The sequence below is a fragment of the Acipenser ruthenus genome, chromosome 7 (genome assembly GCF_902713425.1).
Source record: "Acipenser ruthenus chromosome 7, fAciRut3.2 maternal haplotype, whole genome shotgun sequence".
Taxonomy (NCBI): Eukaryota; Metazoa; Chordata; class Actinopteri; order Acipenseriformes; family Acipenseridae; genus Acipenser; species Acipenser ruthenus.
In genome coordinates, this window is record NC_081195.1 from 23,306,156 (window position 1) to 23,450,334 (window position 144,179).

Here is a 144,179-nt window from a genome sequence, read left to right on the forward strand (position 1 = left end):
CATTATCAAAATGTATTAGTGCAGAAATGATCTGATCCAAGCCGAAGCGGGTATTCACACTTTATTAGTGTTGAAATCAGCGTATCTGTGCAGAAGTGGACGGTCGTCATTTAATTTAATTCAATTAAAATGAGTACAGTCTAGTGCAAGCCAACGGACAGTACTGTATTGTAGTTACTGGAGCCAGTGACAAGCGAACAGAAAGCAGATTTAAGACTCTCTTAGCCTGGCAGTCTGATTTATGAAGAGCAGTTACCACAATTAAAGACTCAAGAATTAAAGAGCAAGATCAGTGACTTTTTTAAACCAGCTCTCTCTGTCTCTGAACACTGATTACCTACAGTATATATTTTGACTGTTGTTGGGACATTTGTATTTTATTTGTATTACATTTTTCGAGTTTTCAATTAATAGTGCAGGGATTTCCCAAACAGTTAACTCCATTTTAGCTAATCCATGTTTTTTACTAATTTTGGCTAAAATCAATCCCAATCTGCACAGATTAACGGGGGTCTACTGTACTCACAATGTTTTATGCTAAATGTTTCATCACAATTGAATACATGATGTTCCAGATTTCTGCAAAAATGTAGTGTGACATTGTAAAGTACATTGTAAATATGCATAATAACATTGTAAATATGCATAATAACTTGTAAGTACACATGTATTTACTAAGTAACTACTACGTAATTAGAGACACTAAGACACTTAATGTAAAACTTAGAAACGAAGTCAAGTGGACCCGTTTTTTTAGGCTAGTGTCTTCTTCAGTATACTGGTGGTATTCTATATCAGTTAGGGAGGGCTAGTCTTTCCTATGAGAGCTATGAGTCATTAGCAATATCCTTTTAATGGGGGGGTGGGGCGGAGGGGGAGGGGGGGGGGGGGGGTCAGGCATGAAAAACTTTTATCAACAAGAGTGATATTGAAAGGGATATTGTCGCTAACAAAAACTCCAGTAATTTTCCATCCCATGCACACATTTACTATAGACAGCTCAAATGTGTAGCAAGTGTGCATTTTCAATTTAAAACGTGATATCCGGCACTAGGATTAATAAATTATTTGCAAATGCAAATGATATAAAGAATGATGTCAATGCTGCAGCTACCGTTTCTATTCATACTGAAACTGAATACTTGGTGCCAGTATGTGTAATACGTTTACAATCAATTGCAGTTGTGCATGTGCGAATGGGAAGGCATGTGACAAAAGACTGAGTGAGAACATTGCATGCTTTACACTTGGTGTTAAAACACAAAATGTACTGTGGATGAAATAAAGCTTGACTAAAATAGTTGTTGACTAAAATCTAAGACCAGATAACACCACGATTAAATCAAAAAGGTTAGTATAATACCCAAAGCGTTTGTCATGAATAATACTGAATACCAATTAATCAGATGTATTTAAAGGGAAACTTCTATCTTGAGGGATGCATTCTTCTTAATGTTTAGATTAGTATCATTGTGGTTCAGTCACACTCTGGTGTACCAGCTGTACTTAGAGGTCAGACATGATTCTGAGAGTTTTGTAAACTGAGGACAATGACGGTTTAGCATCAGCATATTAAAAAAGTTACTCCATTTATTGAGGAATTTATCCTTTTTAGATGTTATTGCATCAAGTTTTTCCATCCAAAAAAAAAAAAAATTGTTATGCCAATTGTTATTTGTTTTTATTACCGAGGCAACACTGTGACCGATAGTAAACCATCTTGGGTGAATTAATGTTAAAAATTGTGTGTGTTCGTTCTTAACAGATGTATTCGTCCACAGTAAATTTTTTCTACAGAGGAGTGGTTTTGTGGTTAGTTTGTTGACTCCCTCTGAATAACTGTTAATTGGCATGTAGCCCAGTAATTGTATGACTGTTTGGCTCACACAAACCCAATACAGATAATAAGAGCTCAGGGAACAGCTATAAAGACTGTTGTAAGTACCACAGAGATATGGTGTGAACCTTGAAACTTTTAATAATCTCCTGCGTCATTCCCCATTTGTAAAATCACAATTCATTGTTCTGACACTCTTCTGGATCATGGATCGATAGCATGACCTACATTGCTTAGCTCTTGTGGTTTCCTTCACCGCCAGAACCTCTCAATCAAATTACAGCCTTATGTTCAAGCTGTAATTAAGATATTAAGTTGTTTAGGGGACAGTTTTTCATTAAGTATATGGAAAACTACAAAGCGGTATGCAATTCAATATGCTAACATAGCATTATTCAGCAGGGTTCATTCGACTTTATGAAGCAAAATTTGTTAATTCTAGAGGGTGATGCAAAACTTTTGGCCAGAGCTGTAAAGGATAAAGGGTCATTAATCATTTTGACAGTCTTATATAAAAGGTACAATCTGGTATGCCATTATAGAACCTTTTGAGGAACTGTGAGCAGACACAAAATTGTCAGAAACTACAACACAATGGATTTAACACATTTGACACAGTAGCACACTAGTACTGCTATAATACAATTATAATCAGTGGAGGGTGACATTAAAAGGGTTGATATTAAGTTTGTTTTACTGTATTGCAAATGTATTTTACCAAACTGATTTATTTAACCAGGATAGAACCCTTGGGATATCCATCTCATTTGCAAGGGGGTCCTGGCAAGAGAAGACGGTAAGAAATAAAATGATAAAATCATCATTCAAACAGTACAAAAAATACTTAAAACAATCAAAAACAGTAATACAAAATAAAAGCAAATAAAACAATTCCAATTGACATAGTCAATATTTACAGGATTAACAGGGCAGTTTTAAAATAAATATTTATGAGTGATTTTAAAAAAAGGTTTATGTAAGAGGCTCTTTTTATGTTTGGAAGGCAATGAGTTCCAAAATATGAGAGATATACAAAGGAATGCTGGTCTAGCACTTACTTGGTACAGTACTTGTGGAAGGCAGTAGTGATCAGAGTTGATACATTAACCAAAAGAGTCAAGGTGACAAGTGTGCCACTGACTGTATGGAAAGCAATGTATTTACCGTCTGTGTTATTGTGGAAAATTGTTCTTGTTCAGTGGAGTCCAGATCTTTGACTCTAGTCCCACCTAGAGGTTGTTAATAATACAAAGGTAAACAGTCTTCAGGAAACTGTAGAAGTTAGTTGTTCATGTTCAAGACGGTTGTTACCCAGTTAGGCCATAATATCCATTTTGGATATTTTAATAATATCCCCTCTTCTGTAAAATTGGAATACAAAAGAAGAAAAAGATTCTTTATTTCTGTTTTAGTTTCTCGAGCTAATACAGAGCTTAAAGATACAATGTATTAATATTATTATTATTATTATTAGTATTATTAGTAGTAGTAAGTGTAGAAGAATTTAAGAATGGTGTTTGTATCGCGTGAAAAGATCCTATTTTCCATAGTCCAAAGCTTGAGACTCTCTCTTCTTTTAAAATGTCAGATGAAACAATGACAATGAAACCTCACTGCAAGGAAGTGAACTCTTATTTCAGGAATTTACTATATGTGATCAGTGATGCATCCTAGATTCTGACCACACCTACGTGGTTTTACATTCTTTTTCTCCCATTAAAAGAAAAACGTTTTTACATTTTCAGATGACAATCTGGTATCTAATTATGATCAACAGTGGCGGATCTAGATACTGCGAGCTGAGAATGCTTAAACTGAGAATGATCTGGGTTTTAGCAGAATAAACTAGGGCTATCACTGTGTAGTCCACTAGTTGACTAGTTAAATAGCAACATGGCAGTTGACCTCAGAAACTGGTAGTCTACTAAACGCACGTCGTGTGATTGTGAAGTAATTGTGAAGCCTGCGGTTTTAGGACTCCAGTGCAGTTGCAGTGCAATGACGAAAGTGTTCATTACATTTTACAGTTGGTCAGACTCATGTATTTTTCCTGTCCTGATGGAAATCAGAGAGGAAACCCCCTTCAGTGTGACAAATACAAATGTATCAGCCGATACAGGCAGCAAATTCCATAAACAGGGGTATCCCAGTGGCAAGGATCCAGCTCTTGAAGACATTAGACGGGAAATGCCTAAACCAGAAATACATGCACACACACACGCTTACAAAACACCATAATTATAGGCTGTTCAGGCACAGGGTATGCTTTTCTCTCAGCCATTTGATTATAAGAAAGGGTATTTGTGGAAATTCCTTACTTGCAAAGAGATTTGACAAAGCAGTAATCCTGACATTGATTATACAGAAGTATATTCTAAATAAGGCTACAGATGTATGGAGTTGCCAATTACCAATGATGACTAAGAGTTATGTATTTCAATAGCAGACTTCCTAAGTTATTGTTCTGTAATCAAACTGATGTTGTCATACTGGCTATTGCGTTGATCATATTTTCTGTACGTATACGGTGTCAGAGATACTCGTAAGTGGTTTGTCATCACAAAGCCTGGGGATGTTTTTGGTAAATCAGTATCGGGAAGAGGAAATCACAAGAATAACTGTATCTATTAGAAGCTAATACAATGCTAGATAGATAGATATACATAGGATGCTGTGTGGTCCAGTGGTTAAAGAAAAGGGCTTGTAACCAGGAGGTCCCCGGTTCAAATCCCACCTCAGCCACTGACTCATTGTGTGACCCTGAGCAAGTCACTTAACCACCTTGTGCTCCATCTTTCGGGTGAGACGTAGTTGTAAGTGACTCTGCAGCTGATGCATAGTTCACACACCCTTGTCTCTGTAAGTTGCCTTGGATAAAGGCGTCTGCTAAACAAACAAATAATAAATTATACAAATATATATAGTGTGCATATAGTGGCTGGCCAGTCCTACAAAGCCATTAGCCCATTTACACCCAGGAGCTCGAGAATGGATGACAATGACCACTGGAGGACAAAAGCCAGCCCTGCAGGTGTCCGCTTGATTTCACTAGGCGTCTGGCTAGTAGGGACTGCTGTTGAGCAATTTTACTGTTTCCGACCGGGATAAAAAATGAAGGCTGAAAACTGGGACAATCTGTGTTTTCCTGGGACATCTGGTAACCCTACACATTCCCTGTATATAAATATATATACTACACAGAAAAGGAAGCACTGATCTGTCTTAAAGGACAGCGTTTGTCACGAGTTAGACATGGTATTGTGAGCTGTGGTGCAGATCAGTTGTTCTAACTCCTTGTGCATTGTTTTGAGTAGTTCTTATATCACCCACATGCTTGGCAGCTATCCACAGTCTGTATGCCACCCATACTAAATAATATACACATGGACTTTCATTTCTACAGTTCCAGGGAATATCAACTAACTTGCCCTGGGCTTCCCCTCCTTCAGAGCAGCTGCAATGTCTTTCATGTGTGTTAGCTACTTCCCCTGTTAGCTAAGGCCTGCACTGGAGGGCTGTGCAGCCTGAACCTTGCATTGGCACTCACGTGTTTATGAACTCCATCGAACAGCACTGTCATGCCAAGATTAAGGGGGAGGGATTATGAATTCTTGCACTTTCATAACTCTCCCCTATTTATACCTAAGGAAGAGTCACATTGCTGTTGCTGATGCAATCCCAGTTGCAACCCTATTCTCCACCTCCCCAACCAGTTTTATTTCAGGCAGCCCCCTTGATGGGGAGGAAGTGCATGGCTTTGTCACAGTGCCCCTTGCTGACATGGCATTGCCAGACCAGTTCCTCCTTTCAGAGGGCGGTGGCTTCCTTTTCCCCTTGAGAGGCAGAACCAGCGGCCAAATGATCAAAAATCAACTAAGCAAAGCGGTGGTTTTGGCTGGGAACTCACTTTAACCCCAGATCAAATCACGTACACATCAAGCATATTTTAAGCACTTCCAACACCAGATCAAATTGTCAGTCGAATCGCCAGTATCTTATTTGTCTCTCAATTAAACAATAAATCCAATGATTGGCAAAGAAAGGATTTATATGTTACCTCAATCCATTACATCCCTGCTGTTTAGTCCGTATGTCAATGGGTGAGCGGAAAGGGGGAGTAAATAATAGACTGCAAAAAGTGGAGGATACATAAAAGATGTTATGCAAAGGAAAAATATTTGACAGAGACATAAGATATGATGCATAAACGATACAGCTTTTGCGGTGCTCTGACAATATTGTGCCATCTATGAAATCGCCCTGTATAATTAAAGTTAACAAAATAAGCAATAATCTCCAGTTTGCACAATAACAGTTTTATTACACCAGTGAAAGCCATTGTGTGCTTTTATATGAACCTTGTTAAAAAATCTTTAACCACATTGTATGTGCAAACAGGTCAGTTTATGTTAGGATCCCAAGCTGAAATACGACCCCATTGGCTTGGGGTTAAATTACATTTTTAGAAAGCTGGAATCTTGTCGTGTTCAGCTAGGGGTTGTATTGCGAATGATCCCATCGAGGTGCAGAAAATTCACTTTACCCAAAGCCAATCTGAAGAAGATCCGATCATCCCTTAATGTCAAAGTGAGACTAGTTTGAATTACCCATCTGAGTTTTCATCCCTTCTTAAAAAAGTGAGACTGAATTATTCTCCAGGGAAATAAATATAATAAAAAAAAAAAAAAACATTAATGCTGTACTAAACACAGTGCAGACCTTTTTTTCTAAGTGTGAACGTGTCAATTACAGTTATCAAATGTATTTTTGACAGAAATTAATGTTTTTAATAGTCAGTTTTATTAAAAACATAATAGTACTCACTGGAACTGGATCCCTGATATTTGTATCCAGTTTGTCGGTTTCAAAACAGTAACTGGGCGCCCTGTTTCAAAGGAACCAGTTCGCACATCTCTAGAGTTCACCTCTCCAGCCTCCACCTGCTTGTTGGCTTTGTGAGCCAAAGAATGTAGTGTAAAATACGTATAATGTAATAGTGTTTTCTAATCTGCTTTAATAAATAATATTCATGATCCTGACATGAATTATAACCTAGATGATCTTAAATTGGTATCACTGTATTTTAAAACACACCATTGCTTTTTAAGCTTCTCAAACCTCAACACGTTTTGTAAATCAAGTATTTTTTAAAACTTTATTAACACTCTGTCGGCATGAAACAAACAAAAAAAAAATAGGTGTTATTTTTGCAGAAGCGGCTGTTTGTGTTTTTACTGTTAGATTTGTGTCAAACTGACACCAGGCCGGTTTCCAGGAAATGGGTTTTGTGCACTTGATAGATTGTGTCACGTTTAGCTGTGACTCACCTCGCAAGAGGAAACAGATTAACAGCGATGGAAACTGCAGATTCAGCCGTGATCAAGACTGAAGAAAACAAAACACATTTGTGCCATTTGGGTTTTACTCAAACACAAGTTAGGGAGAAATGCTACAACCGCTACGGTTCAGAAATATATCTGTTTTCACTGTAACGTAGATGCTTTTGTAAATATATTTTTGGTAACTCTCTGCTTATTTTTACCACATTGATATACACAGAATATAATGGGAGTTAATGGGGGTGTAAAGCTCCTGAGAATATCACTTTGGTTATTGGAACACCGTTTTAATATCACTCATATTTACTAGTCATAAAACAGATACCACCTTACTTAAAATCACTTTGGAGAAATGAAGTAGATTAAATGGAGCAAGAAAAAAAAAGCATTTTTTAAAAGATGTCCCTTTGTTTTCTGTTCTTGGTGGCTTTAATTAAGGCCATTTGTTTTCAAGCAGTTCACAAGCACACAGTATTAAAAACGTTTAATATCTAAATACAGAAACCCAAAAGCTCCTAGTCTGTGGTTCAGGTGCAATGATACAGGGAAGACAGTCATCATTGGTGGGCAGAACTGAACAGTTACTGTAGTAAAGACACCATCCCTTGGCACAGTCATGCACCAGAATTTAAAGATCGGGGTTGTGTTTCTCGTGGTTGATAAATAAATGGTGAGATGCCACACCTTGTTTCACAGCAAGGCCATGTGAAGCAATGCTCATGACAAGCATAGAGAGGCTGTTTATGAAGTGCAAAACCTTACAGTTTTATGATTGAGTATTTGTTATGGGTGAAGTCCTTTCGTTAATGTTTGGATTATGATAACATTGAAATTGATTGCCCACACACGTATATAGATATTGCAAGTCGCTAGACCATGTGATGTATTGACTCAGTACATAATCAGAAAATCGTGTGTTAAAAACAATGTCCCAAGTCTTTACATTTTACCCCTCAAAAACCCATAGGTTTGTACCTGGTCATACGTGTGTACTGTTGTCTTATGGGTACTCTGGTTTTGACATTGAGCTACGTTTATTTGAAAATGTAAATGTTCAAAATTTCAAAAATCAAGCACTGGTCTGAAAAATAAACACTAGTGGTGTGCAACTGTAGTTTCTGTGGGTCAGTGTGAATGTTGAGAGACTGTGACTTCCAAGAACACACAGAACTGAATCCCGACAAAGTGTTTTCTGGCTAGCTTCAGAGTCCTGCAATGTTAATACCCAAGTGTCCACATCTTTCATGAGGGACACATGCATAGTACTATATGTAAAATCAGCAAACGTGTATTGGATTAGAATGCCCACTAATCTTATTGTCATGGCGGCACTGGCAAGATATATAAGCAAAAAAATAAAATAAAAAAGTAGGTTTCTTTTTGGATTTACACAAGGTTTAAATGTTTAAAAAAATGATTTATTTCAGTACGTTTCAGACAAAAGTGTATCCCCGTGATCAATGATACTAAGATATTCAGTAAGCAAGGAAAATGTAAAATGTGACATTTCGAAGTCTAACATGAAATACTGTACTACCATTACGGCTTCCGGTAGACTTTTGCGATATAATCTTTGATTACATTATGTTAAATAAAAGATAAAAATTATATTGATATACAGACGTGCTCAAATTTGTTGGTACCCTTACAGCTCATTGAAATAATGCTTAATTCCTCCTGAAAAGTGATTAAATTAAAAGCTATTTTATCATGTATACTTGCATGCCATTGGTATGTCATAGAATAAAGCAAAGAAGCTGTGAAAACAGATGAATTATTGCTTATTCTACAAAGATATTCTAAAATGGCCTGGACACATTTGTTGGTACCCCTTAGAAAAGATAATAAATAATTGGATTATAGTGATATTTCAAACTAATTAGTTTCTTTAATTAGTATCACACATGTCTCCAATCTTGTAATCAGTCATTCAGCCTATTTAAATGGAGAAAAGTAGTCACTGTGCTGTTTGGTATCATTGTGTGCACCACACTGAACATGGACCAGAGAAAGCAAAGGAGAGAGTTGTCTGAGGAGATCAGAAAGAAAATAATAGACAAGCATGGTAAAGGTAAAGACTACAAGACCATCTCCAAGCAGCTTGATGTTCCTGTGACAACAGTTGCAAATGTTATTAAGAAGTTTAAGGTCCATGGAACTGTAGCCAAACTCACTGGGCGTGGCTGCAAGAGGAAAATCGACCCCAGAGTGAACAGAAGGATAGTGCGAATGGTAGAAAAAGAACCAAGGATAACTGCCAAAGAGATACAAGCTGAACTCCAAGGTGAAGGTACGTCAGTTTCTGATCGCACCATCCGTCGCTTTTTGAGCGAAAGTGGGCTCCATGGAAGAAGACCCAGGAGGACTCCACTTTTGAAAGAAAAACATAAAAAAGCCAGACTGGAATTTGCTCAAATGCATATTGACAAGCCACAATCCTTCTGGGAGAATGTCCTTTGGACAGATGAGTCAAAACTGGAGCTTTTTGGCAAGTCACATCAGCTCTATGTTCACAGACGAAAAAATGAAGCTTTCAAAGAAAAGAACACCATACCTACAGTGAAACATGGAGGAGGCTTGGTTATTTTTTGGGGCTGCTTTGCTGCGCCTGGCACAGGGTGCCTTGAATCTGTGCAGGGCACAATGAAATCTCAAGACTGTCAAGGCATTCTGGAGCGAAACGTACTGCCCAGTGTCAGAAAGCTCTGTCTCAGTCGCAGGTCATGGGTCCTCCAACAGGATAATGACCCAAAACACACAGCTAAAAGCACCCAAGAATGGATAAGAACAAAACATTGGACTATTCTGAAGTGGCCTTCTATGAGTCCTGATCTGAATCCTATCGAACATCTATGGAAAGAGCTGAAACTTGCAGTCTGGAGAAGGCACCCATCAAACCTGAGACAGCTGGAGCAGTTTGCTCAGGAAGAGTGGGCCAAACTACCTGTTAACAGGTGCAGAAGTCTCATTGAGAGCTACAGAAAATGTTTGATTGCAGTGATTGCCTCTAAAGGTTGTGCAACAAAATATTAGGTTAGCGGTCCCATCATTTTTGTCCATGCCATTTTCATTTGTTTTCTTATTTACAAAATTATGTTGAATAAAAAATCAAAAGCAAAGTCTGATTTCTATTAAATATGGAATAAACAATGGTGGATGCCAATTACTTTTATCAGTTTCAAGTTATTTCAGAGAAAATTGTGCATTCTTCGTTTTTTGTGGAGGGGTACCAACAAATTTGAGCACGTCTGTAGATGTTTTTTTTTAATCCTGAAATTCTAGGTGATGCAAAACTTTTGGCAATAGCTGTACGCTCTGATAAAGCACTTTTTTTTTACCACCTATGTGTTTTACTCAAATAATGTAAAACGCATGGCTTAATTGGCTGAGTGAGTCATGGGTGACTGTAAGTTATAGTCTATAACCCACACTGCTGAAACTTCACAACTGTGATATGAGTGATTCTGGGAAAGAGTTTCATAAGCAGAATGAAACGTGAGTTTGGTTGCAGAGTATTGAGTATTATTGTGTTGAGTCAGTGTAAACGCAAAGACACTGCCATTTCTGAGACACACCAACTTAATCATCACAAAGCTTTACTGACTAGCATGCGAATCTTTGAATAGCAAGATTGTAATGTCCTCCCCAAGTCCAAGTATCCACATCTTTCACAGGTAGCACATGTGTAGATTTGTATAATAATCAGTTATTACTAAAATAAGCTAACAGCTGTGTGGAGAGCCTGCTTGATAGTGTGCTCAAGCGTAAAAAGAAAAAGCTACTGTGTAAAGCCTTTTCATTTTATTTTGTTTTTGGTTGATTTTTTGTTTAACAGGTAAACAGCTTATCTGTCCTTTTTTTTAGTTTAGGTTTCTGTGTTTTAGTTAGTGCTCAAAAAAGAGCTGGGTGTTTATTTGTGTTGTAAATAGGAGGCTGTGTGGTCCAGTGGTTAAAGAAACAGGCTTGTAACCAGAAGGTCTCCGGTTCAAATCCCATCTCAGCCACTGACTCATTGTGTGACCCTGAGCAAGTCACTTAACCTCCTTGTGCTCCGTCTTTCGGGTGAGACATAATTGTAAGTGACTCTGCAGCTGATGCATAGTTCACACACTCTAGTCTCTGTAAGTCGCCTTGGATAAAGGCGTCTGCAAAATAAACAAATAATAATAATAATAAATAAAAGCGCACAACCGCGATAAAACTGCAATTCTTGTGTCTGGGTCAACGTCTTTTAAGGGGCAACAAACCCAAGTGGAAGCAGCTCAGTTACAATATATACATTTACAATTTCAAAAAACTTTTGCAGATAAAAATCACACTTGATTCTAACTTTGGAACCACTGAGCTTCTAAGTTCTAAACCCTCAGATCCCTTAGAATATAACCCAGCACATTCTCTCCCACAATGCAACTTGAACTCATTGCTTTCTGCTTAAGCGCAATGCAACATGCACTGTCGCTTGACAATGCTCCTCATATGTCATTGTGGCAAAGTGGTTAGTAAGGGGAACAGGTGTAGCGGTGATGCAGTGCAGGAGTGACAGGCAGACAACGATAATCCAGTGACAAATGTTTTTATTTATTTTGTTTCCTGGTCTGGCGACCGTAAATAATAAACCCCGGCAATACACAACGATGTGTAGAGCGCGGGGATGAAAACGACAGGTTACAGTCCTGAAATAAAGAAACAAAAACACGTTCACCCGTCTCGGGTGCGTGCAGTCGTGCTGGTGTTCAGTGAATACACTTTTTATTCGGTGACAGTTCGTGAAGTGGTGATCCGGCTTGTGCTGGCCCAAGGCGACAGCTCCGGATGTGCTTTAGCTGTCTGGTGGTTGTAAAAACACAGACAGTTATTTTTTTTACAGTGCTTTCAACAAAACACAAACACACACACACGCAACTCTTTACAGTATCACAGTACTTTACTGTCTCGTCCTTCTCGGTCCTTGGCTTAACCCAAACGAAGGAAAAGAACAGCGTTACCCTGGCCCCTATATGTAATCCCGCATGATATCTAGGTAAACGGTTGCAGCTGCCTTATTACTTGCAGCTGCCCCTCGTTTACCTGTCAAATCAATACGGTCTTACAACAGAGTCTCGCTTCCTTCCAGGCTGACCCACTTCCCGGTCCCGGAAACGAACTGTCAGGCCAGCCCTTCCAGATACTTCTCCTCCCGTTCTTTAGCGCCCTCACAGGTCGGGAGGAAGATTTATCACCAGAACTCATTGTATTTCTGTCACATATCCCACCGCTCAGAGTGGAGCCGAAGGAACACTCGGCTGAACCTACCTTTCCCATTACTCCCCCCTCCCGGGAAAAATAATCCGCATTTTGATGGTCTTTCCCCGCACGGTGTACCATGTGGTACATGAAGGGCTGCAATGCCAGATACCACCGAGTTATCCGGGCATTGCTGTCCTTCATTGTGCTTAACCACTTGAGTGGGGCGTGGTCTGTGACCAGATCAAATGAGTGTCCCAGCAGGTAGTATCGTAAAGAGTGAGTAGCCCATTTAATGGCCAAACACTCTTTTTCGACTACGGAGTAGTTACGTTCCCGAGGTAACATTCTTTTGCTCAGGTACAATATTGGGTGTTCTACTCCAGCTACTTTTTGGGACAAGACTGCACCCAAACCTACATCCGAGGCGTCGGTGTGGAGGATGAATCTCTTGGTGAAATCTGGGGTAATAAGAGTGGGGGCCTGGCAAAGTTTACGCTTAATCGTATCAAACGCCCCCTGACACTCAGCTGACCATTTAATTAAATTTGGCGCACTCTTTTTGGTGAGGTCGACTAACGGGTTAACCACTGTGGCGTACTCGGGGATGAAGCGGCGGTAATAACCGGCTAAGCCCAGTAGTGACCTTACCTGAGTCTTGGTTTTGGGGATCGCTGCATCAACCAAAGCCTGGATTTTGGTGACCACAGGTCTCACCCTTCCATTTCCCATTAAAAATCCCAAATATTGAGTCTCTATTTTGGCAAACGCACATTTTCTCAAGTTAGCTGTCAGCCGGGCTGCTCTTAGAGACTGAAGAACGGCTGCAAGCCTAGCCAAATGCTCTCGCCAGGTGGAGCTGTAAATCACCACGTCATCAATATACGCTGCTGCATATTCATGATGTGGGCGTAAAACCTGGTCCATCAGTCTCTGAAAGGCAGCGGGCGCACCATGTAGCCCAAATGGCATGGTTTTAAAGTGGAACAGCCCTTCTGGTGTTGAAAATGCGGTTTTCTCTCTGGAGCTGCGGGTTAAAGGGATTTGCCAGTATCCCTTCGTCAGGTCCAGAGTGGAAATAAACCTCGCTTTTCCCAGTCTGTCTAAAAGCTCGTCGACCCGAGGCATGGGATACGCATCGAACTTAGCAATAGCGTTTACCTTTCTGAAATCCACGCAGAAGTGGTTGGTGCCGTCCTTCTTAGCCACTATGACACTGGGGCTGCACCACTCGCTCCTGGAAGGTTCAATCACCCCAAGCTCGAGCATATCCCATACCTCTTTGCGCACACCACTTCGTCGACTTTCCGGGATACGGTACGGTCTCTCTCGCACTGTGACCCCTGGTGGAGAGATAATGTCATATTCAACTAAGTTTGTTCTGCCGGGCACGTCAGAAAAAACATCACTGAACTCCTCAATAAGCTTACGCAGCTCTCTTTGCTGATCCGGAACCAACTGTTCCCCCATTGAAATCGCTCTTGTGCTCGGGGTCTCTGGACAGGGGCCTAAATCATCCTCCATATTGCCTGGGGCTATAAATAAGACCTCCCTTGCCTGCCAGGGCTTTAACAAATTAACATGGTAAATTTCACGTTCATTCCGGCGATCAGGCTGTCTAATTTCATAATTTACTTTCCCTATAGGCCGAATCACCTCATACGGCCCCTGCCATTTAACACACAGTTTTGATTCTGATGAGGGAAGTAGCAGCATTACCTTGTCCCCTGGTCAAAAGGTTCGAATCCGTGCATTTTTGTTGTAATGCTGCTGCTGTCGGTGCTGAGCCGATCTGAGGTTGTCTTGGGCCAAACGACCGACCAAATCCAGGCGATCTCTTAGTAGGAGCACATACTTCACTACATTTTTAGACGAGCCTTTGTGCTCCTCCCACCCCTCTCTCAGCAGGTCGAGAATGCCGCGAGGCTGCCGGCCGTACAGGAGCTCAAAGGGGGAGAACCCCGTTGAACTCTGCGGCACTTCTCTCACCGCAAAAAGGAGGTATGGAAGAAGCGATGCCCAATGTTTCTGCTCTTGTGTTACAAATCGCCTCAGCAATCGACTTTAAGGTCTGATTAAAACGTTCAACCAGACCGTCCGATTGTGGATGATAAACGGACGTCCTGATGGGACGTATTTTCAATATTTTGTACACCTGCTGTAACGTATTGGACAGAAAATTGGTCCCGTGATCAGTCAAAATCTCCTTGGGGATCCCTACTCTAGCCATAATCTGCGCTAACTCGGTGGCTATTGCAGCGGCACTAGTGGACCTCAATGGAACTGCCTCTGGGTATCGCGTTGCGTAATCCACCACCACTAATATATGCGTATACCCGGAGTCAGAAGGTAGCAAAGGGCCCACTATATCCATTGCAATGCGCTCGAAAGGAGTGGAAATAATCGGCAGTGGGACCAAAGGGGCGGGGCGCACTCGACCCGGCGCTACTCGCTGGCAGTCTGGGCATGTGGCTACATATCTCGACACATCAGTATGAAGACCTACCCAATAGAATCGAGCCAATATCCGTTCCCTCGTCTTCTCGGCTCCGAGGTGCCCCGCAAAAGGGATATCATGCGCCAGCCTCATGACCTCGGTCCGACAAGACGGGGGAACCAACAATTGTGTTACAGGCTGTCCTGTGCCCGCGGCTAGGTTTACCCTATACAGTAATTGCCCCTTGATACTGAAATGTGGATATACTAGCGCCCCAGCACCGTCAACATCCTTATCTTCATTGGACCGGACCTCCCCCCAAGCGTGCACCAGTGACGGGTCATTATGTTGGCCCCACACTAGGTCCGCGCTTGAGTACCATGGGTCCGGTACATTGAGAGGGGCTGGAATAACCTCTGCTCTAGTTGGTCCAGTAACGCCGCCACGACACACTGCCCAGGAGAGCTGTCCTAATCAAAGTCTGCTCACACCCTGTGTCCACTAATGCGTGGGTTTTCACATTCCCTAACACAACATTAATCAAACAAGGCCCCTCCCGACCATTTTCCCCACGCTTACCAGTTTCAGGTGCCCAATTGCACGCGGCCACGTCACACTCCATGGCAGCGGGGCATGACCTGGCCAGATGTCCCGGCTGGTGGCACCTAAAACAGATAGGAGGGACAGAGGGGGCATAGGTTAGAAATCTGTCCCGCTGCTGGTATGGCAACGGGGCAGGGGCAGCACCTCTACCCCAGCTGGGGGCCAACCTTGGTCTCCATGGGGGGGAGGCAAGGGGGCCCAATGGGGTCGGTGTTCTAGGAGGTCTGGGTCCCTGGAACGCGGGATGTGGTGGTGGTGGTGGTGTTGGAGGAGAGGGAGGGAGAGGTCGGCTGCTCCGAAGGGCAGGGGCCGACAGGATCCCGATCCAGGCAGAAGTCAGGGAGTCCTCGAAATCTTCTGCCAATTTGATGGCCTCCTCCAGGGTGTCGGGGTTGTGGCGCCGTATCCACGCCTGGGTCTCGGCGCCGACCACATGGCAGAACTGCTCTACCACATTGGCTTCCCCCATCTGCTGGGCGGTCTTCTTCCCGGGGGTCAGCCAATGCACCATGTGGTCGCACAACCACTCTGCAACCACCCGGGGCGTGTCTCCGGGGCTCTCCGGTACTCCCTAAACCGTGCCCGGTTGGTCTCCATAGTGATGTTTAGGCGGCGGAGGATAGCCTGCTTGACCAGGTCATAATCGGTGGCGTGATGGTCACTTAGGCTGCCTGAGCCTCCCCAATCAGGCAGGGTCCCAACTGGCTGGCCCAGAACTCCCGTGGCCAAGCCGCCGCGGTAGCCAGCCGCTCGAACGCCACCAAATACGCCTCCGGGTCATCCTCCGCCGACATCTTCATTGCCCGTGCCTTCAGGGGCGACATCAGCGGTGTTGTGGTAGGGGTCGTTGCTGCGGCAACGGCCAGCCCTACCCGTTCAATGAGCGCCGTGTAGCGCTCCTCCCTCCTTCTCTCCTCTGCGTCGCGTCTGCTCTCCAGCGCCTGCAGCAGCTCCGCCAGTGCGTTGCGGTCCATAATCCCACTTCTAACACCACGTGTGGCAAAGTGGTTAGTAAAGGGAACAGGTGTAGCGGTGATGCAGTGCAGGAGTGACAGGCAGACAACGATAATCCAGTGACAAATGTTTTTATTTATTTTGTTTCCTGGTCTGGCGATAATAAACCCCGGCAATACACAACGATGTGTAGAGCGCGGGGATGAAAACGACAGGTTACAGTCCTGAAATAAAGAAACAAAAACACGTTCACCCGTCTCGGGTGCGTGCAGTCGTGCTGGTGTTCAGTGAATACACTTTTTATTCGGTGACAGTTCGTGAAGTGGTGATCCGGCTTGTGCTGGCCCAAGGCGACAGCTCCGGATGTGCTTTAGCTGTCTGGTGGTTGTAAAAACACAGACAGTTATTTTTTTTACAGTGCTTTCAACAAAACACAAACACACACACACGCAACTCTTTACAGTATCACAGTACTTTACTGTCTCGTCCTTCTCGGTCCTTGGCTTAACCCAAACGAAGGAAAAGAACAGCGTTACCCTGGCCCCTATATGTAATCCCGCATGATATCTAGGTAAACGGTTGCAGCTGCCTTATTACTTGCAGCTGCCCCTCGTTTACCTGTCAAATCAATACGGTCTTACAACAGAGTCTCGCTTCCTTCCAGGCTGACCCACTTCCCGGTCCCGGAAACGAACTGTCAGGCCAGCCCTTCCAGATACTTCTCCTCCCGTTCTTTAGCGCCCTCACAGGTCGGGAGGAAGATTTATCACCAGAACTCATTGTATTTCTGTCACATATCCCACCGCTCAGAGTGGAGCCGAAGGAACACTCGGCTGAACCTACCTTTCCCATTACTCCCCCCTCCCGGGAAAAATAATCCGCATTTTGATGGTCTTTCCCCGCACGGTGTACCATGTGGTACATGAAGGGCTGCAATGCCAGATACCACCGAGTTATCCGGGCATTGCTGTCCTTCATTGTGCTTAACCACTTGAGTGGGGCGTGGTCTGTGACCAGATCAAATGAGTGTCCCAGCAGGTAGTATCGTAAAGAGTGAGTAGCCCATTTAATGGCCAAACACTCTTTTTCGACTACGGAGTAGTTACGTTCCCGAGGTAACATTCTTTTGCTCAGGTACAATATTGGGTGTTCTACTCCAGCTACTTTTTGGGACAAGACTGCACCCAAACCTACATCCGAGGCGTCGGTGTGGAGGATGAATCTCTTGGTGAAATCTGGGGTAATAAGAGTGGGGGCCTGGCAAAGTTTACGCTTAATCGTATCAAACGCCCCCTGACACTCAGCTGACCATTTAATTAAATTTGGCGCACTCTTTTTGGTGAGGTCGACTAACGGGTTAACCACTGTGGCGTACTCGGGGATGAAGCGGCGGTAATAACCGGCTAAGCCCAGTAGTGACCTTACCTGAGTCTTGGTTTTGGGGATCGCTGCATCAACCAAAGCCTGGATTTTGGTGACCACAGGTCTCACCCTTCCATTTCCCATTAAAAATCCCAAATATTGAGTCTCTATTTTGGCAAACGCACATTTTCTCAAGTTAGCTGTCAGCCGGGCTGCTCTTAGAGACTGAAGAACGGCTGCAAGCCTAGCCAAATGCTCTCGCCAGGTGGAGCTGTAAATCACCACGTCATCAATATACGCTGCTGCATATTCATGATGTGGGCGTAAAACCTGGTCCATCAGTCTCTGAAAGGCAGCGGGCGCACCATGTAGCCCAAATGGCATGGTTTTAAAGTGGAACAGCCCTTCTGGTGTTGAAAATGCGGTTTTCTCTCTGGAGCTGCGGGTTAAAGGGATTTGCCAGTATCCCTTCGTCAGGTCCAGAGTGGAAATAAACCTCGCTTTTCCCAGTCTGTCTAAAAGCTCGTCGACCCGAGGCATGGGATACGCATCGAACTTAGCAATAGCGTTTACCTTTCTGAAATCCACGCAGAAGTGGTTGGTGCCGTCCTTCTTAGCCACTATGACACTGGGGCTGCACCACTCGCTCCTGGAAGGTTCAATCACCCCAAGCTCGAGCATATCCCATACCTCTTTGCGCACACCACTTCGTCGACTTTCCGGGATACGGTACGGTCTCTCTCGCACTGTGACCCCTGGTGGAGAGATAATGTCATATTCAACTAAGTTTGTTCTGCCGGGCACGTCAGAAAAAACATCACTGAACTCCTCAATAAGCTTACGCAGCTCTCTTTGCTGATCCGGAACCAACTGTTCCCCCATTGAAATCGCTCTTGTGCTCGGGGTCTCTGGACAGGGGCCTAAATCATCCTCCATATTGCCTGGGGCTATAAATAAGACCTCCCTTGCCTGCCAGGGCTTTAACAAATTAACATGGTAAATTTCACGTTCATTCCGGCGATCAGGCTGTCTAATTTCATAATTTACTTTCCCTATAGGCCGAATCACCTCATACGGCCCCTGCCATTTAACACACAGTTTTGATTCTGATGAGGGAAGTAGCAGCATTACCTTGTCCCCTGGTCAAAAGGTTCGAATCCGTGCATTTTTGTTGTAATGCTGCTGCTGTCGGTGCTGAGCCGATCTGAGGTTGTCTTGGGCCAAACGACCGACCAAATCCAGGCGATCTCTTAGTAGGAGCACATACTTCACTACATTTTTAGACGAGCCTTTGTGCTCCTCCCACCCCTCTCTCAGCAGGTCGAGAATGCCGCGAGGCTGCCGGCCGTACAGGAGCTCAAAGGGGGAGAACCCCGTTGAACTCTGCGGCACTTCTCTCACCGCAAAAAGGAGGTATGGAAGAAGCGATGCCCAATGTTTCTGCTCTTGTGTTACAAATCGCCTCAGCAATCGACTTTAAGGTCTGATTAAAACGTTCAACCAGACCGTCCGATTGTGGATGATAAACGGACGTCCTGATGGGACGTATTTTCAATATTTTGTACACCTGCTGTAACGTATTGGACAGAAAATTGGTCCCGTGATCAGTCAAAATCTCCTTGGGGATCCCTACTCTAGCCATAATCTGCGCTAACTCGGTGGCTATTGCAGCGGCACTAGTGGACCTCAATGGAACTGCCTCTGGGTATCGCGTTGCGTAATCCACCACCACTAATATATGCGTATACCCGGAGTCAGAAGGTAGCAAAGGGCCCACTATATCCATTGCAATGCGCTCGAAAGGAGTGGAAATAATCGGCAGTGGGACCAAAGGGGCGGGGCGCACTCGACCCGGCGCTACTCGCTGGCAGTCTGGGCATGTGGCTACATATCTCGACACATCAGTATGAAGACCTACCCAATAGAATCGAGCCAATATCCGTTCCCTCGTCTTCTCGGCTCCGAGGTGCCCCGCAAAAGGGATATCATGCGCCAGCCTCATGACCTCGGTCCGACAAGACGGGGGAACCAACAATTGTGTTACAGGCTGTCCTGTGCCCGCGGCTAGGTTTACCCTATACAGTAATTGCCCCTTGATACTGAAATGTGGATATACTAGCGCCCCAGCACCGTCAACATCCTTATCTTCATTGGACCGGACCTCCCCCCAAGCGTGCACCAGTGACGGGTCATTATGTTGGCCCCACACTAGGTCCGCGCTTGAGTACCATGGGTCCGGTACATTGAGAGGGGCTGGAATAACCTCTGCTCTAGTTGGTCCAGTAACGCCGCCACGACACACTGCCCAGGAGAGCTGTCCTAATCAAAGTCTGCTCACACCCTGTGTCCACTAATGCGTGGGTTTTCACATTCCCTAACACAACATTAATCAAACAAGGCCCCTCCCGACCATTTTCCCCACGCTTACCAGTTTCAGGTGCCCAATTGCACGCGGCCACGTCACACTCCATGGCAGCGGGGCATGACCTGGCCAGATGTCCCGGCTGGTGGCACCTAAAACAGATAGGAGGGACAGAGGGGGCATAGGTTAGAAATCTGTCCCGCTGCTGGTATGGCAACGGGGCAGGGGCAGCACCTCTACCCCAGCTGGGGGCCAACCTTGGTCTCCATGGGGGGGAGGCAAGGGGGCCCAATGGGGTCGGTGTTCTAGGAGGTCTGGGTCCCTGGAACGCGGGATGTGGTGGTGGTGGTGGTGTTGGAGGAGAGGGAGGGAGAGGTCGGCTGCTCCGAAGGGCAGGGGCCGACAGGATCCCGATCCAGGCAGAAGTCAGGGAGTCCTCGAAATCTTCTGCCAATTTGATGGCCTCCTCCAGGGTGTCGGGGTTGTGGCGCCGTATCCACGCCTGGGTCTCGGCGCCGACCACATGGCAGAACTGCTCTACCACATTGGCTTCCCCCATCTGCTGGGCGGTCTTCTTCCCGGGGGTCAGCCAATGCACCATGTGGTCGCACAACCACTCTGCAACCACCCGGGGCGTGTCTCCGGGGCTCTCCGGTACTCCCTAAACCGTGCCCGGTTGGTCTCCATAGTGATGTTTAGGCGGCGGAGGATAGCCTGCTTGACCAGGTCATAATCGGTGGCGTGATGGTCACTTAGGCTGCCTGAGCCTCCCCAATCAGGCAGGGTCCCAACTGGCTGGCCCAGAACTCCCGTGGCCAAGCCGCCGCGGTAGCCAGCCGCTCGAACGCCACCAAATACGCCTCCGGGTCATCCTCCGCCGACATCTTCATTGCCCGTGCCTTCAGGGGCGACATCAGCGGTGTTGTGGTAGGGGTCGTTGCTGCGGCAACGGCCAGCCCTACCCGTTCAATGAGCGCCGTGTAGCGCTCCTCCCTCCTTCTCTCCTCTGCGTCGCGTCTGCTCTCCAGCGCCTGCAGCAGCTCCGCCAGTGCGTTGCGGTCCATAATCCCACTTCTAACACCACGTGTGGCAAAGTGGTTAGTAAAGGGAACAGGTGTAGCGGTGATGCAGTGCAGGAGTGACAGGCAGACAACGATAATCCAGTGACAAATGTTTTTATTTATTTTGTTTCCTGGTCTGGCGATAATAAACCCCGGCAATACACAACGATGTGTAGAGCGCGGGGATGAAAACGACAGGTTACAGTCCTGAAATAAAGAAACAAAAACACGTTCACCCGTCTCGGGTGCGTGCAGTCGTGCTGGTGTTCAGTGAATACACTTTTTATTCGGTGACAGTTCGTGAAGTGGTGATCCGGCTTGTGCTGGCCCAAGGCGACAGCTCCGGATGTGCTTTAGCTGTCTGGTGGTTGTAAAAACACAGACAGTTATTTTTTTTACAGTGCTTTCAACAAAAAACAAACACACACACACGCAACTCTTTACAGTATCACAGTACTTTACTGTCTCGTCCTTCTCGGTCCTTGGCTTAACCCAAACGAAGGAAAAGAACAGCGTTACCCTGGCCCCTATATGTAATCCCGCATGATATCTAGGTAAACGGTTGCAGCTGCCTTATTACTTGCAGCTGCCCCTCGTTTACCTGTCAAATCAATACGGTCTTACAACAGAGTCTCGCTTCCTTCCAGGCTGACCCACTTCCGGTCCCGGAAACGAACTGTCAGGCCAGCCCTTCCAGATACTTCTCCTCCCGTTCTTTAGCGCCCTCACAGGTCGGGAGGAAGATTTATCACCAGAACTCATTGTATTTCTGTCACAGTCATGTATTGTTTTCACTTAATCACTCATGTTTCCTCCAACTGCTGCACGTCATTGATGTGTCAATGCTACAGCTACGTGGCTGGAGTCTAGTTGTGTTGATCAAGGTCAGATGTCAGTTTTAACCAGTAGTGAAATTCTCAACAAACAAGTGCAGGTACTCAAATGCACAGCCGGATGTAAACATTTAAAAAATGAAGACAGTTTGAGTGCCAAATGAATAAATACTTAGAAAATGTATACATATCGGTTCATGATACATTTATGAATACAAAATAAGCCTTAAAAATAACTGATTAATTTACCAATTCACCATATACAAGGAAGTTGAAAATACTGAAAGCATTGTATCCTTTGTATCCATTGTATCACTCAGTCATGTACTGTAATATAACACTTATGTTAAACCTTAAATGACAAGCATTAAGAAATATTACACTATGCGGTAACTGCTGTAGAGAGGAAGTTTTGTTTCAAGATATCCTAAAAAAGGGATGATGTTATAAAAAATGATATAAAAAATAAACAACTGTGCTATGAAAAAATCATACAAAAAGGTCTAAGAAAAAATGTATCTCTGGTATTATGGTTTCTGTACAGTAAACAAAGTGGCAAAAGATACATTTTTTAAAGTAATATCATTACTGTGGTTTACTTGCCTTTTCTTCAGATTTACATGTTTATAAACTTAAATAAACTCTTCAAAATGTTTTAGAAAAGGGGGCGTTGTACAAAGAACAAACACCTCACCGTTTTGGTTTTCGTTTGTCACAGTCCTCATAACAGAAAATACTAGGATCACAACAAAACAAAACGTTGATCACTGTACTTAACATGTACCTTGCAAGTTGAGCCAGTGTTTGAAAAGCGTGAAGCACACCTACATCTGTATCCTGATTCTCACTCGCTTACCAAAATCCGAAGCATCACTTTGATCCTGTTTTTTTTAATGTTAGTCCCTACTGTCCCGCACATCACTTGCCATTTTAGAAACTTTCATGCAAATTCTGGCAATGTGGTAAATCGGTGCAAGGCAAAAGGCGTTATGATAATTATTTCTAATATTTATCAACTACCGGAATACAAGCAGCACGAACTGTGTTGAATGAAAGCACATTTGAGAAACGTTGCGCTAGTGGACTGTGTGAGTGGATGGAATGCATCCGCATTGGATGAAAGCAGATTAAATAAGTCCCGGTACCCAGTACCGGCATCAAAAAAAAGTCCTGGTACTGAGTACCGGTGAATACTAGCAGAATTTCACCCCTGGTTTTAACCCTTAAAAGTAAACCCATCATTTAACGTGGTCTGTTTGCAATTTGTCAATGATTTTACTGTCACTGTATAGTCGACTAGTTGACTAGTTAATAGCAGCATAGCAGTTGACCTCAGAAACTGGTAGTCGATGAAATGCATGTCATGTGATTGTGAAGTAATTGTGAAGCGTTTTAGGTGGACGGAGTGCAGTTGCAAGTCATTAACATATGAATGCTCTTTTTGTTTTTTTTTAATTCTGAGCAGTTTTTAAATATTGCGCACAAACAGCAGTGTTAAGAAAATTAAGCAAAGCGAAGGTTCTGGCAGGGAAATCACTTTCAACACTAGATCAATTCACGTACACATGAAGCACATTGTTGAATATTATTTGTTAAAAATATAACGTTATATGTCCCCACGTGTTGCTACAACTATTTAAATAACTGACCCGTAATTTTTATTTTTATCGTTCACATCCTGACAACTTTTTACACTTACAACTTTAAAGTCTTTTTCAAAGCTCTTTTCAAGATGGCTGCTCTAGTGCACTGATAGCGTAAGGATTGTTGCCCACATTATCAAAAAGGTAACACAGCAATAACGATCCATGATGTGGTAAGGAACAGAAAAGCTAGAGCACCAATTATGTTTTGCTTTTTTAATCGCTCTTCCTGCAGTGATTTAGAGGACAGATCTCAAACCCCGGTGCACTAGAGCGGCCATTTTGAAAAGAGCTTTGAAACAGACTTTAAAGTTGTGAAAAGTTGTCAGGATGTTACGAATGAAAAGGAAAATTACAGGTTCATTATTTAAACAATTGTATCAACACGTGGGGATGTATAACGCTATATTTTTTCGGAACACTGCTGCTTACTCTTTACTGCAAAGTGTAACCAAAAATAGTTTCTAGCTTAAGAGATTAAACTATGGATATTGAAATAAATGTATGTATATAGAAATTGAAATGAATGAGGTACAACTCATAAATGTACTGTTTATTTGCCAAATCATTTCCTGACCGCTGCACAGTGCAGGTAATTCCCCCAGGGCAGGGAAATGAAGTGTCCCGTGTTGTTTTCAATGGAGGAATTTTTGATCTGTAGTTATTGTAATCGTGCACAAAGGCACGTTGTTTAACTGAAGCGACATGAAGGTATTTCAGACATGATTCAGTGACTCATATTGACGAAACCATTGTGAGCAAACTTGAATGATCTTTAGCATGTGAAATAAACTGTTTCTGTAATCCATGGTTTGCAGGATTTATACTGATTAGTAGCGTTTAGCTGCAAAATCTTACCAGGCAAAGTATGCATTTTATACAATCTGTTTTGCATTACAGTTTTGTATACACCTAGAAAACCACATAGTATTTTGTGATGAATTATTTACAATAAGATATTGGGACTATATCTGAGATGACCAAAACAGGCACATACAGGCATTATTAAAACCAGTCACTGTACTCACATTGTAGAAGTGACTCGGTTTAATGATAATGAAGAAGGAAATGGGTAACAACAGTGTTTTACTGGCAGCCAACCATTGTAATGCAAATAAAATTAGAGCTGAACTACTTAGTACGTGACACAGCAAACAAAAACAACCAAAAAAAAAGGTAATGGATTTACTATTTCCAAGGTGATTTAGGAGAAATACTTTTTTGAATTTCTGGTAAGATCAAGGTAAATGTAGGACTTTAGATCATGTGGTTTATGTCAAAGATACCAATCTTTGGGTTGATTACAGGGTGAAAAGTTCCATAATTGACTTGGAAAGCAGAAAATGTTTTTTCATTTGATCTAGCTTCAAGCAAATATATTGTTTTCAAAATCTGTTATTTCTGAATATAGGCAGAACAGTTGAAGGGCTTTTCTGAAACGTCCTGAAAAATGTTTTTTTTAATCATTTAAACCTTTTGTGTACATCTTTTTTTCATATATATATACACACACACACATATTCAAGTTGAATATCTCACTTTTTTTAGACTTTGAAAAAAAACCTTCAAAAACATACAGCTTAATTTACAGCTAAATAATAATGTTTTATAATAGGTAATATATCTTATACACAGTATTTCATTCTAAAGATATCTAATGTAGCAAATATATTTGTAGTATCTTTCGTGTGCTAGTACTATACATTGTGCTTTACATACAGGAAATTAAGCCACAGTGGTAGACATCTACATCTGCCACTGGAAATGTCAGATATTACAAAAAACAAAAACATCAAAAACATCATCCTCAACACACGGGTAACATACTTTCCTATAAAATATCACCTTTGCAGTGACGTCATAGTCATAACAGTAATCTGTGGTGGAAAACAGGGCAGGCAAACCACTGATTTGTTGACAGAAATTAGAATCATATTGTCTAGTGTTCTGTGCAGTGTTGTGGAAAGTGTTTATCTCACGGAATGAGGGAAAGAATATTAAGTCCATGTGCTCCTGCTTAAACAGAATCATTTCAGCTGTACTGTGATGTTCCGTAGTTCTGCCACTGCCATGTCAAATGCAGCTACAAAACATTACCAGGCAAGCCTCATTAGTATGCATTTTCTACTAGTTCAAATGTTCCTGTTTTCCTTAATAGATTTGTCCCTCTGTATGTCATTTATCTGGACAACGACTTATTAAATTGCGAGGAAGCATGGTATTAACATTATTTACCATAAGATATTGGGAGTATCATATTGTGGGGATATATGGGGGAGTTTCTCTGTCTATACAGTAGTCTGCCAGTTAGTTCAGCTTACATTTGCACATGCATCATAAGAATGCAACAAGTTATTCCACATACTGTAAATCAGTCCTTTTGATATGCTTTACTATAATAACACATTTTGCTTAACTAATGACATCTAGGTCTTAAATACCACTTATCCAATTTTCATTAAACTACTCATTGCCATTGCTTATTCTATTCTGTACATACTGTTGATATAGATCATGCTCATCAACTTGGCCCTACTGGTAGTTCTAGGTGTGTATGCAACTGACATACTTGTTACTTGAAGTAACTACAAGTTCTGCATTTTCTGATCTCAAAGGACGAGGAATACACAGAGTTAGTAGTTCAATAGTATAAGCCATGTGATTAGGAAGTCATTTTTTGACAGGGGCATTTGTATGCAAGGGGCATGAGTTTGGGGTTTGTGCTCTCTGGGATTTTTTACTGTAGAGTAAAGCAGAAGCAAAGTCTCTGCCTGCTTTTTGTCAATTCAGCTCCTCCAGCAAGATAACTAACTGACCTCTAGACAGAAAGACTCAAGCATTCAAGTGCACAGTCACAAAGGCACTGTGGTGAAAGAGATGATTCATTTTACCCCGGGAGGTTAAAGTGAAGGATTCCTAGTAAGATTTGCTTTGACCCTATCATCTGTTGCTGTTTCTGCTTACAATCACACGTATTCATGGTATACCGGTATTTTCACTGTCTGGTCAATTTCAGTGTGAGCGTGGAGTTTACAGCAGTTTCAAAACTGCTCTGTCAGAGTTGACTTCCCGCACTTCGCTGTTAGTTGTCATGCCTATTTACTGTCAGACGGAAGACTCTTTGAGTGTAACTTCTCCTTTCTGATGTGGGAGTACACCACAAGAACATACTGTCCACATGTTTCAGAGCTCTATTATCTCAGGAATTTCTTTGAAACAGTACATTTCCCCCGGGGGAGAAATAAGTATCCTTTGCTGGATATTGGTATTTAACAAGGAACTGGGGAAGGTCAAATTCAACCCCCTGTTAATAACATCTGCCCTGTCAGTGTCACTCTTTCCTTATTACCACATTGAAATGTATGGGCCAAAATATAATGGAAGTAAATGGGGACTAGCTGATTACATCACTTAGGTCAGGGGTCTCCAACCCTGGTCCTGGAGAGCTACTGGGGCTGTTGGTTTTCATTTCAACCGAGCTCTCAGTTACTTAATTGAACCAATTATTGGCTTAATTAGTCAAGTTTAACGTGTTCCAGATCTTTAGCCACTGATGATGTAAAGACAGCTATAAAACCTGCTGGATAGGGGCTCTCCAGGACCAGGGTTGGAGACGTCTGATTTAGGTGTTTAACTCTGGTTAACATCGCTCTACTTAACCCATTAAGTACCAAATACATTTTTCTTTGAATAAATCGGAATACAAGCTGTATTTATGTAACATGATACATTCAAAATCAATATTTTTTCACAGAAAAAAATGAAATCCTTAATTTTGGCTACAAACTGCTGCATCCTATTTTAAGGACAGTCATATATATATATATATATATATATATATATATATATATATATATATATATATATATATATATATATATATATATATATAATACAGATTGGTAGACATGAAACCTTCGCAACTGCCTTCTAGAAAAGTTTCAGGAATTTAAAACTGTAGTCATAAAAATACAGACTCTGAGAAAGCACTCTTTAATATCTGTGTGACCCAACAGCCCATCTCGTGGTAGATCGGTGGAATTACTGCAGTTTAATTCTGGAATGGAGAATTAATTTGAGAAATCAGCTTCACGCTCTCTCTCTCCCCCTTCTGGGCTAAAGTGGTACTGCAGGTCAGTCATTCGTTAAGAAGTTTACCAGCTATTCGGGACCCCCGTGTGTGCTGGTTTTCACTGAACCGAGCTATTAACATTTAGATATTTCAAGCTAACTGTAACATTGTATATTGAGATCTGTAACTTTTTAGGAGCTAATAACTATTAAAAAGGTCTAATTAAGCAAATGATTAGTTCAATTAAGGGTTTAGTTAATTAGTTAATAAGCTGGCGTGTTTTAGCCTTAGGGTGCATTCACTGAGGTCATTCTGCGCAGATTCTGTGCAGTACCTGACCAGTTTGACCAATGATCTTCTAAGAATGATCTCTGTGAATGCACTCATTGGCTAAATTAGTGTCTTAGTATCACATGACACATGATGCAATAGTACTCAATGTTCCATTTTCCATAGGTGTCTCCCACTTAAGTGGGACATGATGCAATACATTTTACAAACAAAAAACATAAAAAGTACACTTTTAGGAGTATTACTTGTATGTTGCAATACAAAACAATAGTGCAATTAATGTGAGCATTCTAAAAACTACAAATAACACTTAAACACATGTATTTATTTGTGTGCTAAGAGCAAAAAACAATGCTTTTAAATCAATTGTCCTACTTCTGATAAATATTTGCAACATTATCATGCTTTTTTTTTTTTAAATGTACTCAGAATACAGTGTATACTGTTTTTTTTTCTGATAGTACAGTAAAGATTTAAATTGCTGTTTGCAGGTCAAGCCAAGAAACAGTGGTTTCAATTTTTTAAACCCATAAGGCTGGTTTCATAGACCTCCACTAGCCCTGATCTTGGACTACTTAATGTTAGGTAAGGTGTCTGTGAAACCAGCTCATAGTGTTTTTTTCTTTTCTTTTTTTTTTAGTTTGTCATACCCAGATTTTTATAAAGTGAGATTTTTAATCCATTTGCATACCTTAAATTAACCTCAGTATCTGTTTTTCCCAATATTTTAGCTAACATCCTAAAAGAGCCTTGTGTAGTTTCATCATTGGCTCACAAGGTAACTTGCTTTTTGTAATGTAATCTAATTGCATCTAATTCACAACATGTGCTACGGTTTCCCCCCTGAAGGGAGTTGTGACATCACAGCTCAGCCTGGAACAAAGTGTTCCTTTACAAGCGATACGTGCCTCTGCTTGACACCACAGCCTGCTGTGTTACCTTGAACCTTTACTGTTTAGATTGCTGCAGTATTAGAGGGTGGGTCTAGGTTTGCGAAATATTCTTTCTTTTTCTGGAAAAGTGTGGTTCAGTCCTGTGTTTTGTATTGAGCAATTTGGACAAGTGATTATTAGTAATGTTGAGGGGTTTCAGCAGGAATGCAAAACAGCAGTATAGAGAAGTATAATTTAGAGGCATCTTGTGGTCTGCCACGTTGGGTCAAGTTTCCTTTTGCTTTCCTTGCAATGCTCTGCACTGTATGATGCTGGCAAATATTAATATAAATACACTCAGGTTTACTGTATGTTGCCTATCTTTCATATGCCTATGGCAGGCAACTAAAACTCACACGTACAGCCATGTGAAATTATTTTTATTTTGTATAATTTTTCGTTTTATTTTTCACAAATGTAGTTTTTAGTTTGTTTTATTTTTCACAAATGTTGTTTTATTAAAGATGCACATTAATAAAAACAACTCATAGACGTATATCAAACATATTTTATTAAACACTATCCACTTTTTAATTTTTTTTTTTAACATTTTGATAAATAATTTAATTACCACAATTTCTCATTAGCAGCAGTAACGGTAACGTGCAGTCCCCCACTCTTTAATTAACTGCCTATTTACAGTAAATACTGGCCATGCCCTCTATAAAAATACAGTAAGATAAAATAAAGAATATATATATTTACACTGCCCTACTATTGTGGGGATGTCATAATAATTGCACATGCAGGATTTCTATTTCAATCCCATTGCACTGAAGCAGGGCTCCAGTATACAAGCTTGGGGTTTCTCAGTATTTAAACACTAAGCAAAGCAGATTCAGTCATTCAAATCCATTCAAAACCAAAACAGCATTTGCTCCAGTGCAAAGTTTGCACCACCTGAAATAAAACAAAGAATTAGCACACTAATAAAAAAATATAAGCAAACAAGCCATATTTTCCCCACAAGGAATAAACAGCTAATGCTTAACAACGGTATCTTTGGACTCCCATTCCAACCGATAGCTGCAAAACCTGCACTTATTTTCTCACTGTCAGCTGCATACATCCCCTCATGCTCAAATTCTTTGTAGTGTTTTTTAATTGTTATGCGTGGTTTAGGCATTTTAGAAACAAACATCTCTTCCATTACAATTTTAATTCCCAAAAGTACACCTGCGCAAGTGCTAGACAGAGCTTCCGTTTCCCTTCAGACCGCGTCTATGGTAACGGCTGAGCCATGACAACTACGATTATATTTGCATTTCGTTTTATATGCTGCATTTCGTTTTATTTCATATTTGCGAAAAACACAGGGCTCTACTCACAAACAAAGCAATATTAACCACTCACAATGATTGTACACCTCATTACAAGGTAAGGGAACAGTAAAATGTCATTTGAAGCTACTTAGATACTGGTGAATTGTTCCAATTTGTATGGACAAATGTTAGGATTTCCTGTGTTTAAACACTTATACCACCCATTGACCTCCCATTAAAGACAAGAAGCCTATAAATCATAGGTGACTCAAAGTTTGGCGTTCATGTACTGAACGTAGTCCCAGTTTTACTGCCTCATCCAGACACCATGAAGCTTTTGCAATATCCGTCTTCCCACGCCCAGTGCTTATCATAAGCCTGTTTCATGATGGCAACCCACCACTGTCATATCTAAAATCTGCCCACTGTGAACGGGGTGCCACTGAGTCACATGCAATTTGTAATCTCATTTACTGAATTTCCATGGCTTAACTTCTGTAGTACTGTCCATGTCAAACACTGTCAGTGGACTTGTTAACTATAGCACTTACAGTACCCATGTGATGTCATATGTACAGGTATATACGTTATAAAACGTAACTCAATCTTGAAAGCTAAAACAAAAGAAATATGAAATAAAGCATATACCCCAGTCCTTAATGAACGCCTAAACACATAGGGAATTCATTTTACAAAAGCAGTACCATGCAAAATGGGGAAGGTGTGTAAAGATACGTAGATATAATATTTCAATTATTTAAGTGTTATTATTTCTTGAAAGGTAAAACAATAAGAAACTAGGTCAAGTAGACAAATTCAGTTTTTATTATAGAACACCATAAGGGATATCATTATATGTACTGTGCACTAAAAGAACAATAGTTGTATTGCTCACCTCATGCACTTGTGATGCCGTCATTCAATGAATGTCAACAGGACATCGAGTTAGAGAGCGACACAATTCTGCCCCACTGTGGGTTCATGGGTGTACTGCAGCTCCAATTTTAAGAGTCAGTATTAATAGTTTATACTTTGTTGAATAAGCAAGATCACTCCAAAATCATAACAACAAAAAAAATGTGTTACAAAAGAAAGCATTTTCCATCACTGCTATAAAATGAACAATAACTGGGGGCTTTGTGAATTGAAATGTTACTGCTAACAAACCTGCACAAATACAATACAGAAAGGTCTATCTGGTCATAATGAACTTGCAAAAAACATGTACAATTATCTCTGTGGAAACGCCTACTGGAAATGAAGGAGGCGTTTCCTTCCTTATCAAATTAATAAGCGTTTACTCTTTAAAAGTTTTATTCCAGAGGTGTGTCCTTGGCCTGTTGATCATATATGTTTTAATCAAAATGTTGTGACACGGTTTCTATACATTTCACCGCTAATTAGCAGGACATGTAAAAAGCAAGTAGTTTCAAATATAATTATATTTTGTCATACTTTCCTTGTTATTATATGGTGTTTGTAATCATTCTATGTGGGTATTATCATATTTTCCAAAACCTGCCTTTGAGCTTGCTTTGAAATTCCTAAGTGCCAGGACTATTCTCTCTGCATTTTACACATATAGAGTACAGCTATGGCAAAATGTTTTGCATCACCCAATATAATTAATTAATTTTGCTTCATAAAGTCAAATGAAACCTGCTGAATAATTTTATGCTAACATATTGGATCAGATACTGCTTTGTAGTTTTCCATATAATTTGACATTTCAAAATCCAGCATAAAATACTGTACTAGTATTATGGTAGACACTTGCGATATCATTGTGTAGTTTCTTTGATTACATGATGTTAAATAAAAAGATCTAAAATATGTTTGTACGGTTTTTGTTTTATTATGTCTCAATCCTAAAATTCCAGGTGATGCTCTAGGTGGGGCAAAAAAAGACCATCTCAAAACAAGCTTATAGCCAGGTAAAGGCAGATTTTGAGAGACGAAAAAAAAACCCAGAACCACTCAGAATGATTGCAAACACAATATTAAGAGAACTATATAAAATCAGTCAGTGCCGCCTAATCAGGATCCTGATAATCGGGAATTCTGCTTAAATGGGATACAACTCTGGGACATGGTTGTTCTCAATGCTAGTGATGTTGTTTGATTGGGAAGTCACTGTTCAATTGAGTTACAGTATTTTCAAATGATGATCAGAGATCGCTTTTCAGAGCAAGACAGGTTGCGTAGCGCAGTGTCATTACGCTGTGACTTGTGTAAATTGTGTAAACCATGTTGAACTCTTGAAGAAGGAGGAGTCTCCTGTGGTTTCTCAGGCTGCTGTTGCAAAGAAAGTTGACCTGTCAAGATCGTTTTTTTTTCTTCTTCTTCAATGAAACAACTAAATGCGTTTTTAAACCGTAAGTAAGATTAGATATTTTTACTTCACCCGAGGTGTCCCGATAAAGTGGCACTGACGGTAATACCTCTTACATTTCAAGATATTTATTCTTTACGTTTAAATATATTTGAAACAAACACGATCGCAGTGGACTTTCTGCAGGGTAGAATGGATTCGTAGTGCACATCCTGCAAGGGTCTCGGACAGCTATGGAAAGCGTGTCAGAGGGTTCCGTGGGGCTGTCCCTTGCCTGCGATCTTCTTGGAACACTCCAGCAGAGCGTTGTGGATATCCTTGGCGCAGGTGATCTGGGATTTGATCATGCTCAGGTACTGGGAGTATGAGAGGCTCTCTGTCTGCACTGTATCTGGCTTGGTCGCCGTGGGCACCAGGTTGGGAGAGTGCTTGGCACTGTCGATGCTCTGGGAGAGACACTCGTAAGCCAGCCTCTGAAAAACAAATTGTACAACAAGTATGTTAGTAGGATACATCCCGTCATGCCTGGAAATACTAAGCTATCAATATTATGTACGACATACTGCATGTAAGTATGTACAGCTATGTCAGCTGCATTTTGTAGTTTCTTTGATTACATGATGTTAAACAAAAGATCTAAAATATGTTCATAAGAGTTTTTTTTTCCCAATCCTAAAATACTAGGTGATCCAGAACTTTTCAGTATACCTCTAATGTAGTGCTTTGTGGTACTACAGTGTGGTAAATTTAAAGTAAAATATTGTTTGATCTGGATCTGCTACAGATGGAAATAAATAGGACCGGTTTCAAAGCAATTCTTTGACAGATGGATTTGTGAATGAACTCACCAAACACAGCTCTAGCTGGTCGCACAGGGCATAAAACTCCTCCAAACTCTTGTCAAACCGCTGGACTGAAGCATCGCTGCTCTTGCTGAAAATGGCAGACAGGGGTCAGTATAGCAATGTAAAAATCTACACAGTAGTGTAAAAAACAGGAAATCCCCCAGAAATAATGAACATGTTAACGCTAATATAGCTATATGGCCCAGTGGGCTAATTCACTAGCCACTACATCTAAATGTATAACTGGTCTTTGAAGCTGTGATGGTGGGTAAAGTTGTGCCTGTGATGCCAACTGACAATATGCAATGCTGAGGAAGAAGTAATCGAACTGAAGTCATTACAATATACTACTCTCTGCTGCCAATTTCTGTCTTTGTGCTGTTTGATAAATGTGGGTTTTACATGTGTGCCTTTGGCCAAATACACTTTGAGGACCACAATACAATACAGTTTGCTTTCACATAACGCTGTTCATGCAGAGCGTCCGAGGGCTCTACACAGTAAAAACTATAAAAGAAAAAACACCACTAGCCAATCAATCCAGCTCAAGAATAAGCCAACACAGACAAATATGTTTTGAAATTGTATTTAAAGGACTCGACTGTGCCAGCATTCCTGATGTGACTCGGGACAGAGTTCCAAAGGCAGCAACTAAAGACCCTCACCTCTCCTGATTTTAGACAACTCCTAGGAACTACCAAAAGTTCAGCATACACTGATCTCAAGATCTCAACTAGGAGCATAAGGTGCCAACAGTTCATGTAAATATAAAAGCCCAGAACCTTATAAATTGGAAGCAAAACTTTAAAATCAATTCTGAAAGACCACAGTGGAAAGTGGGGCAGTTTGAGTGGAACAGTATGTTTAGATGTAGTCATTTAATTAGACCCCCTGCATCAAAATGAGAGTAGGTTACAGGTTCGTGTGTCAAAGTATACCTTATAGGGCTAAATGTCTTCTGCATCAAGTTAGGTGCAGACTTATGGCTATATAAAGTGTTAAGAGTTGTATTAAAATGACCGAATGCTGTGCAACATTGGAGTTACTTACATGCCATTGTCAATGGTGGTATTGTGTGCTAGATTCTGAGATGCAATATTCATGACATTCTGGGGAGGGAAAAAGGCTGTTACAAACATAAAGGTTTAATTCAGAGTTTAGGAACATCTTCACATTTACGTTAAATACAGCATAGTACTTATGGTTGAGAATTTGAGCGGACAAAACGGAAATCAAAAGTATTTAGTTTTAAGTTTTAGATCAAATCTCATATTTACAAGGACATATCATTCTTGTCTACGCTGAAGAACACAAAAGGAACAGTTTATTTCTACTGTGCAAGGTTACAGACAGAAACTGCTTGCTGCAGCCTTCTGATGTTTCTTACTGGGAGGGAGTTGAATTTACACTGGTAATAAGAAACCCCAAAAAGGCTGTTGCCAGCAGTAGATTAGGTTAGATTACATTAAACATATTTAATTACTGTGTATTTACATAGTCACTTAGGTAATACATACTTACATATAATTATAATGTTATAATGCACAGTTACAGTGTACATCTTTTTGTACAGTTTATGCAAGTACACAATTGTATTATTATTATTATTATTATTATTATTATTATTATTATTATTATTATTATTATTTATTTCTTAGCAGATGCCCTTATCCAGGGCAACTTACTATTGTTACAAGATATCACATTATTTTTACATACAATTACATTATTTTTTTACAAACTATTTTTACATACAATTACACATTTATACAGTTGGGTTTTTACTGGAGCAATCTAGGTAAAGCACTTTGCTCAAGGTTACAGCAGCAGGTTCCCCCACCTGGGATTGAACCCATAACCCTCCGGTCAAGTCCAGAGCCCTAACCACTACTCCACACTGCTGCCCAGATAAGGGTTAAAGCCTGCAAAAACATTTACACTTTAAGTACATTGTAACTATTTTTAATAATATTGTAATTAGGTGTAAGTACACGTGTATTTTACTTAGTAACTACAATGTAAATACACAGTAATCTGAGACACTTAATGTAAAGTGTTACCCAAAAATAGTTTATAGTTAAGACGAAACGCTTTCAAATGTAAAACTATAGCTATTGAAATAACTGCATGCTGTGCAACTCTATGTTCTAATATTAACAATGCACATAAACATTAAATAGACACTATAGATTGTATACTAGTTTTAGTCGCTCCGTTGTGACTAGTACTTATGTATGGACCTGGCATACAGATACCATTCCCCGCTTCGAGTTGTATACCTGGAGGCTTTCTTTAAGCTGTGGGATCAGCATTTTGAACCTGTGCACAGGGTCGAAATCCTGCTGCAGGCTGAGTTGCTGTTGCAGCGTTGCTGCCTGAAGCCCCTGCTGGACTTGTTGTTGCGCCGCCTGATTCACGGGCGCCGCCATCTTCAGTGCCTGCTCGTATCGCTTTTGATCCTGCCTCTGCTCTATACAGCAAAGGATTGTGGGTTTTGTAGTCCTTCAATTCGTCAAACAAAATCGCACAAAACAGTGCGGTTCATATAAATAAATAAATAAATAAATAAATAAATAAATAAATAAATACATACAGCAACATTTTGGCAGTCATGCATATTCTTAAGGCCATTGTATTGTTCATAAGTAACGTTTTTAGCACTGTAATTAAAATATATCCAATACTGAAGTACTAGAAATCCAAAGAAAGTGGAGGCTGTGTGGTCAGGTGGTTAAAAAAGAAAAGGGCATGTTCAAATCCCGGCTCACTCACTGACTCGGTGTGACCTTGAGCAAGTTAACCTCCTTGTACTCCGTCTTTCGGGTGAGACGTTGTTGTAAGTGGCTCTGCAGCTGATGCATAGTTCACACACCCTAGTCTCTGTAAGTCGCCTTGGATAAAGGCATCTGCTAAATAAACAAATAATAAAGGGTTTTAAGTTCTGTACTGGTATAATAGAATGTTTGAGGTTAGAGGTGTCCCTGTATGTGCCTGGAAAAGGAGATTGCAATACAACGACATACAAAAACATACAAAGAATGCCTTAGTTACTTTAGAAAGCCTGTTTTGAAAAGTATGTTATCTGTTTTGTTTGTTTTTTGTTTGTTTTTTGTTTTGTTTTTGTTTTTTCTTTCTTTTCAGGCAGCCCGATAGCCTCTCCTTTACTAGAGCGAGGGACCCCAGGCTGCGAGAGAAGAGATCCTGGATACTGCGCGCGGTTGAACTTCGCTTTTGTCATTTATTGTGGCGTCTATGTGTGAAAGTTTTGATCTTGGTGCTATTTTAACAGCTTTTTTGACGCTTTGGATATCTGAACAGTTTGTGTTACCGTGCTTTTGCTGTGAGGATGGCGCCTACCATCCAGACGCAGGCTCGGGAGGGTGGCCACAGGTAGGAAACTAGCTACACACACAAGTTAGCACAACAAATACGTAGTAACTCGTGAACTGTATTCCAGTGACACATGCAAATGTCTATTATGAAATACTTTTATGAAATGTAAGACGTTATCCCTATAGACGGCAGTAGTTGTTTTGTTTCCGTTACATTAAGACGTTGCCGTGTTCAAACTATACTGTGTTATAAATACGAGTAAGTTAACGCATGTACCGTATTTCCGTGTTGTAACAAATTGATTATTATGAAAACGTTTAAAACAAGTGAAACGTTATCCCAGTAGATAAAACTGTTTTTGGTTTTTTGTTTGTTTGTTTTGTTTTTCAAAGACGTTACTGTGTCCAAACTTGCACATACTGTATTGCACAAGTAGTCAGGGATGGAAATAATATTCTTATTTCATGGCAGTTTGCCCGTTTCAGGTTTTAGTGCTAATTTGGTTAGCCACAGTGTATAGCCTAGGTAACAAGCTCAGGTGTGTGTGATTAAACTCGTAGCAAAACCAGAAATAGATCAAAGTGCTATGAAATGGGAGTCTTATTTCCATCCTTGATATTTTTGTAAGGTTAGTTTTGGAGACGGGTAAACATGGTCTGGTTTTGCATCCTTCCTCTAAAAAACGTAACCAGTTCTATTACGATCACATACATTCCATGGCACGAGTTAACATTTTGCAAAAGTCCAGTTATTGAATAATTGATATTCTTTCAAATAACACATCAAACACGATTTCCTCATGATTGTACTATGCATTTAACATAGTTTGACATTTTTGTTATAATTTTTTTTTTATTTTTTTCATGCTTTACTCTACATCTGGGAATTACAATGCTTACATGTGCTTTATAATGCTTTCACTGTGCTTTATTACACTTTGCTATGCTTTTACTATGGTAAACTTTTATAAGGGTACTGCTGATTCTGTAATGTCAAATTCAAATTCTTATGTTTTTAGTTAGGTGAATCTTTTTAAACTAAATAGAATAAACCTTTTTAAACTATATAGAATAAGATTAAAAAGAACAAGGATCCTGTGATAACGTTTTGCATTTTGCTTTTTGCATTTTGCATTTGAAATGATCCAAATATTAATATATGTTTCTATGTATTGTTTGTCCCCTAAAGATCCAGCTCACACAGAACTATTCCAGAAAGGTAAGCCTAAATAAGCCAAATACATTTTTTTTTTATTCATTTTTTCATGTAGATGACCAAGATCTTTTTGGATCTGTAAATTCATAGACGTTATGAATAGAGGAATATTTTTCTTTCAGGTGTCCAGTAAGTTCATGAATTGTATGCCCATCTTGCATGTTAATTTCACATTGATTATTGTTAAAATACAGGTTCTAGTATTGTTTTTTGTTTTAATGCAATACAGTTGTAGTTATTTACCTATATTCAAAATGTATTTACAGCTTGAACAGCTGTTCCATATTAAAAGGATGTAATTGTGTCAGGGGGCTATTACTGTTGCAGAAGTTATGTTTTAAAATGTTAACATTATTTGTATTTTATATAGAGTACATTTCTTCCTGATACTTCATTATAACTGTAGTTTTGTTTAATATAATGTGGAAATGTATCAACTTAACTCAATGCTCGGCTGCATGATTTGATGTAATGACTTAAATACAGAAATTACACTAAGTTGATAACAATGTCCTGTTTTTCTTTCAGGTCGGGGGTGGTCTGTCGGGTGAAATATTGCAATAGCCTCCCAGACATCCCCTTTGATCCAAAGTTCATCACCTATCCCTTTGATCAGCACAGGTATGTTTTATAGGACTTCCTTCAGAACTACTCAACCACACATTTTCTTGCAATACTGCTTAAGTTTCAGCTGCCCTGTGTTATTCAGTTCTAGGTGAGCACTGCACTGTTCCAGTAGAGCTACGTTTCCTCTGCCCAATGTTACTATTATCACACTCATGCTTAGATGCATTATGTGGAGCACCATCTTAATACTAGCAGTCATTTCCAGTGCAGCAGTTAGTTAGAAACCTGTGTGTTGAATTGGAAATACTTTGTGATGCAGATGTGTCACAAAGATAAGATGTTGTGGTTTTATTAGAATAAGTTAAGGATTTTGACCCTTGGCACCTATGACTTATTTTCCTGTTCTGAGCCCTGTGTGCTCTTTTAGCCTGCACTGAGAATGACATAATAACCATTCCGTGAGCTCAACAAGAATGCCAAACAAGTTTCCTTCCCTGTGGCCCACGGTGTCTCCAAGTACCTTGTGGCGTTAAAGTGGGCTTGTTTGTTCCCCTCAGGTTTGTGCAGTACAAGGCAACCTCTCTTGAGAAGCAACACAGGCATGAGCTGCTGACGGAGCCTGATCTGGGGGTCACGATCGACCTCATTAACCCCGACACCTACAGGATTGACCCCAACAGTAAGGGGCCTTCTCTGTACCTCATTGTCATGAATTGCAGCAGATTTTTTATTTTTATTTCATTGGGTGTTTAATGGTTCATTTACATGCCGTGCCCAGTAATGTTTGAATATAGTCAGTTACTCTTTTTCTGCTTGTCAAGCCGAAGTGTATAATCTTTGTGTGTGACAAACAGCCTTTTACAGTAAAGTCTAGTTCACCCGTTAGTTCTGTCCTGAGCTTGTAATAAATCGTCAATGTTTCTGTGTTTTCAGTAATTTTGGACCCAGCTGATGAAAAATTACTGGAAGAAGACATCCAGGCTCCTTCAAGTTCCAAGCGGTAAGAATGAAAAAGAAAGAGAAAAAATTGCCTTATTGTTTGCACTTTGCAAAATTCTTACTTTCAGTTGCTATATTGTTTAGTTTAAAACCGAATAACAAAGTGCATGTTGCCAGATTGAGTAATTGCAGACATTTTTTGATAATCCCAATTAATACTGCTTCTGCCCTGGTTTGCTGAGTTGTTGACCACTTCCATTTTCAGATCCCAGCAACACGCCAAGGTTGTGCCGTGGATGAGAAAGACTGAGTATATCTCCACTGAATTCAACAGATACGGGGTGTCCAATGAGAAAGTTGAAGTCAAGTAAGTAGTTTATTTTAATTTCCTTTTGACAAGTTTCCTGCCTGTTAGCGTCCGGGCTACAAAGAGAATTAGCTCAACATAAAATATCTTTAAAATGTCTATAATGTTTGGACTTTATAATGGTGAAAGCACATAATATACCAAGCGCGTAATATACATTTTTTGTGTAAACTAGCTTTCTAATCATACATATATCTAAATAGCTGGGATGTTGCCAGCTACAGTAAGTTTTTTTTATTATTCATACTGGCAGTGTGGAGTAGTGGTTAGGGTTCTGGACTCTAGACTAGAGGGTTGTGGGTTCAATCCCAGGTGGGGGACACTGCTGCTGTAACCTTACTTTACCTAGATTGCTCCAGTAAAAACTCAACTGTATAAATGGGTAATTGTATGTAAAAAAATGATATAATTGTATGTAAAAATATGAGATATCTTGTAACAATTGTAAGTCGCCCTGGATAAGGACGTCTACTAATAAATAAATAGTAATACCCAAATGAAGTTTGATTTGGTAACTCAGCCTCTCTCTCTCCTCCCCTTGTCCAGGATTGGCGTCTCAGTCAAACAGCAGTTCACAGAGGAAGAAATATACAAGGACAGGGACAGCCAGATCGCTGCCATTGAGAAAACCTTTGAGGATGCACAGAAACCGGTAAACCAAACAGCTTCTAAAAAGAGTAAAATCACTTCATGATTAATTGTTATAATTAAATGATTTTAAGTACTTTGTACGGGGGAGGTTTCATCATTATGACTTTATAATTTGGAACAAAGTCTTGAAAATGAAGGTGTCCGAAGATTAGCTTTTATAGTAATGACTGAGGTATATTAGGGTTGTGTTGTAACAGCAGGACAATGAAACTCGTATTGCAGGCAGATTTGTATCATAGTATTGAATTGCCATTTTTACAATTATTATTGGTTTGTTAATTTTATTTATAATGCTTTGCACGAGTTGGCATCAAATATTGATTTTTGCAGGGCATTATTACATTGAACTAGATTTCAAATTGAAGCTATTTTAAAGCTAAATGAATCTTGACTTTTTCGCTCTTCTCCGTTCAATTCTTTCTGCAGGTTACTCAGCACTACAGCAAACCTCGTGTCACTCCAGTGGAGGTTATGCCTGTCTTCCCTGACTTCAAGGTAATCGTTACATTTGTTTACAAGGGTAATGGAAATAGTTTGGTAATCAATTTTGCATGGGCTTGTACACAGTAATTGTGTCATTCTATCCTATATCCCCTTAGGTCATGATTTTTTTTCTTTACGTTTTGAGAAATTTTAAAACAGTTTGTGTGAACTCTATGGAGTTCGAGAAGTTGTCCTGCCAAAACTTTATATATATATATATATATATATAATATATATATATATATATATATATATATATATATATATATATATTTAAATCTGTTATCTGTTTATTTCCTTTTGTGCATTTTCATTTTTTCATTTGCAAGTGAACTGTGACATTAGGGCCTTATCGAACGCTATATTCTGCAATTCTGAATACTGACTTTGGATACTGTTTTAATTCTGGAAACTAATGTTTGTTGTTTTTTTTTTGTTTTTTTTTTAATCTTTTGATAAATTGCATTGCCTTTTATATTTTACGCAGTTCTGTGCATAGGTAACATTTTGATTTAATTTTGCTGTTGGGTCGTTAACGGGGAATTGTACATACTGCTACAATACGTACCGGATTTTAAAGTATGTACTGTAGATAACTACAGTACATCTAAATGGAAGCTTACTTATTTTAAAACAGTCCTTTCAGCTATGTATTTTTGACATTGTATCTTTTTTGTGTTCCCTGAAAACGGACAAGGGTTGGAACGGGACAAAATAAAATAAGATGATATGCGTTGCACTCTTTTAACTATCACTGAAGTCAAAATTTTGTAGGGTTGGATATGCTGACTGTACATGGATCGTAAACGTAACTGGGTACAGTTATGCACACAGTGACTGAAGGGGATATGCTTGAAACTCGCACAAGCCCATAGCCAGCCCTGGGGTTCAGAACATCCCTTGTTTGGGTCAATTGAATTGACCAAGTACCAGGAGTTTGAAATTTGCTGCAAATTGATCACACTTCTCACAGCATGAATAAGTCACAGAATAAGTCTGTAGGTTAACCAATAGGAATTGTTCATACAACAGTTTCAAACCTTGTTCAAACAAGCAAAAAACACTCTTTTAAAAAATACAAATAGCACCTTCAAGTGTATTTAACCATAGACTGCATTTAAGCCTTGTTGCCTGGTAAGCTGGTGCTGGTTTCTGCTGACACTATGTGCTCTTGTCCCCCCTGTAGATGTGGATTAACCCTTGCGCCCAGGTCATCTTTGACTCGGACCCAGCTCCGAAGGACGTTGCAGGACCCACTGGTGTGGACATGATGTCTCAGGCTATGATCAGGTGGGTGGGGGTCCAGTGTGATACCTCTCAATGCCCCTAGTTTAAAGTTGATATTCTTGTAACAGAATCAACCCATCTCATCCCATATTGCGTTCTTAAATGGATCACCAATTTTATTTATTTATTTATTTATTTATTTATTTTTTTAACTTTTTAAAGTTACATTTTCTACAAAACGGATTGACCTAATGACGAATATTTTGGATTTAAATAGCATTTATTCTCATTTTATGAACTGTAAACAAAAACAACATGAAGAATTGAAGAGAGTGCTTTTGCAATTGGGGTATTTTCAATTGATTCTCTCAGACTCCTTCATTAACACTGACTGTTACATCTAACCCCTAAAAAGGTACCTCAAACCCAGTCCTTCTGACTTTCATTCCATCTGAGCTCTCAATTACTTAACTAAACCCTTAATTTAACTAATATTTTCTTAATTTGACCTTTTTCGAATTGTTCTCGGCTCCTACAAAGTTTCAGATTTCAAGTTACTTACAAAATGTTGTAGCTTACTCGACATCTGCCACTTTGAGCTGAGCCCTACATATATCTGTCTTTGTTGTGCACTGACTCCATATTCTACCTTATTATAATCAGACAGCATTTCTATGGTCAGATGATGTCTGTTCTAACCCTGTCTCACCCACCCCTTCCCTTTCCACAGGGGTATGATGGACGAGGAAGGCAACCAGTTTGTGGCCTACTTCCTGCCCCACGAAGAAACCATGGGCAAGCGTAAGAGGGACGTCGAGGAGGAGATCGACTACATGCCCGAGGAAGTGTACGTTCGTGTTCATTTATTTTCAAATTTCAATTTCATTTATTTATATAGCGCCTTTCATAACACGGCATCTCAAAGCGCTTTACACATCGGTTAAAACAGAAAACAGTCTGCAGTACCAAGAAATAGTAACAATGGCAAAATAACAATAATTATAAAACTAACAATATCAGTAAATAACAATAAAAAATAAACATTAAAAATAAATACAGGAAAAATAAAAACAGGAAATTAATTAGATATAACACAATTACAAAAATAAGCAAATAAAAACAATATTTTTAAGTAAGGTTAAAAGGCTAGACTGTAAAAGGAAGTCTAATCTGGACTTAAAAATATTGACTGAAGCAGCATCTCTAATTGAAAAGGGCAATGAGTTCCACAGTCTGGGAGTATTATAACCAAATGTATAGCCTTTATACCAGTAACTTAAATAAGGAATACGCTTAAAATAATGACAAATGAGCAGAAGTGTGTTTTTTAAATATATTTTTGTATAGAAGTACTACAATGAAACTAGGATGTGTTTTATATTCTGTGTATCGTACGTATCAGTCTTTTTATAGTTATGGATCATTCCTGAATTGTAGTTGAATGTTGTGTTTTAAACAACCGAGCTTAGAATTTTAGATGGCTGTATTTTTTAATGAGTAATACTTCTTCAGATGTTGCTTCGTTCAAAAAGCCAGGTTGAACAACGCAGTGTCTCGCTGTATGAATTGTGCTTGTTTCCTCCTAAATGCAGGTATGATTATAAGATCGCCAGGGAGTACAACTGGAATGTCAAGAACAAGGCCAGCAAGGGATATGAAGAGAATTATTTCTTCATCTTCAGGGATGGAGATGGCGTCTACTATAATGAACTGGAAACCAGGTGAGGGGTGCGCGGTTCCAGACTGACGACTTGAAAAAGTTAATTATACCATTTTAGCTATTAAACCTGGAGTGGAAGTCTCGTCTTAGCCTCCTACAGCGCAGTGGTCCCCTATACTATATTATACTAAAGGGTGCTGGTGTACAAAGACCACTTTTTCTACACAGATACTTTCCCTAGTACTGAATAGCTCCAACTGTTTGTAATATGGCTGGAGGTTTGAAAGAAACAAGCCCCCCTGATGCACTTGCAGCCTTCTGGCTTGGGAACACTCCAGTATGTTTGTTTTTCTTGCTTGCATTCTGATTTTTACAACCTGTTTTACAGGGTGCGGCTGAGTAAGAGGAGAGCCAAGGCAGGTGCCCAGTCTACTTCCAATGCTGTGCTGGTGGTGAAACACAGAGACATGAACGAGAAAGAGCTTGAGGCTCAGGTAAAACGCAATCGTTTTGCAGCTTGTGTGCTTTTGCAGTCTCGCCAATTATCCTTCCCACGAAGAATGGGTGTTTACAAAAGATAGCTGAAATATCGGGCTGTGGCTACTAGTTTTGCATCACCTAGAATTTTAGGATTGAGCCTTTTTTTCTTTATAGACATTTTTATACATAAACTATATGAACATAATTTACATGTTTTATTTAACATCATGCCATCAAAGAAACTACAAATTGATATCGCTACCAAAGGCCATAATAGCAGTTCAGTGTTTCATGTTAGATTTTGAAATGTCCGTTTTTTGTGAAGTATATGGAAAGCTACAAAGCGTTATGTAATTTCAGTATGCTAACGTAACATTATTCAGCAGGTTTCATTCGACTTAATGAAGCATAATTAGTTAATTCTAAGGGGTGATGCAAAACAGTTGGCCTTGGCTGTAGTTTGAGAATGTCTCAACGGTCCTCTGGTCTCTGATTTAGATGGACTAATGAAGGCTATGTCTTCAAATCTGCCTGTCCGAGTTGGGCTTTTTGAAGGGCAACTCTCGTGAACAACTTTTACTTTTTGAATAACGTTTGGGTTTCTTCTAATGCTTTTGTTATTCTTTTTTTTGTTTATAGGAAGCCCGCAAAGCACAGCTGGAGAATCACGAGCCTGAGGATGAGGAAGAGGAGATGGATCTAGACAAAGACAACCGGGATCCAGGTAAGCCACACTGCCTTGTCATGCTGTAAAGGCTGTAACAATCTCAAATCTAATGAAAAAGCCAATGGCGATTATCACTCTTGATCGTAAATAATACCCACCCCCCAGATGGATAACTGATCACATTTATCAATGTACATGCACATGAACACCCCATAGCTTCCCCCTCAAAATAACCATTATCGCATACATTAAAACCTGTCATAAGAGAGAAACATGAATGAATGCACAATAAATATCTGCTCCAGCTATCTTCCTTCAAAAGCCCCACATAAAGTACAGTATTTATTTCAGCCAGAAGATACAATATAGGTGTACATTAGTAATTGGTTTGAGTCGTGGATGCACAATGATGCAGAACTCCAGACAAACAAATCCCCCGAAAGAACTTTTGTTCTTAAATCTCAATCAAAGTTGAGATGCCCCGATAGGTGTCCACAGTAGCGTTTAACTGGAGATTTCTGTAAACTTAAAACAGTCGCTGACTGAGTTTAACACAGGTCTCCATCCCAAATCTTGAAAATTATTAAATTGGACTGCAAATACTCTGAACTCAAGAAAACAAACCGAAGATCATTTTCACTTTAAGCTGGCTTTGTTTTCATTTTGGTTGTCCAGCGGTAGCTTAGAAAGACGTTCATTCTACAAACCTGGAATCGGGCACAACTGGAAGAAAAACAAACGGGGGGGGGGGGGGGGGGGGGAATAATTGATCCCTCACCCTTAACAAGACATGGCTTAACACCCATTTAAATAATAGCTAAACAATTTACTGTTTCGTCAGACCCTCCTGTTTCCTATTTACATAAGTGACTTAACAGTATAACGTTGGGGACAATTAATATATTTAATTAGCAAGCTCAGAGGACCAATGCAGAGACGCCAATAACGTGCATATAGGAAAATAAGCAAAGCTTATTGGAGTGTTTTGATACGTGGAATTATTTACCTTGACAATGTAATTTTAAAAGACTTTATTTTCAGACAACGCCCTTGTCTGTTCAGCAAATTGCTGAGAACAGTACGATTGCCTGGCCAAGCATCTGCCATGCAGTTAAGTGCAGCAGGCAGTGCTGCAGTGTGTTCCAAATGCTACGAGGTGCTGATGTGGATACAGCCTGTGAAACCATATAATACAGCATAAAGGTTCTGTACTATTCCAATTACTGAGCCTCTTTTCTTCCCCTCTACCCAGGTGACAAGAAGGAGAAAGGCAGTGAGGCCGAACACTCGGACAGCGACAGCGAGCAGGATGATGACGAGGAGCCAGGGGGAGAGAGGAAAAAGGAGAAGGGCGATGGGAAGCGAGGGCAGAGGCGCCGCTCTCCGAAGGGCAGCGACAGTGAGAGCGGGGACGACCAGCAGGAGCGACTGGCTCGCGACGAAGAGGAGATCTTCGGGAGCGATGATGACGACAGCGACAACGGAGACAGCGACAACGAGGCAGGGGTGCGGAGGAACGAGAGCAGCCACGAGGAAGGGAGTGGGAGCGAGGAGGAGGAGGGAGGCAGGAGGAGCAGGAGTCGCAGCCGCTCCCGCAGCGCCACCCCGGCCCACAGCAGCAGCGATCACTCCGAGGCTGAACAGAACAGCGGGAGTGGGAGTGGGAGTGAGCAAGGCTCAGACTCGAGCAGTGACAGCGACTGAACACAGACTCACACACAAACCTCGTGCGCACTCACGTCACAGTTTCTCTGGTCCTGCAGCAACTATCAGTCTGCTTTCAAACTCGGTGGCTCTTTCAGTATTTGTCAACCGTGTCTTGGTAATTTTAATTGAACCTCCATGAAAGACCTGGTTAGAACATGGTTTCTGCACGTTTTTGCACATCGGGTTATGGTTGCCATCAAGAAATATTAAGCTAAAACAGGATCTTGTGGTTTAAAAGTCACATTTCCTTGCTTGTGTGTTCTAAGAAAAAAAAATTCTACTTGTATCCATGTGGCATTTCTTGTCCTTATAATATTGGTGGTTGTAGGAGACCTTTAATACACAAGTGTGTATAAATGTGGTGTTTACCTATAATATCTGTACCCGGTACTGGGGAAAACTACGTGTGCGGGGGGGATGTTTGTAGGAATGCTGGGAAAGTCCCGCGGCTAAAAGGCTTTGAGTCCAGATACATTGTTGCTAGGACTATTTTCTACTGAAGCTGGATGTTTGTTTCTGCCAATCCCTTTTTTTTTTTTTTTTTTTTTTTTTTGTTTGGTAACATGAAGCTTGTAAAAACAACTTTTTGATTTAGGATGTGTATTTATTTACTATGAAATGATTCAAGTTTTTGTCATTTTAAACATGTAAATAAAGACCCCTTTTTCTTTTTGTTCATACATAAAAAAAAAAAAAAAAATTGATTGTCTTGTTTGTTGTGAGTATTTTATAAAAGTACAAGTTCATATTGGCATTGGAACATGCACAGGTTCTTTTTAGTCAATAATAAAACTTTTTTTAAAAAGTCCAGCAAAACTAATTAAATTCTGCCATTTTGCTTGGATAAACGTATTGATTAACACAGTAAAATCTGTTCACTACATTTGATGAAAAACGTTTTTCACAAAACATTAAATCATCTATACGGGTTCATTTCATTGTGCGTAGAGCTGACTAGCTAACACATTGAAAGCAATGTCTTAACCCATTTAAGTACCAAATACATTTTTCTTTGAAACCTAAGCTGTGGTTATGTATTTTGAGACATTGCTTTCGTTTTTGCTCTTAGCAAAATTAGAGTAAGTTATCATAACAATCTAGTTAAAGAGAAAGTTAATATAGCAGGTAGATGCCTGTTAAAAATGTGCCAAAAAAATGAAAGTAGTCTGTCCTCAGATGAGGGCAATGGCACTGGGTTAAGAAATATACATATTTTTTTTTTGTCATGTTAGCCTTATGTAAGTTATGTTATTATCATACCTTGTATTTAATTTACATATATATATATATATATATATATATATATATATATATATATATATATAATATTTCAATAAGACAGAAATGTTTTAGACACAGAACTACACACATATGTATTGCTGTAAAATATAAGCAGATATTTGAATAGAAAATGAAAGGGGGCCTTTATATATATATATATATATATATATATATATATATATATATATATATATATATACAGTAACAGACTCAAAGAGCATTAAAACACCAACGTTGCAATATCCGGTTCTATTTTTGGTGTGTAAATGTGGTCTTCCGTACACCAGGTGGCGATCCAAATATAGCTTAACCAGGAAATCAACCAACACTTTGAGAACATCAGCTGTGTAAAACAAAAGGGAGGGTGATGTCATTTGTGAATCGAACGTCTATTTCAACAAAGCAGTCGCATCTAAAAAATATGTGTCTCCGTTTGCAGTTTACCAGGTAGGTAAAAAGCACACTTATATTTTATAACCACAGGAAGCGTAGTTGTATTAAAGTGTATTTGCTACCAGTATACTTCATTCCTGAAGCATACTGTACCTGTAATGGAAATTTACAGTACTGTGCGGGGTACGCGATAGTAGTTCGATTCACTAAGATTGTGTTTTTGAAACATTAGTTTATATAAAAAATGACTTGTGTGTTTAAATACAGTTTTCATCAGACTATGTTTGCTATTTGATCATACATTATGTCGTTGAACAGCATTGTTCCAGTGTAAGTATTTCTAGTTTTGAGTGCAGACAATTTAACTGTGTAACTTACAGTTTATGTATATGTCTCGCAATATATCTATCTATCTATCTATCTATCTATCTATCTATATATATATATATATATATATATATATATATATATATATATATATATATATATATATACAGTCATGTTTTCTGGTAACTGTAAAATAATAATAATAATAATAATAATAATAAAGTGACCAATTAAGGTAAATAGTCTGAGATACGTGCCCATTCGGTTGAGTCTTATTACTGTGGAAAGAATTATGGCTGAATGTGTCTGCCTATATAACAAAGTATTTACAGACTAATACAGACTAGGAAATGCCAATGAAAAGTTTGATAAAAATGGGATAAGTGGTATTTAAGACCTGTCATCCATTAGGTAAGCGAATGAGGTGTTCGTAGCAAGTCTATTGAGTGATTTACATTATGTGGAATAACTAATCATAAGTGTAAAAGTGTGACTTCTAGATGTACAGACAGAGACATTTTCATATATCCCCAAAAGCTTATAATCGTGAAAATGTATGCTAAATTATGTAAATACCATGTTTTTTTTTTTGTTATTTTCACAATTTAATACAGAGTTTTCAAGAGCTATGCAAAATAAATATGTACCACCGCCTCCAGAATATCTCTTCATTCAAGTTGGGACAAAGAATTTACTGGTGATACTCCAGATAAGCAATGGCTCAGAAAACATGTAGACCAGATATCAAACAAAACAAAAACCTGTTTTTGTGAATATAAGTGCATATTTAAATGTTGCAGTTATCGTGATCTTTATTCTGGGGTTTACCAACAGGAATTTCTTGTTTAAATGTGCATGTGTTTCAGTTCAATGTTTTACTCCTTAAACTGAATTCAGAGGGTATCAGCTACTTTTCATTATGCAGTTAATTTTACTTGTTGTTATTTTAACTGTTCATTTTAGTATCATTTTTATTACATACTAAAGGGCAGTACCGGTTTTAGCAATATGGAGTAATTAATTTAAATACACCGTTTTTGAATGTTAGTTTTATTTTTCACACAATCAGTAATTGTCTTGCACCAGGGTATGCCTCAGCCAGATTTTATACAGCACCGGGGAATACCCCTGGATTGCATTTACCACATATTTTTACAGGTATGGAAATAAGATCCCTATTGCATAGCAGTTTCACCGATTTCAGGTTTTATTACGAGCTTGATTAGCCACAGTGTGTATAGGCAACAAGCTCAGTTGTGTCTTACTAAACTCATAGTAAAACCAAAAATGGATAAAACTGCTATGCAATAGGAGTCTTATTCCCATCGATGTCTTTAGGGGTGATCCTTAAATAAGCACTGATAGGTATTTGATTTCAGTCCATGGTGATTTCCAATGCTGTGATATCCTGCTGTGTCCTATCCTGGCAGATTTGACTCCTAAGTGTACTGCAGTTCATTTACAAATAGTTTTTGTGTGGAAGCTAACTTCTGTGAAACAATAACGGTTTATATTCCTTACCTAGGCACGGCTACCCCCAGGGACATGAAAAGTACCACGATATGTGAGCAGAGCATGGGCAAGCGTTATAGGAGTCTCTGTATTCTGTCTTCTGAGATAACTCTCAATCTGAATGAGTTATATAAACTGCATAGCAGCTACCCTGAACCCTGAACTTGCAGGACCACGATCTGAAATCCAGACGCATCCACCACACAAAAACACAAGAAGATGTCCCAATCCAGGGACAACGAGGACCGAGGAGGCAAGGAGAAAGACCGCGGTGCCCGTCCCAAAGTAAGACAGGGGCGTTCAGAGGAAAGGAGGGAGTGCAGCGGACGGAGAAGAGGAAAGAAGAAGTGCCGGCTGCCTCAGGCACAGGCAGTGAACCAGACTTTTGAATATCTAGAGAATTTAAACGCAGGGTCGCCTAAGAGCAAAGGGTCACCTGTTCTGGAGAGGAGAAAAAGGCTCGGGCAGGAAGGTGCCACCACCCTTCAGGAGCTAGAATCAGACAGTTTAGTGGTGGTGGAGGAGGGTGGAGGGGGTGTCAAGTTTCCCGGCGGCCGATCCTTGCGCCAGAAGATTCAGGATGCTGTGGGGCAATGCTTCCCCATCAAGAGCCAAAACGCTCAGTCGCCCACTTTGCCCACCTCACGGAGGAAGATCCACCTTAGCGAACTCATGCTTGATAAATGCCCCTTCCCGGCTGGATCTGACTTAGCCCAGAAGTGGAACCTCATCAAGCAGCACACAGCACCCATTTCTCAGCCTGCTTTACTGGACACTCTGGGCAGCAGTGGTGGAAGTGGTACAGTAGGAGTAAGCGGGTGCGACACTAGCTCTGGGAGTGCCATTGGTTGTTCTTTGGTTGTAGTCGAAGACGAGGATGACCGATTGAGGGCGAGGAGGCGAATCAGTATTGAGCAAGGAGTAGATCCGCCACCCAATGCCCAGATCCACACCTTTGAGGTGACCGCCCAGATCAACCCTCTTTACAAGCTGGGACCAAAGCTGGCACACGGGATGAACGAACTGGCAGGGGATGACCGGGCCACTTTACAGCAGCTACGGCTGCAGCAGGAAGAGCATCAGCTTCTCCAAAATCCCTTGGACACCTTGGAAGAAGCAATGCAGGTGGCCTCTTCTAACACTGCTGCTCCTCCTCCTTCTTCATCTTCTTCTTCTACAACTTCTTCTCCTTCTGCATTGGTAGTGGCTCCAGCTGCCCAACCAACTTTACCTCCAGCCGCCCAAGAGGAGCTCTTCAAATTCCAGGAGAGCTACCGGGTCCACACCCAAATTGATTACATTCACTGCCTGGTTCCAGATCTTCTCCAGATCACCAACCTGCCCTGTTACTGGGGTGTGATGGACCGCTACGAGGCTGAAGCCCTTCTAGAAGGCAAACCAGAAGGTTCCTTCCTGCTCCGTGACTCGGCCCAGGAGGATTACCTTTTCTCGGTCAGCTTCCGTCGCTATGGGCGGTCCCTGCATGCCCGGATCGAGCAGTGGAACCACAATTTCAGCTTTGACGTTCACGACCCCAGCGTCTTCCACGCTACCACTGTCACGGGTCTGCTGGAGCACTACAAAGACCCCAACTCCTGCATGTTCTTCGAACCTCTTCTCTCCAACCCGACCCACCGCACCGCTCCTTTTAGTCTTCAGCAAATCTGTCGTGCGGTCATTGACAGCTGTGCCACCTATGATGGCATCGACGTCCTCCCCATCCCTAGCTCGATTAAGGAGTATCTTAAGGAATACCATTACAAGCAGAAGGTGCGTGTTAGGAGGCTGGATACACGGTGGGAGAAGGCATAGTCTTTACTGCTTCTCTTAGCTGTGGCTCACTACAAACTAGAGTTATGGCCAAAAGTTTTGCATCACCTAGAATTTTAGGATGGAGACATAATAAAAAATAAAAAATAAAAACTGCATGAGCATAATTTAAGTATTTTATTTAACATCATGTAATCAAACAAACGACTAATTAATATCACAAAAAGTCTACCGGAAGCCATAATAGTAGTACAATATTTCATGTTTGATTTCAAAATGTCACATTTTTCAATTTTTGTCAGTTTTTAGTTAAGTATCTGGAGAACTACAAAGTGGTATGTAATTCAATATACATGACATTATTCAGCAAGTTTCTGTCGACTTTATGAGGCAAAATTAGTTCAATAAGGCAATGCAAAACTTGGCCAGAGCTGTAGATATAGAAAATAAACAATAAAGGACAAGCTGGAGAATAAGAACATAAACTGAACGAGCCGATTGGTTCGTAAATGACTCTATTGGCTGTCAGCTTCCATCCAAGGCAGCAATATGGACTACTAAAGTGGATTGCACTGGTCTGACGTGACACATTTCTTTCCATTTTTTTTTTATTTGGTGACCCGAAATGAGGGCCGGTATTCTCTATTTTCTTTTTGCGTACTTTTTAAGGATTCCAAATCAGGAATTGAAGCTGGGCAAGATGTCACTGAAGTGGCTGGGAAGGGCAACTACTGGCCTGTTGGTTTTAATTTATCCTCTTTTGGTCATGGATTTTTTATGGGGTGTGGAAAGTTTAATAAACCATTGCATAGCCATTTGAGAACCTGTCCTGGGAAACTGGTGCTCCTGAAAGTGTTTTTTTTTTTTTTCCAAAATGTAAAAGCAAATGATTTTTCAAATAGCGTCAAAGCGGAAACATAAGCACAGAGTATATAGACTGTTACGAGTTTAGTGCTCCAAGCACCTCATTATTGTAGTAGTCTTGATTGCACCAGCTAATGCCACAAAATTGGCAAAAAATAATTTTAAAAAAAGAAAAACAAAAATGACATCAGAACAATTTAGAATTAGGCAATGGAAATACACCTACATACGTTACAAAAAATAAAGTTGTACGTAGTGATTAATAGGGATAGTTGGGTTTGACCTGCTATGCAATGGGGGTTTGAGTTATTTCCATGCTTGCATATATTTCCGCTGCACTCAAAATCGCACTGAACTACTGAGCTGAGAAGAAGCAAGGCGAAGCTTCTCAAAGCTGAATAAATACTGACAATGGCATTATCCACTGCAAAAGAAAAACCTATCTTCAGGACATCAACATGAACCAGGCTAGTGTTGCCCAAATTGGGCCAGTTGGACCTGGTAGCCAACAGTATGTCTGTCTCTTGCACACAGCATCCCTACCCCCTGATGCTTAAGTACTATTGTTGTGTTGCTCTTGTCTTCAATACCATACATTCCCCCAGAATTTTTTTTTTTTTTGAGGTGTGCTAGTTCAGCAGCCCACAACACACAAACAGGTGCTGGATGGGGGGTTGCTAGCAACTTGTGCAACTAGTACTTTTGCAACAGTTTGAAAGAGGTTTTGAAAGAGGAACCTCCCCCCCCCCCCCCCCCCCCTCTTTTTTTTCTTTAGAAACATAGTGTGGTTTATTTAACATTATTGATTAAGGAAAGCTGGTGTGCAGGTATTTAGTGTCCAATGGATCGGCTTATGACATTCAGTGATCATTTCTTTTAACGGTTTAAATGATCATCAGTGGGTTACAATGAAAGACCATGGGCAGAGTTACCACATGACTCCATCTACACTAAGATAGTTTGGAACAGTTCACTTTTCAACTCGCATCCAATGCATTGTGGTAAGTGTAGTCCTGCTGTGAAAGGTACCTGAGACAGGTCAGACATATCCAGAATGCATTGTGGTGCAAATTGAAAAGCCTGAACTGTGCCAAACTGCCCTAGTGTACATGTAAGCATATGGTAACCCAAACCATTGGTATTAAAGGTTAGGTTGGTACACCATTAAAGGGGAAGTCTAATTTGGGCTTTTTAAGATCAGTTATAAGTGTATGACATATCATCAGTTTGTCCCAGCGTCTGGCATGCACTGCAGGTATCTGACATTTAGGGTCTGTTCAATGACGTTGCAGTGAAAACTAAGGAGACTGCATTGGAGTCTTTTCTGCCATTCCTAAAACCTGTGAGGCCTCTTGAACTGTGACCAAACCAACTTGTTTAATTCAGTGAAGCCCCCGAGTTTTATTTAACCAGGGGAGTCGACGTCAGGGATCCGAAAAGAGACACTTCTCTGTAGGAAGGTGCTTTAAGTTGCAATATTGTACAGTAACAACTGTAAATAATGAAACATGTTAAACTTTCCTTTTCTCTGTCAAGATATCTGGAATTAGAACATGCTGGAGACTTGCAGTGTCACTGATTGTCGCTATAAAAGGGCTTTCCGTTAGGAATAAAAAGAACACGACAGTGCCAGGTTTGCTCACCATTTCCACAATCTGTTTTTCACCTGTATAATTTCAAGAAAGCATCCCAAATCCTTATGCATTTAGTAACTATGGTTTTGAAATCAAATGCCTTTTACCCTTAATTTGCTGAGCTTAGCCTTGTGCACTCTTACTATTTTCTAATGCATTTGTCGACATTTTCTGAAGACAGTGCATGTTGGTCCGCACCAGTTTCAGGATTTAAAACCTTTGTTACAATTACATTGATTGCAACTAACAAAACCACTCAAATATGTTTTAAAACATCGGGTTAATGAAATCTCTATTTACAAGTTGTGCTTTCAGGTAGTGTTGTATTTCCTATGTTGCTTGCTATGTGCTTCTTTCAAAACTACACATTTCAGACCTGTATGTAGCTAGTGGCAGCCATGGAACTATTATTGTTGGTTACACCCACTTTAAGAGATGTGAGGCTTGTTGTTTATGGGGTACGGCACAAGCAGGTAGGGGTTAGAAGAAAATCAAGCACATTAATAATGGGGAGCTCAGGAGCAGGCCCATTCACTGAGTTTAGCATTGGAAGAGTGGTGTACATATGTATATAGTAGTGCCAAGAAATGATTCAGAGTATTTTACAGCACTGAGAAAGCACCCTGCATTCCATCCACAGCAATTGAACCATGGTATAAAACTATGGATTTAGAAAATGGGTTAACTGAATTTGTTTTGGTGCCTCTGTTCATTTAGTATGTCTAGCTTGTTAAAATAAGGGCTTTGTCACTTTCCTAGCACAAACAAAGCTAATTTGAAATATATGCATAGATTATGTAGATATAAACACAGGGTTTAATATTAGCAAACAGGTAATGACTTTTGTAATAAAAGTACTTTGTCTTTGATGGCTGGGGGTTTAGCTGCCCTCTGTGTTGAACTCTGTTTTCTGAAGTTTTTGCACATAACTGACCAAACCGTTTGCAGAAAAACAAGCTACTCCATATTCATTAACTTGTGTTTTTTTTTATTTTTTTTATAAAATGTTAATACCATGTTGTCTCGCTCGAAGTGTCTTGAACTAAGCAGTTTGCTTTGGGTGCTGATGGGTTTAAAAGACATTGTGTAACCCATTAGATCTAAAGCCTCAATGTAAGTTGCCATTTGCACTGAAGGAAAAACAGTATGACTGTATTTTGTTGTATCGAGTACAGCACAATTTGAGCAGAATGCAAACTGCTCCAAAATAAATGGTTTCCTGAACTAAGGTTTTCTAGACCTGTTTGTTTCATTCTAATGCAATGTATCCCTGTGCCAGGCTACAATACTGTACTATTATTATGGCTTCCGGTAGACTTTTGCGTTTTGTAGTTTTTCTTGATTACATGATGTTAATAAAATATCTAAATTATGTTCATAAAGTGTATTTGTATTTTTATTATGTCTTGATCCTACAATTCTAGGGGGATAGCAAACTTTTGGCCATAGCTGTGCAATCCCCTAACTAGGGGTTGACTGAGTCTTGATTGGGTTTGGTTTCTTTCTGCTACCAATGAAAACGAACAGGCCTGACTTTAACTCAGTCTCAGCTGGAAACGTGGTATTAGTTCACTGCTCCTGTAGACCTAATCACAATTATTGGGCATCACAATCCCATATGTTCTAATTTACATGAATGCTACTGATATTATTTTGGTTGAAATTGCTACAATGGGGGCACTTGACTAAAAAGGCAATGGAAATCAACATAAACATTTCCACTCATCCCTTATTATGCAGTTGATCATTTAATTTAAACTTAATACACTTAAGCTGCAAGAAGCCTTCTCTTCTGCAGTGCTGATCCTGACATGTTGCCAACCCCATGCTCTTTTTATTGGGACAGTGTTGGATTTGTTGGAATTCCTGTAAACACAAGCTATGCCACAAAAGGACATTTTGAGAAAGTTCTAATTCAAAATAAAATATTTTGTGTTGCCAGCAAGAGGAAAATTGGGGACTGTTTATAGTGACGTACCTTCCTCTAAACAGTATTTGTAAAGTGAAGGAAAATTTACTGCACAACAATAAAGGAAGGATGAAAACTGTTACTGGATTTTAAAACCTGGAAGACATTTGAAAAGTGATTTAAGTCACAGCAGCTATGAAACCTCTTATTCAAATTCTGATTATATTATAGATAAATTTGACTGTTAAGCTTGCACAAATAACACTGCTGTTTGTTAATGCTAATTGTTATGTTTTTGTTTTAATGTTTTAAAATGATTAAATGTAAAGTCAGAAAACATTTTATTCCTTTTTTTAGAACTGGTGTTTCACATTTACAGTTGGTAGTTAGCATAAGACTATTGAAATGTTTGCAACCCCTAGGTATCTCATGTTAAACAAAGGTGTTTGTTACATATTGAAGCTGTTCAAGCCCTGTATGTGCTTTAAAATTTTAATTGAGTGATTAATACATTAATTACTGAGGGAAGGGTGGGGGGGACTAATTGTGAAGTGCAGAATAGAGTGAAAATTAAATTACATTATCTCCAATGCCTGCTAATAAAGCAAAATCAAAAAATAAAACAGTGAAAGCATGTTTTGTTTTTTGTTTTTTTGCAAAATAAATAAACGTAGTACAGAACAAGAAATGGACAAATCAGTACAGGTGGCAGTCTTTTAATTTAGCATTTTGCTTTAGACATCTATTCAAATGCAGTTTTATTTTAAACCAGCTTTAAGGCTCAAGTGGTTTGATGTGACGCCCACACACACACACACACTGTGCCAGAAGCTGTGCTGAGCTGAACCGGAAACATCCAGAGCTGCTAGCAGAGATGGCCCAGGTGTTGCTGCATTCAACAAAGCAAAAAAAGCACAGTGTGCTCTCCTTCTGTCGTCGCCAACACCAAAACCTGTAGAGGATTCCATGTTGTGTGTATCCAACATGCTTCCATTGTTCAGCCTTCTGTGCACTCTACTTCATCGCAAAGCTGACCTTGTTGGTTGTCTGGTTTGTTTATCCACTCAAAGGTTGTCACATCCAAAAAATGAAATATTTACTATGGGAAGTTGTTTCACCTTTAATGGAACTACCACAGGGCGTTTTTGCAGAAATTAACTTTGCCACATTCTTATTTGAACAGGAATTTTGTATTTTGTTTGTTTAGCCAATGCCTTTGTCCTAGGCAACTTACAGAGACTAGGGCGTGTGAACTATGCATCAGCTGCAAAGTCACAACTACGTCTCACCCAAAAGACGGAGCACAAGGAGGTTAAGTGACTTGCTTATGGTCACACAATAAGGCAGTGGCTGAATAGGGTTTTGAACTGGGGACTTCTTGGTTACAAGCCCTTTTTTTAACCACTGGACCACATCACCTCCTTTAGTATATATAGTGTAATAGTATAGAGAGTTTAAATAGTGTAATTTATGAATCAATTGTGGGATTATTGGGAATAAAGGTGGAATGTTTCAGGAGGAGGAGACCGTGCCCCCTCAGGTGTAGCCCTGACTCTGGCCCCGCCCCCTCTGGATGCTCCTGACTCTGGCCCCGCCCCCTCACCTGAATCGCAGGTGCTGCGGGTAAGATGGCGGCGAGGCGAGTTTGTGCTCCTCCTGTTGCTAGATTTTATTTTTGTTTTTATTTTATTTTGTATTGTTTTTTTTTTAATTCTTTCCCTGCGGGATAGCCCAGGAAGCATGCCTAGCGTTTGTTTTCCAAACCCAAATGCGGCACTTTTAAATTGTTATTTCTCTATTTGGGAGGATAAGGCGAATTTGGCGTTTTAAAGGTAAGATATTGCTTTGCATTTCACATAATGCTAACTATTTGTTTTTGTGTGTGTGTGTGTGTGTGTGTATATATATATATATATATATATATATATATATATATATATATATATATATATATATATATATATATATATAATGTTGCTGTTACTAATACCGGTAACATAGAATACCCGTGCGTTGCAATTGTTTAAAATGTAAATACATATAACTGAGGTCATTTAATAAAACACACAGTATGGGTGTTTTTTCCTGTGCATTTAATTGCATAAAGTTGTTTAGTTGATTTGATCATGCCGCGTCAAGAGTATGATAACGTATTTGAAACCTTGCATTAGCCTTGGTGTTACAATTAAAACTGAAAACAAAACAATTGAACAGACCATTTAATAAAAAATAATCAACATTGATTTTGAGTCTCGTTTGCCGTCATTTAAATAATACATTCTTTGTGGTGTGTATTTTGAACGTAGAATATGATTCTGTTGTTTACGAACTGTTTATTATTAGTAGTAGTAGTGTTTATTTATTTATGTATGTATGTATTTTCTTATAGGATCTCTGAACATGTACAGATGAACCTGAAGTCTGGTCTCCAAGTAACTACACTTCAAGATGATGAACGATCATTACACGACTGTAAATACAGCTTATGAATGATCAATACTGTACTCCAGCATAGTCATGCTTACTTGTTAACTTTAGCAAGATCAACCATGAAGCGTTAGATCGTAGTTGGGTGAAGTAGGTGCTTCATTATTGCTTTTATAAGCTAATTCGCCTGTGTAAGTGATATAACACAATTTAATATACATTTTTGTATCAATCTAATATTGTAACATGGGCTGTTTAACATATCAGACGCGTGTTAAAATGAGAATGACACTCTTAGAAAAGTGCCTCATGCGTGTTATTATGTAAAACCGTAAAGTTCAAAGACATTCTCTTGCAGCTTTTACTTTCCAGAACCATTTGAAGGTTAAACGTTTTTTTTTTAATTGTTTCATAAATGAATGTTATGTATGTAGAACTTGACTCTTAATAGACAAGATGTTTTCCCTTATTTTATTTGTTTCTTATATTGTTTATTTGTTATACTGTTTGCTTACGTGATTTTGTATCTCTTGTATTGCAGAATCAGGTGCATCGTGGTGTAACTATGGGTACAGCGTTTGCTTATACCTGCCGAGGCTACTGACTAAGTTTAAATGGTAAGTAAACATGTTTGCGCACACATACAGTACCTTTTTATTTTTATGATGCTTCACACTTATGCATGCAATAACTGTATTTGTATTCATGTGAGATAGCTCACTGAATATAGATGCTCCAATTATACAAGCTGGCTACAGAAAATATGTGATTTTAAGTGCAGGCCCTACTGTATATATACGGAAGGACTAAAATAATTACTTACACATTATAAAACAGTTTGTTTATTTGCTTTTAACTTTTCCTTTGGCACTCAAGATAGCACGCACAGGGCAGCGGCACAGAAATGATAGAACTCATTTAAACCAAAGGCTCAACATGTTTTGGGTAATACTCAGTGTAAAGGTTTCAAGTTTATTATGTGTGTGTCTCATTTGTTTTTTTGTTTGTTTATTTCAGGAAAACGATGATGATCTGGGTTCATTCACCTTGCTGTTCCTGCTTCTCGTTGACGGTGTCTGTTGCCATGATGAGGAGGAGTAATGTAATGTCTTGTTGATTTAAACAATATTTGTATATTTTATAACCCTGTAGACGTTGGTTTATATTCTAGTAAACGCAGTATTTGTGTAATTGTAATAACACGCTGTTGTTGCTAACGTTTACATGTGTTACATTTACAGTATGCCGAATTTGTTTCCGTGTATGTTTCTATCAATTGATTCAATAAATGTGTTTTTTTTCTTTTAGTATGCCTTGTTTCTTGACGTCACGGATGGTGTACTGGTGTTTGGTGACGTTTTTGGCAAGGAAGGGAAAATCTTCCTCTGTGCACGTGCAGCCAGTATCTAACAAACCACGCAATGTCGTTTCTTTTTAAGTTGCGCTTTTAGCGACAAAGGGGAAACGCTATTTCATGGTTTGTTGGATACTGTAGATGCTACCCTTGGTTGCGCTGGCGAAAATTTTCCCGCCAAAAAACTTAGTATATAGGGCAGGGGTGCACAATTCCGGTCCTGGAGGGCCGGTGTCCCTCCTGGCTTTTGTTCCAACCTTGCCCTAAATTACTTAATTGGACAAATTATTGCCAATTATTGGTCTAATTAAGTCATTTAGAACACAGTTGGAACAAAAGCCAGGAGGGATCCGAATTGTGCACTCCTGATATAGGGGATCGAGAGCACAGCAGGGGAGGTATTTGGAGCACTCCAAACAAGGTGGTAGCCAGCCCGCCTCCCCACCCCATTGGGGGAAGGAGGCGAGCTGGTTACCGCCTTGCTTGGAGTGCTCCAGCTGTGCTCTCGGTACCGTATATAGCTGTATGCATGTATGGTACCAATATCGCTGTATTGTAACTTTGAACACACCATACAAAAAGTTAGCCAGCATATCTCCCATTGATGGAGGGAGATGAGCTGGCTTCGGTCTGGTGTGCTCAAAGTAACAATGCCGTGATATTAATACCATATGCATACGTGTATGCACATGTACACTGCCCTCCTCCAGATATTGGGTCAACCTTGAACATCTCAATATCTGCGAGAGGGCCGTGTAAATATGCATACACACCAAGCAAGGGCGTAACCAGCCCACCTCCCTTCCCCAATGGGAAAGGGAGGTGGGCTGGCTACATGTGATTGACATGTGAAAGAACCACCCCCTCCTTTCCCCTATATACTAAGTTTTTTGGCGGGAAAATTTGCACCGACACAAAAAGGGGGTGGCCTCCGCAGTATCCAACAAAAAATGAAACGGAGTTTCCCCCTTGCCAAGTGCGCAAGTTGAAAAAACGAATCTCCATTGCATCGTTTGTTAGATACTGTATTCGACACCGGTCTCAGCAAGGTTTCCGCACCAAACAACTTACCAGACAACATGGACCTAGTGGAAAACGATGGACAGACACATCAATAAACAATACAACTTTTATTACACAATGAATCCAAGACGTTAAGCATACACACAATCAAGCAGGTAAATAGCGATCACAATTCAACAACTCAGTACATAGAAATAAACTACTGCACATTCCTGGGTTAACACAGGCACGTAACATGACTGTAAATGCAAAACATGTAAATGTATCAACCTGAAAAAAACGACAACTTGCCAACAAGTCACGGACTCCATCTCCTTGCTTCAACCTCCAGGGATTCTCAAGGAAGGCAGGAACTGCAAAGTTGCCGAGGAAAAGTGTATCAGAAGTCGGACGGCTTCTCTGAAAAAGTAGCAATAATAACAATTAACAAACAAAAGACATGAAACAGAATAAGCAACGTGGCAACATACAAAACAGCGACACTGCTCTGACACCGAAGGATGTAAATGCATATATAGTATTGTCTGCAAAGTCTCAAACAGAATTGACAAAATATGCATAAATAAGAACGACTATCTTCCTTATAGAATACCCGGGATAAGTCGCATCCACTTCTGTACTGCATTTTTTTTTCTCATAAATGACAGCAGGGCAAAATGTCAACACATCCTTATCTATCTTTAACATGTAATGCATCGTAATTAAATTACATATGCCGTTAAAATACATTTCGAGCCCATACAGAACTAGCTATTCTGAAATGACCATGTCTGCGGTAATACAGTACTGTGTATGTCTATCGCGAAAGGGTTGCTACATTACTTTGTGGGAACAAACTTAACTGTTGTTTTTCTTTTATTAAAATGAATATATCCATGATATATTTAGCCAATGATTGTATGTTTCGAATGCATATATAACTTTACGCAAATATATTGATATCCTAATACTGATTTCCCAGAGATATGTGTATCTCACAAGGCTGGTCAATAGTCCAAAATGTACCGTTTGAATGCTGGCAATAGTCATGCACATGATAATATGTGTGGTAAAAGACATATTAAATCGTTAAGAATAAAACAAAACGAAACGCAAACATGAAGGCAGCAATGCAATCTAATAATGCACAGTAATCTGTAAGAGAAAGTAAGCTCCCCGCTTACCATGAAACAAGCTTCAATCAGTCACCGATTTCACATCCTCCCATAATAGACAGGATCCTGCGCTGCACGATGCATCCGTTTCTGAAAATGAAATAAGAAATAACGTGTTCGGATTAGGTACCGTTCACAATAGGAAACAGCTTGGATGATCCCATTCACATTGCACCACATATAGACTGCAAAATCTTAGACAGAAATCATATATGCAACTTTTCTGCAGTTGTTTTGTTTTTTTAAGCTAAATATTACATTTCATAAATGACTGATTGCATGTGAAATATCAAAGTGCATGTGAAAAACAAACACAGTTTTCTATTCCAGATCCAGTTAGAATGTATTTACTGCCCATTCTGGAATGACCATGTCTGTGTTTTCAGAGCGCATTCCGTCACCAGTATATTTTAATAAAGCGCACATTATAATGCACGAATCACGTGGGTGTGTAAATGTATATCCCGAGTAATTACACAGGCTTTCTGTGTGAAGTATGCGTGCACCTTTAATTCATAATATTGAAACACAAGTCTACATACACATATGTCTGTATGTAGCCTAACAATATGACGTTGTCATGCAGAAATTGTATTTAAATGGTATCTTAATTACAAAATACTGCAATCTAATAATGCACAATAATCTGTAAGAGAAAATAAACTCTCCACTTACCATGAAACAAGCCTGGATCAGTCAAGGATTTCATATGACGACCCTGCACTCAGATAGATATATAAACTGCGATTAAACAAGCCTGGATCAGTCAAGGATTTCATATGACCCCCATGATAGACCCTGCACTCGGATCCACGATGCATCTATTTGTGGAGAAAAACAATTGTATATTAGAGATATATATATATATATATATATATATATATATATATATATATATATATATATATATATATATATATATATTATTATTTCAGGACGTTTTGGACGAAAACCTTTCTTCGTCAAATACATTGTTTTGTAATTATTTAAACGTTCTATATAAATAAAAAAAAAACGTACAAATGCAATGTAGGTATATATAGCGCTTCAATTTCCATGTGTAATCCATTTTTAATGTTGCATTGATCTAATTTTTGTTTAAAAACATACATTCAAACGAAATATAACTAACATTAGCCGGCCAGGTTTATACAAACAAAATAACAAATACATATAAGCACCCTTCATTCGCTTCTTCTAACAGATATGCTGCCTCAACAGCAAAGACACAAGCTGCCTGCAAACAGAAATGCCTAAAATGTGGCCAATATGATAAGACCAAGCTTTTAAAAATGAATTAACATTAGCATTTACACCATCATTTAATTTCTCATAAACCGCAAACAAAAAACAAAATCCTAACAAACCAACAAACACACTTACCTTAATTAGGACAGTTTTTTGTTCAAACTTCATACAAAATAGTAAAAAGTAGAGCAGCCGCCATCTTCCCCGCTGCACCTGCGATTCAGGTGAGGGGGCGGGACCAGAGTCAGGACTACACCTGGGGGGCGTGGTCAGAGTCAGGACTGCACCTGGGGGCGTGGTCAGAGTCACGACTACACCTGGAGGGGGGCGTGTCCGAAACAGAACAGCAGGACTCCCCAGCTCCGCCAGGTGGAAAATATTGTCATCTCATCATTGGTTCGGAGCCCCACTGTGCGACAGAGTTTACAATGCAAGAAGCAAAGGTGGAACTTCTTTAAAGATGGACGTGTACTAACCAGGCTACCAAATGGACTTACAAGGCAATAAAACGTTTTAAACCCCTAACACATACCGGTAACACATGTGCCCCGTTGCAGACCAGCTGCATGCATACTGTTGTTTAATCAAAACCAGACAAGTGTGTTCCAAGATACAGACTTCCTGAGTGCAGCAGTTTAGGTGTTAGTACTGTTGACTATATACATTTCTACCAAGCAATGATGTCAATAAATTGGGATGATGTCATCTAACTCAGAGCAACATGGTGCATTGGCAGTGTGGAGTAGTGGTTAGGGCTCTGGACTCTTGACCGGAGGGGCATGGGTTCAATCCCATGTGGTGGGCACTGCTGGTGTACCCTTCAGCAAGGTACTTTACCTAGATTGCTCCAGTAAAAACCCAACTGTATAAATGAGTAATTGTATGTAAATAAAAAAAAATAATGTGATATCTTGTAACAATTGTAAGTCGCCCTGGATAAAGATGTCTACTAATAAATACATCATAATAATAAACTGTTTAGTTTAACTGTATCCATGGAGTTAGAATGGTGTAACATCACAATTGCATGGCAAGGTCAAATTGTGACACCTGTATGTACATGGCCTGCACTCTATTACCCACTTAGGTAACGAATTTCCATATATTGTTTTAATTTACATTATATTATGTGGCAGACTGGGGGAAGGAGAGAAAAATGTAGTCCGGTAGGTGCCAAAGGACTACATCCCCCAGAATGCCACAGGAGAGAGCCAGGATGAGGTACACCTGGTACTAATACTTAATAAATGTCACCTGCCTGTGATTAGCAGGCAAGTATTTAACAGCAAAAATGTTTTTGTTCAGGGCAGTCTGATTGAAGACAAGAGACTGTCAGTGTGGATCATAGAAAAAGTTAGTATGTCTTCTAAAGTGCTTTTTTTCTTTCTTTTTTAAAATCGGTAAACGGCATAGCCGTCCGATTTTAGTTAGAACCGTGAAGAAAAAGTTTAGTTTAGTACTCCATGTGGTAGTTTTGTTTTTGATTTCTTTTGTTTCTGTACATAATAAAATTGCGGTGTGGAATCTAAAGTGAGACCCTGCCAAAGATCTGCTAGATCGTACTTTAACCTCGAGACCTTTTGAAGTTTGTGATACATTTTTTTGGACTAAAAAGAATATCAGATCTCCTTTTGGGAAATATTAAACTGGAAATATTAAACTGGAATTCCACTTGTCACATGAAACATTCTAAAAGATGATTGATCAGTCTGTCAGAAAGCCTGCATACTTAATATGTCTCCATCTATATAGACAGAAGAAAAAGAAAGGAGAGAAAAGGAAAGCATTGAGAAGGAAAACAAGATGTCGGTTATCTACTCCGAAACAGAGACGTAGGATATCATCTTGACTTTAGGGAAAGGCACTTTTGGGGAAGTGGCTAAATGTTAGAAGCGAGGTAATGGGGAGATGGTTGCTGTAAAGACCTCTAAAAGCGATGCTTATAGGAGCCACATTATAAAATGAGCTGAAACTCCTGGCCGTCGTTTTCCATGTGTAATCCATTCTTGATGTGACCATCTCCTTTAAATGTTATTCTCCAAATATTTATCACAAATGTTATTTAAAGAATAACCTGTTCTTAAAAAGACACACCATTCATCGCAATCAGACAGTTCTCTAGATGTAAATAAATGTGTGAGGTTCCTCCATATATGCCTATATTCTCATAGCCCTATGCTGCCGCAATAAAGACACATACACAGGTTAGTTTTCTTTAAATGTATTATAACAAAGGTATGAATTTCCTCAAAATAATGTTTCAGCCTTCATAAAGCAGCAAAACATGAACAATTTGAAACAGAGCTTAAAAACTGTTATACATTTCTTTTTTTTTTCATTCATGTAACTTTTTCATTAGGGCAGGGCAAAAAAAATAAAAAATTAAATCGCCTTTTTGCTCCCCCATCTCTGACTTTCAAAATACAGCTGTGTAAAATCAAGAGAGATTCCGTTTTACAAGCCACAAGAGAACATTTATTTACTAAACACATAGAAACAAAACAAAACAAAACAAAAAACCCAGGAAAAACACCCACTTCTCTCTAGTAAAATGTTTTATAACTGGTTGATCTCCCAGATTCACAAAGCTACCACCCTTTCTGCTTTGACTGTGATAACCTAGAACAACTATAAAGAAATCTAGTTTATCATTTACAAAAGTACATTTAAAAGCTGGGAAGAAAAACAAAACATTAATTCGAAGCTGGATTGCTGTCAATTGCAGGTTCAAGCACTTGCAAGGAAGCTCTAGGCTATGATGGGTTAATGGAGTCAAACTGGAGCCCAAATACTGGTTTCCTCCAGTGGACCTTAAGAGCCCTTTTCTTAAGGTTGTAAGTAGTTTCAAGTTTAATTTTCTTAGTTGTTTTTACTGTCTCTGCAGTGGCATGCTTGAAATCATTCTGAGTGATTCATATCACTCGAGTTTAGAGTTCAGTTGCCTGCCATACATAAGCTAGATCAGATCAAAGTGTCTATATTGAAGGAACAGCCAGCGCATGCACTAGCTCTTACAAATAGAAAGACACTTTATAACCACCCTACATTACATATAGCAGACAACTAGAACTGAAGAGTATCTCCTGGACTCATAGTAAGAGCCTGTGCTATCTAATGATCTATGGACTTGGAAAGCGTCCTTCAGTTTTGCTAGCAATACTCTGCTGTGCGCTAGAATACTGCTGACACCAACTGATCTATCGTATTTTACATATGTCTATGGCAAGGCAGCTGGAACTGAAAAATCTTGTATTTTTATTGAATTTTTTTTTTTCAGTAATTGCAATAAGAACCACTGAGAAGGATTGCAAAGGACAATAACAATAAATGCATTAGAAGATACGCACTCTTTAAAACAACAGGTGACTACTATCAGTGAAGCCAGCTGAAAGTAGTCACCAGCAGTTCAGCTTGACCATATTGATTAAGTTGATTAAGTTCACTAGTGCTCTGCAGTACAACTTCAGTGACACCAGCTTGCTCAAACCTTTAGATAGCAACTATTCAGAAACAGCTTAATAAAGATACAAAACATGGGACATAGGGGGGCATGCATATATACATTTAAACAGCTGTTTAGCTTATAATAACAAATAAAAATAGCCACCTTTTCCATTTGTTTTTTGCCCTACCCCATTTTTTTTTTTTTTTGTTTACAGGGACCAGAAAACGTACAAAAAAAACACAGGAAAAAAGGCACAGCCACATTTTGCATTACCATGTTTGAATATTCCCCCCCCCCCCCCCCTTTGTATTTATCATCTGCATGCAGCGGTAAGGTATATAAATAATTCTTATTAAAGAAAAAAGGATAGAGCTCTGCACCAGTAGCCAGTACAAAACAACACAAAGCTGCATTTACACAGAAAAGGGAGTCCACTTGTACACACCTCACACTGCCCTCCCACGCTTGCTGTAAAGCAGGAGTACTCTGCATTTGTCAAACCTTTGGAAAACTGAAATAAAACCAGACCAATTTAGGAAACTAGGAAATAATGAATGCATAAAAATGACATTCTTTAAAAATGAAAACAAAAGCAATAGGCTATCGAACAACCCTTTCAGTCCTGAATTATTTTTGTAGAGGTGAAGAAAAGATTATTGAGCGTACACGTGAACAAGACACATTTTTTTTTCTTCATATATTTATACCCTACCTTGGACTGGGACCTGGGAGTCCTGTGAGGTTCCAACATGATCCCACCAGGACTGAAAGCGTTAAGCTACTTGCAAGACTCAAAGACTTCAATTCATTGTTGGTGGTGTGTCTGTCTCCTTTATAAAAGTCATAATTTGTATCAGCTCTTTGTAAGTCTCGCTCAAGCTCACTATGGGCCTGATTCATATAACTTTAAAGATTCTGTAAAGGAATGTTTTTTTTAAGGATTTTTTTTTTTAAGCCCATTTTGTTTGATGAAACAAACCAAGCATGCAGTTCAGAACCTCAGGGAGGGTTTCACATTTTCAACCACTATTTAAAAATCCTCTATATAAAAAGCAAAGCAAAAAAAAAAAAAAAACACACAACATTCCTTAAAAAAGTTGTTTTTCTAACAGTTTGCATTCAAGATGAACACATACCCCAATTCTTTAGGAGAGGCTCCTTAGACACGCATGACCTGCTTGTATTATTTTATAAATAAGCCATTAAGACAGCAATGACACAAATTAAAAAGGTATATTATTGGTATATTTGTATATGCAGTTCCATAATATCTGGTCTGCTTTTATAGAGTTATGCATAGAACACAAGAATGGCTACTTGTTAAGGGTTTGGTACAACAGGTAAGTTTGGCTGCTAGATTTGAGTAAAAACACAATAAACAGCCATAGTGTAGTTTAAAAGCGATCGAAATGGGATGTCTTCACACAGAAGTTGTTTGGGTTATTTTGTTTGTTTGTTTGTTTGTTTTTCCTGAGGTGCCATTATGAATGTAAGAATCTTAAATTAAAGAATGGGAAAACTATCGCAAAAGGGGGAAAAAAAAGTTAAGTCCACTGAAAACCAAGCATATAGCAAGTGCTTAAAATGAAATGCCCTTCACTTTGCTTTATTGCCTTTTTATGAAGTCTGCTGCTGTTCGGAGTAGTAATGCAATTTCTCAAATACTGCTTGTGTTAACTCTACTTAAAGTGCTTTCAACTGAAATCAGGAGCTGTTAGTTGCCTAGATATATGTAACTTAGGCTAGCTTAGCCAGCATTTCTTTATGGAAGTAAGATCTAGTGACCTGACACTTGCAAACAAGTTTTCTTCAGTTATGCTATATATTATAAAACGGTAAGGGGACACACAGAGAAATTCAGTCCATGTTCAGGATAAATATTATAGCTTTTTAAAAGAATAGTCTAAAGCAGTGGTACTCAACTCTGACCATCAAGATCTAGTCCAGTCCAGGTTTTTACTCCAATCAGGTTCTTCTGCTATAGTTAACTGAAGCTGCTAAGAGGCAATTAACTAATTTAGGACCTGGTTAGAAAAAAGACCAGGACTGGAACAGATCTCAGGAGCCAGAGTTGAGTACCACTGGTCTAAAGAGTACTATTTCTTTCCAGATTGTAGTGTACAATAGCACACACCTTTCCAGCTTGTTCGAACCACTGTAGACTCTAGCATTTATTTTCAGTTGTCCATTTCAATGAATTCCAAAGGTTAAAAAAAAATATTATATATATATATCGTTAGCAGACAAATACAGTACCAAGCATTTACAGATAACTGATTTTTAATTCCCAAATACAAAGTCAAGCTCTCTTCTGTAGATACAAGATGCGTTAGTGTCAATGTAAAGGCAGCGCAAGTTTTTTTTTCCCTCTGTCTCCCCCATAGGTACAAACAATAACAAAATAAAATTACAAAATAAGCACAGCTTTAACATTGAAAAAAAAAAAAACCTTTTTTTATTTTTTGCTTACTTGCCTTTACAAAGCAAAGCAATCATAAACTAAGTGACTACACAATAGTTTTCATAATGTACTAATGGTTACCAGCCATAGCAAATAACACAAGTTATTCATAATAAAGTGTATCTAAAATAACATCTGTTTTTGTAAGAGGACCCTTTTTTATGTAGAAATAAATAGTTAGCTATTGTCTCTGTAAATACGAGGAGGGTGTCTACATTGGTGTGTTTTTTTTCTTTACTTTTTTTGTAGCAAACCTTTTATGCATTTCCTGTAACTGTTTTGTAAAATAAAGGTATTTGAAAAAAGCACCACACTGAAGGGACAATAGGCATTTCTTGTCAAGACAAACTTGTTTTATGATTGCATACACAGAAAACTTGTGCTTAATATCTAAACCACACAAAAAAATATAGAAATGTGTTATTTTTAACTGCTTACAGAAGTTTTTGCAACTTTCTTGGTTATATTTGGTTTACTTACGATGTTATTAGCACACAAAGCTATAGGACAAACACACTGTCACATTACAAGAGGTAACAAGTTTTAGTAATATCTTCTCCAGAAAAAAAAAAAAAAATCTAGTATACATATTTTCTAAACCATGCCTGCTTACCACAAAAAACCAAAACAAAAAAACTTACAGCAATTTACGTGGTAAATCAAACCCCCTTGACCATATATTTATTTCCCTATCATTTATTCCTATATCTGTAATACTGGTGCAGAAAAGTTTAGATTTTTCACTTTTTAAACTATTTAAAAAAAGCCATCAACCAGAACCCAAATGAAGAGCAAATGTTGTTTTCAATATTTTAAATGCAGTTTTGAGTTTAATTTAAGTGCCTGTCATGTAACTGGCAAATGAAAAGCCTTGTGTATTATCCTAGTTGTAGAACATGTGCTGAAAATGCTACATCTCTTCGTGCCCTTTAAAAGAAAAGGCAATTTTAAGAAATTGTTATTTCAAATTTAACACCATTTTATGGTTTTTCATTACAACAAAAAGGGCCAATTACTACCGAATTGCATCCACTAACAGTATGTGCTAAATCTTACTAGGTGATCTTAACAAAAGCTTTACAAAAATCACCAAGAAGTCTTCAACTTACAGGATTGTAAACTTAGGGTTCCAGTCACAGCTCAGCTTCTGTAGGGTGCTTACGTAGCCGGTTTAAAAGGTTGCAGGTAAAACTACCAATCATATAGGTGAAAGGGAATCAGACCACAGTACCTGCCCATTGCCCGATTACTGTTCCATTCACAAGACTGGTCAGACACCTAGTCCCAATCAAAAGAATACAACTGCTACAAGTCAGACAGCATCTTAAGACTGATAATTCTATAGCCTGAGTTGGCCAGTGAATTCTGGTAGTGTTCGTATTTTAGTTTAGTGCTATACATGGACAATTAAGCCTGTCTGGCAACCCCTTTCTAGTTTAAGTAGTCAACAAAGGCTACTTTCTGTAGGAATTGTCAATTTATTGAACTGAATTAAATATATTGCCACTATTTGGCTGGGCCAAGTGAAATGAGTATTGTCCCTTCCTAAGTGTGGCTTTGAGTATGATAAGCATAGTATATTTGAAATGGTTTGACAAGACTGGGGAGCAGGCAGTATATGCATTTCTGCAGTTGGGTGAGGTACGGTTTCGGATTTAACCCATTCATGTCAAATACACAAGATGGACAGTTAAACAAACAAAAAAAAACACCATCCAAAAACAACCCTATTTACAACCGACTTTGCTTTGCAAGTTTCACGTAATCTACAAAGACATGGCTTACAGCACTGAGACACATTTTCCAATATTCAAAGAAACACATCTTAAAACATATGACTGTTATATTCGAAATCAAAGAAAAAAATATCAAGCAAAGCAATGATTAAACAAGATCTGAACTGAAATACATCTTTCTACTGTACAGAAGTGCGTCTCCCTCCTTTGTTTAGATTGGGCTAGCGGGCCTAAGAATTCTTTAATATGGTATTTGCCTCATTTTTTATTTCAGCTAATTCAAAACCAAATAATATTTGAATATACGTTTTTGACTGAATATGTCCCAGCACAATCAAGTCTGGCCCGCCCAGTATCACACCTTGTGCTTTGTAGCCCATTGACCAATTGCTACTTGGAAGTGAAGTTTTAGCTGCACACTGTACACAAAGCCAACGATAACCTACAAAATCCTTTCTGAGACTCTCCCTTTCCCACTTAACACTCCGACAAACTTGACACAACCATTGCCCTAGCCCAGACAGTCAAACATTTGGGTTGACCACAGTACTAAAATCCCCCCCCCGAAAAAATTCCTTACAATAAAAGGTTATAATTATATAAGCAATTACACCATTTACCTCCACAAACGTATATCAATCTGAATATACCTTTGACTTCTACACTGAGATTCATAGGGATTGCTTTAAATAGAACTTGAATTGCTTTTTTACATTTCACGTCCTATTTCTTGGGAGCGGTTCCTTTGCTCCAATATGGAATAGTAATCATTCTAAATCTGCCTTCATTGGCTTTAAACCTGCTTTCAGCTAGTCTGGATAACCCTACATGCCAGGACTGAAAAGATCTTCCTCATTCCATTCATACCATGTGACAATGTAACCATTCAGTAAGCCCCACCTACCCTGTCTGTATCAATGAAGAGTAGGCAGGACTGGCACAGTTTTCACATGCTTTGAATGGAAGGAGAAAGTCTGTTAATTCCCAGCATTATCTAGCCAACCTCTAACCCACTCAAAGCCAGTAAAGATACATTCTGAGAATTATAACTCAAAATGGGAGAAACACAACCTGAAACCACTGCTCATGAATGCAAACACCATAAAACAGCAAGGGAAATGTAATGTAATGTAAAGAGAAATTAAAATGACATCTGCAGCTTACTCTTTGATGACTTTTTAAAAAGGGACCAGTATTGGAAAGTAATGGTTGGTAAAAAGATAATACAGCAATATCAGTCCACCCCAGATACTTTGAATTTGATTGACAGTATCTTGCCACTAACCTGACATTATCAATCCACCAGATGGTGCTGTCAAGTAAGACATGACTATATTGAGAATGTCTTGTATGGAGTTATCCCACCAACACACACAAAACAAATAAATGAGAACCTTTATTTGTTGGTGTATTTGGGGATGGGACATGGAACACTGCAGTATCTTCACTTGCTATTCACTCTTCACAAACTCAAACCATCTACACCCGACACACAGGCAACGCATTGCGGGTCATGTCCATCACAAAGGCAAGAAGCGCAGGTTTTGAGGTTCCAAACAGTTTAAATATTGAGCAAAATTAATAATCCACTAACAGAAGGGCAGATGCTGGTATCAAAATTAACTCCATTCCAGATTTGAAAGAAGATCACATTAGGAGTTTGGTAAAGGGTCATTGAATTCTACTAACAAGAATTAATCTTCTCCATTAACGTTATGTAGCTATGAAGGAAAATCCGATTACTATCCGACTGTGCTGGATACCGGACTTGAGCCACATTTCACTGTCTGTTGAGAAACAACACATATCCTATAGCACCCTGCATTAAACAGATTGGTGTGTCAGATTTAAAGACACAACAAGCTACTACTAAAACTACCTTCTAAGAAAATTGCTGAATAAGAGATCCACAAGCCATTATCTTTTTTTATTTTTAAAAGTCTACAATACGCCATTTCCTTCACTATAGCAGCGATCAAAACGGTTGTTATGATCCAGAGTTCAGAAAGCTGATTGACAGAAAGAAAGACGATAAGAATCTCCTTCTGGGAGGGGGGGGGAACTACAAGAAAGTGGTGTCTATTTTAATGAACTGCAGAACGTAATAGTGCCACTCTGCATTGACCTGGTCTTCTTTAAATGATTTACAGACCACCTTTTTCACTTCGAAAGAAGCCACGGCTGGGTTAGGGTGCCGATATTTAATGCTGCCGCTGTTTACAAGATCAACATCTAAACAGCTTTCCGTTTTGTATTTGACTGCAGGAAATGTGTACATGAAATGATATGGTAAAGCTTGGAGTTATCAGAAGAGAGGGGTCTGCGCTTTGTAGCCATAAACTGACCTCACATTGAATTCAAGATCTCTTACGCTCCGGAATAGATAGAGTGACAAAACAGATTTGATTGCTCTTTGAGAAAAGGCAAACAAATGCTATAAACTCTTATTGAATGTCACTGTTAGATAAGCAGATGCACAAGGCTTATAATGCTCCCCAGGTTTGTCAGTCCAACTTGGTACCTCTTTCATTCAAACCAATAATACTCACTGAAATATCTGCAATAGATAACACCTGCAGTAGGTATTCGTAATCTCCCATAAAAATAAAAACACAGCTCCACTTCTAAAACTCCTATAGACGGATTCACAGGCTGCTTTTTGGGGCTAAGCAAAGTCACAGAGTCAAGAGGGAGATAAAGGTTAATTTGTTGATTGAGTCGGAAAGACACATTGTTTGTGCACCCCAGAAACAACAAATCTGTTAATATTTCACTTACTTTAAATCAGGACCTCAGATATAGCTAGAATATTCACACACACACTAAAAAATAATATGCCTACTGTCTAGTCTTAACATTTGTTAGGTAAAAAAAGAAATCACAAACGGTTTGAAAAATATTGTTGAGAGATTAGTGGGGGGCTGTTTAGTCTAGTTTTAGTCAATGTGTGGGATAGGAGATTTAGGTATTGCTCCTACCCATATTTTACGGTTTGGGATTTGAAAGACGCTTACTTAACATAGATCCACATTCCTGCATTCTGCCTCCATAGTCCCAGACTAGTAATACCCTTAGACTACCTTGGTATGGGTCTAAAATATTAAACTAATGTGTTCCGATTCACTTTGTATATAACTTGGTCTCAAAATAATGTAACCATTAACCTACCCCAACTGGGTGCAAGAAATACCATGTTGTTCTATATGGTGTTTTATACCAATGTACTTATTGCACCCACTAGGGCTAGTGTTGCTGGTGGTCAATGGTGTACAAGATGAACTTCCATAGAGGATAAAGTGACCAGGAAGTAAACCAAAAATGACACACATCAATTCAAAAGAGCAAGAATAATACAATAGTCGAGATAATTTACTGGAGCATACTAGATTGCTCTTTAGGGTAAAATGAGTACTGATTGGTTTTGACTTTTACTCTCCAACATTGTGAACTACCATTCCCCACAGCTGAAACCTGCCACACGTCTCTCAACAAGTTAATACCCTTTGGCTGCATTCCTAGCACCTGTTTCCTTACTCCAAACTTCTAAACGTCAACTTAGAAATCGTGCACAAATGTGTCCTAAGCAAGAAAACAAAAACAGGTCAATTCTGTGTTGTGCGTGCAATTACTGTACCGATGTGTCAACAAGGGTCCATGTTGTGTCTATCGAGTGTGTTTGTGTAAAGAATCTGTGACGTGAGCCTGTGTCGAGGGACAATGCTATCACAGGTTTAAAGGTTTTAAGTTACAGAACGTGAGAATGGTTTCGGGAGACCTGTCAAGCCAGGCAGCGGAATCAAAGGAATCTGTGACTTCAAACCAAACCAAATCAGTTTAGGCGGGGGGAGTGAGAAGGCAAGACTAAATAACATTTGGGTCGTTCCCACGTTCTGCAATAATGTGTAAAGTCTTTGTTTAACTGCTGTTCAAACCAGGCAAAAAAATAATAATACGACTTCCAGAAAGACGTGTATATATACACACACTATATATATTTCCTCCATACTAAAACTGATGAGAGAGCCATTATGGAGGTAGAAAAGAAAGATGCGAGTGAGTGGGAATCCAAACTAAGCAGCTGCCTCACAATCAGCTCAAGATGTTGACTGCTGTCTGGTAAAACACACTGAAAGCCAATTATAAGCAAACCGGTTGCAGTGCTTCACTACATTAAAGTAATTCTGACTATAAATGCAGGGCTTTCTTGGTTATTTAAAAAAAAAAAAAAAAATCACATGCTTCATGGCAAATGTGAATATAATTTTTTTTTGTTTGTTTGTTTTTAAAGCAATATGCAAATTCTGTAAGACTAGAGAATGGACAGTTTTTAGCTTGGTACAGTCATGTAGAGGACATTGTGTGTTTTTTTCCCCGACCCACAAACTGAAGAAAAACTATTCAGAATTAATTAGGGGGGGGGGGGGGGGGTCTAAAGAGGTTCTTCAAGCCACAACTTGACCACATTTAAAAGAAAAAACATTGTTTTCCAAAATTAAGGTAGTTCAGCCACCCTTCCCCAACTAAAATCACATGACCAGCACAAACCAGCTACCCCCCCTCCCTTTTCCCTCCCCGTGTGGCAATTTTGCTTTATCTCGTTTCAGACTTGCTGTAAGAGACAGACATTCTGAATATAGTGGATAACTGCTGACTTTAAATCCGAGTATTCAAAACTCTTTTTCTTTGCCTTGTGTAAATGAATGACTCTGCATTTTTTAAATAATAATAAACCTTAGTTATTAAGTATAATAAAGTAGAAAAATATGAGAGAACATACAGTTAGTTTTTTTTTTTTTTGTAGTGACCATTTGCTGTACTTTGTTGTTTATGAGTGGCGATTTATCCCACAGCTCCTGTATAAAAAACCATCCAGGACAGGTGTTTTATATAGTGAAGTGGAGCCTTTTTTGTTTTTGTTGTCGTTGTTTTCAGATTGTTGATGTTCTGTCCATGCCATCTGTAAGGGAGGAAAAAAAAAATTTTTTTAAATGGGAGCTACCACTGGGGCTTTGTAAGATGAATTATATCAGTCTGCAAATGCAAATAATATATCTGAACCACATTGAAGCCATTGATCTTAGAACTAAATTGATTTAAAGATAATTCCACGTGCCAGAGAAAGCAAAGCAAACCTGCTACCAAGGTTAGGGTCAATTCCAGTTCAATTTCCCATTCCCTTTTAATCAATCCCAATATATCACTGATCAAAATTGCAATTAACAGGGTTAACATGAAGTTCTCACAGTGGCAACAAATTACTTCAACTGACGCTACCGTTAGTCAATTAATGAAAGCGGTTGAACAATCACAGCAATTATTACTAAATACCAATTCCTTCGAAGGAATCGGAAATGGAAATTGATTTAAAAAAAGGATTTGAACACTCACCTCCTAAGGCGTGTTCTGTCATACTGAGGCACAATGACTCCAGCGTGGGATTGATCTCCAAGTCAGTCCCTGGAACTTGGCACTCTGTGGGAAAACATCAGAGGTATGAACCCCAGCTATATGCGTTCGGTTGCTCCAGTACCGAGGTCTACATCAATGTAAAGTGGGGCTTGTGGAGTTGAAAAGCCGGCTTTGCCACAGGGTTTGAAGGGAATGAGGAAGGCTGTTTAGTCCTGGCATTTAGGATTTTCCAAACAAGCTCAAAGCCAAGAAAAAACAGATTTTGAGGAGAAAAAAAAAAAAAAAAAAAAAATCTGAGTATTTCAGAACCACTCATCATGACTGCAAACACCATAAATACAACAGCTGAGGCTACTTACTCTTTAATAATTAAATAAAATCTACATAAGTGTAATGTGTGTTATGTTGTTTATTACTCACCTCAATGCTTTTCAAATGATACTGCATATTTTGCTATCAGTTTCCTTTAAAAGGGTATCCTTTATTAATGCTTTTTATTGCTGTTTAAAAAAAAAAATCGCTTTTTAATCTAGATTATTATTATTTGTACACCTTTTAACCAATGAACACCATTGCAGAGCTGGGTTCTGTGGCAGATCCAGGACTGCCTTGCTGAGACTCACCAGGCTGCTGGAACATGAGCATGGCTTGTGGGGAGGTGTGGACGGGCAGCGAGTGTGTTCTCTGGACTGAGCTGCGGCTCTGACTGGGCGTGCTGTTACTGCCCCCAGGGTTAGCAAACCACAGGCTCTGCAGGGGGAAGCAGCAGGGTTAGTGTGCCGTTTCATGGTAAACTAAGGATGCTTCACACAAGGCAATCTTTAACGATTATTAAATGTTGGGAATTCGATCATTTTTTTACATCTTCAGTATATTGTTCAGGATTATGTGATCAGTATTGAAAGAGGATATGGTTTAAAGATGGGGCTCACGATAAAGAAAATGGGTGCAAAGTAGCAAAGATGATGGTCTACATAGGCAATTGCCAAGTACATTTTTGCAAATATACCTTATGGTAGACAAAACAATTTGGTAAAAATGTCATTTTCGACCATCACTTGTAGGCATTCCCGTTTCATAGATCCTTGTCCTTGATACCTGTAAATGTTTGCTAATGTGACCAGACCCCCTTGATGGAATTATACCCTTGTGTTGAGCCAGGATAGACATTATTCTTTGACATTCATTTCTGGAAACTGAATCCTTCACTGACCTGCCTGCCCTGGCCCCCTAGTGCCGGGCTGGTGAGGGTGTGTCTGGGGGAGGCCCCCCCAATGCCCGCTGGACTCAGCAGCCCCATGCGGCTGGGGGTCAGCCCTCGAGGGGGCATCTGGAACTGCCTCTGCCCCCGACGGCCAAGCCCGGCTCCCACAGAGCCCGCTGTGGGGAGGGAGTTCGACCCATATGCCCAGCTGCAAAAAGAGGAGAGATTTAAAATATACATTCAGAAAGGTGCCTTCATAGACCTCCAGTACTAAAGAAACTTAGTAAAACTTAATAAAATGACAGACTAATTCTTAACACTTCAAGGCAAAACATCAGTTTACATATGCAATGGTGGAAAAGTGCCTAAAACAACAAGGCTTGGCAAGTGACAACTATAGACCATTTATAACAAATACCCTGCTAACCCACGGAGGAGCCAGAGCCAATGCGACTCTCCGTGTGGAATTCCCAGTGAGGATCAGCAACTTAGCACAACCAGGATGCAAACCTGCCTCCCCTGATTGCATGACTCACCCTGCACAACATGCAGACTTTACCACTCGGGGACTCGAGGAGTTTCAACTGTTTGGATTTTTCTCTAAATGCGGTTCAATACATTCTAGTTCTGAACCTCCAGGTGAATGCCAGTGAACTGGTTTGCAATGTAAAGCCTTCCTCACCCTTTCTGTCGGTAACCTGGCATGTCAAGCATGGCCTTCCGGGGGAACATTCTCAGCAGCTTCAGCACTTGCTGCTTCCAGGAGACCAGCCTCTTTTTCTGGGTTTCTGTGAACGCCTGAGGTGGAAACAGTCAAACGCATCAGATACAGCAATAACAAGCAAGCCGACGAAACCTCCCAAATCCTGACAAAAGACACTGCTTAAAGAAAAAGATCTAGCAGATCTGTGAGCTGTGATTATCATGATTATTTCTTTGGCTGTGGTAACTAGCAAGTTAATACTTTAACACAGAGCTAACCAAACTTACGGCTCATTGAACTCCACAATGGGTATTCTAATTTAGCAGCTGGAAAGCTACTCACCTCATGCATCAGACACTTTTCAATGAGCTGCAGGTAACAGCTGATGTTTTCTTCATCCGGTCTCGAAACTAGAAGCTGAGTGCAGACTGGAAAAACGATTACAAAGAATAAAAAAAATCTCATTCACAACAGGTGGTGGGTGAAATGATATATTCACAGGCAGCCACACAAACGAGAAACCTTGTTATTTTTATACCAGCACAATTCATTTAAATTCATTTTTGAATAATCAAGGTACAGTCTCTAACCTCACCACCTTTACTGCATGTGTGTTCCTGATTGCTGTTTTTCCTTAGATCACAATTTACTTGGTTTACTAACTAGCCTAGCAAATTAACCTTTTCCCAGTTCTGAGCTGCAACACAGCTTAGAACTATGCAACTGAGTAGTCAAGGACTAGGTCCTGGACTGGAGATTTGAACCAGGAAGACGATACACATTAGCCCAGTGCTGTTTGAGGAGAACAGTTAAAAACTCAGCTTTGCTCACCTTTCCCCATGACTCTAGTAAACTGTCCCGCAATGTCTCCCTCATGAATGGGCGCTGCTGACGGTTCTGCGTCACAGGGAGAGGGATTTGGGGATTGGAAGCCCTCTGTGGCCTGGTCCTTGTCCTCCCCCTGCTTGCCTCCCTTCTCAGGTGCTTGGGAAGCGGAGTCAGCCTCTTTCTGAGCCGCCTGTGGTGTGCTGTGCACTTTGATGGGCGTGATGATGATCTGTTGAAGCTCCTGTAGTGCGTTTCGAAGGTTCCCTCCCTCCAGAATGTCCTGTAGATTCATAACAATCCATAAGACTGAGAATCCAGTCACTTATTCACCAATCACAAACTTGCATTGCAAGGGAGTGGATTCAACCATAATTTATTTTTAAAAATTGAGAACCTAGACTTACCGGTTTTGGTCACGTGTTTCTAGCAATTCCCAGGCAGGCTACAGTTAGCTGTCCCGGCATTTCTATGACCCATTCCCTAGCTACCACTTGCAGTATGTTAACAATTGACCATTGAGAACTGGAACCAACAAAATACAAGAAGCTTGAGAACATGCAAACTCAAACTGTGCAGCAAAATAGCTATGCGTATTTTTTACGCATACATGCGTAATTCATATTTTTTCAATACGTAAAACACCCAGTATGCAGCTTATCTGGAGCGTTGATTAGTGCGCTATTATCTTCTTCACACAGGGAGTATGGAATGGGTTACATAGTCATGTTGTTGATGCTGAATCACTTGGATCCTGTAAGACCTATTTGACCTGTATCCTTGAGATCAACTTGGCAACATTCTGAGATCAATCAGCTATAACTTTGTGCCCCGATTGCCTGTCTAAAGTATTACCGATGATCATATTACTATTATTACTACTATTACTACAATTACTACTATTATTACTACTATTATTACTATTATTATTATTACTATTATTATTAAGTCTCCTTCTATTATCAGGAGAGCAGCGATATTTTAAAAAGCCAGCGAGCAAATAAAGGGTGAAAAATGGAAGGAAACAAGGCAAATAGTACAAAGCAATAACAATAAATGGCTTATTTTTTATAAGAACAATTAACACCATATAATAAGAGATATTTCACATTCACCCTTTTAAAAATGCCCTTGAAAAGGTGTCTTTTTTTTTTGCCGGTGACTTTGAGGCTCATAAAACAACAACAAAAATTGAGAACATTGATATTTCAGTTTGAGATCACCTCTAAAAGCTTGTTTTAGCTGCAAAGACACAAGCTACAGTACATAAGGACAATTTATGGAAATACAAAAATTGTGATCAAGGGGATATATAAAAGGTAAATATTAGCTAAGAGGTTGATTTTATTCACCTACTTCCTGTTGGGATAAGCCAAAGCTGGATTTTATTGGAGCACTTTTACAGCACTGGGGAAATAAACCTGGATTGCAATCACCTATCCATATTTATACGAGGATGCAGCAACAGATGGTCATACATCTTCAAGCTCTGCTATAGCTCAGGATGCAAGCGTTTTTATTAAACTGTATCGACAAAGGAAGGGCAGAAACATACCTGAACTATTTTAAACCCTGTCTAAATGTGAAGCTTTGGAAACTTTTAAAAATAAGGTATAACTCAGAAACATTTTGTCCATTGTAGGAATCATCAGAAAAGTTTGTCTATTATTATTATTATTTATTTATTTATTAGCAGACGCCCTTATCCAGGGCGACGTACACATTATTTTTTACATACAATTACCCATTTATACAGTTGAGTTTTTACTGGAGCAATCTAGGTAAAGTACCTTGCTCAAGGGTTCAGCAGCAGCGTCCTCCACCTGGGATTGAACCCACAACCCTCTGGTCAAGAGTCCAGAGCCCTAACAACTACTCCACACTGCTGCCTGTTTTTTTTTTTTTTTTTTACTTCTTGTAATTTTACCTTAGAATTCTGTTTTGTTTCGAGGCTATGGAACATTTTTTAATTAAAAAATATATTGAGGGGAAGTTATTTATAACGTTTCTTGAAAAGGGAAAACTAATTTAACCACAACTAATCTGCAGTCTTAACACATTTTACGTAACACCTGTTCAAACCAATTTATTTTCTAAAGAGATGACTAACTTTACACAGCTGTGGCCAAGAGTTTAGCATGACCCTATAGAATTAACTAATTGTGTTTCATAGTCGAATGAAACCTGCTGAATAATTTTACGTTAACATATTGAATTACATACCACTTTGTAGTTTTCCACATACTTACTGACAAAATGTGACATTTCGAAATCTAACATGAAATACTGTACTACTATTCAGGCTTCCACTAGACACCTGCAATATAATTAGTTCATTTGATTACATGATGTTAAATAAAATATGTAAATTATAATTATGTTCATATAGGTTTTTTTTTTTTTTTTTTTTTTTTTAAATTATGTCTCAATCTTAAAATTCTACGTGATGCCTAACTTTTGGCCATTGCTGTACACAGCGCAAGCACTCATAAAACACAAATACAATGGACCTGCATTTAAGGAACAGGTAGCTTCATTCTAGTTATTTACTTTTTCCTTGTATGATGTTTCAATCATAAAGAATGGTTCTGAGTTCCACTGATCCAATATCAAGTTATTATCATTGTCAAATTATCCGATCTGAACCATAAAACTGACTAGGAATTGAACAGACTTCCTCATTATAGTCAAATCATGTGACCAAATGAAGTGTCAACTCTATGTAGAGAATGTTGGTCCAACAGTTGAAAGGTTATATAGATTGAATGGAAAAAGAAAGGTTATTCAGTGCTTTGATTATCCAGACAAGCTCAACGCAAGTTCAAAATTAGATAAAGACAGCTCTAGAGAAACTCAATATTGGAGCAGCAAAACAAAGAACCACTCTCCATGATTACAAACATCATAAGACAAATTAAAATAATTCAGACTGACTTGACTCAGGTATTTTCGGGGGGGGGGGGGGGGGGGGGGGGGGGGGCAGCATGTCTGAAACTTTGAGTCACTGTTTGCTTCAGCTATTTCTGTACGTGTTTACTTGAGCAACTCCGACATTCCTTGGTGAAACAAAAATTGCATTTACAGCAACCACAGATCTGTCAAGAGTTTCTCTAGGAAATACCTGTGGAGTTAGACGTACGGTACACAGTGTTCTCTCCAAAGAATATTCTGTTCAGCATACTTTAAATTCATTATTTTGCTTTCCATTTAAAGCTACAGAGCCACACAGCTATGGCTGAAAGTTTTGTATCACTTAGAACTTTAGGGCTGTGTGTCTTTTCAAACCCGCTTGCCAACATACTTACTTGCAGCAATAGGAGGTTAAAAAGGCAATGGAGGCAGTTCAAATCTGCGGGTAACAGAATTCCTTGAATACCGCGGAATTTGCGGTCTTCCACAGATTCGCCATATTCTGCAGCTACGTCGTCATCATAATTATCATAAACAGACTGCTAGTGTGACCTGAAATATATCACTTAGTAGTTCGGTTCTAGTTTTGTTAAGTACTTAACCCATACATTGTTTGATATGGGGCAGCAGCAGTGTGGAGTAGTGGTTAGGGCTCTGGACTCTTGACCGGAGGGTCGTGGGTTCAATCCCAGGTGGGGGACACTGTACTTTACCTAGATTGCTCCAGTAAAAACCCAACTGTATAAAAGGGTAATTGTATGTAAAAATAATGTGTAAAAAATAATGTAGTTGTATGTAAAAATAATGTGATATCTTGTAACAATTGTAAGTCGCTCTGGATAAGGACGTCTGCTAAGAAATAAATAATATGATTATGTTTACCTGATTTACATTTTTATAAGCAATTATTAATACAAACACTAAACACATAAAATGCTCTGTAGAACACTCTGCAGATATCTACTTAAAATGTCTGCAGTTTTTTTGCATATTTTCCAGCAGATTTGGACTGCCTCTAATTATAGCTCAGCTTTCCAGCAAGTCCTGGGGAGACCTTGCATCTTAATTTGACAATAGGTTAAGGTTTAAAAACGATGAACCATCTAGTTTATTTAGTTGTTACAACTTTTATAATTTCCACTTGCTTTCCAACCTTACAAACAGTGACTAATTGCTCCAACTCTGTCACGTGTTTTCAACTGCTGCGTACAAATATATAAATCATCTTTTCAAACTGTGTGGGGATTAAAGACACCCTACAGCCATCGACTGATCAAACACCTTACCTTCTCCAAAGACTTCAGGACGCTCTGTCTCTCCCTCAGTTTCTGGATGCTCAGGGCAATCTTGTGTCGAGCTCCCTTTGTAACATTCTATAAAAACAAAGGGTCAAGAAAATTTATTAACCCTGCCTCGAACAAGCGTGTAACATGCATACCCTGTGTGACGCTGTAAATACAAATTGAGCCATCGGTATCAAAAAGCAAAAACCTACACTCCCTGACCACTGTACTAGGACCTGATTTTTTTTTCTTGCTAGGAATCAATATGCAAAGGGACCTTAGACAGATCAGGTCATTATGCATGGGCCACTTTCCTAATGTCTCCACCACAAGCAAAACATACTTACAACAACCATTGCATATTGGTGAATGCTTAAGCTCAGACTTCAAAAGCGGTGGCTCTTATATGCTAAATAAATGTGACTTCATAGGATTACATCTCGGTTTTTAGTTGCTGTTTAATTTCATCAGCTTTTAAAACTTTAGTATTAAACACAGAGTTAACATTTTGGTAGCTTCAACGTATCGCTGCATCTAGCCTTCAGATGGGACACAGACATAAAGAAATAATAAAGAAGTAAAAAAGAAAAGATGCTTCCCCAAACCTGTGACTCCAGGTGGTGCTCGGTAAGTGTCATCATTTCCTCGTAGGTCAGCTGTGAGAAAAGTGCTGCGTATTTATGTAGACGAAGGCTTTTAAGCCATGTAGGGACATCTGAAAAATAGATTGGTCAGTCATATTTCATAACAGAAAGGTGCCTGAAGCCTGCTTGCCACGAAAGATGTGTTAAAAAAAAAAGCGAGTCTCTCCATGTTGAAGAAATAGAGGTTATTATTGTCATGAATAGACTTCATCCCTATCTAGGGAAGCAAAACAGTAAATTAAGATGTATGACAAACTTACTGTTTTAATCCTGTGCAGCTAAGGCAAAATCAATGCAAAGACAGAATAATCTAACCAAGAACTAATAAAAGCACAAACTATAGCTGAGGGAACACAAAGCCACCTTTTCAGATATGGTGACTTGAAACCTGGTTCTAGCAGACCAGGAGACCTCATTTAGGGCAACTGTATAAAACCCCCAAGTCTCCCTTGGGGTGCGCCATGCAGTCTCCTGAAACCAAGTTCCAAGCCACACAGTGGCTCCGTGCTCCCTTGGCTTTCCTGTTCTCGGGAACTCCCTGGACTACCTCTCATCCCGCTGCCCTCCTCCTGGAAGGTGTTCCGTCCCATCCCCTGATCCTCAGTCTGCTCGCTGCCCGAGGACGCCACACTGCTCTGAGGCGAGAGAGGCGCGTGGTCCGAGGACACATAGGACCCCCGGATGCCCAGATCCTCCTGGCTGGTCCAGTCACTGCCAGACACCTGCAGGCTCGTGGGCACCAGGGACATGGACCTCTTCAGGGGGCTAGGGTGGATTTGGCTTGACAGAACTGCAAAGCAACCAAGAAAAGCAAGAGAAATTACCTTAAAAACCTGCTGTTGAATGAAATTTGGTAAATGTATTACCTAGCACTGGTGACTTTCACTGGTAGCATTTTTTTCCTTGTAAGACTTTTAGTTTTCTTTTCGCTTTTTAGATTATGCAGATATTTCAGATCCAAATGTTAAGAAAAACACATGACTTTTTCTGGTTACCTAATCACTTCCTGTGTTGTATGTAAATGTCACCTTGTAACCTACAGATTATGTACTAGGAAACAGTATTTAAATTATATATATATATATATATATACACACACACACGCACAGAGAGAGAGAGAGAGAGAGAGAGAGAGAGAAACCGGGGTGTTGACTTGGCAGAATCCGATAGATAGATAGATAAATAGATAGATAGATAGATAGATAGATAGATAGATAGATAGATAGACAGACACACACAGGCTAAGACTACTATTACCAACAGGTAGAGTTGTTAGATTCCCTTTAATTTCCTAAACATTTAAACTTTAACATTAAACATGTTTAAACTAAACATATTTGGAAGGCTGGGAAGCACCCAGATAAACATATAACAAGCACTCCAACAGAGATTAAAATACAGAACCACAATATTAATGTGTACAAGACTACATGTGTACAACGCAAATGAGTAAATGTAACAAACTGTGCATATTTATTTTAAAATAAACAACATTACACTGTCCATTTCCTACTGTATAAAACACAAGCCAACATTTATGTCAAATGCACATTTCTGGTAACGTTTAGACCAAAACAAACATTTAAACTCTAAACCGGGGTAGGCAAACCTGGCCCTGGAGTGCCACAATCCTGTAGGTTTTGTAGGTATCTCATAATCATCAATTGCTACATACCTGGAACACATGGTAATTCTAAACTAATTAAGCCAATCATTGAATCAGTCAGGGCTTGGGTAAAACAAAAACCAGAAGTGTCTGTGGCACTCCACTCCTACTAATAAGCAGCAAGAAAAACACATTTGAAGAATGTGAAGAATTTTTAACTTTAAAACCAAATTGAATCTAGAATATACCCATAATGTTAAATCACTATACTTGGGAAGGTAATGCATTAAGCAGTAATATTAATGACTTTGGTGGCAGGTAATGACTGCAGGGCCAGCTAAGCATACTGGTGCAAATTGGAGTGAAATGAATTACCCTAATGAGTTAATTAGTTTGCGTGGGCATTATCATTGTAATTGTCATGCTTGGGGTGTTCAGCCACTGAAGAAAAGATGAAGGGTTGTGTTGGGATTCAGAGAGGGCTTATTCTCAAACATACTGTTCTTTTAATTGAAACCCCTAGAGCTTTGTCCAAACGTTTTGCATCACCCTATAGAACACGTTTTGCTTCACAAAGTCGAATGGAACCTGCTGAATAATGTTACGTTAAAATGTTTAATTACATACCACTTTGTAGATTTCCCCATATAACTGACAAGAAAAGTGACATTTTGAAATCCAACATGCAATACTGTGCAATTATTATGGGTTCTGGTAGACTTTTGCGATATCATTTTGTAGTTTCTTTGATTACATGATGTTAAATAAAATATCTAAAATTATGTTAATTTTGTGTTTTTTTTTTTTTATTTTATTCAATCCTATCCTGAGATATATAATCACTACCATCTTTTTATTTAAAACTGGCACTTGTGCTGGCTGCAGCTACACAATGCCAGAAAAGGAAAGATCCAGCAGGTTTGTGTTACAACAAACTATAATACTTGACCAAAAAAAAAAAAATGGAGAGAAATGTGTTTGTCTCACCTGTGTTGGCGCTGCTCCCAATACTGTTCATGGCAGACGGCACGGAAGTGGACACGTGGAAGGGCATGTGCCCGTTCTGCCCCGCGGTGGCTGGTTTGTCCTGCCACACGTGGCCTGGGTCCATGATCTCAGACTGGCCGCCCGTCCACTCGTCTGAGCCCTGCCGGGGGTGGTAGCCAGAGGAGAAGGAAGCCCTGCCTGAGTAGCCACTGGACAAGTGCTCCTCCAGGTGATTGAGCCACATGGCTAGGGTGGTGCGGTCCTCCACGGTCGTGGCTGGATGGATCAGGGCGTAGGACAGCAGCTGCCGACTCTCCTCCACAAACAGGTTGCTCTCGATGGTGTACGTGAGCACTTTCTGAAGCAGCAACATATATTCACACTTGGCCTCAGCATTGCGGGGCTGCAGCAGCGGTAGGTGAGAGAGCAACAGAGAGACCACCTTCTCCTTGGGCTCCTGGTACCACTGGCTGACGATCACTGGGGGACGGGAGAAGAAAGAGTAATCAATCGGGGCGAGGGTTATAATCAGCTATCTACTATGTTTGTTTTAGTGTTGATTGATGCCTTGAAAAAAATTTATTGCATTTGCTGATAATTTCAATTGTTACGGTTGTTTTCAGGTAACATTTTAGACATATAAACAAGCTCAGACAGTAGAATGTGTGTTATTTATTTTAGACACCATTTGTGCATAGTTTACCCTTATCTATTTATTTATATGTATATGTATATATATATATATATATATATATATATATATATATATATATATATATATATATATATATATATATATATATATATATATATATATATATATATATATGAACAAATATAAATATGATCATTTTTGCTACCAAATACATCAATCACTGTTTTTGAATATTCAGACATTAAAATCAGATGGAACCTTAATTTAATAAGTTCAATTTGGGAGTACAAATCAGGCAATGCCTTATTTTGTTTTTATTTCACTTAATATTGAATTGTTTCATAAATCTTTTTTTTAGAGCTTCTGGTTTCTGTTGCCCACATATTGAGTTCTCTCTAAACTGCCTTTACATGGCTTTGATCTGCTTTGAGATTGGAAAGAAAGTGCCTTCTTGTCCTAGCATTCTCCAAACAAGTTCAAAGCCTGGTAAAAGCTGCTTTAGAAAACAATGGCAATAATAATATTGGAGCTTTCCTCCATACAAAATAATTTCACTCGCTCTGGTAAAGTAGAACAATTCGAGAAATTCATATATTCTAGGAAATCACATTCTTGTAATGAAGAAATTGAATGAAAAGCAAAACCGCGTGACCCGATTTGTTTCCTATACTTGGTAAGCTCTCAGGATATTGCTAAAAACCACATGGCGGTCTTCAAAATCCAGTACATTTGTAGCTAATGTGATGGCCTGGGCCCAAGCTAATCTGCCAAACAAGCTGTGACAATATAATAAATGTACTGCGTCCGTGTCAAGGTTGGGACATTGCTACAGCAACCCAGAGCAAAAGCAAGAGAAATGTGCATTTCGTTCTACACCACTAACCACATCACAGAACACAAAACAACATTTTCTAAAACACCTGAAACATTGGCCTCTATTTTCCACTGTGGTCAAACGGGCCACTCCATATTAAAACGTATGACATAGGCAAAGTGCCCACAATGGAAAACACTGGCCTGTTATCTCACAAATATTTGCGAGATGTATTTAACTGCTTTGGCAAAGGTTAGGTAAGTCCCCCCCACCCCCCTCCCTAATTTTTCTTTGTTCTAGCCGAGGGAGTCTACTGCAAAAAAAAAAAAAAAAAAACACAAACTGGCTTTTTTCCGTTTTAGTTAAGGAATGTTTTCTTGCAGTGAACTGCACATATTTTTTTTTTTAGATTCAGTTTTGAAATGCGTTACTGTAGCTTTAAGAAATTCTATGCATAGAAAAAAAGTTGGAGATTGAAACAACCTTCCGACTTAATGTATGTGTATGCTAATAGAATGAAGCACTGTAATGCAGGTCGCTAGCGGCAAACAAAGCCAGCATACATTACTATCAACAAAGCATGCTTGAGCTAGTGTCTTTCTCGTTTCTAAAGCTGGAATTGTCATTGCTACAGTACTGAAGTACCACCGGAGTGCCAACTGATCCGACTTCTCACTGCTCTGTAAAGAAGTCACAGAGCACAACAGCTACCAGATTTACAAATTTGCATGAACGTAACCTAATTGCAGTAAACTAAACAGTACTATAGACCTTTTATTGATTGCGACAACATTACAAATATGCAATGATTGGATACTACGCTCCCCTCTTAATAAAGTCAGCGTTCATGAAAGAAACGGACACTCAAAGTTATAGTCTTAGTCTAGTAGGGACACCATTTGTGTTTCACTTCAGTGTCTTCATGTAATTCGTTGAAAGCATGTCAGTCAACAGGGGAAGCAGCTTGTTAATGACAGAAAAGAAAAGATTTAAAGGTTGAGGAGCAATTTTACTCTTCAACTGACCTAGGAAGAGCAATACTACTTAACTCTTTGAGGTACAAGGGACATGTGTGTCCCACAAATAATAACACTACAAACTTTTTTTTTTTTTGCAATGAGGAGGTGCACGAAACAGGGTTTAAAATGTACTGCCAGGTTGGATATGGTCATCCAAATTGTCAGTTTCCAGTTTGCATTTTAAGCAGAAACCATTAGAACAACCGCTCAATTCCTTGTGTACCTTAAGGGATTAAAAGCATGGCTTGCCAACAGAAATGTATTTCACCAAACGTAGAACTAGATATCAGGTTAGAAAATGAAAACATAAATGTAAGCTGCACATTTGAGACCAACATAGCGAATGGAAGTGTATATGGGATAAGATACTTTCCGCTGTCGCAGTCTGGCTGGAAGAGGTATTTTCGTTCACTATCTTATGAGAGGATTGTCCCTCCAGCAGAATATTAAACAGTATCTCCCCCTCCTGCCCTTTCCTCAGTTGGCCGAGTTGATCTGTTTGGAGATGAGGTCACTATTCAAACAGTGCTCTTGGCCCTCCTCAACCAGCACACAGTCTTTCCAAGAAGGCAGTACTTCAATTTCTTTAGAAAATCGCTATGGAAACCAGTTTAAGTCAGAGACGTTTGTTACAGTACTTGCAAACAGAACATGTTGCCAGTCGAGGGAGAAAAACCTAATTGCCATGCACAACCCGGGTTGAAAACACTGCTGCCCCTGATACTGCGTTTCCATGTTCATTTAACTGACCCGCATTGGCTGCCAATCAGAGCTGCCCCTGATTTTTTTCAGACCCTTTCCCAAAGCAGGAAGGGTGGAAGTACGTCACAACACTGACCACTCACTCACAGAATACAAAACAACATTTTCTAAAACACCTGAAACATTGGCATCTATTTTCCACTGTGGTCAAACGGGCCACTTCATATTAAAACGTGTGACATAGGCCCCCCCCCCACCCCCATTACTTTTTGCAATTAGATATTGTTTCCCGCAGTGTATGGAAAATATAACATGGCTTACCTTATCTGCAGCCTTGTGTTACAATGTTAGCCATTTATTTGTTGATATGGAACGGCAACAGTCCCCTCTGACTGACATTTAGGAGATCATCATATTTTGGTGTACCTTAACGCAGTCGGTCGTAAAACAAATTAACTCATTTGCTATAAAGCAATGAAATGTAGACTGGCTACAAGAACTGTGGGCACAAGCTGTAGCCTACAATTGCATCAATCTCATAAACCATGTTTATTCATTCTGAACCCATAAAGCAGACGATTTGTGTTTGGGTGTTAGGGAAACAATTTAAAATTGAATTTAGACCATACCGTTTGTGTATAGTAAATGGTTGTTTATCATTTAACTACAGTGTGTACATCTTTAATAAATAAGAAAATTAAAGTTCAAATAGATTGGGGTATTACAGTATGAATAAAGACACTATAAAATATAAATGATCAAATACTAAATTTAAAACAAACATCGATCCTAATTAGGATGTTTTTTCTGGTATAATTATTCAACATGATAATGCACCCATCCCCTGTGCCAGAATTGTGTGTGAATAGATTGAGAAGCATAACTTCAGGCAATATCCATGGCCACCCCAATCACCGTATTTAGAAATATATACTACTACTACTAATAATAATAATAATAATAATAATATTCATAATAATAATAATTTAAATTCAACTGAGCAAGTGTGGGAAGACCTTGCATGACGGATGCCTTTCTGTACCAATTGCGTGAACAATTAAAGGCTGAATGGATTAGTATTCCTCAGGACACCTTCCAGCACCTTGTGGAGTCTCCATCAAGATTGTGATTAGGGCATTGACATTACCTACAGGTCCTTTATTTAAAAAAAAAAAAAGGTTCTATTTGGACCCCCCCCCCCCCCACGTAGCTACAGGGCCAGGCAGTGCATTTAAAAAGTGTAGGTTAAAAGTACACCAACACTTTCAATTACATTTCAGCAATTACCAGACTGTATCGGACATGTATTAACTTGAAGCTTCAAAAACCGCAGCATGACTTTAAATTGTGCCATTAGTATAATGCATCAGCAGTATGAGTTATTCCTTGATAGGAGCTACTAATGTATCTGTTAATACTTGTTTGATAAAAAAGGTGGGGAGGCTTAAATAATGCAGAGTTAAAAATTCTCACAAGGTAAGTTGGCATTTCTTAAAGTACAGTAATTTAGCCCTGGGCAGCCTTAAACTGCAACTATCTGTATTCTGTTTCTGAGAAGAAAAAAAAAAAAAAAAAGGTTAATTTGAAAAAAAAAAAGCTGAGGTTCTTGTACCACAAAAACGCAGATGTATACGGTCCAATAACTTTTTCAGCATCATACAGTGTGGAGAAATATTTAGAACATGTAAAAATGGACTCTAGTTATTTCAGCTTTAATGCTGGGACGCACTAGACATAACCCGCTAGGCTGACCGCAGCCACAGTTAGTCGTCCTAAGCCAAAAACACAATCTCAAAAACCAATGGGCAATGACCGCTGCAGAGGGTATTGATGCTATTATAAACCAAAAAGGTTATATTACAGGGATGGAAAGAAGACTCCCATTGCATTACAGTTTGATCCATTCCTGGTTTTACTACTAGTTTAATAGAACACACCTGAACTTGTTACCTATACACTGTGGGTAATCAGCTCGCAGTAAAACCTGGAATGGGTGAAACTGCTCTGTAGCAAGAGTCTTGGGACTGGTACTTGACGACCCTCCCCAACACACACACACATCGTGTACATATACCGGTAACAAAAAAATAATAATCCAACATGCCACTGGCTTCTCTGTATGTCACTGCTGTTGTGTTTTTTTTTTGTTGTTAAGAGGTGTGCGGTAATTTTAAAATACCTGGTATAAAGTAGTGCAACTAAAGGTTAAGAGCAATAAGCAGGAAGCCTTTCCTCTACTTCAGGATTCCTTTACTAGCTGTGGAATGCAAGAGAGAGAAAGAAGCAGAGCAGTAGCATGTGCTCTGAATAATAAGTAAATGAAGGAGCAAGGCTAAAGAAAGAGTCTTTTACCTACAGCATGCCTTCAGAACTGCTGTAGCAGGAGAACAGCACTGTAGCATTTCAGTGAGGGTCTCGTTGCTTAGGGTGCCGGCAAGGTACTGCAGAGGAACTGTGAACAGCATTCCATCACTTTATACTCCAGCCATACAATCATAATTGAGCTGTTCCATTTTCTTTCTAAGATATACCCATAAACAAATCAACGACAAGAAGCAATTATTTTAAGCACGGTAAAATACAAGTCAGAAAATATTTTAGTATTTTTATAATGGGCGGTTTTATGAGGGCATGGATTGTCCTGCACATGACAACTTTTGTGCTTTGTTTCTTTTTTGTTGGGGTGTTTTTATTAGCAGGACCGCCTTGAATACTGTTCTGTTTTTTTCCCCCATTGAAAAATATTTGAATATATTCTATAGAACTGCAACCACCAACTCATTTCCTAATGGAATATCATACAGGTAATAATCAACAATAAATCAATGCTTTGAGAAGGTAAGAAGCGGTTCACAAAAGCCTTCAAATCCAACTGCAAACATGCATGTGTGCATTCTTATCTACAGTAAGACTTGTTCATCCAAAGCGTTAAGAGATAAATGAAATAGATTTAGAAGCCTGCACTATGCAATACAGCACATTTACCGTGACAAGATGGGCTTAGATATTCTTCCCATTTCCTTACAGCATGCCACACCCAAATCATACCCAGTTGCTTCATCTTGGAATCTTACTACCTGAATGTAGATATTTTGTTGAAAGCCACATCTGCAGGGACATGCATGTGGGGTGTTTGTGCAAGATAAATTATACAGTACACTATGCCATCCACAAACTATTGTTAGCTTTTACAAACCGTGTCAAGTTACAGACCAACACATCATTCCAAAACCGAAACTGAAAAACAAACTACATTAAAATAAATCTGTTATCCACAGATAGGCAATGCAGTGCAGAGTGTGTTTTCTTTTATACACCCAGCACACAGTACATCATGGGTACAACATACTGCAAATAACAAGAACTGATCACACTTACCACAGTATGAATAAGTCTCAGCAAAATCTGTAGGTTTACTATTAGGAGTTGTTTTTGCAGCTATAAGGGAGGAACATATTATTTAACAGGGGTCTCCTGCCTCCTGATCGTTTCAATAACTATATATATAGGGACATCCCACAAATAAAATGATGCTAACTTTCCTATTTTTGCAATGAGGTGCACGGAACAGGGTTTTACAATGTACTGACAGGTTGGATCTGGTCGTCCAAATTGTCAGTTTCCTCCTCGTGCCACTCGAGTACCTCTCAAGAGTATTTTAAGAAGATTTGGTTTGAACACGTCCTTGTGTATCTTAAGGAGTTAATTGGGGGCAGATCTTAAATCCAGGATTGGGTGCAGCCTGACTAGTGCAGGTTTTTAACCTTGTTCAGTTTCATCAAAATATGATGCATCTCTCTAAAAAGACAAGATTACGATGCGTTACTTTAGTTAAAAAAGCAGAAATGACCAGGAAATGTGGAATCACACGTATTATAACTTATTTTAATGGGTTTCTAAAATAATAAAAAGCGGTTTGCTTTCCTCCAAATTGGTTCACATAAACTTTAATCAAAGCTGGGCTTCCTTATGCAATGGCAGGCAGTGGGACAAGTTTTTTTTGACAACCCACAGAAATGGGTCAGTTATCATGGAAATTCAAATGGAACCATTAAGAGTGTTTAGGGTTAAGGGTGAGGTTGACTGGATTGTAAAGAATACAGAGGAAAGGAATGTCACTGTCTGTGAGATTCAACTGTTGCACAGAGACCAGAGCGTGCACATGGGGTTGCGCAGGAAACACCAGAGTGATTATATCATTGTTACCAGTAACTGACCTTCCCGATTGGAAACCACTGTCGGAATGCCATTGGCACGCTTTATCAAGTTTATCTTATCACATCCCATGACGTTTGGATCTGCTGTCAGTGCGATAAGGTGTGTGCTGGACGAACATCTTGTTGCTGGACTAGGAGTGCAGCGATTAAAAGACACAAGCCTTGCACTCAGTCCTGGGTCACAGAACTTCCCTTGTTTAGTTATTGGAATGATATATATGAGATTTTGAATAATCAGGCACCTGGTAAATCTAATCACAGCATGAATAACTCATGCCTGAGTCTGTAGATTTACTAATAGGAGTTGTTCCTGCTGCTATAATTGAGGAAGACATGTTTTAACACCAAACTCCTAGCTTCTAGTCTTTTAAAAAGAGGGCAGTTTTGAAAACCAGGACTGCAGCCCTGCAGTGGGGTGCAGTTATGATTTTAGTATCTCAGTTATGCATTTTATAACCTGGCAGCTGAGCGAATATAAGTGCATTGTATCCCTGACCAAACCTATGGTGTAGCATGCTAGTTAACGTCGGTCTTTCTTGTTTTTATTCACACAGAAAGGAAAACAAGTTTTCAAGTGCAAAAAAACAAGGTAGTCCTCTTTGAAGACACACAGAGAAGGCAAAATGGCTTGGACTCATGCCCGACTCTCTCTGCCTAATCTGCCTTACACACAGGGTGCCCTCAGGGCCTTCCCATGCACTGCTTACACAGAGACTCTTCCTATTTACTCAACACAGTCTATATTCCAGAACTGCAGGCAGGGTCACACATACACATTCCACAACATTCCATATACAATCCCAAAGGAAAGCTTTTCAAAACGATAACTCAGGAGCTGTATATGTTTCAGAGCACAGCTGGCCACAGTCAACGTAATGAAAGCTATTGTTTGGAGATGCAAACGAGGTGGCAGGGATGTGAAAGGATGACATGGGATGTCCCTGGGAGCTCTAGGGTCTAATAGCTTACGCAACCAGAACTTCCGTTTGCAGGGATACATTTCATAGCTATTGGTTTCTGTTACTTTGCCAGAATTGACTCATTGTTTTCTCTGGAATGCATATCATCCTCTTAAGTTAAACATTTTTAAAATAATTTAAAGATAATAACATGTCATTAACCTGCAAAGACTACAGTTTAATTTTAGTACAGCTTGAATCAAAAGAAAAGTTTCCATAAAAGAAAAATACTGTTCAACTGGTCAATAAATTGTAACTAATTTATTTAATACTCAAAATATTATAATCCTGTACAAGTAGTTATACATTCTGTAGCCACATTTTTGATCCCTTGACTGGCCTCATAGTGACGTTTCACTGTCAATAAATCTGAATTTTAAAAGAATACTGAAAATTTCCAATAGGCCACCCAGGGAAGTATAGTGACACTTTTTTTAAATTACAGATGTTCTGTATCAGTTTCAATTCCAGATCTGTTTGTCAGCCAGAGGGGCCCGTGTACTAGCTCACTGCCTTGGAATGTGACGAATTTCTGTATTACAAGTTTGACTGTCCTACCAAGACCTGATTCTTAGAAAAGAATCATGTTTTTCAAAAAAAAAAAAAAAAAAAAAAAAAAAATCAATGTTCACTTCAGTCAGCAGCAGATTGAGATCAAATGTTTTGCATCAACTAGAATTGTAAGATTGCCACAAATAAAAAATAAAAAAAACTATATGAACATAATTTAGATCTTTCATTTAACATCATGTAATCAAAGAAACTACAAAATGATATCGCAATAGTCTACCTGAACCCATAATCGTAGTACAGTATGTCACCTTAGATTTCAAAATGTCACATTTTTCAATTGTCGTCAGTATACGGAAAACTACAAGGCCAATCGACTTTATGAAGCAAAATGGGTTAATCCTATAGGGTGATGCAAAACCTTTGGCCATAGCTGTAGTACTGCAACATATTACTAGCAACACAGACTAACAGTGAGCAAATAAAGTGAACTGATTATCGAATGATAAAATACTGAGGTTACGTTTAGGTATGGAGGTTTTGTAATTGAACAGGGCAAGATGACTCACCAGCATTGTTTGCCTCGGCTTCTAGGATGTGGATCTCTGTGCAGTCGGACAGCGAATGCTCCAGGCAGATCTGGAGAAAGCGAGCCTGAGTCCGAGTCACCCTCTTGAGCAGTGACAAGAGCGCCACCGTTTGCTCACACTCATTCCAGCCTTTGAACCAATCTGTCAGGATCCCCACCTGGTCTCGGAACATCATTGTAGCTCTGCGCGTCAACGCGCGTCACACACATACACTCACAAACACAAAAGCAGTCTGCCCCAATTCAGTTATGATGCTCGAATCCCAGCTGACACAAGCCAAAGGCCCTCACATGTTTTCAGAGCTGTTGGGTTGCCTCCGATGTTTCCACCATGGAAGAAATCTTCAATAGAACATTCTCCACAGGTCAGTCCCCTTTGGAAAAGGGTTTTTTTGATTTCCTGTGCGTCGGTTATTAGGTTCGCTTTTAAGGGGGGGGGGGGAAAGAAAAAAATAAGGGCGACATTTTAGGGCACATTTCTTTAAAAGGTGTCTCATCTTCAAAAAATAATTTGTGTTTGTCTGTTAAGATAGTTCAACTATATTAACCCATTAAGCACACACGCTGCATTTATGTAATTTGACACATTGTATTTTTCACTTTTGCGGTTAACAAAATTTGAGTAAGTGATCATATCAATATAGTTAAAGAGAACATTAAAAAGAACAGGTAGATAGCATTTTAAAATGCTCCAAAAAAAAACTACAAAGTAGCCTGTCCTCAAATTAGGACAATGGCACTTAATGGGTTAGAATATACAGACTGTTAAGAGTCCTATCCTGGATATAAAATCCATTTTGACCACTTGGGGATCCAGGAGAAACTAAATTAACAGTTATTATTTCGCTCTTCACAAAAACATTACAACAGAGAGATGCAGTTTAAAGGTGACATTGGAATTAACATTTAACAATATGGCAATTTATTAAAAGAATACTTGAATACATTTTCTAAATAATTACGTACTGTTCAAATTGTAATTTATTATTTCCCATGCTCTTAAAAAAAAAAAAAAACACTAGGCATTTAGAAGTTTAGCCACAAGAAAAAACAAACACAGTCATAAGATAACAGTGCATACATTAAATATAAAGCTTGCAATCTTTTTAAACCTTTAGTTTATAGTGCTGGGACGTACACAGGTTTTCCTGTATGAATATTATTTAAACAAATATCCAAATAATCTTTCATTTTGAATTGGCTGGAAAATAAAATCCATACCTTATTACAGTAAAAAGTACCTACAAATAACAGAAACACATCTGTACAGTAAAATGTGTGAATTATTTCAGACATCATTTATCCATTGGTTTCTTTCAACAGTCATTTATTTATATGAACAAATATGAACATGGTCATTTTTGCCACTTACATTTTGAATATTCAAATATTTGTCCCAGCACTAGATTAAATAAAACCCAATGTTGCCTTTCTTTCTGAGACCAACAACATTAAACCCCAAACTATGATGAACAGGAGTATTGCAGCTTTACTTTCTACTATCCTAGAATGATTGAAAAAGTTTTTTTTGGTGTGCTTGTGTGTGCTTACAGTGCAATGTATGAATTAGGCATCAGTAGGCCGCATCCTTTTATGAGCCTCGCCATGGCAACAAGTGTTGCTATGTCAGAATGCCTGGCTGGTAACCACACCTCTCCCAGGCAGCATGAGACATCACTGAATCATAGAGCGAAGCAACTGGGCTGAGACCTACTTGAAATCATAATTACACCAAAGCAGAAGCTAACAGCCAGATCCCTTCTAAATGTCCAGCGCCATCCCCAAATATGAATGAGTGTTAACCAAGAGAGATGAATCTGCAGCTTAGCAGCAACTCTCCCTTACCTTTTATGTAAGCGTTCAGCGAATCTCCACCCTTTGGCTTACAATGTTCAAACCCATGCTGTAAAATGCATTTTAAGAAGAAACCGTTTAAACAACCTATCAATTCCGTGTCTACCTTAAGGGGTAAAACCACCTAACAACGCTGCCCTTTAACTATTAATCCTACTGGTATTTTCTCCGGGGGGAGGGGTGGGGATTCATTTACCCACTTTTTTAAAATGCCACCTACAATAATTCAGTGAAATTCAGGTTAGTGCAATAGTAATATGCCATGCAGTAGCTTAGTTCCTTAAAATAGACTCTGATTGAGGCTAGACCATTGGAGTGAGTTTAAACTACAACCCAAAGAAGTGATTCGATACCGGGACAGGAATTTTTTGGTTGACACGGCTTTAAATAACTGGTTTTCAAACAGATTGAGGACAAGCAGTGCTGGCCCACATATAAGACAGACATTTTCTTTGATGATTTTACCAGGATAAATATGTATCCTGAAGGTAAAGAACAAGTTCCTCTTGCAATTGTGTTTCCTCTTCTCACCCAAAGAACAGACTTTATTTTATATGCAGTGCGACATACGGACGTACTTCATCCCTGTGGGGGATAACTATGAATAGCTCATGCTACCGATTCCAGGGATCAGCCTAGTTGCCGAAAATGCAACAGTCCAAAACTGGACATAGCATTCTAGGAGGGATCTAACTAACAAAGATAAACAGAAAAAGGTTCAATCAGACTTTAAGAACCTTGAATGGGATATTCCCATGCACTGAACTAGAGAATTAAAATCCTAAACAATGTCAGTTATCTGTTAACTTTGAGGTTATTGCAAAAGACTAACGGCAGACAGGCACCACTTACAAAAAAAAAAAAAAGTTTAGGACGCAATACACAGCTCAGCCCAAAACTGACACAGAATTGAGGATGTCTGTTTGAATAGACTGCCTCTCAAGACAGCAGATCAATCATCTGCATTTTGGAAACCTACTCAGCAAAAAACAACAGAGAGAGAGAGAGAGAGAGAGAGAGAGAGAGAGAGAGAGAGAGAGAGAGAGAGAGAGAGAGAGAGAGAGAGAACGCGAAGGGGCAGTGTCATTAAAAACAGGCAGCAGTTTGCTGGCACTGAAGAATGGGGGGGAGGGGGGATGAGGGTCACCAGTGTTGGAAGAACGCTGACTGAATGTGAAATCACAAGTCTCTCTGAAGTGACTTGACTCAGCAGATCTCCTAGAGTGGCGTGGGGTGTAGATGGAGGATCATTATTTGTTTTTGCCCCATTAACACAAAAGCTGCTGCATTATTTTTTTTTTTTTTAAACAAGCATTGTCATAGACATAAAAACTTTCACAGCGTATTAATAGTAATACTATTCCAGATGACTGACTGATTTGTATAAGTGTCTAATGATCTTGTTACATTTTTTTTTTTACAAAATTTTTACAAATTTTGGGTGCCCAATTATTTTACCCCTATTTTCTCCCCAATTTAGAAGGTGCAATTATGTTTTCCCCTCACCCCAGCAACTCCCAACACAGCTCAAGGGAATGTGCAGTGGGCGTCCTCTGATCCCATGACCGAGCCAGGAACTCGAGAGCGAATGTCAGCTAGCTACCGGCCTCTGGAGGACAAAGGCCAGACCCTGTAGCTGTCTGCCTGAGCACACTGGGCGCCTGGCAGGTAGGGTCTGCTGTAATGCAATGAGGACAAACAGCCCTTTCCGGTTTTGCCTCCCTAACCAACAGGAGCACCACAGCCAATGTGGCATTGTCTGCAGAATCCACGACCTTGTTAATTTTCATACTGATAATATAATGTCTTGGTCAGTTTATAATACAACTATTCCATAGCTTTCGGGGCCCTCAGTTTAGAAAGCAGACCTTGTTCACAGTCCAGTCTGTTAGTTTGCATACCTGAAAGTTCCTCCCTTATTGGATCTTGCTTATCACTGTCTTCATCTTGACCCAAATAGAGATGCTACGGAAAATTAAAGTAAATAAATAAACCTATTTGCTGTGCTACAGTTGGTTGCAAACAGAGTAAAACAATATTTTCATTTCAAAACTTATCTGCTACCCATGCTATAGAAATCCATCAGTTTGCATGCCTTACTAGCTGCAATTTCTGTTTGAAATGTATTTTTGTTTACGACTGTAAGTCGCCCTGGATAAGGGCGACTGCTAAGAAATAAATAATAAGAATAATTTCTAATCCCTTATGAAAACCAATTCCCATTCCCTTCTAATCAATTCCAACACATCATTGGTCAAAATTGCAATTAACAGTATTCTGTTAATGAGCTTCTCATGGTGGGAACAAATTACTTACATTTACGTCACTGTTTGTTAGTCAATTACACTGGTTTCAAATGAAAGCAGCTGAACCACAAAAATTATGTATTACATCCCTGACATTCGAATACTAACTTGCATCATGTCGGCTGCATGCAGTTCCAATTCCTTCAAAGGATTTTAAAAAGGAATTGGAAACGGAACTGAAAAACCGAAATTGACCCCCCAGCCCTGCATACAGCTAGGCTTATAATGTTTATTTAACTTTGTTTTGGATGTTTCAACAAACTATGTTTATATAAGACTATATTTAACAGATAGTCACAGATTCATTTTCTGTGTTTAGACATGAAAATAGCATACAAACAATGGTAATAATAACAGCTAATATAAGCATAGTATGGTCAGCTGACAAAGCTACTGTGTTGCTAACTTGTTACTGTCTATTTCCCACAGTACCCTGTGAGCATTTTACTGAACATCACACGTACGTACTGTATTTTGGTAATGCCTTAAAGTTACCAAAACCATGACCATGTTATTATTGCGTTATCGAGGTTTTCTGTTTTCTTTTAAACAATAAGCAATTCTCCACCCCTGTAGCTTTGTTACAACTTTAGTGAACACAAATTTATTTTACATGATAGTGCTTAGTTAGGGGCAACGAAGCAAACCACTGCCTGTCACCTGCAAAATTACATGCCATTATCCATCTACGGCATGGAGCAGTGCAGCACTGTGTGTATTCCCGTTATTATTACAGTGTACTCCACCATTTTACTCAAACTTTGCCACAGCCAACACAAAACATGCAGCCGACATGATGCAAGTTAGTATTCGAATGTCAGGGAGCAAGCCACTTTAAAATGTTGCCTGTGTGAGCTATATAAAATAAAGTGCTGTCTTTATCGTACCCTGTGCAGAATTAAAACATGCCTTCCCTGCGCTTCTTGTTCGATGTTTAAAAATATTTCTCAATGACTACCCCTCCCTTGTTTCTAAATATGCAATGCAGCGAAACTGTGACAGGAGCAGTGCTATCCAAGGCATGGATCATCTATAATAAAACAAAAAAAAAAACTGGCGTATTATTACAGTTAAAAAAGACACGACCACCAGAAACAATGGCCATGCATTATTTTTTAATATGCTGTTTGCTTATCGATTCCCCACATGTACGTCTGAATGTATTTACATCACATCCGTGTTAACCAAGCCCTGTCGTTCATTCTTTACATTAAGTTTGCAGCTTGCATTATTTTGAGTTACATACTGTACATAAATAAACACATTTGCTCTGTAGACGATGTTTATATCGTTGCCGCTGGTCCTACTGCCAGTAGACGAGTCTTACTTATCTCTTCCCCCCCCGGTGCACCCCCCACCCCTACCCTACCCTACCCTACCCTACCCTACCCTACCCTACCCTACCCTACCCTACCCTACCCTACCCTGTACCCCCCAACATTACATTCCTAACACCCCCCTCCCCTTCAACTTTGAAACTGAACGTTCTATAACCCCCCCCCCAAATAAAGAAAGAAAGAAAGAAAGAAAGAAAGAAAGAAAGAAAGAAAGAAAGAAAGCACACCGTTATTTTTGTTATTATTTGTGTAGCAGAGAAAGAGTATTGCTGTACAAACGATAGGAGATTAAAAGCTGTACAAACCTGAGCTGTTGCTCGCTCTCCCGAGAGCGGTGCTGTGTAACTACGGTGGATGTGAGGATCCAGGCCTTGCTAGTTTTGCACAGCCAGCCAGTTTGCGGGTAGGAATTAACTGGGGACTCCTTGGTCGTTTGGCGGATGATGGGATTTGACGTCTCACAGTTCCTTCAGCAGTATTTGTTTTTGTTTTTGTGTGTACGTGTTTTTTTTATTTTTTTTATTTTTGGTATCCCATTTTGTTAATAGCTTTTGTGGCCGTCCCGTTGTTTTATTCCAGTGGGCCGGGAGACAAAAAAAAAAATCCACAATGAACACCAGAATTGTTAAAATACAACACACACACGCACACAACACAACTGGGAGAAACCTTTTTTTTAAAAAAAAAAAAAACAAAAAAAAAAAAAACATGAACTTCACTCTGAAGACCTGACGCGAGGGGAACGTAAACAGTGCGGCATTGCGTATTGGCGTCAGGACCACGGACAAGAATGAGTCTGTGGAAGGTAGGGCGATGAATCTGAAAATAGTTTTGATTGGTCAGTGGATTATTGATTGACTGGAAGGTCCAATCACAAGCAGGGGAGGGGATAATAAGTTTGATTGACGTGAGAGGCTGGAAGGGATGGGGTGTGGGAACTACGGATTGTTATTTTTGTAATGAACAGCAAAGCAAGTACAAATAAATGGGATATCAAACAGATCGGCGATTGGCTGGTAGACATCCAATCATCGCACAGGGGAAGTGATGGCTTATTTATTTATTTATTTATTTATTTATTTATTTATTTACTTACTTACTTACTTACTTATATGTTATTTAATTTATTTTTATGATGGCTTATACTTGCAGCCGGATTCGATTTGATCGATTGGAGACTGATCAATAAAACGGTAAATGCAAGCAAGTGTCTTTTTAATAATAATAATAATAATAATAATAATAATAATAATAATAATAATAATAATAAAGTAGTGTAAAGCATGTATGTACTGTGTACCCCAAAATGTTACGACTGTATAACTCTAATGTATGAAGAAAGAATGATGCATTAAAATAAATACAGAAATATGTCATTCAAACAGTTTTGGAACTCTTAAAAAAAAAAAAAAAAAAAAAAAAAGATTTCAAGCCAGATTGACTTCCTGTGCAGCAGGTATTAGAACCACATGCTGAGCCTCAAACTCGCGGTCTGAAACGCATTATGATGTACTAGTGGCAGTATAAATTCACGTTATTTGAGCTCAAATAAACACTATAGGAAGTTTTATGTAAAATAACAATACATTCTTCCACAGCTGTAAAACAGGCGGCAAAGTAGGGCCTAATCTAGGTTTTTTAGCCACCATAAAAAAGAAAGGATACATTTTTGAAGTGTTTTTGTTATACTGAAAGCAGTAAATTAGTCTAGCTGGAAATTGAATATGATAATTTATTATCTTAGATACATGAACACATTTCCGGTTGGTGTCATTGGATAGTAGCGAAGAAAAACGTTAAAATATGTTTCTTTATGCTTCTCTATCAAGGTTTCAAGTGCTTTATTATATTGAAAGCACCAAATAGTCGAACAGTAAAGTTTACCACAGTAACATTGCACAGTCATTTTGCAGCTTGCCCATACTATACTTTCCCCATGGTTGTACTGTGCATTGTCTACCCTGGTTTGCCACGTTTTTTTTTTTTTTTTAACAAACTTTACCATACTCACTGGGCTTTACAGTGCTTACCTATGCTGTACCGTGCTTTCACTATGCTTTATTATACTTTGCTATGATTTTACAATGATAAGCTTTTATAAAAAAAAAAAAAAAAAAAAAAAAAAAAAAGCATTTTACATTTCAGTTTTTTAAAGTATTGGTATATTTCTTGATCTCTTCTTCTCTAGCTTTGTGTATATGCTTTATTTCCCTAAGATCATTTAAATATCTATAATGTAGAATTGCAATATTAAGAGCCCAGTTCAATAACATTTTAGCTGTGCATTTTAGGAATAGGGGACCAATGATAATACTGATCATGCAAATAAAGAAAGTGTCGTGTTTTTTTTTTTTTTTTTTTGGTTAGCACCAAATGGTTCTACGCAGAATCATGAAATCGCATGAATTCAGTTCAGTAAGTAATTTGTCGGTTGACAGTTTGCATTTCCGAATTGCCTTGTGAAGATTTCCTGCTCACGAATCAGCCTCTCACCTCTGAGTATGACAGAGAAGGAACTGGCTCACTGCATCCTGTCACAAGGGTCTGCAGAGAACTCTTCACTTTCCAACAGAAAAGAGGAAACACACGTCTGTTAAAACATGGTAAGAAAACCCACTGCTTTACCTCAAATAATGATTTTATTTTCAAATTCAGACCTTGTTATTTTGCACTTTCTGTCCTGAAGCATTTGTGATTCATCAAAAACCTTCTAGAAAAACCACAGTGCCTGAGCTGGTGTGGCAGACAGGGTTGCTTTTAACTGAGACTGCAAATCGGCCTCAAACTGTCAGTTTAAGGTTTTTAAATACTTGCTGCAGACCTGTTTAGGCATTCTCTGTTATATGAAAGACTGCTTATTGCAAAAATTAATAGTTGAGGTAGAGGATGCTTCAAATTACATTTCCTGTCCCCTTATAACCACTTGTCAACCCTTTTTTCAGTACGTCCTTCCTAAATACGAGGAACAAAAAATAGTACTTAGGTATTTGCATTAGATATTAAAGGGTTAAAATTACCGTTGTACAGTTGTAAGACATACACTATAGTCCAAGTAATTAGCAGGGTTTTTTTTTTAAAGCTTAATGTAGTCAAAAATGGTCTGTCAGATGTTTAAACCATAATCTTACAGCATCTATACATGTATACCCAGTCTATGACGGTCAACAGTACCCCCTTCTGGTAACGTTGTGGTATTTCTCTGTTTCTCTAGTCAGACTCCTTGGTTGTGTGTGATGTGGACGAGACCCTGATGGCTAAACTGAAGAAGTTTCGTTTCCGCAAAGAGACCAGCAACGCAGCCATCATTAGTAAGAGACAAAGGCCTGGTGTTACCTTAGCAACCCCAGTAAATCGATAGGCCTACAAAAGTTCTGAATCCTTTGAAAATGCTGACAAAATAGGGCTTTGTCTTAAAAGCCTGTTGTATTTAACCCTTACTTATTGCAAATGTATATCAGTGCACATTCTTGTAAAATATGATAGGAGAAAAAAAAAACTTCACTCAGGCTGCTCCATCCTCATATGGAAATAAATAAATATTTTTATATATATCAGAGTGATCTTTTTTTGCTTGGAGCCATGCTGACAATCAGGAAACATCAAACACAAACTGAATAAAACATAAACTCTACACGCTGTAACCCCAAATAGGTTTAGTTTACTAAAAAGCGGACAAAATAAGAACAATGAAATTTGATAAATCTAAGACAATGCTTCAGTATTTCATTTCGGAGCATCTTTATGTATTTTCGACAGGCAATAACATGTTCCCCTTGTATTTTTTTTTTAACCCCTTAACAACCTTAAATGAGATAGCTGTAAATCAAAAGAACCATATTTTGCCAGATGTTATAGTATGTCTTTTAAATATAAGAATGGGGAATGCACCAGTTTTAACATGGGCCTTCAGTGTTATGTTATGTTCTTATTGCTTTTCAGTGAAAATTGACAAGGATAAACAGCTTGTAATCATTGAAGAAGAATATGAAGTAGGTACCGTTACCCTTGCAAAGCTGTGTTTATATTCTCTTTGTATCTGGGATATGTTTATTAACATGTATATTGGTATGTTCCTGCTCAGACACATATCTATGACGTAAAACATTGGCTATTAAGTTTTGGAATAATAATCGTAATTTTTCATGTAGTTACGTTTCCTTGTTTCATATCTATTACCTTGATTTCAGTCCATGGGTAATTGCATATCAATGCAGGCGTTATGTATGCTAAATAAAGCGTTTTAACAGATTGTCTATTTCAGGACATTTCCCCGGATGACCTGAGAAGTGAACTCCCAGAGAGACAGCCAAGATATCCTTTTAATGCCCCTCACAGTTCCAGCAGGGGGCACTCAATGCAAGTTTATTAAACATAGGGTATCACTTTAAATGGGGTGCAAGTTTGCCTCTGTTTTACCTTGTATAGTACCAGCAGGGGCATTCCAGTCAGCAGTAGATGTTTATTTATTTATTTTGGTGCCAAACTTTCAAAACAGTTTAGCACCAATTTTCAAACGATTTGCACCCCTGTTTATGTTAAGTGTCTTTAATTACTGTGTATTTACATAGTAGTTACTTGGTAAGTACATGTGCACTTACATGTAATTACAATGTTATTATGCACAGTTACAATGTACTTAATGTGTCACTCTTCAACCCAACCCTAACCCCAAGCCTTTTCTGATACAATTGTGTACTTACCTATGTCCTGCAAAAAGATTCACACATTAAATGGCACATAAGCACATTTTTTATTTTATTGTGTTACATGTTCCCATGTGTTGCTACAACTGTACAACATTTTGACCACTTTTTTAAACTTTTAAATTGCATTCCCTGCCTCAAGATGGCTTCCTATGTACCCACATGGACCTCTCAGAACTACGTTTCCCATCATCCTCCTGCTCACTGGTAAATCCATCTCAGTTACATATGTGAGCAGGAGGATGATGGGAAATGTAGTTCTTAGAGGTCCATATGGATACATGGGAAGCCATCTTGAGGCAGGGAATGCAATTTAAAAGTGGTCAAAATGTGAAAAAAAACTAATAAATAAAACAATACACACACCTAACAGTTGTAGCAACACTTGGGTAACACAATAAAATAAAAAGGTCCTTATGTGCCCTTTAAGTACATTGCAACTGTGCATAATAACATTGTAATAATGCGTAAGTGCACATGTATTTACAAATTAACTACTGTGTAAATGTACAGTAATTAGACACACAGTGTAAAGTGTTGCCAGAATTAAAATATACTTAGAGGTTATGGTTTGTTGTTCTGATTGAGAAACTGAATTGTATGCAAAGCTCATGTCGGAAACATTATTATTTATTTATTTCGTAGCAGACGCCCTTATCCAGGGTGACTTACAATCGTAAGCAAATACATTTCAAGTGTTACAATACAAGTAATACAATAAGAGCAAGAAATACAATAACTTTTGTTCAAGTGTGACAAACCACAATTCAATAATACAGCAGGTAATAGTGATAGTTACATCAGGATATGATTAAATATAAAATACTACAGGTTAAACACTTGGCAGATTACAGTATTCTGAAGTACAGGATTAAATGCAGTAAAATAGGGGGAAGATAAGAGCAAAATAAAGCACATTTAGATGAAGGGTGATAGTGTCCCAGGATACAAACAGAGGAGTTCTACAGGTGCTGTTTGAAGAGGTGAGTCTTAAGGAGGCGCTGGAATGTGGTCAGGGACTGGGCAGTCCTGACATCTGTAGGAAGGTCATTCCACCACTGCGGAGCAAGGGTGGAGAAGGAGCGGGCTCTGGAGGCAGGGGAGCATAGCGGAGGTAGAGCCAGTCTTCTAGTGCAGGCGGAGCGGAGAGGTCGAGTGGGGGTGTAGGGAGAGATGAGGGTCTGGAGGTAGCTGGGTGCAGTCTGGTCAAGGCATCTGTAGGCTAGTACAAGAGTCTTGAACTGGATGCGAGCGGTAATCGGGAGCCAGTGGAGCGAGCGGAGTAGTGGAGTAGCGTGGGCGAAGCGAGGCAGAGAAAACACCAGGCGGGCAGCAGAGTTCTGGATGAGTAACTAAAGTATATCTGTAGTGATAGTCAATGTCAGAACTCAAGTGTTTGTTGTAACCACTGCAGTGTTCTGTATCTGTAGGGATCAGAACTCAGGTGTTTGTTGTAACCACTGCAGTGTTCTGTATCTGTAGGGATCAGAACTCAAGTGTTTGTTGTAACCACTGCAGTGTTCTGTATCTGTAGGGATCAGAACTCAAGTGTTTGTTGTAACCACTGCAGTGTTCTGTATCTGTAGGGATCAGAACTCAAGTGTTTGTTGTAACCACTGCAGTGTTCTGTATCTGTAGGGATCAGAACTCAAGTGTTTGTTGTAACCACTGCAGTGTTCTGTATCTGTAGGGATCAGAACTCAAGTGTTTGTTGTAACCACTGCAGTGTTCTGTATCTGTAGGGATCAGAACTCAAGTGTTTGTTGTAACCACTGCAGTGTTCTGTATCTGTAGGGATCAGAACTCAAGTGTTTGTTGTAACCACTGCAGTGTTCTGTATCTGTAGGGATCAGAACTCAAGTGTTTGTTGTAACCACTGCAGTGTTCTGTATCTGTAGGGATCAGAACTCAAGTGTTTGTTGTAACCACTGCAGTGTTCTGTATCTGTAGGGATCAGAACTCAAGTGTTTGTTGTAACCACTGCAGTGTTCTGTATCTGTAGGGATCAGAACTCAAGTGTTTGTTGTAACCACTGCAGTGTTCTGTATCTGTAGGGATCAGAACTCAAGTGTTTGTTGTAACCACTGCAGTGTTCTGTATCTGTAGGGATCAGAACTCAAGTGTTTGTTGTAACCACTGCAGTGTTCTGTATCTGTAGGGATCAGAACTCAAGTGTTTGTTGTAACCACTGCAGTGTTCTGTATCTGTAGGGATCAGAACTCAAGTGTTTGTTGTAACCACTGCAGTGTTCCGTAACTGCTGCTTGCTTTGTGTTGTTCCTTGACTGCGCTCCACATTTCTTGTGTACAGTTATAAATACAACCACTCAGATGGAAGAGTTTCCTATCCCCTCTGCTTCATCTTCTCCAGCCCTGTCGGTGAGTCATGTCTTAATTGAGCAGTTCACTGCCATTCAGAAAAAGCATATTTATATCAATATAAGAATCTCAGCATGCTAGCTAGCTGTGCAGTGCCAAGGGTGCTCCTGGCCAGGTTTGAAGACTCAAATCCGTAATATGGATTAATGTCCACAAGGGGGCACTAAACCTCCCTTTATTCTGGTGGTTTATGCACAGCACAGCTACGGCCCAAAGTTTTGCACTGCCCTATATAATTAATTAATTTTGCTTCATAAATTCGAAATCTGCTGAATAATGTTACATTAACACATTGAATTACACACTGCTTTGTCGTTTTCCAATGAAAAACTGACAAAATGGAAAAATGTGACATTTCGAAGTCAGATAAGATCAAGACGTTGACTGGCTTCAGTTATATTGCAGTTCTGTTACACAGTGAGATGGATTGCCATATCTCACTTTGAGTAAATGTGTGTGTGTTTGTGTGTGTTTTAGTATTTTAAAGCATACAATAAAATAACAGACAGCAACAACTAAAGAAGTGATAACTCACCACAATATTCCAAATACACAAAAATACTCAAGTTAAGAAAACGGATAAGCCATATAAATACAGAGTAATCCAAGAATGTTCATGAAGTACTGTACTGCTATGGCCAAACATTTTGCATCACCCTATAGAATGAGCACATTTTGCTTCTTAAAATCGAATGAAACCTGCTGAATAATGTTAGCTTCCGACTTTTGCAATATCATTTTGTAGTTTCTTTGATTACATGATATTAAATAAAATATCTAAATTATGTTCATATATATATATATATATATATATATATATATATATATATATATATATATATATATATATATATATATATATTTATTGTTTCAATCCTAAAATTCTTCATGATGCAAAACCTTTGGCCATAGCTGTACAGTGAAACACTTTGATCGGATTATTTAATGTTACAGTGATAAGGGTCGCTGCTTTGAAGGGTTGCAAAGCATTTACACAAGGGAGATTATTATCCCTGCTGCTTCTTGACACAGACTCTGTCTTCTATTCCCGGTAGGTTGCAAGCCTGAACAGCAGATGATGTATGCTGGTAGCAAGAACAGATTAGTGCAGGCAGCAGAACTCACCAAGGTAAGAAACACTGTCTCTTTAAGAGACTGCCTGGGTTCGAGATTATACTGTGGTGCACCAGAGGATAGTAAACCCTCCAACATTCGACCGATGAAAATAGGTACACTACATTGCTGTTATTATTATTATTATTATTATTATTATTATTATTATTATTATTATTATTATTGTTTGAACAAATTAAAGGTAGTTTTGGCTTTTAAACTATAAAAACTGACATTAAAAATACAGTTGCAGGCAGGAATGCATTATTATAGTTTTCAGAATTGATCAGTGTTTATTTTACGGAGGGAGTTTTGGTGTATCGAGGTAATAGGTATTGTTGTCATTTAGTAAGGTTTTTTGGCAGTACTATATATGTTTCAAATTCTAGTGAAATTTCATAGAAGTGCATGAAGTTTGTTTTAAAATACGTTTTTTTTTCACTTCCATTAGCTTCATAGGTTTCAGATGTTAAGCTTTTCAAGAAACACATGTTACAGCCAATGTGGATTTCCATTGACCTTCCTTTGCCAGCAAGTCATGTCAATCAATAGGAGAAGCAGCTGATTGGTTATTAATGGGAAAGATGACACTGCAAGGGCGGGGAGAATTTAACCCCCCAGATGAAATTACCCAGGAAGTGCAAGACAGTCTAAAACATGGCTTGCAATTAGAAAATTATTTAATCAAGTGTGGTACTAGATATCATGTTTTAAATAGCATGTTTCTTTCAAAACTGCACATTTGAGACCTATATAATACATTGTGCATGGTGGAGTGCATGGCATTATTTTGTTAGCTACAATAAAATGCCTGACACACTGCTGTGGTAGATGCTACTGTCTACCATGTATTAGAGAAGTATATTGTAGTTGTCCAGTAACAGTGATGGAAATGAGACTCCCATTGCACAGCAGTTTAATCCATTCCTGGTTTTCCTATGAGTTTAATAAGGCACACCAGAGCTTGTTACCTATACACTGTGGCTAAAGTTTGTAGTAAAACCTGGAATGGGTGAAATTGCTATGCAATAGGTGTCTTCGTTCCATCCCTGAATAAGTAAAGCTCATAGAAAGAAAATGAAGAATGTAGTTCACAGGTACCCAGGAATTCTATCAGTTTGACACCACAGCCTTAAACAAAATTAACAGTATTTATCATATTTGATTTATCTTTTTCTCAGGTGTTTGAGATCAGGAACACAGATGACTTGACCGAAGACTGGCTGAAAGAGAAACTGTCCTTTTTCGGCTGATCAGAAACAGGATGGATGGGTTTTTAAAACAAATTCAGGAACTGTAAACAAAAGGGTACTGAGAATTGAAATTGAGAATTAAATTTTTAGTTTCTCAATATTTCGAAAATCTATGATGCGATCCATTCTCTTTATAATCTTTACTATGCCTGTTTGTAATAAAAAAAAAGACCAAATCACTGATTACAAATTAAAAATGATATAATCAAACATCAGTTTGTGTTTTTAGATTGTATATATTATGGAGATTATTGAGTATTTTGTAACTAACATCTAATCTTTTGTGATGGATCAAAATATAAGGAGTGTGAAGTTATTCTTAAATCCCTCTAAGAAAAACTATAAATGACAGGTACTAAATATTTGTTTTTTAGGTGTAGGCCCACAATCTCATGATAAAGTAGCTACTGTATATAGATAGGAAGTTGTTTATTTCTGTCTGTAAGAATATGAAAAACATTATTTTAATGTTGTTTTGAGTTTAACGGTTAGATCAACTGAATTGACCCCAGCATTTATAACGAAATTATAAAGTAAATGAATCAAATTAACTATTAAAGTAATGCTGAAAACATTGCTATTTTCTTCTAGAGGGCACTTCAAAACCAATTTAAATCACAATTAAAACAAATAAAGCTGGACTGATGAAAAGGAATGCTTTCTCTTAGTACACTAATTGGTGCCAAATGAATAATCCATCAGGTTATACATTCACGTTTCAGGGATGTATTAGGCAGTAATAGTGGAGTACAGAAAGAACACAGAAGTGAATAATAAAAACGATAATGGATAGGGTCCCTGATTAGCTCATCTTGTAAAGGCATGACTGTGTGGTGTGCAGGGTGGACTCACACAACTCAAAGTGGACACTTGCGAGGCTGGCCTTTGTCCTCTGGGGGGCGGTAGCTTGCCGATATCTGCTGTAGAGCTCCAGGGTATAAAGAACTAATTGGCTTGTGTATGGGATTATGGTCACTAAACTTCAGTTCTCCTGAGCTGTTTTGTGGATTGCTACAGTAAGGGAAAATAATTTGACATTCTAAATTGGGGCGAAAAACTGGTAAAATAATTGGGAACACTAAGAACACTAAGGTGAATACTGCACCATTATAGAAGTTTTAAAATGGAGTCTGGTCTCTACTTGGTTTTAATAGCAGATGTATTAAGTCTTTGTTGGCAGCACATTCTCTGCTAATACAAACTATCATGAAGTATGAAGGAGATACAAGCAGGCATGAAATGAGGTCACACGTTCATTGTATCTGCCATCCAGTCAGCTAATTCAAATTGATTTGCTCTTCTTCTGCAGCTAGACTGGGTATATGTTTGATTCTAATTTCTCCATTGCTGTATTTTACATTCTCATTGACTTGAAAAATGACACACCCGGCTAAATGGACCAGGGTATTTTCTTACACCTCAGAGCCAGCTATTAAAATTGCATCCTAAAAACAACAGTGACTAGAATTTAAATCCTGTACACATTGTTAGAGCTGTGAGATATCCAGTAAATTTAGAACTGGTTAATTAAATAAATGTCAAGGATAGCTCGAGAGTTTAAGAAAACTGTATAATTCTTCCTTGTCAGGCACAAATTAACCCCTGGCCATTACTATGTGATTTATATATGTACATGCACTTTTCTATGTGCCTCTGCCTTTTTTGATGTTTGCAATAATTCCTATTGCAATTAATCACATTGTGGCAGAGCAGAAGCCCTGCTGCTGTAAATAATGTATGTGTGGGAATGTAAGTTTGACAGGGATGGGGCTAAATCTCTCCCTGTCAGCAATCACAAGTGTGGCCATACCCCAATTATGTATAAAAGGAGCCAGAAAGCTTTTGTTTGCTGGAGTGAGTGGGTGATTCCGTCAGTGAAAGCCAATGCCCAGCCTGACATTAGTGTTTGTGGTAATTATTATTTATTTCTTAGCAGACACCCTTATCCAGGGCGACTTACAATTGTTACAAGATATCGCATTATTTTTACATACAATTACATTATTTTTTTACACATTATTTTTGCATACAATTACCCATTTATACAGTTCGGTTTTTACTGGAGCAATCTAGGTAAAGTACCTTGCTCAAGGGTACAGCAGCAGTATCCCCCACCTGGGATTGAACCCACAACCCCGCGGTCAAGAGTCCAGAGCCCTACCCACTACTCCACACTGCTGTAGGTTAGTATTGTTTTGTTAAAATCTTTTATTTTGGCCCACACGCCCTGTTTGTTTGTTCCAGTTTTATTTTAGTTTCTTCAATAAAGTGTGCAACAGCGCTTTAAAAATGCAGATTTCTTGTCTCTGGGTCTAATTCCTGCCGGTAGCCAGCTTGGTCCGGGATGCAACCCTGCCACACACAGATTGTGTTTTTTTATTATTTAATAAGTCTGTTTGAAGGCCGTTTGACTTGAGTTCAAGAGTGGCTGTTTAGTTCTAGTTCTGGTTAGAAAACTGGGTAGAAAAACAGCAGTAATACACATAAAAAAATGCAATTTAATTTGTTTTAAAGAGAGCATGCTTAGGTAAGAGTAAGTATGGCCAATTGTAACACATATTCATCTTAGGAGTCCCATTCAGAGCAGAAGAAGAACATTACAATTGCAGACACTCATTCAGGAAGTAATTGGAAATTGCTTTTCCCTGTCAAAACGACAGACTGCAGAATGTCAATATATAAAATTTCAAGTCCATAAAAAAACAAAAAAACATACAAAAAGACTCTTCGAGGCTAATTGATGCCACATAGATGGATTGCTATTGTCAAAAAAATAATTACTGTTACCGTACGGTATGTGTGATATATTCGTTTCTCAACTTTTAACAGAACCCAGTATATTAGAAGGTACTGGCCACATGCTTGGCTTTACATTGTCACAGAGAGTAGGGGGCAGTGTTTTTTTCCCATTCCATATTCTCTCCAATTTGATTGTGTACTTAATGTCCCTCATGGTTATCCTCTGCATTTATCGTTGTTTGTCAGGTTTTTTTTAATATGCTTTGACGTAACTCTGTACATGCTTTCAATATGCTAAACTGTACTTTGATATGCTTTTACTGTGCTAAACTTTTATAAGGGATCCAGCAGTGAATACTAGCCTAGGTGGATGGTTGTGACGAAGTGCCCGCCCCTGTGTGTATTTTGTGTGTTATGTGTTGTATGTTGCGTGTGTTAATGTTGGTGTTTCACGTGTATTTAAAAATGTAGATTTGTATGTAGGCACGAGGAGGGCACAAATCACTTCACGTGCTGGTTAAATGTAATATGTGAGCACGGGGTTGCACAGAATTAATTCACGTGCTGGGATTCAAGTGAATAATGAATTAGTAATTGAATCCCAGCACAACAGTATATATAGATGCACATTTCTTTCACTCGGGGTTGGGTGTTCGGTGAGTGGAGAACGGGAGAGAGAGAAGGAGAAAATAAAACAAAGTAAAGTAATTAGAAGTGTTTTCACTCACCGTGTTTGTTTGTCTGTCTGTTTAAGTGTAGTACGTTTTGTTTGTCTTTTTATTTTGGCGTATAGTGCCGTGTCCTGTTTTGTGTTCCAACCTTTTATTTTCTGTGCTGTTTATTAAATGTTGAGCGAAACCATTCGCTCAGCTCCACCAAACCACACATCTCTGTCTGTTTATTTCCTGCTTCTGGTCTGACGCCACCCACTCTGGACGTCTTTGTGACAATGGTACTAAGCTTTTATTTATTTATTTATTATTTTGAAATCTATATTAGACGGAGAGTGCTGTTATGGGGACTGATGACTTTTACTGCAAACGTTAAAAAAAAAAGGTATTCTGATAAATAATTTTGGTCCGTTATTAGAAGTATATTTATAGTACCGGTAAGCAGAGGAACAAGCATGCATAATTTATTAACTGCAATTGTGAACTCTCGTTTTCTCTTCTTTTTTTAAATTGTAATATGAAAGCAACATTCATGGTAATTTCCCCACGGAAACGTTTTCATAAATCTATACTGTCATATAAATTACAAAACAAGAGAAATGTTAATAAGAAAGGGAAGGTCTTAATATATATATATATTTTTAATTTACAAGATTTGCGAATGAGAGAATTTCAATAATAATAATAATAATAATAATAATAATAATAATAATAATAAAAAAAAACTGGTAGTATGTACGGAGCTGGCATGGAATTAGGCATGCCCTGAGGCTTCAGCGTGCCCTACTGGTCGGGTGCTGGGGAGCTTAAGCAAACACCTACAGGGCTGGCCTTCTCTTCCAGGTATTTACTGGAAGAGGAGACTGGTTTGGTGGTGGGATCGGAAGAGGCCCTCTGACTTTCAGTTTTCCTCAGCTGTTGTGGGGAATTGCTGGGGGGGGGGGGGGGGCATTGCAAAATTGTTCTGCCAATGTCTGCCTCATACAAGTGTAGCTACCCTGTGCAGACTCACTGTGTTGTCATTGCATTGACATACAGTATCCATGCTGTGCCATGTTTTTGTCATTTCTGATGTAAACGTGCAGCTTGTGTGAACGACGTGTGTACGGAGTAAAGCTGTACGCTGGGCTTCGGGAGGGAATTGGAAACGCTTCATTGCTATTCAGCACCATGGATCCAGCCCTTATTATCAGCAGCTTTCTTCTCGTTTTCATTTGCCCCTATTTCCCTCGGCATCTGTCATTAATATTCATGAGGCCCAATCTGCAGGTGGGCGAGCAAGCAATAGAGAAAGGTGAGCATTCTCAGACAAACAGTCATCTCTCTCTCTCTCTCTCTCTCTCTCTCTCTCTTGAACATGGGGTGGGGGTGGGGGTGGGGTTAGTCTTTTTTCCACAAGACATTTTGGGGTTTACACTAAAGTTAAAAAAAAAAAAAACATAATCTCAGGTCTGGAGAATATGTGGATAATTATGTTCACAGACGTTTTTTAGACAGTGTAAAATAACTTGGGGATTGCTTGTATTCCTGCAGAACAATTTTTGAAAACCCCCAAAGAGATAAGCTAGCAGAAACATATGCTGACCACAGCATTAACAGCAATGGCAACACAATGGATATGAAGCAAATACAGCACAGTAGCTCAAATTAAACACTGGGAACATTAAAAAGCAATTAGAGTCGGTCCTATTAAATTAGACCCCCTTAGTGGGGTAAACGTTGTGCTAAGAAGTGATAAGCCTCGATGGGCAGAATGACTTCTTCTCGTTCCTGAACTTTTCTTGTGTTGTTCTTACTGATGCAGTGCCATGGTACTGCAGTGGATTGTATTGTGATACAACTGGCCTCAAAATATGGTGTTCTATCAATGGTCAATACTACTGGTGTTGCCCTAGCATTACCATTGCCCCTTAGTGTAGAATCACTGACCTTTATCTACATTGATTTGATTCTTAGAGAGTACATATCATCGCTTTGGAATTGTATTTATTTGATCTATATATATATTTTTTTTTTACATTCCCCTTGCTATTGTAACGGGCAGTGTTGTGTGATACACTGCCATTACGGATTTTGTCCGGTCCTGTCCCCTGTGAGATGATATGAAGTTAAAAGCTCTAAAATCACGAATTTAGATGAGCTCAACTCTTTTGCATTGTGGTTAAGATGCTCGCTTGCGGTGCGCGAGGTCGCTGGTTTGTGCGCACCCTTCGCCCTGTTACAGTATATAATGAAGAAGTCAATAATTCTGTGTGGTTCTGGGTTCTGTTGTTCCTATGTTGAGTTTGATCACTCATCTGTTTAGGCTGGCTTTGAGCTTCTCTGGAGAATCTGAAGCACCAGGACTGATTCCTCATTCCATTCATGTGAAGTGACAGTATGACCTTTCAACTCTACCTACTCTCCATATATTGAGATAGAGAATAGGTGGGACTGACAGAGACAAAAGGTCACATATACACATGATTTAAAATGAGGAAGGCTGTTCAGTGCTGACACTTAGGATTCTCCAGACAAGTTCAAAGCCAGGTAAAGCCAGAGAAAACACAACCCAGAACTTCTCATAAAACAGTAAGTAAAAAAAGAATTTGAAACTACAAACAATTGACGTGAGTCATAGTGGTGACTTCAATAACCCCTTTTACAGACACATAAACAAAGCAGCATTTTGTATCATTGTCTGTTTGATGTTAATTGCATCTCGTGCCAAGCCAGTCTAAGCTCCTAAAATGACAAAACAAGTCCATGCTTAGTGGTACAATGTTAAACCGCTCCCAGGTTAAGTTTCTTATAAACCATTCAGCCTCCTCTAGCACTCTCAGTCATCTTATTTCTTTATTACGAGATAAAGAACAAGTTAATATATATCCCACAGTATTTTTAAGTCAGTAGGTGGCGATACACAGTAGTGTGTGATGTGAGTTGACAAGCCTGTCCCAAACTGTCCCAGTCATATGGTAGCCCTATCAAGGGGGACTCTTCGGGGCCGGCCTTTGTCCTTCAGAGCTCCTGTGGGTAAAGAGGAAATTGGCTTGGTCGTGGGCTTTCAGTTCTTCTGAGCTGTTGTGGGTCGCTATTGTGGTGAAGGAGTGCAAATAGACATTCTAAATTGGGGAGAAAATTGGTAACACAATTGGGCACTTTGAAAAATAACTGAAAGATTTCCATCACAATGGACAGCAGTGATAGGATTCCCCAAACACAAGTAAGAAATTTGATTTAAAAGCCTTACTTCTCAAAAAAACAATACCAGGACAAGACAGTCTTCCCCCTAGCAAGACAAATGTCTCAGTAGAACCTATGTAAATATTGGAACAATAAGTAAATAAAGAATTTATAAATAAGCTTTGCAGAACAACCTAATGCTTACATTACCCCCGGCAACACAAACTAGGAAAGCATTGATGAAATATTAAAAGGTTTTAAACAAGTATGGTGCTAGCAGGGCCAGAGATAAATTATGCAGCTTTTAAAATGTATTCCATTTCCTTCTAGATATAGACAGAAGAGACTGTGCATATTCCCAAGTGCTGGTACTGCATGTAGGCATATTAAAGGTGTGCTGAGGTTACCTCTCATTCGCTGTAGTACCATTTACACAGATACTCTTACCCTTGTGCGGTTGAACTTTTCATTTTTAATATATTTATTTTCCACTGTAAAGAACTAGTCAGGACAACAACAGAATATAATTACCGGAGATCGAACCAATGTAGAGACCAACAAGCTGTCTGTCTGTCTGTCTGCTGTGCAAAAAGAATGATACTTGAAAATATCCTTTTATTATTATTATTATTATTATTATTTATTTCTTAGCAGACGCCCTTATCCAGGGCGACTTACAATCGCAAGCAAATACAAATACAAATGCTTCTTCGGGAAACATGGCGATATCTAACGGCAATTAAAAGAGACACAGTAGCAAGGACAGTTGTATTGGTTCAGTCCGGAAACTCACTTGATAGATTATTTATTAAAGCTTAGACTAGACAACACTGCTACATTATACGTTTCTTCACACTACATTCTTTGGCCTTTGGCCTCATCTTTCGAGGTACCCCGGCCCATAAATTAGATTGCTGATAAGTGGTGTTATGCTTGATTCTTATGTGATTTTAAGTGAACTCCCTGCCAGAGCGCTTCAGCAATGACAAAGCGAAGGGAAAGTGGTCGCCAAGAGGGCAAGGCTGCAGACAGTGTTAGACAGAGGGAAAAGGAGGCTTCTCAAGTCTGAAATGAATGAATGGATCCCTTAAGACACCTTCCAGTGTAACGGGCAGTGTGTGATGCACTGCCGTTACTGACTGTCCTGTCCCATGACGGTGAGATGAGGTTAAAAGCTTCAAAACCACGAATGCAGACAAGCCCGTCTCTTTTGCATTGTGGTTAAGGCACCCAGCTTCCGCCCTCTTGCACCAGCACAGTACAAAAGGTGGGCACCTGATATTAAGTACAGGTCCTAATAAAGTGGCCATCGCTAGACACACCTACCAAAACCAGCACTGAAATATTTATGTAAAACTCTGTAATAGTGCAATACTGATATCATCCACCAGGGGTCCCTTTTGCTCTGCACAATATCGACTGACCTTTGTGCTATCAATGTGATTGGCACTGCCTCTCTGCTAAAAGTTATCCAGCAGAGCTTATTGCAGTGGCAACAGCAGATCTTATAAAGCTGGCTGCTGACTGATATTCATTTTGCATTGTAACCCTGTACTGCCTTGACACCTTTTAATATGCAATCATTATTTTATAATAATGAGCCACTCAGGGACTCCTGGAAATATTTTTAAAAGCACTTGGTGTACGGTGTACTTCACCTTTAATACACAGAGTTTAGCAATAAAAACAGTGCAATGTGAAACAGCATAGAATAGCATGTCTGTATGGGGTTTGCTGCAATAGTCTCAGTCGCTGATGAGGGCCCATTTGATCAATAGCAAAGGGCAGCTCATTATTGGGTGATTAACCTAACATGTGTAAGGGTTATGGTGGAACAGTTCGCTTCACATCACACAGACACCTGTACCTGAGATGCACACATGGTGCTGCCACAGCCTGGGGCAATGGACTTAATCATTTTCTGACACACCTCAGGCAACCTGCCTTTGTTCTGATTGGGTCCCAGAGAAATGAGTAGCATCAAATTAAAGTTGTTTTTTTCACGATTGTTTTTTATTTATTTATCTTTTAGATATTTTCTGTGCTTTTATCTGAGTTCAGGAGCTGCTTGGTAGTTCTACAGCATTACCCTTTAGAATTAACTAATTCTGCTTCATGAAGTTCAATGAAACCTAATGAATCATGTTCCGCTAACATATTGAATTACATACTGCTTTGTAGTTTTCCATATTGGACTCGGCAATTATTTTGTTCTCATTTTCTCCCCCAATTTTTTTTATTTCAACCCGGCTCACCGCTGCCACCCCCGCGCTGACTCGGGAGAGACGAAGACGGACACACACGTCCTCCGAAACGTGTGCCATCAGCCGTCCACTTCTTTTCACTCTGCAGGCCCGCCATGCAGCCACCTCAGAGCTACAGCATTGGAGGACCATGCAGCTCTGGGCAACTTACAGGCAGGCCCGCAGGCGCCTGGCCAGTCTACAGGGTTCGCTGGTGAGCAGTGAGCCAAGGACATCCTGGCCGACCTAAGCCCTCCCCACCCGGGTGGCGTTCAGCCAATTGTGCGTCACCCCCTGGGAACTTCCGTCCACAGTCTGCAGTGGAATAACCTGGGCTCGAACCCATGATCTCCAGGCTATAGGGTGCATCCTGCACTCCACAAGGAATGCCTTTACCGGATACGCCACTCGGAAGCCCCCCCGTCCAAGATCCTTTTCAAAGTCCTCGTCCCCTATTTCCATCCTGTTCATTTTATACTTGTAACCTGAATTTTGTGCTCAATATGCAATACTTTACATTTCTTAACAGTAAAATTAATTTGACACAAGTTTACCCAGTTACAGAGAGTCTTAACCTCTTTGAATTAACCAGGCTGCTGTTTCTGAGTCCACTACTCCTCCAAGTTTGGTATCATCTGCAAATGATGCAGACGTATGCCATTTTATCATAACTGGAAAATGAGCGTACCTGAGCGAATGGCAAATTAAACTATCTCATGTGAATCTCTCTAAACAACACTATCCATTTTTCAACTTGCTAATTAAAGTGTACTGCAGCCACACAAAGCCATTTTGTCTAATTGCCATTGAAAGCTCAAGTAAGTCCTGGATTTATAACTAATTTCGTTTTTGGCTCTAAAGTATGAAATATTACCTGCCAGCAGGGACCTCATTTGTACATAAATGAAATTCAATTAAGCAGAAACTCTTTGGAGGCCCTCCCAGATACAATTTACTGTCTGTGCTAGAGGGGATATTTCATGGGCATGTTGCAATCTACAGAAATAATAATAATAATAATAATAATAATAATAATAATAATAATAACCTAAGTATAAAGTGCAGTTTGTATTTTGTGTTATTTGCTTTTCAAAAAGGCATTTCAAATTGCAGCTCTGTCCTATCCCAAAATAATCAGTGAGGAAGTTGTATACCCACATTACATTCTACATTGAACGTTATTGTTTAGATACAATACAGAGATAGGCAATTGATCAGATCAATGATCCTGGTGGTTAGAGGCTCCTCTGTCTGTGTATGCCTAAATGCCTGATATTTATACAACAGTAGGCTCAGGACACATGTGACTACAGTCCATTTTTGTTATCATACTAATCATCAGTAGAATTGGCCAACTGATCCCTAACCCAAACTCTTTTACAAGGTTACCATGGTTAATTATTTACCATATTTCATTCTATACATTTCTGCACCTGCTATATCTCTTCAATCATTTTAAACCTAAGCTCCCTTAGCACCTACTCATGACATCTCCAGCAAAACTGGTTTAACATTAAATTCTCACTCCACAATGGTAGCACAGGGGCAGCTACAATGGAATGAGCCATTGTTCCAATGGTACCACAGTAGTGCCATTTGAACATTTTGAAAACCTTTTTCTCTCCTATGATTCCAAATACATTTTCACCCAACAGCAACTGTTGGAAGTTGAAGAGGAAATATTTCATAACCTCTTTATCGATACATATTTGCTCTCAATTGTTCCAAGGAATCAGTTACGGCACCTTTAATTTCTCTTTGCTTTAATTATATTTGACTTCAAGTGAGTTGAAAAAAAACACCAAGGTGAAGCATCCTGCAGCAGGCTTTGCTTTAGCTTGGTTTAAACAAGACATTATTAGGAAAGGTCAGCACATAATTGAAAAAAAAAAAATCAAAGAAATATCAATTATGTATTAATTGTGTAATGCTTTTTTTTTGTCTAGGTCCTTTTCACATTTTACCTGTGAGTCATTAAAGGCTGTTGTTTTGTTAAAAGTGTGTTTGGACTAATTCAATAATGTATAGTATTAATTACATTTTTCATTTTCCTAAGCCTGAAGCTGACTATTTTAACATTAGGACATTTGTATTTTGTTTGTCCTGAGCAATAAATGAACCTAAATTAGGTTTTCTTTTTCAGAACAGAAAGCCTGTTTCCTATGTAGCAGGTTAAAGTTAGTGACTGCTGCTATTTTAACTATTTTAGATTATGGTGATTACATTTATCAGTTTGCTTGTGCTGTATACTTCATAATGCAGGTATGTTCTGTCATGCAAAAACAAAATACGCATTAAGTACACTGTAACTGTGCATAATAACATTGTAAGTACACGTGTATTACTAAAACTACTTTGTAAATGCACAGCAATTAGAGGCACTTCATGTAAAGTGTTATTGAATGATCTTTGGAACGTTTGTGGAATTCACAACAGACTATGCAACTCTGTAATAAACAGCAAGGGATTCCAGTTTAGTTTAAATTAACCCTGATTGTGCGGGGACACGTACTTCATCCCTTCATCTTGTGCAGATGTGGTTTACCAGACCATATTGTCAGGAAAGCAAGCACATGTGAAATCGAGCACACACAGAAAGTGTTCACAAAACAAACAAGAGCTACAATACTTGCTATGCAAAAAGCGTGCCGAATCGTAATACCTTTTCATCTATGCTTGACAAGTAGAGGCAAACTCCTTCACAATAATCAGATTTGTTTCATTATTGGTCCAAATTATATGATTAGCAGCAGATAACAGTGTTAGTCAAATCAGCCTGCTAAGTCATCGTGAAATGTGATCCTGGGTGGAATTCTGAGATGATAATTTTTTTTTCTTTCTTTTTCTTCGGTATTACTGCTGTTCTTCATTATTCCCCCTGCTTTGAGAAATTTATAAATCTCTTTACGACAAACTTAGGCAGACCAAAAAGGTTCAAAATTGGATCTGCGGCTGGTAGCAAACGTTGGCATGGTTTCCATGCAAAAATAAAAATAAGTCTTACCTTTTTGTCATGCTGTTTTGGTAGTCATTTTCGGGCAATTTGGGTTTACATTTACAGTGGTTTTCTTTTAGGAAGAGAAATTCTCCTTCAAAATTGAAACAGCTTTCTTAAACTAGGTTTACAAGATGTTTTTTTATGTAAGTACAGCCTGCCTCATTTGGCCACAGAAAAATAAAATAAAAAATAAAATGAAAAATACCAACATTTCATAAGACCGCGCTTTGTACTATCCATGTATTGTTTGTTGAACTTTTTTTGACTGCACACACACACACACACACACACACACACACACACACACACACACACACACACACACACACACACACACACACACACACACCGATCTTTGCTGGAAATTCTACAGGGAGCGTCACGGTGGCCCTGGTGCTCTTGTAGGTTAGGGAGACAAAACCGTCAGGGACTGTTTCTCCTCATCGTGCTGCAGAAGACCCAACTAGCCTGGTTAGGGTAGCCACCTCTGAGGTACAAAAAACATAAAAACAGACATCTGAAAAGTTAAAAATGTGAAACTCTCTAGAAATCCTATATGCATCCAAGAGGAAATTAATATTACTATTAGTACTGACAACCAATTGATATTGTGCGTCTATTACAGTAATATTACCTTGATTTATTTAACTTGTGCACAGCATACAGGACTGGCATATTTTCTATGTGGATTTGGAAGCATATGATCAAAAACAGGATAAGATTAAAACCAGGATACTTTTGTGTCCTGGGAAGGCACATTGAAAATCGAGACGGTCCAGGGAAAACAGGGACAGGTGGAAACCCTAAGCTGCCAGCAGGCGGTAGCTCAGCTACATCGAGAACTTCTGGGTGTAGAGTGGCAGATCCTTTATAGATAAGTGAGCAGAGCTAGACAGAATATTCTGCATGGGGCCTAACTTCGAGAATTAAACCAAACTTTGTCCAATATAACCTTTCTGTTTGCCTTTTGTATTTGCCTGTCAAAATTGGTGAGATAAGGTTTGAGTCGTGTCCACCGGCAGTATTTTAATCACATTTATTTCATCTTCTTAAAATATTGTTTCTAGCATGGAAAATGCTTGTTACCATTAAATTTTGTTTTGCAGAGAGTCTACCTAGTTAAAGAGGAGGTCCGTGGCCACCCCCTCGGTTTTGTGTCCTCTGTAAACTTAACAAGCTTGCAGTTTGTATCTCACCTCTACCAGGAGTCTACATTAGTGCCTACCCCCACCAACTACACAGCGAGCACAACAGGCTAATAGATAAGAAACAGGCCTTTTCAAACCTAGGAAATAAGTAGAACGAATGTTTCTTGAGCTAGGCTTGTTTTACTTTGCATTTCCCCCAGTGTGAAAGCTAATGAAATCAGACCAAGGATATATGGGCATTGTACATCACAGTGATGAAATCGACCCCCTGCATTGCTCTTTAAGGTAATACAAATTGCTTATTGATTAAATCTATTTGCTCAATATGCATATATCTATAAGTAATTAGGACTCGTCTGCACATTATGGGTGATCAGGCTTTCTGCTCTTTAGCTCCACGCCTATGGAATGCCCTGCCGGGCTATTTGAAAAATTGTGACTCATGTTTTTAAATCTAATCTTAAAACTTTTGATGCGTTCAACAGGAGTTGGAGAAGAACAGTAGTCTGTGCTTGAGAGAGGCTCAGGACTGAATGGCAGGCAGTGGCTGTTCAGGTTAAGAATGAAGGGGACTCTCTTGTTGTCCCTCACAGTGTCAGTCTGCCTGACTCATCCCACTCCCAGTATCAGCTGGTTCCATCTGCTGTCTGCAATACAATCTCTAACCAGACAATACAGACAAGTTACAGATCTGTATGAATTCTCTTATATATGTTTATTTTTACACAGTATTTTTGCAGTTTTCCCATGCTTTCCCCATGGTTATGCTATGCAGTTTGTAAAGTTTACCATGATTTTCCATGTTTCTTTAAATATGCTTTAGCATACCTTGCTTGTCTTCACAATGCTTACCAATGCTTTACCACACATTCACTATGCTATATTGCAATGTCCTTTGTTTTTACTATGGTCAACTTTTATAAGGGTACATTCACCATCTTCTAGCATTTCCCTGACAGTATAATGTCTTTACAACCCTAATCAGAGATGTTCATTTACTAATGATTACTGACTCAAAAAATTAACGTGTTACATAATACCGATTACTTTTTTTTAATAGAAGTAATATGTTACTTTTGACAATAATAATAAGGATAAAACACACATAACTCAATGTAAAACTTTTGAGTTTTAATGGCTGGTAATTTGAAATAAATCATGTATTTGCACATTCGAGCTTCTGCCAACAGAAGCTACAATATATCCAACTGAATGTAACAGGATGGAGGCTGGGCGTGAACCGGCGACTCTGTGCACCGCAAGCGAGCGTCTTAACCACAATGCAAAAGAGCTGAGCTTCTTAGAGCTTTTAACCTCATCTCAGTGACAGAGGATAGAATCCTTAACGGCAGTGTATCACGCAACACTGCCCGAAACATGAAGTAACAAAAAAGTTATCTCCAATCTACATAATTTAAATCTAGCGTCCTTCTCATTGGACGTTCACCTGGTAACAACCATCAGTGTGGAGAGATCTGCCAGCCTGCAATCCTAACTGGGACTGTCCCAACTGAAATTGGTTTGATTTGCTGCTGATGGAAATGAGTCTGATAGAAACGTGGCAACACCAAATCCGAAGTAACGAAACAAATCACATACTTATAGCTTCAATTTCTTGCAATCTCATATTCTCCTTTTTACAAGCCTGTCCATGTGTCTGATTTATTGTAGTTTTACGGCTGCCTGTACTCTTTCAATAATTTTTTTAAATGTGACCTTTACTACTATCAGATTCAGTTTCAAGCCTTGTCTGAGACTGTGATCACTAACCAGCTATACATTTCTTTATCACCCACCTGCTCCTGTCTCTATATCGATCGTGGGGAAAAGTAGAGAGGAAAGTGGCCTGCCCTCTGACAAACACACACCTAGTGATGCTTTTTTTATTTTCATTGTCTTATAAATCAAAGGGAAAGGCTGTGAGTATATATGGGTAACTTTCAGGGATAGTCTACTTTAGAAAGAGGCTTCTTGCTTGATGATGTTTTGAATGATTCAGGGAACCTGAAATGACAACTTGTCTTCACAGTGCAGGCATGCAGTTATTCAAGCGGTGAAGTAAAAAAAATGAAGCTTTCACATCGCTGGCCCCTGGACAAATAGCAATGCAGCTAGGCACAGTTTACTTAAAGAAATAGTTTATGTCAAAACCAGGTTTTAACCCTGTCCTGCAAGAATCTGCTTCTTTACTATTTGTCCTAGAGCCCTGGCCTTAACATTCTACTTTATGTAAAGAGTAATTCTATTAAATATTAGCTCAAAGAGCCAGCTGCCCAACGTCATGTGTTTGACTCAAAACATTGGAGGTATTTATAGGTTTTTGACGGCATGATTTATTCTTACATGGTGTAATGGTGTTATTTTTTCTTCTATCTTTAAATCTGTATTAAATCTAATTAACATTTGTTTATATAAATTTATATTTATATTATCATGCAATGCTGGCTGTGTGGATCGCCTTGATTTGGCCTCCCCAGCGCATCAGCATGCACAACTTTTGAATGAATTTTATTTATTTATTTAATTAAATGTTATATATTTATTGGAGTTAATTAGTTCATTCTTTTCTGTTGAGTCCCGCTGACATAATCGTGTTCAGTCTGTTTATCCATTTACTTTCTTTTATTCTTCTATATGTCTAATTTTAGCTGTTCTAATACTACAAACTTTACCCATTTATGTCATGTCCTTGACTGGTGAAGTGCTGTACTATTGGTTTATTCATTTTTTATTTCTAATTCATGAAAGGTGGTTCTGAATTATTTTATATAAAGTTGTTCCAATCTCTCCATCATATTTTATTTCATCACATTTTTCACAGGCTACTCCATAAACAACAGTGCTATTTTTACAGTAGGTTTTTACAGTCTTATGTTTAATTATATTTTTACTTTTGTCCACGTATTTACACACTTTACATGTACTAGTGCAAGTATTTGTAGAACATGTTCTGTCAATTATTCTTTTATGTTTACTGTGAACTAAAATATCACCCAAATTAGCTTCTCTTTTGAATGCTAAAACTGGGGTCTTAAGAAATACTTTTTTCAATTTTTCTGAATTATGCAGAATCTGAAAGTGTTTCCAAACTATCTTAGAAATATTTTCAAAAGTTTTGAATAAGTCATTACTAATGGGACCTTTTTATCTCTATTTTTATAATCTAGTAGATCTCTTTTTAGTTTATTCACTTTTCTTAACTCCATCTCTATAATTATTTCTTTGTAGCATATATATATATATATATATATATATATATATATATATATATAGAAGTTTGCTCATTTATTAGAACACCTCAAGATTTATCATTTATAACCTTTATATATCTGCACAGATACTTCAGGGTGTGAGAATTTCAATTTCCGGTCAGTAATCAGTGATATAGAAACAATAGGCACTCATGTGTGAAAATGTTGGACCACTTTGTGCTTTAATTAGGCATCTTAAACAACTTCTCATGCATTTTTACCATTTGTGGCTCTGTGTTCTTTTTCTCTTACTATTTATAATTAATTGCGTGTGTGGCCTATTATAAAGACATCAATTACATTAGACAATCACTAATTTGCCTATTTGTTTACAATTTTCAGTTGCAGTGGTTTCATATGCAGAATAAATCAAAATGACAGAAGCAATGGGATGTTCTAATACATTTGCACACTGCTGTATAGATACTTACTCTGTAAATTAAATATCCCGGCATGATATGCAATAAGAAAACACATGGAGCTGACAAATAATGATCTAATTTGAAAAACCTTTTGAGAACCATACAGAACAGCTATAACATACACATTTACATGAGAAAAAACAACCCCATAGTTGCATTTATGATTTTTGAAAAAGATTTCAGCAAACTTTTGAAAACACTGCTTATTATCTGATTTAATGTTGTATTTAAATCCTCCCCCATAAAGTTAACATAATTGTTTAATGATTAGCCATTCATAAAGGATTCACAATTCTTAATATAAATGGATGTATGTAGCACGCACATATTCTGGGACAGCTTGGGCCCAATTTAATTTATGTCACTAAACAGGTGAGTGCAATAGAAATTAAATTCAGGTGAGGGAGATTTAGGCACACCAGATTAGGTCAAGCAAGTTTAACTGAAGTTCCTAAAGCAGGGACATTTTTATAGTCTTTGTTTTTCAAATAGATTAATTTCCATTCATTTAGTTTAGTTTTGTTTGACATGAACAAATGCAGTATTAGCTTATTCCAGCACTGGCTTGTGTTGATGTTGAGTTTCTAGCCTGGATTTGCAATCAATTACTGTGATTAAATGATACTTATCTTTTAGAATTACATAAGTGGTTTGGATTTGACTTGATGCAGAGCGGAGCCTTTGTTTCAATCCAGTGTATCTGAACACATGGTAAGATCAAAACGTTTCATTCTCTTTCTTGTGCTGAGTTGGATTTGTGTTGGGTTCATTTGCTTGTGCTTATGAATACTTCATGCATGATTAACTGTATCTTATATGATAAAAATATAGTACCTTAAACTAATACCTTAATCTTTTATGACTAACCTGTGAGGCAGATTTTATAATAACATAATTAGCTGGCCATCATGATTTGTTTATTTAACCTATAACTGCTATCCACGGGTCCACTCACTGTACCCTAGTAGTTTCATGTCAAGTCGGTGCCAGTTGTATGGTGGTGTTCTTGCTGGGCTGGCTAGACCTGTGGATAGTAGTTACTGGTTAATCTGTAGGTGCTGTTTAGGTTCTTATGTTCTAATACTTTTAAGTGCTGGATATATGCAGGAAATCTGCCAGTGTTGGAGTAACTCTAATAGAGTTAAAATCAACACTGGCACAGTGAATATATTGTCCCAATCTGTACAGTGTTAAAGTGACACTTTTTTTTACACTGCCATAGTGTTGTATGAAGACTATTTAAAAAATCACCATTGAGTGACACTAGCTGTCGTTGTTTTTCCTTAAGATGTGTACATAGTGTTAAAAATAAATAATATGTGGTGTTGCTAATCAACTCCGTAAGAGTAATTTTTATTCAGCTCTATAGACTAGTGTTGTGGCAAGTCATACATTCTTACACCATACATTCCCTTTCATAGCATGTCAAATACTCATGTAAATAATGGATCCTGTAGAGTACACACTAATGTATTAAATGATCAGCATTTTTTTTCACATTATAGATTGCCACACTAAAACTTGTTGTGCATGTAAGAAAAGCCTCGCCTTTTCAAGCTTCCAAAAAATGTAAAAGACAACTAAAATGTATAAGATGTACATATACTTTCAGAAAAGAGAATGATGCTCACAAAACTTTCTCCTCGTAATAGCCAGGTAAATTGATTCAGCAGTCACAAAGCATTCACTATATGCTTGATTTATTCCATCACTTCCAGTATAGAATATAAAGCGCAACTGGACATACAACTACACATTGCGTACATATCTGATTTTATTTCCATCAGGTTAACATTCATCCATTTCTAACACAATATCACACGTTTTAATTAAAGCTTCCTATTTCTTCCTATTATCATTGCATGTAAAATGCTGCCATGAACAGCATTGCAAGACATGGTAGTACGGTGATACTTGAGATCCAGTCCATCTATTCCAGTCCTTGTCTTTATTCCAACCAGGTCCTAAATTTAGTTAATGACCTTAACAGGTTCAATTAATTATTTTAGAACCTGGTTGGAGTAAAAACCAGGACTGGACTTAATATTGAGTGCCAGAATTGAGTACCACTGGCAGGAAACTGTACTTTCACAAATAGAGTAAAATAAAACCACAGCAAATGTAAGCTTAGATAGGTTCAGACCATATGGGGTTATATAATACCTTGTGTCTTCTGATCCATATGAAAACTGCATTATTATTAATATTATTTGTTTGTTTAGCAGACGCCTTTATCCAAGGCGACTTACAGAGACTAGGGTGTGTTAACTACACATCAGCGGCAGAGTCACTTACAACAACGTCTCACACGAAAGGCGGAGCACAAGGAGGTTAAGTGACTTGCTCAGAGTCACACAGTGAGTGAGTGGCTGAGGTGGGATTTGAACCGGGGACCTCCTGGTTAGAAGCCCTTTTCTTTAACCACTGGACCACAGGTCATCCACCTCCAAAACAGTCATTTGTTTTCTCCTCAGTTCTAAAGGCATTTAAGTGCTCATTGAAAGAAATGGTCAAATTTGCATTTCAAGAAAAATGCATTTTTGGAATATGGATCCTTTTAAATAAGGGAACAAGTTCACAATTCCCAACGCGTACATGATCCGTACTTCTTGTGGTGGGACTCTCCTGTTAAAAAATATGTAAATGTTGGATGTTAAACTATCCATCTAATATAAGAACATGTTTTTCACAATCGACACGTGGAACGTAAAATGTGTTATTAAAAAATTATTCTTATCATGCAATACACTGTGTGCATTTTGGAACACATTTAGTGTGTATAACTTTGTTTGTTTGGCATTTTAGAAGCGTATTTACCCATATACTGCTGTCATATCTACCACCAGTATATTAACCAGCTGTCTCTGGGTGTTGTCTGATAGTCTTGGTTTTTGCATATTCATTCATGACTTTGTCACCAGTTTTTTTTTTTAAGTCTAACCACCTGAAAATTAGTATGTAAAACAAACAAACAAAAAACCCATTAAACTTAGTTTACAATAAGCATTTTAAATGTATAATCATGAAAAAGTAGTAAACATAGATAATATATTATTATTATTATTTATTTCTTAGCAGATGCCCTTATCCAGGACGACTTACAATTGTTACAAAATATCACATTATTTTTACATACAATTACCCATTTATACAGTTAAGTTTTTACTGGAGCAATCTAGGTAAAGTACCTTGCTCAAGGGTACAGCAGCAGTGTCCCCCACCTGGGGTTGAACCCACGACCCTCCGGTCAAGAGTACAAAGCCCTAACCACTACTCCACACTGCTGCCCCTGTTAATATATAAAATAAATGCAGATTTAATTGTTTTTATGACAATTTCTTTAACATGGAAACTACCTAGAATTAACTGTGGAAGCCTGGATTATTGTGTTTCCGTTTTGCTGAAATGGGAGAGTGTTTGCCTGCAGATTTTAGGGGAAGCGGATTAATGCTCCCTTCTGAATTGTACAATTATTAATACATTTTTTGCTTGGGGGGCACTTCCTGGCAATGTGTGTAAAGCAGCCCTAACTTCAATCACCAAGAACAGGGCTGTCAAATGGAGGGCTTTTAAACCATACATGTCTCGCTGAGATCCAAAATGTGACTCTTGATTTAGAGGTGGATAAATCCACCCAAGACTGATTGGGGTTCAAAAGGAATACAAATAAAATGATGGGTCATATTTGGTGGAAAATACAAAATATATTTTTTAGGCTAATCAAATTTCCTTTGCTGATATTTGTCAGCTTTTTAGTTTTAGTGAATGTAACCTATTTAGGGTCAGCGGAAATTCTATTCAGTTTGTGTTTGACATTTCCAAGCTCTTTGAGACCACTGGTTATCGTCATGGATCTTTTTAAGCCAAAAAATACCGGACAGTTTTGACCACACAATTCCCCTGGTGGCAATTGGAAACGTTGGAACAATTTTAATAGTGAGGTTTGCTGAAAGCCATTGAACAAAACTGTAACCCCTGTATATGATGAGTGCCATGCATTTGGCTGCTATTATGTTAAACATGTTAATAAAACAAAGCCAGCATGAACACCTGTTTATTGAAGTACAAAATCTTTAACCACATTTCTTGCTACGTTTACAACATGATTACCATAAAACGTTTGGAACAAACAGATCAAAGTGATGTATACTGTTATGATCCATGTAAATACGGCAATCTAGAAATGTCTTTACTTGTAAAAACAGTTTGTATTGTATTTCCAATAGACCAGAACAGCCCAAAGACTCTAAAGTTTGACTTGTCTTCTGGTGTCCTGCTGATGAATTTTTTAATAAGGTAATGGACATCAAACGTGTCAAGAATGTTTTTAGTATTGCTCCACAATGCAGTGCCCTTAGCGGCTGATTTTAGCAGGTGGTGCCGCTGAAGAATTTCCAAAAAAAATCCAATATTCTTTTTTTGGGACTTTTTTTAAAAAACAAAACCGTTCTACTGTATACTCGCGTCTAATGCCTTCCAACTACTAACCAAGTCTCGCGAGATTGCAACTGCACAATTTATAATTGCCACAGCCCAAGTTCCCGTGCCCCTGTGTTTAGGTAGTTTGGATTGATCAGGCGACTTCCAGGAATCCTATTTTATTCTAAAACTGTGACATTTAAGTGTCTCTAATCACTGTGTATTTACATAGTAGTTATTTGGAAAATACACTTGTACTTCCTGTGGCAATGTGGCCACGCCCTTGTGCGTAGTTTGTGTTATAAGTTGTACGTTACGTGTTGCGTGTAAATGTTGGTGTATAGAGATGGTACACGGGATATAAACGGGTCTGTGTTTCACGTGTATTTAAAAATGTAGATTTGTATTTAGGCACGAGGAGGGCACAAATCACTTCACATGCTGGTTAAAATGTAATGTGTGGTCACGGGAGTGCACTTTAATTCATGTGCAGTTGTACCGAGATTCCAATTGAATGATTGACTAGCAATCGAGTCTCGGTACAACTGCATAAACGCAGCATGTTTTCACGCACTCGGGGTTGGGTGTTCGGTGAATGGAGAACGGGATTGGAGACAGAGGTAAAGAGAAGAATAAGAATAGTTAAAGTATCTGCTCACTGTGTTTGTTCGTTTGTCTGTTTATTGTTTAGTCCGTTTTTTGTTTATATATTTATTTTGGCGTAAGTGCTGTGTCCTGTTTTGTGTTCTGTCTGTTTAAACCTTTTATTTCATTTAATAAACGCTGAGTGCCACCATTGCACTCAGCATTACTCATCACCACCGTCTGTCTGTGTTTCTTCTGGGTCTGACGTGTCATCACTCAGCCAGCCTTGTGACACTTCCACAAAATTACAACCCTAACCCTTTTTCTGATACAATTGTGTACTTGCATATATTGTAAATGTTTAATACACTGTTACTATGCATAATAACATTGTAATGATGTGTAAGTACACATGTATTTAAGTAAATACACAGTAATTAAAGACATTTAATGTGTTGCCTAAAACTGAACATGATCATGGGGAAATGGCAGCTTCCAGAGATGAAAACTAGACTTCAAAGGGTTAAATGTCAAAGTAGTTTTTGCAGTTTGATTTGCTTAGTTACTCAGCCACATCGGTAACAGAAGGCTGTGGAATGTTTGGAAAAGCTATTTGGGGATTCACACTTTTTCTTTATACTTTGTCAGTTTTGCGGTTCTCTGTTTGGATTCACGTGTAGGTTCTCGCAAGCAACTGGATACCTGTACCTGTAGGAAAGATAGAATACTTTAAAATAATCTTTATATATTATAAAGTGTTTGTGCAATTGAAGTTGAAACATTAGTGTTTTGCAAACCGAGATTCCCGTTTAGATATCCCTGGCATTTATTTTTATTTTGTTAGCAACAAAAATGTGTTCTCTTTTTAGGGCTTTATCATTATTCTGTCACGTGCCTTAGGGAACGTAGTGTTATTATTCATGAATTTAATGTTTTGGAAGTAAATAATATTTATTTCTTAGCAGACGCCCTTATCCAGGGCGACTTACAATTGTTACAAGATATCACATTATACATTATTTCACATACAATTATCCATTTATACAGTTGGGTTTTTACTGGAGCAATCTAGGTAAGGTACCTTGCTCAAGGGTACAACAGCAGTGTCCCCCACTGGGGATTGAACCCACAACCCTCCGGTCAAGAGTCCAGAGCCCTAACCACTACTCCACACTGCTGCCCTTAAGTAGTCTTTCTGGTATTTGTCAGTATTTTAAGTAATGGAGGCGCACTGTGGCTGCCTACCAATAAATATATATTTTTATTCAATAACCCTGGAAAATTGTTTTGGATGTTGATGAGTAAACCGCTTGTTTTTAATGTGTAAATCTTTTCGCATGATATAACCTTAACCTAACCCAACCCTATCCTTGACCCTACTCCCCAAACCCTTTACTGATACAATTGTGTACTTCCATATATCTTGTCAAAAGATTCACATGAAGTACATTGTAACTATGCATAATAACATTGTAATTGTGTGTCGGGACCCGTTCATTAACTAAGTAACTACTATGTAAATAGACAGTAATTAGAGACACTTAATGTAAAGTGTTGCCCTGTTTTGTAATGGAGAGTGAAACATTGCGTCCATCTTGGGGTTGTTGCTTTCTATAAAATCTGCATAAACAGTAAAATATGTAAATGTGGCTCTATTAATTAAAAAATCACCTCCGGGAAATCTGGGTTGGCTGGTCATTGATTAACTGTTGCAGGGAGGTCAAAGCAGTGTGAAGAGATGCTGAAACAGGCTCTTTGTGGAAGACAGAGCAGGCAGGTCTGGGCTCATGTTTTATTTATGCTGGTGTTCTTTTTAATCGCGTGCCATTTAGCATTGAAGGAATTGTGTGGTTTGACTGGGAGAGCCCATTGACCTATGGGCACAGCTGTTAGAATTACCCTCACAGCAGTACTGCCAACATGGGAAAATGTTCAGGGTGACGCAATGGGTGTATACTATATATGTTAGGGGCTCCTTATTCTGTGTCATTTCTTTGAGGAGGGATAAATACTGTAATCTGTTACATTTTGGAGTAAAGTATTTTTATTGAGTTGACTTAGGTTCTTTATTGAAACATTATGAAACCTTTTAAGTCAGGTTTGGTCATGTGATAACAGGCAGGTATATCCCGATGAACAATAGGAAAGCAAATACGTTGGTTAGAAACAGACCTAGGCTCAATAATTGTAATCCATTTCAATTACAATGAAACACAATGAAATGTGGAAGTAACTTAATTGCAATGTAGTGGTACCTGGTTGTAAGGTAATGGAAAGTGAGCTTTCTTTGCTTTTGAAATCAATGCATTAATGAATGGATTTATTTAATATCTGCTGACAAATGCTACTTAAAGGCAATTATTTGGGAAATACAAGTATCGAGACACTAAGTTTCTCGACTTTACAACTTTACATTCTAACTCTAATTACTGTGCATTTACATTGTAGTTACCTTAAACCTAACTAACCCTAATTCTAAACCTACAATTATGTAATTGCATATATTGTGCAAAAATATTTACACGCTATGTACGTTGTAATTGTGTAAGCAGACATGTATTTACCAAGTAGCTACTATGTAAATGCACAGTAATTAGAGACACTTAATGTAAAGTGTTACCCAGTTGCATTAACCCCAATGTAAACTCAAATCATGAAGTTACATTTACAATACAGAGCGGCTAAATTGCCATAATTTGTCTCACTTTTATGAACAAGCCGATTATACATGTGTATTTGGGTTTTCACAAATTTGCAAGAACTTGCAAGCTTCAGTTTCCAGAATTATTTCCGTACGAAAGGAAGAATGCATGTGAATTGCCTTCAAAGACTTCAAATGATATTGGTAACCTCCTGTCTGGAACCTAAAGCCTTGGTCAATGTATATCTTACAATGACACCTTAATACTGAATGCTGATTACAAAACTATGTTTTGGGAATCTTATGCTCTTCCAAATTCCTCATTTGTGGAGAATATCTCATTACCCAAAGCAGTTCCAACTGTTTAAATGGGTTAATGCTCAGCATGCTGAGTCTATTCACATTTTTGCAAAAATGAAGTGGGATTGCTTTTAAGGCACTATTTTTCCATTTAATTGAGGCAAGCAAACCATACTTGCACAGTCCTCTGCATAACCAGCACCTATGCATATTTTTACATGCCAGCTGTTCCACTTAAAAAGGTTTAATCCCTGAGATTTTTTTTAAATCAATCTCTTTCCATACACTATAGTTTCAGTAATTCTCTACTTTCATTCCTTATGAACACAGGATTTACTAATAAATTCAAAGTAAGTAAACACTAATTTTAAACTTAACTCTAACACTATGATTTAATTAGGAATCATGCATTTACACACAGTTTTTAACCAACAGGATTATTGAATCTGTATCTGAAACATAATATTTGAAGTACTTTTTTTTTTTTTAAACTGTTCTCTTTTCTGGATACAAAAGCCATTTTGTCCATTTAATGTTCATCCATTTTCTTGTAGCTGGTTTATCTCAAAAGTTTGGGTCTTAAAGGAACCCAATTCTATAGCGACAACATGGCTAGGTAACCCATCCCATACCACTCTCTATGTAGTGACAAGAAGTAATCCATGTCGATTTTATAACATTGATTTTATTTTTTTCTTGCTGCCTTCTCCTGCCAAGACCCCCTTGTAAATGACATGTACAGCAGTGTGCAAATGTATTCGAACACCCCAAGATTTGTCATTGATATCTTTTTATATACCTACCTGCACGAAAACCTCTGGGTGGGAGAATTTCAATTTCCGGTCAATAATCGGTGATATAGAAACAGCTGGCACTCGTGTGTGAAAATGTTACCTGATTTGTGCTTTTGATTAGGCATCTTAAACAACTTATAAAAAAAATCTTGTGTATTTTACCATTTGTGGCTGTGTGTTCTTTTTTCTTTTACTATTATAAATGATTTGCATGTGTGGCCTATTAAAGTCATCTATTAAATCAGACCATCACTAATTTGCCTATTTTGACAATTTCCCAAGATTTTCAATAATGGTGGTTTGATTTTCACATGCACAACAAAACAGAAGCAATGGGGTGTTATAACAAATTGGCATACTACTGTATCTCAATGGTTCTATCCTGGTTAAATCCTCTGGTCCTGACTTATATAAGCAAGGTGTAAATACAACATAGCATATATTGCTTTTAAACATGGATAGTGTCTTCAGCTCTTAAGCTGTCCTTGATATTTATTTCATTGAACAGGTTCGAAAGACTTTATTTACTTGTTATCTTGCAGCTCTAACAATGTGTACAGGAATGTTTTTTCAAAACCAATCTCCCACAAGTCCAACTGAAAAACAAAACAAAGTGAGAGAACAAGCCTACGCAAAAAGATTCAAAACTAATTAACTTTACTGAAACAATTAAGCCAACATTTGTAAACCACCCACGGCTTGTCAAAAATATTGAACTCTAAAACCTAGAAATTTAACGCGATCTTGAGCCAAACACAGCGTTTGACCACTTTTATGTAATCTTAATCTAATACAAATCAAATTTTGCTGATCTCCCTTTTTGTGTGTGTGCGTGGGCACAAAAAACAGCAACATTTGCATTGAACTGGAAAAGCTCAGGCAGAGATGAGATGCTTATGTAGATCAATAAACACATTAGTGTTGCGTTACCTGCTAAATGATCTGTAATGGTTGTTTTTTTGTCACTACCAGGTAGAAAATTTGCCTGTAGTTTAGCAAATAAACTAATAAAGCAGGGAGCATCCCATCTGTGCTGTAAATTACTATTTTAATATTTGAAATTAGGAAGTGATTATTGAGAGTTTGGGCACTTGTGGGCCGGGATGCAGAGTGCTCTCATCTGGAGGAAATTGCACTTGGTCGTAATATTTTAAATATGGAAATTTCAGAAGCTGCTACAGACATGCCAGCTAAAACAAAATGATTTAAAGGATCTGCAAACAATCGCCTTTGCAGTGTGTTCAGGAAGTTCAAAGCCTAATGTGGATATGACCAGGGGTTAATTTGTGCCGGATCACACTGGATCCGGTACCTTTTTTTGTCTGTCAGGCGAGAATCATGCAGATTTCAAATGATGTCTAGTTTGTGTATTCTCATGCATGGTAGACTACAAACTGGATAACTAAGTATTGTGCTCTTTATTTTTTTACTACAGTAAAATATTATTTGTAATAAGTTAACATGCACAGTTGTCCCAGTCTCTTATGGATGGGTGAAATGAGAAAACACTCGCAGCTTTGCTCCAAGTCCTCCACCCAAAGTCCACACAGCAATTAGTACTGTATTTAACCCTATTAGATAGCAACTAAACAGAATTAGAAATAATGAATTCACTCTGGGTTGAACGAGATACTCTTAAGTCCTCTTGCCCTGTAAGAAGACCCACTTTAGGCACAGGAAATGTGCTCAACTGCAGATATTCACTTACTTTCTTTGCTAGCGGTGTGGTTGATATATATTGTTCTGTCCTTTGGCATTCCTCAACATGTTCTGACCAAACGTCAGTTTTAGATTGCATTGTAAACTGCATACGTATAACAAATGACTCTGAAATATATTTTTCTTGTCAAGCTACTAGAAATTCAGATTGTGGTGTTAGTTAAATACGCAGTTCCAGAGAGAGAAGAGTAATCCCTGTGTGGCCCAGTGGTTAAAGAAAACAGCTTGTAACCAGGAGGTCCTCGGTTTAAATCCCACCTCAGCCACTGACTCATTGTGTGACTCTGAGCAAGTCACTTAACCTCCTTGTGCTCCATCTTTCGGGTGAGACATAATTGTAAGTGACTCTGCAGCTGATGCATAGTTCAGACACCCTAGTCCCTGTAAGTCGCCTTGGATAAAGGCATCTGCTAAATAAACAAATAATAATAATAAATCCCAGCTATAATCCTAGTTTATTACCCCTTCTGTGGTCAAACAATTAGCACTGTGTGAAACAAATGATTAAATACACAGTCATATTGGAACTCATTAACTAGTGGGTTTTAATTTAAAACGTGAATTCCATTCCCCATGCATTTTAAAATGAACCGAGAGATGCCAAGAACTGTCATCTATCTGATAATTGTCAACTCCACAGCCCCAAGCCTTTCTGTACCTTCAAACTGCTGACTTGGTCCCATAAAGAAATGCTCTGTCCAATCCCCAGCCATCTGTTGTACGGTCCCAGCCATCTGGAACCAGACCTTAGCAATCCATCAGAAAAATCAATACCCACGACTCCCCATTCATCACGAGTTTACATCAATGGGGAGATGATGATTATATTAAAATTCAAAAAGGTCAGCATAAATTATTCATGGGATCAAATTTAATTTTATACATGGTGCTGTTGAGCACCTCTATGATGGCTGCATCTCTGTTATTCCAAATGTGTATAATTTCTTTTAATATTACAAGTAAAAGGGAAAAGACAATACTAAACACATTTGTTATAAAGGCAAAACTCTAACAGCTCTGAACTACAGCTCACTACTACAATGTTATAATGATGGAGTACTGTATTATATTTAAAATCACAGAGTTGCCATTGCTAGTAATGTTTTCCAATTGTTCCTCTAGTTTCTTCAGTGTCCTATTACAATGGTATCTTTTCACAATTCTTCCTGAAGGTCGGTGGCATACCCTCATTTCGACAACATGCGTATATTAAATTGTTACAACACCCCTGTGAAGTATTTTCAATTTTTTTTTTAATAGACTGCATGAATCCACTTGTATTGATTTTGTTACCCATCATTAATCAACACCATATCAAAGTCAGTTTTATACAAAACCAGCCTTCATAGTCACTTACTTTTCTTCATGGCCTGTGAATCTCATTAAAAGAAAAGGTCACCCATGCCTTAGATGTACATGAAGAAATATGCAAGGGCTGTCGACCATTTCTGTTAATTCCAACCCCCCCCCCCCCCTACCCCCCCTTCTGGTTGACTGTGATTTTGTATGTATTCTGATTAATTGAATGATAGGTTGTCCAAAGTCTTCTGTCAAGTTTTTGCACTGTTGGTTCAACTTGTAAGGCTCTCTTTGAAAATGTTTTTCAGGTCCAGGCCATCACTTGTATTGCTGGGTCATTACCCCTCATGTCAAATGGTTGACGGAGCGGTTTTATGTGCGCTAATGTTAGTTGAAGCCACAGAAAACACAGCAGGCCTTATTAGAGTATACCAGTTTATACAACAAGCCTTGAAAGATCTATCATCAAATAACTTTAGTATTCAGTGGCCCTGAGTGAATATATTTCTCATTTTTGAAATCTAACATTGCATTCATTTTAATCCAACGACCGAGGTAATCGCGCTGTTCCAAATCTCTCTTCTCTGCTAAGCAGGAAAAGTAATGTCTTGGAATTCAGATATTTAAGTTTGGTTTAATCCATATCTTTAATATTATTTTGAAGTTGTTTTATTGCCCCCTTGGCTTATCTCAAGTTTACTGCACTATGTTTACTTTTCTTTCTCCACAGCTGAATGACTTTTAATTGTGTACATCCAACAAAAACCTTATTTTCTTTTTTAAATTTGTGTACACCGCAGATATACCTCATTTCAAACATTTCTATATATTAAACTCCCAAAAAAATACTGTGCAAATTTTACCAGGGTAAAATTCTATGAAGGACAAAGTTTTCATATTGCAAGAAAGACTTAAACCTTTTCCATGGGCTATGGTTTTTGCATATCCATTATAGCAAAAAAGCATTGCATTTACCCAATTCATGTGTTCGCGTTATGTCCTTAAAATTCAATTGCATTAAACTTAGAAAAGATTTCCTAAGCCAAGCAGAACGGCTTATGTGTTGGCTTCCAATCACGACCTCAGTAGCTGAGTGAATCCATTTAAAGGGTCTCCTGCTGTGGAAACTCAATCAATTACTGCTGAAAAGTGTTTTTCAGACATGCAAATGAATTTTAATCATTATCGCTTGATGTAGTCTAACATAGTACGTGCAACACCTACATTATACCAAAAATAGAGAAAAAAACATCTCGGCTACAGAAGATGAGTCAAAGGAATAAATTTAATACTAAATAGTAATATACTTTAAGAACATTGATGTTATTATCTATATCCGTGTTGTGTGTGTTTTTTTTTTTCAATGCAGTATCCTTCCAGCTCAGATGGTTCAAATTCAAAGTGTTAGCTGAATTTATGGTCGGTTTTGTGGGACTTAAACTTTTTAAAAATGTAATCCCTTAGTTACAATTTACTTAAACACAATTGCAACTAGTTACTTTTCAGGCCCAGTTTACATTTGACAGATGTTTATTTCTTGATTTGGTCTGGCTGCAGCTCTCCTCTGACACCATTTAACAAGTTGATATGAAAAGGGCGTTGATGTGACATGTAAGGTTTGACTTGCATTGTTGAAACCCTTTGTCCTTTTCAACGTTATACATGATCCGTAGTACTTTTTTTTTTTTCACAAAGTAACTTTTATTTGTTCACGTAAAATGTAATTCATTTACCACCTGTCTGAAAAAGGTTACGTAACCATTTCAATTACAAGTTCTTGAAAATGTTAATGGATTACAGTAGCGTGTTACATGTAATGTGTTACTCCTTGTTACTGTTTGAGGTTCATCATACATAAAGCAGATGTGATGAAGAAAGGTACCTAAGGAAATAGCTATTTGATTAATAACATTTGTATAGTTTTAAGCCAGCATTAAACTTTCAACTACAGTAGAACCTCAGAGTTCTAGAACACCGGTGTGCAATAGAAACGCTTTATCACAACAGATCAGTGCACCACACTCTGACAGTGATATGGTAGATTTCATTGATCTTAGACTGCATACCAATTATTAAGAATTATATCCCCATCAAGTAATTCAATTTTATTTTTTTATTTTTTTATACCCCCAGTTTTCTCCCCAATTTGGAATTGCCAATTGTGTTATTATTGATCCCTGTTCACCGCTGCAACCCCTCGGCGACTCTGGGAAATGGAGGCTGAAACACGAGTCCTCCGCAATGTGCCACTAGGCTTATAGGACAACACAGATCTGAACCGTGGATTGCCCTGCCAACCTAAGCCCTCCATACCCGGGCGGCACACGGCCAATTGTGCACTGCCCCTGGGAACCCCCCCCACTGGTCACAACATAGCCTTGATTTGAACCTGCGATCTCTGGGCTATAGGGCGCATCCTGCACTCCACGTGGAGCACCTTTACTGGATGCGCCACTTGGGAGCTCCAATTTTAACTTGTTAATTAAAATACAACAAACTGCATGCCTTTCCTGTCATAGCTAGTGCAACTGATAATTGCAGTTTAACACTAGGCCAGCTGTGTGTATCAATGTTATGACAGCCGCTGGAGATTATTTGGACACTTGGTTGTCAAAGTGCCTCTATTTTCAACCACAAGGGGCTGCTTCTGAAAAGCGAGGTGGTAAATGACCCTCTCGGCAACTGTACCAACTGTGAGGTGAGAAAATAATAATAATAATAATAATAATAAAAATAATAATAATAAAAAAAAATAATAATAATAATAATAAAAAAGAAATAATAAAAAAATCTCTTTACCAATTGACAGTTAGAGGGCAATATGGGGTGCAGATTATTAAAGGTTATTTTTTAAACTGACTCTTTCTTCTAAAATTCAGCTTTTAGGAGTCTTTTCAGAAGCAGTGGTTGAAATAGGATATTTTTATGGAATAGTTAGTAAGCACTTTATGATATACTGTGGCGGAGTGTCCCGCCCCTATTTATTATTATTTGTATTTTTGTTTACGGCGTGGGTAAAAGCGCAGCGCCTTTTATTATTTTATATTTAAAAACCCCGTGAGGATGCATGTCATGCAAGTCATGCATCCTTACCAAACGCGTGCAGACTCTGGCCGAGGGATAATAAGATAATTACCAACTAGTTAATCCCTCGGCCAGAGTATATAAACCTGCAGCTCTCTGCACTTGAGGTTGGATGTACAGAGGAGAGTACGGGGAGCGGAGAGAGAGAGCGAGCAACATTCGAAAAACAATTGCTAAAACGTGCTGGATTGTCCAGCACAACACTTACTTGTTTGTTTGTTTGTTTATTCGTTTGGCCCTCGTGCCCTTTTGTTTTGTGTTTTGTTGTTTTGTTTAAATCTTTTGTTTGGTTTGTTAATAAATACGCTGAGTGCCATTGCACTTAGCTTCACCCGCCCATCCACTGTTTTGGTTTGAGTTACTTCCTGGTCCGTGACGTCATCAACCTCACGACTGCGAGCCAGACTGTCACATATACATACTGTATGTAATCGGCTATTAAACAAGACGTTAAATATTATGAAAATGTTAAGGCTATATTAAGGTAAACCTACATTAAGTGTCTCTTACTTGCCTATAATGACAATGTTATTATGGTATTAAGTACCCAACCCTTTTGTGATACAATTGTGTACTTACATATATTGTGCAAAAAGATGTACACATTAAGTACATTGTAACAATGCATTATAGCATTGTAATTATGTGTAAGTACACATGTATTTACTAAGTAACTGCTATGTAAATACAAAGTATTTTGAGACTAATGTAAAGTGTTACCTATATTGCATATCCTTGCTCATCTCATTAATTTAATTTCATTAAATTTCTGGTGGTACACGGCAAGTGATCCAGTATAGTGTAAATCAGAACCTCGAAGTACCTCAACTCAACCCTGCTTTATATTTCCATTAACTCCAAACACGAATATCTCGTCTTTGTTCGTCTTTATTTTATATATGCCTTTTCACCAGCCCATCAGGGATCCACTGAGTCATCTAATGTAATTTCAGCCTTTCCATCAGTCTCAGAATAACTTTATTAAAATGGAGATTTTCTCTCTAATATCGCTGTACGACAGGAATTCCAATTTAATTTTTTTTGTGTGTGCTTTTATTATCTCCACCATACAGGAGAAAACAGACCATCAGAGCTTCTCACACTTTAACTTTCTGTACTGACGGATGTGTTTTTATTCACACATAGGCGAGCACTATCGGTTATTGAATTAGGTGCAATTGAGACTATTCTGAGTGTTGGCGGTACTGTAATTACTGTAACCAGTTTTTCCTATCCATAATTGATCCTCAAACTTGTTTGAAAATACACTTGGTGGTGTTTCTACATGTGAGACAATTATATGTATCTAGGAAAATATTAATCTGAGATTTAAATTGGACACTATGTGGTCTACATAACACCTTCATAAATGCTAAACACCATATAACTGTGCATTTGTAACCACCTGCTGCCAAAGTAGCTTTAATAATAAATATGCAGCCGAGGGTTGCGTAGTCTGACTATTTACCTCTAATTATGTACACTCTTTCCTGCCGTTT

The 144,179-nt window shown here is 38.7% G+C and overlaps 5 protein-coding genes and 1 long non-coding RNA gene across 10 annotated transcripts; 3 read left to right on the plus strand and 3 right to left on the minus strand.

The window, feature by feature from the left end:
- Window positions 1-31,013: 31,013 nt before the first annotated feature.
- On the minus strand, window positions 31,014-36,249 carry LOC117415977 (mediator of RNA polymerase II transcription subunit 29-like). The gene is made up of 5 exons (XM_034026964.3): window positions 36,161-36,249; window positions 35,668-35,890; window positions 34,439-34,497; window positions 33,392-33,476; window positions 31,014-33,016 (listed from the first exon to the last, which is right to left on the minus strand). Exons 1-5 carry the CDS (start codon window positions 36,247-36,249, stop codon window positions 32,789-32,791), a joined length of 684 nt encoding a protein of 227 aa, XP_033882855.2. The 3' UTR covers window positions 31,014-32,788.
- LOC117415975 (RNA polymerase II-associated factor 1 homolog) lies at window positions 36,140-47,348 on the plus strand. Of its 2 annotated transcripts, none has more exons than XM_059026670.1 (15): window positions 36,140-36,224; window positions 36,530-36,778; window positions 37,910-37,939; window positions 38,465-38,557; window positions 39,061-39,182; window positions 39,437-39,503; window positions 39,708-39,809; window positions 40,356-40,461; window positions 40,887-40,955; window positions 42,130-42,233; window positions 42,901-43,017; window positions 43,763-43,891; window positions 44,219-44,324; window positions 44,950-45,034; window positions 46,230-47,348. In XM_059026670.1, the coding sequence occupies exons 2-15, from the start codon at window positions 36,735-36,737 to the stop codon at window positions 46,679-46,681; spliced, it is 1,626 nt and encodes a 541-aa protein (XP_058882653.1). In that variant the 5' UTR covers window positions 36,140-36,224; window positions 36,530-36,734; the 3' UTR covers window positions 46,682-47,348. The 2 variants fall into 2 exon arrangements, with proteins under 2 accessions (XP_058882653.1, XP_058882652.1); XM_059026669.1 differs by having other exon boundaries at window positions 36,166-36,270.
- A 945-nt stretch (window positions 47,349-48,293) lies between these two features.
- On the plus strand, window positions 48,294-60,108 carry LOC117414688 (suppressor of cytokine signaling 5-like). The gene is made up of 5 exons (XM_059026671.1): window positions 48,294-48,412; window positions 50,211-58,206; window positions 58,764-58,846; window positions 59,343-59,418; window positions 59,819-60,108. Exon 2 carries the CDS (start codon window positions 50,417-50,419, stop codon window positions 52,007-52,009), a length of 1,593 nt encoding a protein of 530 aa, XP_058882654.1. The 5' UTR covers window positions 48,294-48,412; window positions 50,211-50,416; the 3' UTR covers window positions 52,010-58,206; window positions 58,764-58,846; window positions 59,343-59,418; window positions 59,819-60,108.
- Window positions 60,109-61,270: 1,162 nt separating this feature from the next.
- Window positions 61,271-63,809, minus strand: LOC117415247 (uncharacterized). Its single transcript, XR_004546387.3, has 4 exons — window positions 63,716-63,809; window positions 63,008-63,153; window positions 62,342-62,422; window positions 61,271-61,577 (listed from the first exon to the last, which is right to left on the minus strand). It is a non-coding gene; the product is annotated as an uncharacterized LOC117415247 (long non-coding RNA).
- A 1,976-nt stretch (window positions 63,810-65,785) lies between these two features.
- On the minus strand, window positions 65,786-102,556 carry LOC117414777 (protein Smaug homolog 2-like). 4 transcript variants are annotated; one of them, XM_034024574.3, is made up of 14 exons: window positions 102,061-102,556; window positions 100,014-100,077; window positions 96,239-96,681; window positions 86,794-87,273; window positions 84,748-84,990; window positions 84,156-84,271; window positions 83,560-83,646; window positions 79,370-79,646; window positions 78,881-78,966; window positions 78,518-78,633; window positions 77,845-78,043; window positions 77,255-77,381; window positions 76,611-76,694; window positions 65,786-76,179 (listed from the first exon to the last, which is right to left on the minus strand). In XM_034024574.3, exons 3-14 carry the CDS (start codon window positions 96,432-96,434, stop codon window positions 76,151-76,153), a joined length of 2,040 nt encoding a protein of 679 aa, XP_033880465.2. In that variant the 5' UTR covers window positions 96,435-96,681; window positions 100,014-100,077; window positions 102,061-102,556; the 3' UTR covers window positions 65,786-76,150. The 4 variants fall into 4 exon arrangements, with proteins under 4 accessions (XP_033880465.2, XP_033880467.2, XP_033880466.2 ...); XM_034024576.3 differs by having other exon boundaries at window positions 84,162-84,271; window positions 102,061-102,555; XM_034024575.3 differs by lacking the exon at window positions 100,014-100,077.
- A 373-nt stretch (window positions 102,557-102,929) lies between these two features.
- LOC117415111 (glia maturation factor beta-like) lies at window positions 102,930-111,417 on the plus strand. The gene is made up of 8 exons (XM_034025086.2): window positions 102,930-102,948; window positions 104,221-104,358; window positions 104,967-105,063; window positions 105,695-105,744; window positions 106,017-106,066; window positions 108,754-108,836; window positions 109,892-109,965; window positions 111,131-111,417. The coding sequence occupies exons 2-8, from the start codon at window positions 104,356-104,358 to the stop codon at window positions 111,200-111,202; spliced, it is 429 nt and encodes a 142-aa protein (XP_033880977.1). The 5' UTR covers window positions 102,930-102,948; window positions 104,221-104,355; the 3' UTR covers window positions 111,203-111,417.
- Window positions 111,418-144,179: the final 32,762 nt, after the last annotated feature.

Bases quoted from the DNA above. Each gene is read 5' to 3' on its own strand.
- LOC117415977 (XM_034026964.3), bottom strand. From the start codon at position 36,249: ATGCATCAGCTGCAGAGCCACTTACAACAACGTCTCACCCGAAAGACG. The intron at 35,891-36,160 runs GTGAGTGAGCCG...GACGAATTGAAG, and splicing joins CTCAAGGTCACACCGAGTCA to GACTACAAAACCCACAATCC. The intron at 33,017-33,391 runs GTGAGTTCATTC...TTTGTTTTTCAG, and splicing joins ACCAGCTAGAGCTGTGTTTG to AGGCTGGCTTACGAGTGTCT.
- LOC117415975 (XM_059026670.1), top strand. From the start codon at position 36,735: ATGGCGCCTACCATCCAGACGCAGGCTCGGGAGGGTGGCCACAG. The intron at 43,018-43,762 runs GTACGTTCGTGT...TCCTAAATGCAG, and splicing joins GACTACATGCCCGAGGAAGT to GTATGATTATAAGATCGCCA. The intron at 43,892-44,218 runs GTGAGGGGTGCG...CCTGTTTTACAG, and splicing joins TATAATGAACTGGAAACCAG to GGTGCGGCTGAGTAAGAGGA.
- LOC117414688 (XM_059026671.1), top strand. From the start codon at position 50,417: ATGTCCCAATCCAGGGACAACGAGGACCGAGGAGGCAAGGAGAAAGAC.
- LOC117414777 (XM_034024575.3), bottom strand. From the start codon at position 96,434: ATGATGTTCCGAGACCAGGTGGGGATCCTGACAGATTGGTTCAAAGGC. The intron at 76,695-77,254 runs GTGAGTCTCAGC...GTTTTCCCACAG, and splicing joins GCTCATGTTCCAGCAGCCTG to AGTGCCAAGTTCCAGGGACT. The intron at 76,180-76,610 runs GTGAGTGTTCAA...CCTCCCTTACAG, and splicing joins GACAGAACACGCCTTAGGAG to ATGGCATGGACAGAACATCA.
- LOC117415111 (XM_034025086.2), top strand. The intron at 106,067-108,753 runs ATATCCTTTTAA...ACTGCGCTCCAC, and splicing joins CTCCCAGAGAGACAGCCAAG to ATTTCTTGTGTACAGTTATA. The intron at 108,837-109,891 runs GTGAGTCATGTC...TATTCCCGGTAG, and splicing joins CATCTTCTCCAGCCCTGTCG to GTTGCAAGCCTGAACAGCAG.